This window comes from Trichosurus vulpecula, chromosome 4 (genome assembly GCF_011100635.1).
Source record: "Trichosurus vulpecula isolate mTriVul1 chromosome 4, mTriVul1.pri, whole genome shotgun sequence".
Taxonomy (NCBI): domain Eukaryota; kingdom Metazoa; phylum Chordata; class Mammalia; order Diprotodontia; family Phalangeridae; genus Trichosurus; species Trichosurus vulpecula.
In genome coordinates, this window is record NC_050576.1 from 441,726,594 (window position 1) to 441,866,913 (window position 140,320).

General features: G+C 52.5%; 3 protein-coding genes across 4 annotated transcripts; 2 read left to right on the forward strand and 1 right to left on the reverse strand.

Annotated features, from left to right (window-relative positions):
- Window positions 1–3,806: 3,806 nt before the first annotated feature.
- PITPNM3 (PITPNM family member 3) lies at window positions 3,807–111,320 on the forward strand. 2 transcript variants are annotated; one of them, XM_036757894.1, is made up of 20 exons: window positions 3,807–3,920; window positions 23,559–23,654; window positions 49,962–50,069; window positions 64,653–64,703; window positions 72,457–72,533; window positions 74,740–74,975; window positions 82,475–82,664; window positions 89,962–90,084; window positions 94,677–94,861; window positions 95,369–95,541; window positions 96,275–96,445; window positions 97,485–97,679; window positions 98,421–98,569; window positions 103,599–103,715; window positions 105,346–105,462; window positions 106,276–106,424; window positions 106,739–106,888; window positions 109,478–109,661; window positions 110,791–110,919; window positions 111,012–111,320. In XM_036757894.1, exons 1-20 carry the CDS (start codon window positions 3,818–3,820, stop codon window positions 111,318–111,320), a joined length of 3,012 nt encoding a protein of 1,003 aa, XP_036613789.1. In that variant the 5' UTR covers window positions 3,807–3,817. The 2 variants fall into 2 exon arrangements, with proteins under 2 accessions (XP_036613789.1, XP_036613790.1); XM_036757895.1 differs by lacking the exons at window positions 109,478–109,661; window positions 110,791–110,919; window positions 111,012–111,320 and adding an exon at window positions 107,108–107,432.
- A 4,661-nt stretch (window positions 111,321–115,981) lies between these two features.
- On the reverse strand, window positions 115,982–118,163 carry PIMREG (PICALM interacting mitotic regulator). Its single transcript, XM_036758264.1, is given in 5 exon segments — window positions 115,982–116,389; window positions 116,392–116,455; window positions 117,181–117,291; window positions 117,502–117,797; window positions 117,894–118,163. Coding segments are annotated over 5 exon segments (948 nt in total). The 3' UTR covers window positions 115,982–116,182.
- Window positions 118,164–126,697: 8,534 nt separating this feature from the next.
- On the forward strand, window positions 126,698–137,846 carry AIPL1 (aryl hydrocarbon receptor interacting protein like 1). Its single transcript, XM_036756731.1, has 7 exons — window positions 126,698–126,816; window positions 127,190–127,305; window positions 127,871–128,050; window positions 133,634–133,822; window positions 135,230–135,406; window positions 136,605–136,746; window positions 137,309–137,846. The coding sequence occupies exons 1-7, from the start codon at window positions 126,810–126,812 to the stop codon at window positions 137,509–137,511; spliced, it is 1,014 nt and encodes a 337-aa protein (XP_036612626.1). The 5' UTR covers window positions 126,698–126,809; the 3' UTR covers window positions 137,512–137,846.
- The last annotated feature ends 2,474 nt before the right edge of the window (window positions 137,847–140,320 follow it).

Below are 140,320 nucleotides of genomic sequence, written 5' to 3' on the forward strand. Positions count from 1 at the left end.
CCCATCACTCAGGTGCCTTCCACCCCTTCTCTTCCTCCTTCCCATCTCACATGATGAAGTGGCCTGACTCCTGATCAAGGCTGACCCTATTTTTAATCAGTTCCTGCCTCCTTGCTGCTTCCCCACTGCTACAAACAGCTATGTCTCCCCCATCCTGAAAAAAAATACCTCTCTTGACCCTTTCATCCCTGCTAACTATGTCTCTTTTGCCTTTTGTGGCTAAACTAGAAAAAGTTTCTACACCAGGGCATCCACTTTCTCTTGACTTTATTATTCCACCAAAACTGCTCTCTCCAAAGTGACTAGAGATCTCTTGAGGAAATCCAATGGCCTTTTCTCCATCCTCATTTGCCTCAATCTCTCTGAAGCCTTTGATTCTGTTGATCACCCTCTCCTCCTTGATACTCTCTTCTCTCCAGGTTTTTGGGACTCCCCACTCCTTCCTGGTTCTCCTCCTCCCTCTCTGACCACTTCTCTTCTGTTTCCTTTGTTAGATCCTCCTCCAGATCATAACTTCTAATTGTGGGTATCCCTTAGTGTCTGTCCTGGATCTTCTTCTCTTCTCCCCTCCCCTCCTTTCCCCTCCCCTCCTCTCCTCTCCTCTCCTCTCCTCCCTCTATACTACTTCATTGGTGATCTCATCAGCTCCCATGGAATTAATTACCTTCTCTGTGCTGGTGATTCTCAAATCTACCTTTCTTGCCCAATCTCTCTGCTGACCTCCATTCTCACATCTACTACTTATTAGACATCTCGAACTGGATGTCCCATAAATGTCTTAAATGTGTCCAAAACAGAACTTTTTTCCCTAATTATTCTCCACCTGCCCCCAACTTCTCTGTTACTGTCAAGAGCAGTCCCACCCTCCCAGACCCTCAGGCTAGCAACCTAGGAACAATGGGAGTGGAGGGAGTGACAATGAGGCAGATTTAACCTGGATGTCAGGAAAAACCTATTCCCAAGAGCTATCCCATTGTAGTGGGGGCTAGCTGGAGGGGGTGGGGATCTCCTTTCCTGGAGCTTTCCAAACAGAGAGACCACCTGTCAGGGGCAGTGTAGAAAGGACTCTTGGTCAGTGATAGGAGGGATGAGAACGGTGCTTCAAGAAACCCTTGGGGATTGGAGAAATGACGGGCCAAGGGTTCACATGAAAATGCCTTTAATAGCACATTAAATAGGAAAAATTGGTTAAGTTCCTCTGGGACAACAAGTATGTTGTGTTGGAAGCATCACAGATTTGTTTTTGCAGCAATTCAAACCCATTATGATCATGCACACAATGATTTTGGTGTTTCATATCAAACACTGATCACTTCTGACCAAGCACAATATGTTTCTGCTCAACCTGTCATCAAATTGTTTCCAAACTGCCACATGGGTTCGATATTCAAGTGCAAACTGATTCCTGAGGGATGGTCACGCACATGTGCACACCTCATTTGTGTTCTGGACAAGGCACCGGGCTACTCCCTTGTTCCCCTCTGCTATCTTGTGATCCTATCTCGTGGTCTGTTTAATCACATGATCCAGATGTTTAGAATGTTTTCATTTGTGTACCACAAAGTCAAGCCGTTTGAAAGCCATGATCACTGGGCATGGGCATCACGAGCCATCTTGGAACTGTCCTGGACCATCACAACAGAAACAAACGTTAGCTGGCCTCTTATTGTTGTATTCAGGTGGCTTTCCTATTTCAATTTCTCTGCATCAGTTACTAGTTTTTTCTCTGGTGCATTTTCAGATGAACGGTTGGCAACACTGGTCAGTTGTCAGGTAGTGTTTCATCTGATGTGCCAGTGAGTGGCAGAAGAGAAGAAAGTCACTTCTCACTCACCATCCCCCTTCTCAGCCTCCAGGAATCCCCAGTCTTTTTCAGAATTCAACTTAAGCCCCCTTTCTCGATGAGGCCTTTCCTGGTCCTCCTCCAGCTGCCCCTCAGAGCTTTCCTTGCCAAGGTGACCTGGGTTTGCTGTGTACATCTTTGTACAGAACTGCATAACTGTGTCTGTCCTCCAGGCCATTTTGGGCTTGGTAAACAACTCCCACAGCCCCAAGGAGTGCCTCTAGGCACTACAGTCTGGGCAGGACTTTAATACTAACAGTCATGGTAGGCAGTTGGGGCAGCATTTAAATTGGATCTGAGAACTAGAGCTGGAAGGCCCTCTTCGGCCACCGAGGGCCAAAGCCACCAAGAGCTGACTCCATTGAGGACAAATGAGGAAGCTGAGGTCCCCTTCCTGGAGGAATAGGCAGGAGATCAGGGTGACAGCATCATCGACAATGCCTCTGCCAGCCCCGTGCCCTTTTCTTCAGGCATGATAACCAAAGGAAAGCTGCTGTGGGGGTGGCTGATCCTGGCTCCATTCAGGGGGTTCTGGGATTGGGCAACACCGAGGCTCCCTTCCTGGGCCACCCACCCCTCCTAGATCCTTGTGTCTCTCTGCTCCTGGTGGGCCCCTGCTTCCTCCTGCCTCCTGTCAGGGGGCCTTTGGAGCCATTATTCTGTGGTTCACAGCCTCGGCCTTTCATTAGGCCACAGAAGAGGCCAAGGAATTTTCTACTTTCTCTGTACTTTTGGTTTTCCTTCAACAGAATTCTGGGGGGTCCCTTGAAAGCCCCCCTTTTGGTCTTTGTATCTCCAGCATCTCCGCTGTGGCTGGAACACAGAAGGTGCTTAATAAATGTGTGTTGGCTTGAAATAGCTCTTTGATTTTCTCAATGATCCTGCAAGGCTGGTGATATACTATTAATGTTATTTTATAGATTGAGAAACAGGCTCAGAGACAAAATGCCACCCCCCCCCCCCCCCAAATGTCTGAAGTAGGATTGGAACCAACATCTTCTGCTTGAGCCCAACACTCTGGACATACTACAGTCAGTCTGTCCCTAGAGGACATGGCCCCAGAGGGTGGAAGCCTTCGGGATTCATGCATGTGAGGAGGGAGGAAGGAACAGGCCACATTCAGCCTAGGGGAGAGAAGATTCAGAGGGTTGGGACAGCAGTTTTCAAGCATTTGTTCCGAGGTCCTGGGGGAAAGGGGAGAGCCTCAGAGCAAGGTGGCAGGGCGGTGGAATTTGCTGAGCTACCCATTCGGGCCTGAAGTCAGGATTCACTTTCCCTGGGGGCCCCTGCCCCGGAGAACTTGGAGCAGAGAGGCTGGGTGAGCTGGGATTCAGCTCCGGGTCTGTCTGACCAGGGGCCCCAGAGACGCGGGTGGGGGAAGGCTGCCACCTCCCCCTGACCCCCCTAGCCTTTGGAGGGTGGCCTGAACTCTACTGCCCAGGGGCCAGAGGCTGGCTTGGGGTGCAATCAAGTGAGACCTCCCTCCCCTCCCCCCAGAACTCCGCAGGGGCCAGAGCTGGGAGGGGGCCGTGGGACTGGCGGCCCGAGGCCTGCGCTCGGTCTCTGTGTGGGGTGTCTGGTCCTGGACTGTCTTGGAGACTCCTATCTGGCCTGGCCCCTTGCTGTGTGACTCCGGGGCTCTCGCTGCCAGTCTCTGGTGTGTCGTCCCAGCTCCGTGCCCCTGGGGCTCTCCAGGTTACGGACCCCCCAGACCCTCTCCTGCCTCCTCGCCCGGGGCTCCAGGGTCTGGGGCGGGGGCAGCAGGGAGGAGGGGAGCCTGTGGCTCCCTTCCTCCTCCCTCTCCCTCCTCCTCTTCCCGCCCCCGCGTCGGAGGCCGCTGCTCGGCGCCTTTAAGGGAGCGGGAGGACCGGGCGAGGAGGCGGCGGCGGCCGCGGCAGCGGAGCCGGGAGGGAGCCAGCGAGGGAGGGAGCCCGGAGAGCCGGGGAGCAGCCAGGAGCGGGCAGGAGCCGGGCCATGGCCACGGCCACGGGGGCCGGCCCCAACCGCAGCCGCGCAGGTGAGGGAGGCGCCCCGGGGCCGCATTCCTGCACAACGGCCGCCCCCCCACCCCCGCCAGGTGAGAAGCAGGGAGCCGGGCTGGGGGAGGATCCCTCCTTCCCCTGGGCGTTGGGGCCAGAAAGCAGGCTGGCAGGTAGGGGTGTGTCGGTGGGAGAGAGGGTGGTTGGGGGGGAGGAACACCCTGCTCCCGGGCTGCTGCCCCTCCCCCCAACGCCGTCCGGACCCGGGCTCCCCACTCTTCGCTTGCGCAGGGGCCCCAGCGGACAATCCAGAAAAGCCCAGTTCTGCCCTTCTGGGTTTGGGGCACCCAGGGCGTGCAGCCCTGGCTCGCCCCCAGCTCGTGGCCCCAGGGACCTACCAGCCCGCCCACCTGTCTCGGAGACCCGGCCCCGCACCCAGGCTGAGCCCCCTCCCGCTTCCCGCGCCCCACTTAGCTTGCACCCGGGCGGGGGTGGGTCCGGCTCAGGCAAGCACAGGGGCGGGACACCTTTCCTCCACCCAGGCTGCCCAGGAAAAGGGGAGGGGATGGGGGGGGAGGGGACGCTGAAGGTATGTGTGTGTATGTTCGCCAGTTTGTGCGCTTTTCTACTGAAGCCTGGCCAGATCATTTCCCACCCCACCCCGCGCCCCATCTTCTCCCATTGCCGGGTTACTGATAACAGAAGGCCGTTTCTTGATGGGGTGGGGTTGGGGTGGGGGTCTGAATGTGGCTAGTCACACTCAGCCTCTGTCTTCTCCCCTGCCCCCTGATCCTTGGAATGTACCATGGGTGGAGTGCTGCTGTGATGGGATGGGAGCCTCTTGGTGATTTCCCAGGGTGACCCTGACCCTGACATTGGTGATTGGCAAAGGACATGAAGGCCTGGGCAGGCACACCTCTCCACTTTATGGGAGACTTCATGCCAGAGCTAGAGGTGTGTGTGTGTGTAGGGGGGAAGGTCTGCCAGACCGAGAACAGGCTGTAGCATTGGGGAGCTATGCTAAGGCTGGGGCCAGCCTGGAGCCCAGGACCCCGCTTGGAGCCAGTGGGCAGAAGTTGGCCTGGAATGGAAGGTTCCTGAGGGCCTTCATCCCCTGGACATGGCTGTGTGAGTCAATGTTATATAGGCAGGCAGGCAGGCAGGCAGCCTTCCTCTCCCCCTGCTCTCCTCCAGGGAGATCTTCGGTAAATCTTCAGTCTCCTTCATCTATCCCTTCCTTCCGGCTATACTCCCCTATTCTCCACCCCCGTACCCCCCACTGAGCATATACCACCTCCTGCCCTAGCTGACTGGGAGCCCCCAATCCTGGGAATTCTAGCCAGGAAACCTCCCTTCTCCACCCCCACCCCCACCCCATGCCCTTGGCCACTTGGTGGGGCTGCCATGCTGGACCCTGTGGGGGGATTCGTGCACTCAGTGCCTCTCCCTCAGCCTTAGGCTAAGGAGACCCTTCTCTCATAAGGAGGTATCCCGCCCTTCTGCTTCATCTACTCTAGGCAAAACACTTGTCCACATCCCAGCTATAGTCCCAACTCTGGCCCTCAGCTCCTGCACAGTAGAGAAGAGGCAGACTTCAAAGCCAGGAAGGAACAAAGGAAAGAAGCCTGGAAGACCTTGGGTCAAGTCCTTTGTCAGCCAGTCAGAGCTCTGACCCATCCTGGCTGTGTGACCCTGGTCAAGTCCCTTCCCTTTCTAGGGCCCTAGACCCAACATGGCAGAGGAGGCACCAACCTGCCTTGTAGGGGGAGTTTCCTACGTCACAGATGGAATTCCAGGCCCAGCCCCTAATGCTCACTTCCTCCCCACCCCCCCATCCCAGTGCCTCCTGGCCCTTCTCTGGGCCCCTGCAGCTTTTGGATTCTGGAGGTGGCTGAGCCTTTCTTTTCCCAGAGTTCAGCTCCCCCTGATCTGGGACCTCCCAGCCCAACTCCCTGACTCTCTCTTCTCTGCCTCCCTCCCCCTTGGCCCCTCTTCTGGCTCATTCAGCTCTGTGCTGTCCCCCCACTCCCCCTCGTGGTCTTTGCCCTCCAGCACTCAGACCTGGGCCCTCCCTCTTCTCTCTCCACTCCTCCAGGCTCTGTCCTTAACCTTCTCTGGGGTTCATCTCTCTCCTGAATTCTAATGCCCTAGTCCACTTGACATCCCGTCCTGAACCCCCTTTTCTGAGCCTCCCTCTTTTTGTCTAGGACACTGCTGTCCCCTCTTGTCACCCAGGTTCCTGCCTTCAGAGTCATCCTCAGCTGTTTACCCTCTCTAACCCCAGGACCCAGAAATAGCTGCCAAACCTTATCAATTCTGCCTGTATACTCTCTCCCATTCAGCTTCTCCTTTCCATCCATGCCACAGACACCTATATCACCTCTCACCTTGGCTCTTCTCCAAACCTAACTGGTCTTGATGAATCTGGTCTCTTCCCTCTCTACCCTGCCCTCTTCATGAAGCTGTAAAAAGAGTGGGGCCAGGAAAGTGATATGCCCTCTTGAAGGGCTGGCTTGGCTTGGGCTGGGCTGTGGTGCCCTTGTCTGTTTTCTCTGGGAGTTGCTTCTCTATCCTCGCCTCTTAGGTTACCCTACCTGAGACGCCCTCCTCCTGCCCTGGGCCTTATCTCCTACAGGGCAGTAATTTGACTGGTAAGTGACTATCGTCCTGAAGACCATTGACCTAGAAGCCCCAGGATTCCAGGCCTAGGACTGGAAATACCCCCAGGGGATGGGAAGAAGCCTGGAGCTAGGCTCCTCTACAAAAGTCTAGCCACTTTCCCTTGCCTGCTATGAACCCTCTGGGTGGGGGATCACTCCCAGGATGGTTGTGGAGAGAAGGCTGATCTGGCCCTTCTGTCTTGGACCTCTTCTCCCTCTGAGCAGAGGGGCTAGGAGGAGGGCTTTCTGTCAGAGCAACAGGATCGGGGTCAGGGGCTGAGTACTTGACCCTTGCCTGGCCTCAGGCCCTGCTCAGGACTCTGAGGGCCTCCTCCTCAATTGCACTATGGGTTGGGGAACCAGGTGGAGCCTTCCTGGGGTTTGAGAGCTCACAGTTCTGTTTTTTCTTAGTTCTGGGTCTTTCCCTTCTTCTCCCCTCTCCCCCAAGTCTGTTCTCTTTAGACCAAGTCTTTCTCTATGGATAGATCACCAAACAGCTTCCCCCTACCCCCATCTATGATCTATGCGCCCTCTCCCCTAAGCACCAGCCCTGCATGACCAACTGTTGTTGGACATTTGTCAGAGAATGTCCTATAAGTGTCTCAAACTCAACAATCCAAAGTAGGCCTCACAATCTTTCCCCTCAAACCTCTCCCTTCCTCCAAAGGATTTATCTTGAGACCCCACTAATCTTCCAGTGACCATCCTCAGCTCTCCCCATCCCCAAAATTCAATATGGTGCCAAAGCCTGTCAATCTCACCTCTTAGCATCACTTGTCAATTTCACCTGTGCAGCATCTCTCGTTGATTTCACCTTTGCAATATCTCTCAAATATGCCCCCTTCTCTCCTCTGACACTGCCATGCCCCCTCCCCCAGTGCAGATGCCAGTCTCCTGACACCTGGATAATTGCAATAACCTACTGAGGACTCTACCTGCCTCAGGTCTCTCCCCACTCCAGTCCATCCCTCATTCAGCCACCAAAGCGATTTTCCTGAAGCACAGGTTTGACCATGTCACATCTCCTCAATAAACTCCAGTGGCTCCCTATTGCCTCAAGGATCAAATACAAACTTCCCCAACTGTCTTCTGGGCCTGTTAACAGCCTGAAGTCTGTTTCTAATCCAACATTTGCAGGATCTCTGCTCTTTGGTTCCTTCCTGACTTCTATGTACTAGCCACACTTGCTGCTTCCTGTATACAACAGAGCTTCTCCTTACCCTTACACGGTCCCATCCCCCACACCCCCAAACTGGAATGTGCTCCTTCCTCTCTTCTGTCCTTCACTTCTCCACTGAAGTGTCTTCTCCTACATGAGGTCTTTCCTGACTCTTCCTGTTTCTAATGTCCTCCTTTCTAGAGATTTCTTTGAATTTACTGAGAGTTAATATGTGTTTGTGTGCACGTGTGTACACACCCCTGCACATTCCATGACTGAAAACATGTATTCCGGAGGAGAATATAGGCTTCTTGAGGGCAGGGACTGTTCTTTGTTTTTCTCCTTGTGGCCCTTGTGATTGGCAGGTAGTAGGTGCTTGAGGAATGAATGGATGAATGACCACATCTCCAGGCTGGTGTCCTACAGCTCCTGTTCTAAGCCTGGGTCCCCATTCACCTCCTTCCAGACCAAATCTCAGGGCTGAGGGTCCAGCAGGAGATATAAGTGGAGGGCATGGAATTGGGAGATTTGAGAAAATGCAGACCCTGAAGATGAGTGGGCATTTTGAATGTGCACAGTGGGGGAGGATGCTTTGTACTGTGGGGAGGTGGGTCTCTAGGGAAATCTCCTTATCCTGTCAAGAAGGGGCTTCATTGGGGTAAGTCATAGAATCAGAGAATCTTAGAGAGGTCATCTAACCCTTTGGTTTGACAGACTTTGAAACTGAGACCCAATGGGGTCTTCAAGTCAGAGGTAAGCGGTGACCATGGATTGAGAGCTGAGCTGCCCTAGGAAGAGTGTATACTTTGGGGAGGAAATAAGGAAGATGACAGAATGAGAAGCCCCTGCCCCTGCCTGGAGGGAGCTCCTGGAGGCGGTCTGCCCAGAAAGATTGTTAAGGCAACTTGAACCTTGGCCTGGCATCCCAAGAACAATAGGGATGCTCCTAGGAGGGTGGGACTGTCCATAATCAGGAAGTCCTTCCCGGAGAGGCTGGGTTTTGGAAGAGGGCCTTGAAGGGTAAGCAAAGGACTTTTGATTCAGAGAGCCACAACAGGCCTAAGAGCAGTCACTGGGGTGTTGGGGCACATTTTATATTTGGTGATGAATACCTTTCTCTGACCTTGTTGATGGTGAATTGGAGGCTGGCCAGGAACTGGGGAAGAACCCAGAAAGCTGCTAGGCCTGGATTAGGTGGGCTGGCATCACTGATCTGGGGCATGAGGCAGTCATGTACAAGAGATGTGCCATCTTCTCAAGGCACATATCAGGCAGAGGATGGGGAACTCCAAAGACTTGTCCAATCTGATGGCCACTCCCTCCTGCTGGTGATTAGTGTAGCATAACTGATACTCTCAGAAGGACCTTTGGTGCTCATTTGGGCATCAAAATGGAAGACTATGTGGTGTTGTATTTTAATAGTGATGATGGACTCTGGGCTGGGGCCAGGGTCCACCTAACAAAGGGTAGGATGGTCTGTTAGTTACCCTCTCTGAAAAAGGTCAATTCATTCTGGGGGCACCCGGAATGGCGGAGGAAGAGGACAGGACTGGGATATGTCACTGCCCTCTGCCCCCAGAATGAGGCTGGTGTAGGAACCCTGTGGGCCAAGGGAGATGCCAGACTGAGGATTAGTTCCCTGATGAATTAGGAATTTTAAAAAATCCAGCCCAAGATCCAGGTGACGGATTGGTCTTGACTCTGCCAGGAGCAGTCCCAAAGCTGTGACTGTGTGTGAAGAGCCTGGGCATTGGACCTGAATGAGCTTATGATTGGTTTCTCCTGGGGTGACTGCCCCAGGTCATGGGCTCAGAGTATAGGCCCAAGTTGGGGAAGTTCTCTGGCCCCAGCCCCAGGGAAGGAGGGGCAGAGAAGAGAGAGAAATGGAAAGAATGTGTCCCTTTGGGTGTGCTGGCCTCTCCAGGCTTCGCAGAGAGCTGGCAGCCAGTGGAGAAAGTGGGAGCATAGACTCCTCTGTGGATCCCACCATCCTGAGGCAGAGAAAGCTGGGTTTGGACCTTGCCTCATCCTCTTCTGAGCTGGGATATATCAGGCAAATGACTCTGCCTTCCTGAGCCTCAGTTTCCCCACTGCCCCCCCCCAAGGGGGCCCTCTGCCTTTTGTGTGTCTGAGACCCCTCTGGGAGTCTGTGCAGGTTCATGGGCCCCCTTCAGCACTGTGTTCTTGAATGTATAGCATATAATAGAGAAGTACAAGCCAAGGATATTCAGATTCAGGGACAGCAGATATAAACCCCCATGTTTCAGGACCCCTGGGCATCAAGGCAAACACTTTGTAAATGGGCAGGAGAAGTAAACCCGCTGCCTACCCAGCACCTAGAATGGGACTCAGGCTGCTGTCCTTACCGCTGGAACGTTGTGGGGGGCCTGAGTTTCTCTATCTGTAATGTATGTGGCTTAGCCTAGATTCCTTCTGGTTTGACCTTCTCTGGGAAGGCAGGGGCCAAGGTGGGGGGGTGGGAGGGGTTGGTGCAATCTGGCCCGTCCCCCACTCACTTTCTCCTGCCCAGAGGCACCAAGAGTGTGGGGGGAGGAGAATGGCTGGGGGAAGGAGCTACACTTTTCTCAATGTTTGTCCCCCAGTTTGTCTTCCACAGTTGTTAGGTAACCAGGGGTGCTCCAAATCAGCAGGTTGGCAGCCTCCCCTGGTACCTTCCTAGGCACTTCTCAGTGCCAGTCCCTGAGTGTTTCTGGCCCACACCCCTCAGGTGGCCAAGTAAGTGAGTCACCTGCTTCTAGATGAGGCTCCTCCCTGGGCAGGGCAGGGCAGGGCTGGGCTGGGCATAGGCTTGTCTGGCCTTCCCCCTAGGTCTCTCCTAGACCTACCTCTGCCCCACTATAGCCAGCAGCTGGGTTTCCTCAATTCCACAAGCATTTATTAATGTGTGCTAGGCCCTTAGCTACATTCTCCTAGGCTGGGGGCCAACATATGTACAAAGAAGTGACTATAAGATCCAGAGTAATTTGGGGAGGAGCGGGGAGAGGCATGGGGAGAGGTGGCAAGTGGATGTGGGCTTTGAAGAAGGCCAGAGGTGTCATGAGGCAGCAGGGCAGGAAGGGATGGTCCAGGCCTGGGCAAGATCTGTCCAAATGCTACGTGTGGACCGAGTTGACTGGTGCATGAGGCGGGCCACGAACATGAGGCATGAATGGACAAGCAGTGGTTAGTGTTGGTCCTGGCACAGCAGGGAGCCTCTCACCAGGGAGCTCGGCCTCTCCAGGATTCCATTGGCTGCCATTGGAGGATGGTTTAAAGTGGGAGACTCTGGAGGCAGGAGGCTGTCGAGAGGCTGAGGAGTCAGGGCCCAGGGAGGAGGCTGTCCAAGGGAGAAGCTCTGGAGGTAGGGTCCAGGGGAGAGGGTCTGGGGGCAGGGCCCAGGTAGGAGGCTTTCCAGGGGAGGGGTTCTGGGGGCCTGCCCCATGGCCACTGAGGGGGAAGTGAATGTGGGTGGGAGGGAATTCAAAGGCAGGGCTTCCTGTCTCCAGGTCCAGAAGCTGGTCTGCCTCTCAGGAAGAGAATCATCAGATGTGTTCAGTGTGAGATGCCCAGGTCCAGCATTTTCATGCCTACAGGCCTGGCCCTCAGGAGAGAGCTTGGGCCTAGATAGAGAGGCCTGGGAATCATTGCTACAAAGAGAGGAAGGTGGGAGATGCCAAGTCATGGAGAGAGTGTGGGGGGAGAGAAAGGAAAAGGGCCTAGGAGACAGCCCTGGGGACACCCATGATCAGGGCTAGAATGTGAATGGAGACTAGGCCAAGGACACTGAGAAGGCCCAGAGAGGGCAGCTGAAGGTGAGAGGCTGAGTGATGAGGCTGGAGAAGGGGTGTCTTGGCTGGTCACTAGGGAAAGGCTTCCCATTCAGGGCAGGGTGGGCAGGGGCAGCCACTTTGCAAGGGGTTGGAGCCAGTAGGAGGCAAATGAGGGGAGGAAGCCAGTGGAGACAGCTTATTCTGTTTGGAGTTGGACTCTGGAAGGGTTGGTCGGGCTGGGGCTGAGGACCCTGTACCTCCTTAGCGGGCCAAGAGTTCAAGGCTGCCCCTGGGCCTAATAGCGGTCACCATGGCTATTAATGTCCAATTATCTACTAAGGACATCAATGAGACTGTTAAATAGTCAGGTTGGTGGGACCTCAGCAGGTCTGGGATCTTTGTAGATGTTGTTGCCAGCACCTTGTGGACTGACCAAGAGCTGAGTCAAAGTGCCGGCTTCTCTACCAGCCAGCAATGGGGCCTGGAGCAAAGCACTGAACCTCCCTGGAACTCAGTTTTCTTACCTATAAAATGGGGCAGATGACCTAGCCCTTTCAGAGCAGGGCAGCTTGGAAAGGTAGGAAGGCTTTCCTTGCGGGAGGGATAGCTGGCCTCACCAGGCCTGTCACCCACTGCCCCAGCCCCTTGGGCCAAGTTCATCCACTGTGTTGATAAGGGCTGTTCTACGTAGGGGGCCGGGGGTCAGGGTAGTGGGGCCAGACTGAAGCTTCTGTTAGTGGCTGCTTGGGAGTCTCTAAGTGGGCAGCTTTGTGGCTCAGTTTAGGGGTGGTGGTGATGGTCTGTGGGAGGCCCAGGCTGGGGACGAAGTCTCTCTCCAAGGGTCTTGCCTGTGAGGACCACCTCTGTGGAGAAAACACCAACCAGGTCTTAGTCTCAGGCTGAGTAGCCAAAGCTGCTGTTGCCCCCAGCTATGGAAGCTCCTGAACTGTCTGGTGGGTTAGGTGAGGACTGATGCATGGCACCTGTCTACAGAGATGGGTGGAACCCGTGAGATGGGCAGGGTCAGGGGCAGAGAACTTAACCCCTGGGCCCACCTGCCCCCCTTCTCTGCTGGGGGTCTGGGACTCCAGGGGAGGTGGGCTCAGAGATGCTGAGCTTTCCCCATGACAGCCCCACATCTAGGAAGTTAATGAATGCCCCTCCCTCATCCTGGGTGAGAGGTGGGCTGGGGCAGTGGCAAGAACCTGGTTCTGGACACAGAAGCCCGGGTTCAAATCCCTCCTTAGGTGTGTCCTGCTTATCCTAGAATGGGAGGTGGGATGCACTGGCCGCCTCAGAGGCCCCTCCATTGAGGACCCTCGGGATCAGCCCCATCACTTGTACCTACAATCTCCATCATCCTGGGGTGGTGCCTGTAGCTCCATCTCCTACCCCCACCTCTAGGTGCTTAATCAGAGCTCACTCATGACAGCTGAGTTTGGATCCTCCCCTGGCGGTCTGGGGCCTGTGTTTGCCACGTCAGACGGGTCTCCTCTGAAACCTTGCCAGGAACCTGTCAGTGCCTCAACAGCCAGCCTAGTTTCCCTCTGACTTCTGGGGCTCCAGGGCATGCAGATGCCCCCACAGAGCACAGACAGCAGAGCTGGAGTCCAAGATTCAAGTCCAGCGGCCAGTCTCTTGCCCTCAGGCCCTTTGGCAGGTGATTGTTGGGACTGACAGGTTTCTGACTGGTTCCTGGGGATGGATCCTTTGTCTCTCTGGCCACTGTTTAAGCCTCTTGAGAATTGGGGCATTCTTTCTTGGGGCCCTTCTGGGTTCCTCCATTCAGTGTCTACTGGGAACAGGCCCTAGTGACACAAAGATGGGGGTAGAATGGTCCTCACCCTCCAGAAGCAGGTATGGGGGCGGGGAGGAAGAGGGAGAGAACCTAGTGAGGAGGGGGTGCGTGCAAAGGCCTGCAGATGGGGGATGGAATGGTGTCAGCAGGTACAGGGAACAGGTCAGTTGTCTTGGAATGGAGGTTTGGGCAAGGGTTATAATGTGAAGCTGGACTGGGAAAATGAGTGGGGCCAGAGTGTGGCCAGGCAGAGGCAGGCAGGAGCTCACATGCTCCTCCACACAGGAGGGAGCCAAGCAGGGAGTGAGGAGGAGGCCAGGTCTGCTCTCAGGGATGCTGCCTGGGCCGGTGGGGGAGGGGAGATGGGAGAGAGGCTGATGGCTGCTTCCTGCAGTCTGGGGCACCCTTGGGAAATTTTGAATCTTCCTATTCATGCCTACCTATGATGGGGTTGCCATGGGTTTTGGCAGTGTGCTCCCGAGTCGGCGCTGCTTAGGGTTCCTTTCGGGCCTGAGACTGCTGAGGATTTGGGAGCCCAGGGTTCTGGGCCTGGCTTAGGGCTTTGGTCTCTGTGCCCAGTGCCTGGGATAGGTCCATCCCCCAGCTCCTCTTCTTCCCAGAAGCCCTGGCCCCTCCCAGGATCTGTTCACAGACCTCCCCCTTCTCTGCTCTCCTGTCACCATCCAAAGCTTCTCAGCCAGCCATGGAGGGAGACATTCTGCAAATGGCCCCAGTCCCTTCCCCAACCCCAGTGTCCCAGCTGGACCTTTAGCCTGCCCAATGTGGGTGTCTCCTTCACCTTGTTCCTCTTCCCTCTTCTCTTTCCCCCTTCTACCTCTCCAAGGGTTGGCCCATTCCTCCCCCCACCCCAACTACCTGTGATTCTGATGCCAACATAGTAACTTGGACCAGATGGAAGGAGCCAGATGGGGGGGCATTTGTCTTGTGTCTGTCACTGTAGCTCCTTGTCCCCTCTTTGGGCTTCTTGGCCCACTGGCCAATCTGACCCTGGACTCAAGGCTGTGCCCTCCCTCCCCTTGTCAGACCCCAAGCTCCTACCCTGGCCATTCCTGCCTGTAGCCCTAGCCTAGAGAGAGCTTCGGGCTGCCCAAGGTGCTGGTGGCTAGGAAGGGATGAGCTAAGTGACTGGGGCCTAATCAGGAGAAGCTTCATGAAGGCCCTGCCTAGGTGGTCCCCTCGGTTCACAGGCTTATTCTCCCCTGACTCTAGCAATGATGAGTGCGTGGCCCCCATCACCACCTCTCTTAGGAATCACCTAGTACAGGGATGTCATCTATCCTGGGGTGGGGGGGGGGGTAGCACAGGGCAGTGGTCAGACTGCAGTTGAGCCACTAGCCCAGCCTGGCCAGGTTCATTCTGGTGACTAGGCAGGACAGGAAGTTAGCAAGATGGCCTTCCTAAGAGCCTGCAGGTGGCTAGGCTGCCCGCCCCCCATCTGATGCTGTGGCTGGTGTGTGTGTGTGTGTGTGTGTGTGTGTGTGTGTGTGTGAAAGAGAGAGAGGAGAAGGAGGTGGAGAGAGAGAGAGAGAGAGAGAGAGAGAGAGAGAGAGAGAGAGGGAGGGAGGAGAAGGAGGTGGGGAGAGGGGTGGGGGAGAAAGAGAGAGAGAGAAAGGGAGGGGAGGAGAAAGAGAAGGAGGTGAAGAGAGACAGGGGAAGGGAGAGAGGAGAAGGTGAGAGAGAGAAGAAAGGGAAAAGGAGGTGAGACATTAAAAGAAGCCATCGTATGCCATCCCCAGCTCTGTCGCCCCTGCTCTGGTACTGTTTTTCTCCCCTCCCAGCCTTAGCCCTCTCTCACCAGTCCAACTATGTCGGTCTTTAGTGGGTGAATCCCCAGCTCCCTGGTCCTGTCCACACTCACCCCTGGCCAGACCTCTGAGCCTGGCCAGCTCCCACCAGCTGTCTCCAGCAGGCCTCCTCAGAAGCCGCTGAGTGGTTCTGTACCATTGGGTCCCTCCCTCCCTCTCCCTCCCCCTCCTGTTCCCTTCCCCTCCCTCCCCTCCCCCCCATGTTACAGATGGGGATCTGAAGCCCTGGAGGAAGTGTCCCATAATCCTGCTCTTACTGGGTCCACTTCTAATCTCTCCTGGGCCCTCACTGCAGCAGGGTAGCCCTTTGGGTCTTAATTCTCTGTCCTGTTCTAGACCTCCCCTCTCTTCAGAGCTCCCACACACTTCCTCCCTTGCTCTCCCAGCCAAAGGGAGGCCCAGCCTCCTGTGGTGCTAGGAAAATGGAAGCTCTTGGTTGGGCTCCTTTATTCCATCCCTCAGTCTTCCTTCTCTTGATGCATCCTCTCTGGCATCTCCTGGCATATTTCCCCCTCCATCATTACCATCCCCCCCAAAGTCTTCAGTGTCCTCCCATCTCCTGGTTCCTCTCCTGCTGCCCACAGACATGCTTGTGTCTCCCCCTTCCTCAAAAACCTTCACTGCCTCCGCCTTCCCTTTAGATCATCATCGTGCACCTCTCCTCTCTTTCATAGCCAAACTGGATGCCCCCACTTCTCTTCGACTCCATCAGAGTCTGGCTTCTAACTTTGTCATCATTTAATCAATTTTATTGATATTTTCCATTTCTACATCCCCAGAGTGTCCCATGTACCTCACCCCCAACCCGAGCCATCCCATGTGACAGAAAACAAAAAGTCAGCCCAACTGATGAGTACATTGGGACAGTCTGAGTACGCCTGTGTAGGATGTGTCTTCTAGCTTGTCATTCAAGGCCCCTGCCCTTTGTCATCTTCTTACGGTGTTGTGGTTTCCATTTCCCTGGTTGTAGGTTCTGTGTTGATTGTTTTCTCGGCTCATAGTCTGTGGACCTTTTCCAGACTTTCCTGACTTCACCACACGTGTCATTTCTTAAAGCACAGTCACATTCCATTACTTTCATGAATAGGCATTCACTTCCCAGTTCTTAGCTATCACAAAAAGTGCTGCTGTAAAACATTTTGGAGTGTATGGAAACTTTTTTCTTGTTGATAGTTTCCTTGGAGTGGAAGCCTAGTAACGGGGGTTTCTGGTTCAGAGGGTACGGCCATTCTAGTCCCTTTATTTGCATAATACCAAATTATTTTTCAAAATGGCTGTACCACTCCACAGCTCCACTAACAATGTATTAGTGTGCCCATCTTCCAGTGTTAACCCTTGCCATTTTTTGTCATTTTTGCCCATTTGCAGAGTGTGAGATAAAATCTCAGAGTTGTTTTGACACATTTCTCTCTTCTTAGTCATTTGGAGCATTTTTTTGTGTGGTCGTGTATACTTTGCAATTCTTTTGAGAACTGTTTGTTCATATTTTTTGGCCATTTATTTATTGGTGAATGGCTGTTTACATCTATTGGATACCAAACCCTTGTCTGAGAAATTCGATACGTTCAGCCAACTTTCCTTCGTATTCTAGGCGCGTTAATATTGCCTTTGGAGGAGGTTTTCAATTATATGGAATCAAAGTTATCAGTTTTCTCTTTTTTGGATGAAAATCCATCTCTTACCCATGGCTGTGAAAGGCACATGATCTGTTTCTCTTCTAGTTTGTCAGTAGTATCATCTCGAATGTCAAGGTCATGTATCCACCTAGAATGTATTGTGGAGTGTGGTGTAAGGGTGTTGTCTCAGCCTAGTTTCTGCCAGATTGCTTTCTGATTTTCCCAGCAGTTTTTTTTTTAATCAAAGAGTTTTCCTCAGGTGACTGATATTTTCTACTTTATCAAACACCAGACTATTGGGTTCTAGTATTTCTGAGCCTCCTTCGTCTAATCTTCTCCGTTGATGGCTTCTGCTTTGTGATACAGCTTGAGATCTAGAAGTGCTATTCCCTCTTCATCCTTACTCCTTTTCATCATTTCCCTTGATATTCCAGATCTTTTGTCTTTCCAAATGAATTGTTGGTATTTTATCAAGCTTTGTAAAGTATCCCCTTGGTAATTTGATTGGCATGGCATTAAAAGTGTAAATTAATTTTAGTTTATTGGCATGGCCCCTCCATGAGCACTGAATATTCCTCCAGTGACTTAAGCTGGCCTTTATTTCTTTATGGAGTGCTTTGTAATTGAATCTATACCAGTCTTCTGTGTGCTTGGGGAGGTTCCAGCTTCATCATTGATGTGAATCTGCTGTTTTCAAATTTGCCAGTGACTCTTAATTGCCCAGCCTGATGATCATTCCTCAGTCCTGATCATCCCTGACCTCTGTACAGCATCTGACCTTGATGGCTGCCCTCATTCCCTCTTCTCTCTTTGGCTTCTCCTCCTACTGCTCTGGCCACTCCTCATTAACTACCACCTAGATGAGGTTATAGCCCAGGGCCATCTGTCCTGGGCCATCTTCTTCTCCTTTTTTTAATTCATTAATTTCAACATTTACTTTTATAAGATTTTGAGTTCTAAATTTCCCCTCTCCCTCCCCTCCGCCCTCCCCAAGATGGCATGCAATCTGACATAGGCTATATGTACAAACATATTAAATATATTTCCACATTAGTCATGTTGTGAAAGGAGAATCAGAACAAAAGGGAGAAACCACAGGAAAGAAAAAGAGACAACAATATGCTTCGATCTGCATTCAGACTCCATAGTCCTTCCTCTTGGTGTCAGTAGCATTTTCCATCATGAGTCTTCTGGAGTTGTCTTAGATCCCTGCATCGCTGAGAAGAGCCAAGTCTATCAAGGTCAGTCACCGCTCACTGTGGCTGTTACTGTGTACAGTGTTCTCCTGGTTCTGCTCCCCTCACTTAGCATCAGTTCATGTAAGTCTTTTCAGGTTTTTTCTGAAGTCTGCCTGCTCGTCATTTCTTATGGAATAATAGCATCCCATTACGTTCACATATCACAACTTGTTCAGCCATTCCCCAGTCGATGGGCATCCCCTCAATATCCGGTTCTTGGCTACCACAAAGAGAGCTGCTATAAATATTTTTATACATGGGCGTCCTTTTCCCACTTGTATGATCTCTTTGGGATATAGCCATAGAAGGGGTATTTCTGGGTCAAAGGGCGTGTGCATTTTTATAGCCCTCTGGACATAGTTCCAAATTGTTCTCCAGAACAGTTGGGTCAGTCTGGCCCATCTTCTCGATCAACACCCTGTCCCTTGGCGATCTCGTTGGCCCCTGTGCTGTTAGTCATAACTCTCAGATCTCCTTGTCCAGCCCTAACCTCTCTCTTGACCCCAGCTCCAATCTCGTCTCTCCAGCTGCCCATTGGACATCTCAGAGTGGATAGACCATGGACATTTGAAATGGAACATACCCAGGACTGAGCTCATCAGCCTCTTCCCCACTTCCCTGTTGCTACAGAAGGTGCCGCCATCCTGCCGGTCTCCCAATCCCATTGTTGTTCTCCCAGGGCTCCCAGTTTGTTGCCAGATTCTTGACATTTCCAGGTTCATAACACCTTGCCTAGAAGCTGCCTTTTTTTCTAGTCACACAGCTACCACCTGGAGTCAGGAAGACCTGAGTTCAAATCCAACCTCAGACAAGCACTAGCTGTGTGACCCTGGGCAAGCATGCCTGTCTGCCTCAGTTTCTTCGTCTGTAAAATGGGCACAATAAAGCCCCCGCCTCCTAAGATTGTGGTGAGGATCCAGCAAGATACCATTTGTAAAACATGCTTAGCATTGTCCCCAGCACACAGTAGGTACACAAGAAATGCTCTGCAGTCAGACTAGCCTCCTTCCTCACATGGGTTCCTTGATATCTCCTCTCCGTGCCTACAACACCTTCCCTCCTCACTCAAGATCTTCTCCCACTGCCCCCCCCCCACCATGACGTCTAGCCTGGTTGTCCACCTCTGGGCCCTCTCTGGCTCACTGATGTTCTTCCATCCCTGGGCTGGTCAGGGCACAGGACAAAGAGCCCATCTCTCCCTTCTTCTTGGCAGGTGCTGGACCTCTCTCTGTGCAGCCTCAGATACTCTCAGCTTCCGTGGCCTCCTCTGGCATTGCAGCGAGCCCCCAGGCCCTACCCCGATCCATCAAAGCTGCTCCTAGCAGCCCTTTATACTGGGCTCTGTTGGAGCCTGTCCTTTTGGAGTGAGCCTGGTGCTCCAGCCCCTCCCTGCCTGTTACATTCCCTGGGTCAGCACTACATCCGGCTTGGTGGCCTCTACCAGCTTGCTGAGCAGGCCCCTCCGTGCCCGCCCCTGCTGCCTCCCACTTCTGTGTCGGCTCCCTAATCTCCTCCTCTAGCTTTTCCTTCTGTCCAGGTGGTCTGGAGTCCACTCTGATCACCAGATCATTTCTGCCTCTCCCTTGCCTGACTGTTACCCAGATGTTGTTGATTTCAAAAGTCATTTCAATTGTGTCCGACTCTCTGTGACCCTATTTGGGGTTTTCTTGGTGAGGATACTGGAGTGGTTTGCCATTCCTTCTCCAGCTCATTTTACAGATGAGGAAACTGAGGCAAACAGGGTGAAGTGACTTGCCCAGGGTGACACAGCTGGTGTCTGAGGTCGAATTTGAACTCAGGCCTTCCTGACTCCAGGCTTGGCACTCTGTCCGCGGTGCTACCTGGCTGAACCAATAAGATCTTTGATGTTTCCTTCCTTCCTCCCTCTCGGGTTCCTGGACATGACGGTGAGTAAGCACACTGCCCTGCCCACCCCCTGCCCCTTTTAACGAATCCTGCTTTGTCCATCCAGAGCTGCCCACGTGTGTGATCCCTGCAAGGTCCCATGGGCCTCCTTGTGCACAAACAGCTTGGCTCGCTTTGGGCGTTTGTGTTTAGGTGTTTGAGGCCCCGGATTTTACCCCCCTCTATCTCTGTCCTGGGATCTGTGTGTCCTTGGTGCTTGGCCCCTGTTTTCTCTTCACTCGAGTTCTTATTCTCTGCCCTTTTGTTGAGATGATGCTGTAGAAATCCCGAGTGAATTAGCCCACAAGGCTCCTCCCACAAGCAGATTGAGCTGTGGGCTGCTCCTGCCCTGGGGGTCAGGCCTTGCACAGTCCAGTTATTTTTAATAGGGAGGGCAGCTGGTTGAGTGACCTGCTAGAATTTTGGATTTCTTCTCTTCTGGCCTGGGCAAGTGGCTCAGACTGCTGGTAGGGGGGAGCTGTGCTTCTTTTGGGGAATGGAGCATGATGGTCCCTGGTCTAAGTGTGCCAGTTGTGAGCTAGCTTGATGCTCGGGAGGCAGATAAACAGGTCTGCTTTCTTTGGACTCCTCTGCCCCATAGAACAGGTGGGCCTCTCTAGACTGTGGCAGGCCCTGTGGAATCATCTCATTGGTTCATGCCCAGAACCCTGACTCAACTCACTGGTTGAGGCTGCTGGGCGTTAGGGAGGTGGGGAACGGGGAACCTCAGAGTTTCTCATCTGCTAAACATATTTGTGCCCAGATAAGTGCCAGAATGTGGCTCCTCATGAAGGAGACAGAGTGCCTCCAGGGTCACTTCTGGCGGGGACAACTATGGAGGCTTCCCAGGTGAGGCAGCCCCGGACCAAGGCAGAGGCAGGAAGGGTTTCAATAAGAACATACAGAGGGGGTCCCCGCCCTGATGTTCTGGGATATAGGAGAGGTCATCATAGCTGGCCATCAAGCACTCCCAGGGGAGCCAAGAGGGGTCTCTTCTTGGAAGCCAGGGCAGGCAGCCAGAGGTTGGCATGTGGCTGTCCCCAGCTTCCTCCACTCAGGATCGTTGTTCTTCCTGACCATGACTCCACATCAAGGCCCAGCCTTCTCCTCTGGCTTCCAAGTGGCTCTGGAGAGTGACACCTTCACTCACATTGTGGCCAGGGATCTCAGGACCTAGAAGTTACCATCCCAGCAGATACTGAACTTCAGTGGGCTCTCATCAAAGGAAGGGCTTTCAATCAGGCTCTTAGCTTAAAATCTTGCATGGAGCCCAGACCACACCTGGCATCTCTCTGAAGCCCAGGCCTCTGCTGGGGGACTCTACCCTCCCCACCCCCAGGCCACCCATTCTATGCCAGGAGGTTCTGGGTGGGAGCCAGTTAGTGGGGCTTTCCTGCCCCCAGCCTCCCAGCCTCTCTGCTGCGCTCCCTGCCACTGCCCCTTGCTCTGTTCTCTGGGACCAAGCAGAGCAAGGCAGGCTAAGTGCCATGCCCCCCCAAAAGCCCTTCACTTAATTAGAAAACAGCACTCACATCTTGTGTGCCCTGGTGTTTCCCCATGTGCCGTGGACTGGAGGGCCTGCTCTAGCCTACCTGTCCTCCTCTGAGCCTCCAGCCTGTCACAGGTTTCTACTTCCATGCCACACAAACTCCCAAGCTCCTACTATGCTCTAGGCCCAGTGCTGGGCAGTGGAAACACAGACAAACAGGAAGTGGTCCCCGCCCTGATGTTCTGGGATATAGGAGAGGTCTCCCCCAAGAGCGTGTCCAGGAGAGGAGAGTGAGGATGGAGAGATCATTGGCAAGGAGTCATAATCAGCAGTGGGAGAGAAAGTGGGCATCCCTAGGAGGCGCTACCAGACTGAGATAATGCTGTGGACATGGGGTACCATGGAGCCTCCCCAGATAGACACACAGGAAAGATCTGGGCTAGAAGACAGTCTCTCAGGCCAGATGGGCTGGGGGCACAAGCCTGTGACAGTGACCATGGGCTGGGGGGCTAAGGAGTCCCAGGACTGTTCCTAATGACCCTGAGGCCTCTAGATCAATTTATTAGGTTCACATGGACCAATGTGCACCAATCAGTCATCTGCCAACAGCGGATGGTAATGCAATAGAATGTTACAGGGGAAACTGAGGAGAAGATGGAGCTGTCCTTGCTCAAGGGGCTGGCTTCTATAAAAATGTTATCTAATGGAGATTGTTGGGATTTTGTGGCCCCTGCAGCCAGCTCGGCCGTTGGCGCGCCCACCAGAGGGGCTTGGTGGGTGCTTTGGCAGGGTGGAGACAAGGGGCAAGCCAGCACCCCTTGTGGGCTAGGAGCTCTGCATGGGCTCTGAGGAGCTTGCGGGGGGCGGGGAGAGACAGATGGACATCCAGACGATGGATGGGCAGCATCCCGTCGTGCCTGGGTGCACCAGCTGCCTGGAAATCTCTTCACCCTCCTTCGTCACAACTTTAAAAATATCTCTGTAATTACGGGGCATTACTCACCCAGGGCCCAGTTAGGGGCTGCATACACGCCCTGGGTGGTGGGCCTGCCTGCTGCCTGGTGCTCAGTCCTGGTGAGATTCTGTGCCCTGGGGCTAGGGCTGGCGGCTGAGGCCGGGTAGTTCCCTCTCCTGACACTTTCGGTGCCACCTTCCCCAAATGAAGGCTAACGGGGCAGCGATACTGAGGGCGTCAGTGTGGATGCCCCAGGGGTGTCCGGCTGCGTCCCGTGTGGGTCACTTTGAGCAGGCAGAAGCTGCCTGGGACGCTCTCCGGGAGGAGGCCTCATGGGAGGGGTGTTTCCCATGGCCAGGACGGAGGCCAGTTCTAGGGCTGGAGTGCTGAGCCTCCGTGTAGGACCAGTCCACAGACTCAGACTGATGAGATCCCATCCGTCCCTTCCTCTTCTTCCCACACGAGGTGCGCCTTCCTCTAAGGCAGGCCCAGGGAGTGACCCGGGGCCCAGTGGGGTGTGAGCCTGGGTCAGCCAGCTCACTACTGCTTCTCAGGTGTGGCCTTTGAGGTTGACTGCGCATGTGACATCTGTCATCTCCACAGAGGAGGAGACTGAGGTATTGGAGGTAGGATTTGAAGCCGGTTCTTGATGCCAAGTCATGCCGGCTCTGCCGCCATCTCCCTCCTGCTGAGTCGTCTGGCTTCTGGGAGGCAGAGTGGGGCAGTGGAAGGACCCCCGTGTTCTGCCCCTTACTAGCCGTAGTAGCTACTCTGAGCTTCCAAGTGCCCCCTCTAGCTTTAGCACTGTGGTCCTGAAGTAGAGACGGAGGAGGTTCTGGGTTCTAATCCCACCTCTGTCCTTGTGACTTTGAACAAGTCTCTTCATTTCTCTGGGTCTCAATTTCTGTCTGTCACGTGGGGCTGACCTTGGCACATGGCTTTTTGAGACTCAGCAGTCCTCAGTTTGTGTGAGTGAATATGAAGGAGGGAAGGGAGGAGAAGTAGTGGGGGAGGAAGGAGGAGGAGGGAAAGGGAGAGGAAGGAGGAGGAGGGGGAGGAGGAAGGAGGAGGCAGGGAGGAGGAGGGAAGGAGAATGGAGGGGGGAAAGAGGATGGAGTGGGGCAGGAGAAGGAGAGGAGGGGGAGGGAGTTGGGGAGGAGGGGCAGGGGAACCAGTGTTATCATTTCTGGTCATGCCCTCCTGTCTCAGCCAAGGGATGAGTGAATGGGCTTGGGGGGCGATGCCACAGCTTTCTCCCAGGCCCTCCAGGTAGATGCCTGGCAGAGGTCCTGCCTGACCGTGCCTCTCTCTCTCTTTTAGCTGGTTCCCTTCCCTGCGGTGGGGCCCAGTGGCATGTACATAACATCATGAGTGCCACTGTGGAGAGTTCAGATGATGAATTCTTTGATGCCAGAGGTGAGTGATGGGCCGTGGGGATCTGAGCCGAAGGCTCGTCTGGGAGGCATTGGGGAGGCTCGCCTCCATGCTGGGGTCTAGCCCTCAGGTGCACACTCACCCTCACACACATGCCCAGAGATCCTGTTAGTCTTGGGCATCCAGTGATGGCTGGGAGCTGGTCCCAGGCTTGGCAGCTCCTGTGGGTGGCCCAGCGCTGGGTGAGGCACCTGCTCATTGTGGTGTCAGGAGGGCCCGAGTTCGATTTCTGCCTAGCTGTGTGACCCTGCAGACTCTCTCTCAGCCTCAGTTTCCTCATTTGTAAAGAGGGGACAATGATATCACCTCTGCCAAGACTGTCAGGAAGATCCCACGAGATAAAGGTAGAATGCGTCACCAATCTTAAAGGATGCCGTCCCTGCTGATTCCTATTGTTGTTAATGATACCTGAAGAGAGGGGCAGGGATACCAGGTGCTGTGTCCTGGGGGTCCACAGGGGTGATGTTCTGTTCCAGGCTGAGTGCAGTCACCTTCCCTGCCCCGTCTGTTCTGTGAGCACTCAGGCCAGATGGCAAGAGCAAGGGATTGAGGGATGGAAGGACAGAAAGGGGGACAGACAGAGGGGTGGGAGGAGAGACAGATGGAGGGGTGGATGGAAGGACAGGAGGAGGGATGGGAGGGAGGGATGGACGGACAGATGGGAGGAGGGATGGACAGACGGACAGACAGCTCTGGGCCATGCCCTGTGAGCAGTCAGTGCCTTAGTGCCTTGCTGGGGAATCGGGTTTGAGCTTGGGAGCAGGATTTCTCCATAGCAATGAGTACACATTATGACAGTATGAGCTTCAATATTTTGATGCTTAAGAGACTTTTTATTTAAAGTATGTTTGCCTCTCGTCAGGGCTTAGCGCTGTTGGTGTTACACCAATGGCCAGCACTTCATTAACTGGCGGAGGCGCTGAGGTGAAAGATGTGGACTGTGCAGTTGCTCCCCCACCCTGAGCCGGCTCTGGCTGCAGGGCTCTCTGCCGGGATCACTGAGGCCAGGAGGGAGCTTTAAAATATTTGTTAAAAAAAAAAAAAGAAAAGAAAAAAACACTGGATTGATGCCTTTTTGATGCAGATGAATTCTAAGTAAAGAAGGAGTTACAGCTGTGGTTGGGGGTGCCACCAAAAGCAGGGGGAGGGGAGCAGGCAGCAGGCTAGGGGCTTCCCATGCTTTAGGCATGCCCCTCCCCACGTACCTAGGAGCACTTTGGGGCATCCAGCGTGGGCAGAGTGGAGGAATGCCACGCCAGAAGTGGCTCACAGGGCAGGATGCTTGGAGAGCAGGCCAAGGCCTCCGTGGCTCCCAGTGAGGCTTGGAAATGGTGCCTGTCCCATGGCCTCAAAGCTAGATGGTCCCTACCACACGCCAATGGCCTGATTTATCCTGAAACAAAGACCTTGGTGTTATGGGGGAAAGGCTTTCTTTTTAAAAAATCATTTATTCTCAACTTAGTGAGCAAAAGCAGAACCCCAAATAAAAACAATCATTTGCAGTCTGTTCAGAGAAGGGTGGTGCCCCAGCTTTAGCCAGAGGGCCCCCCGCCCCCGCTCTGTGCTGTCTGGCTTACCGGGTTGGGTTTCGTCTGGGCGCTGTCCCAGGTGCTTGCCTCCATCACTGCCGTAGTGGTCTGATTGTGCAGAGACTTTTCCTCACTCCACACTCTTCCTTTGTCTTCCCAGCTTACTTGGGAGTCTTCAAACTCGTCGGTTCTCATGGAGAAATGAACGAGAAGGTCTTGGTTAACCGGGAATTGTGTGCCAGGCATTCGCTAAGCTCTTTGGATGCAGAGATGTCCCCGGGGAGTTTGTATTCTGTTGGGGGGAGACTTGATTTGGGGGCTCCCAAGTGCTGGTGCACGGACGCTCGGGGGAGTCACGTCAGCCACAGCTCCTTTTCCTTTTTTTTCCCTATTATGGGCAAAGATGCTGCCACTGCTGCCGCCCCGTTGTGTCTGACTGTTCTTGAGCCTGTTTGGGGTTTTCTTGGCAAAGATACGGGAGCAATTTGCCATTTCATTCTCCAGCTCATTGTACAGGTGAGGACACTGAGGCAAACAGGGTGAAGTGACTTGCCCACCCAGCTAGTAAGTGTGCGAGGTCATATTTGAACTCAGGTCTTCCTGACTCCAGGCCTAGTGCTCTATGCACTATGGCGCCACCTAGTGGCCTCAAAAATACTGTACATATTTCTGGTTTGATAAGTCTATTTTTTTCTCTCCTTGATACTCTCAGATAGGGTCCTGGGTGAGATCTTGGGGGAAGGGTATGACCAAGCCTGCATTTCCTATTGTAGGATAACTGGTCACTGTCTGATGAAGATTGGCTGGGTCCGTGGCTCCACCAAGGGCATCATGGCACCCATTTCTGCCTCAGAGCTGACTTGGATTGTTTCTGCCTTTCTTTACCCATTTGGCAGATGTCAGCCTGTATGTCGGGCTTTTAACTGCGCTTCTCTGATTCTTAGAAAGTTTGGGCAGCGTTTCCAAGTGGTCATTGATGGTGGTCCTTCTTGGGACTGCCTGTCCATGGTCTTCAATTGATTTATGATCATTATGACCAGGAAACAGACAGTTGGGTTTGTTTCTGCTAAAGACTGAGCTGCCTTTTGCAGGGATTGACCCCATGGGCTGTGGCCCCATTGGGCCTGAGCTCCCAGACATTAGAGCCACAAGGATAAAGAAGGCATGGTCCCTCATCTCCTGGAGGATGTTATGCCTTCTAGGGGCAGGGGAGAGTTGGGCCCATAGGCCAGGAGAGCCTAGGAGAAGGGTGAGGGCATGCCCATCCCTCCTTTTACCTGGTGGAATGACCACATTGAGAAGGGAAACAGACATATGTTATTCCCATTTGACAGGTGGAGAAGGTGAGGCCCAGAGGAGTCCACAGAATTATTGCCCAATCAGAAATGTAGAGCAGCAAGGGGCTTTGGAGGATGTCTGAACATCTTTTTTAAAATTTTGTTTACTTTTAGTTTTCAACATTCGCTTCTGCAAGATTGAGTTCCAAATTTTCTCCCCGTCTCTCCCCTCCCACCACCCCAAGACAGCATGTAATATGTAAAAAAGAATTAGAGCCAATGAGAGAAACCACAAGAAAGAAGAAACAAACAAAAAAAGAGATAGAAAATAATGTGCTTTGATCAGCATTCAGACTCCAGAGTTCTTTCTTTGGTTGTGGATGGCGTTTTCCATTATGAGTCTTTTGGAGTTGTCTTAGATCCTTGCACAACGAGGCTGTTACTGTGTACAGTGTTCTGGTTCTACTCCCCTCACTCAGCATCAGTTCATGTAAGTCTTTCCAGGTTTTTCTGAAGTCTGCCTGCTCATCATTTCTTATGGAACAATTACATTCATTACATTCATACACTACAACTTTTTCAGCCATTCCCCAGCTGATGGGCATCCCCTCCATTTCCAGTTCTTTGCCTCCACAAAAGGAGCTGCTCTAAATATTTTTGCACATGTGGGTCCTTTTCCCATTTGTATGATCTATTTGGGATGCAACGCTAGAAGTGGTATTGCTGAGTCAAAGGGTAGGCACAGTTTTATAGCCCTTTGGGCATTCGAACATCTTTTTTTTTAGATGGTTAAGTGTCCAAGGTCACACAATATGTCTAGAATCTGAGTCTCCTGACTTCTAGTCTCTTCACATTCTCCAGCCCATGGAATCAATCCAAGAACAAAGTTAGTCCACGGGATTGTCTGATGCTTTGTAGAGGACCCCACAAAATGTTGGGATCTGCATTTATTAGGCACCTGTGGTATGCAGAGGTCATTGTAGCATCCCTGCCAGAGCTCATGCAGAGTTACAGATGATAGTACATGATAACTGCCTGAGAGTTATAGCAGTGGCCTCCAACACATGATTCTGAGACTGCACTCCCTCTACCGCCACAGTGTGTTGGACAGTTTCATTTACATTTTGATATAGCCAGAGAGAAATGGCAGGCTCCAAGGCCCTAAGACCCATCTGCTGGAGTGGGCTGAATGTGGGCTGAGCTTTCCCTCGGGTCTTCAGAGTGTGACTGGCAGGGGGCACCAATATCAGGGTGGGGGTTTTCCTCCTGAGGAGCTGTCCTGGGCTTGGCTTTGCATCATCTGAAGGCTGATTCTTTCAGTTCCCCTCCCCAGGTTCCCGTCGCTGAGGGCCCCTCTTCCCATTCCACACACCATGAGGCTGAGGGTCTGACTGTCCCCATTTCACCGTGTGGCTGAGCCTCGGTCCTTCTATCCCCACTGCCGCTCCCTCACTGCCCTGATGGAGATTCTCACTGCCAGGTGCCTTCTGTCCTTTTGTGAAAGGTCCCCGTCTTCTTCCTGCATTCAGGCCCTCCCTTGATAGGTTCCTCATCAGAGTGAAAAGGTGGTCACAAAGTGTGAACGAATAAGTGGATGGATGAAAAAAAGCCTCTTGGTTGAGAGCTTCCTATGTGCCAAACACTTCGGTGAGCTCTGAAGCAGGCAGCACAAAGCAAAGACAGCCCCGGCCTTTGCTAAGGAGCTGACGCTCTAACAGGAGGCAGCATGTTGAGGGAGGGCCTTTGTTTGAGAGGGATTGTGAGTGGGCCACGGGGCAGGGATTGGATGCTCACACTCTAGGACCACTGGGCAGGAGGAAAGGGTACCTTTCACCCTGACGGTGTCTAGTTCTGCCAAGTGGAACAAGTTGGACCCTTCCTCAGTGTGACAGCCCTACCATCCAGGGATCAAATGAGACCATGCTTATAAAGCTCTTGGTGCAGGCAGCTCAGTGCCTGGCACATAGTAGGTGCTTAACAAATGCTTGTTACCTTTCTTTCCTGCTCTGGAACTGCCACTTTTTAGCTGCATAACTCTGGGACAGTCACTTTACTTTTCTGTCTCAGTTTTCCCATGTGTAAAATTAAGCTATAAGACTTGAGAGAAGAGCACAGCATTTGGAGTCGAGAGGGCTTGGGTTTGAGCCTCAGCCCTGCCTACAGACTCACTTGGGCAAATGTCTTTTGATCTTTCAAGTTGGCCTCAGACCAAATGGACACACAGTGACATCTCCCTGCCCTCTGTGTGGCTGAATCAAGACGAGTGGGTAGGAATGAGAAAGTCTGTCCAAAAACCAGAATGAGCAGCTTTGTCAAACTGTCAGGTTTCCCGTTGGTGGAAAGGTGGGGGGAAGCTCCTGGGGCTTGGTTGGGGAGAAGAGAAGAGGCTGAGGACATGCCAAGCAATTGGGAGCGACATTCCTACTTGGGACCCTTTGGTAGATAACTACTGGGAGAGCTCTGGTTCACATCAGGACTGTGGCAGAAACTTGCAAATCACCAACAAGAGGCAAGGGGCTTGATACAAAGAAATGCCCCTCAGGAGCCTCATCCCTGGGCACAGCCATGACCGTGGTCTCCAAGGATGACTGAGGCCTGGGGATTATGCTTCCAGGAAGTCCAGGGGTGGGGTGGGTTAGATGGGGCTGGAAAGAAATGGCTAGAAAGAACAGGTCGGTCTCTCCCGTGGAGGAGAGGGCTACAGGAAGGCCTGTGTATTCTTTGGGTCATCAGCAAGAAGACAGATGCTTCTTGAAGGACAGAAAAGATGTTTCAAAGAGAAAAAGGGAAAACAAGAAAATCTGGAGAGGCAGTGGGGACTCCTCCCCTAGGTGGGAGAATGTGGCCCATGCAGGGAAAGGAGAGACCCCCCCGCCCCACCGCATCTCTGTAGTAGCAATCATGTGCTCCCTACCTCCCAAGGGCTGCTTTGTGTACTTCCAACTGCTAGAAAACTCTTGGAGATTTTGAGCCAGAATGTGGCTTCCTGTAGTTCCTACCACTAAGCCAAGTGGATCAAGATGCAGCGAAGTATTTGAAGACAGCCAGCCTGTCCTGTGCCAGGCTCAACACTCCAAGTTTCTTCCATGGAATCTGGCAGAGTATCTCTCCAGTCCTCCCCATCCTCGTTACTCTCTGCATGTTCCCCAAATGGGGCCCCCAGAGCTGAGCCCAATGCTCTGGAGAGGGCAGGCCAGGTTGGCCACCTCCCTCATTCCAGATACCAGGCTCACACCAAAGCAGTCAACAACCTCCTTGCTTTTTCGTTTCCAGATCACACAGTTGATGCTTGTTAGACTTTAATCCACCAATAGCCTTTTTCCCCCCGACTATTATTGGGTGATACCCCTTCCATCTTGTATTCATGACTTTAAATTTTGGAGACAGAATCCCAGATTTTAGGGTTGGAAGGAACCTCAGTAGCCCACCTGGTCCAATCCATGCCTAATAGAGTCCCCTCAATAGCACACCTCACAATCCTGGTCATCTGGTCTTTAGGTCTTTCCTGTCATTATGAGCTCCTCCAAGGCTCCCAGTCATCCCACTGTGGGGCAGCTGTAATCAACAGGCAGGTAAGTCAGCCTCTTTGCAGCACCCCCCCCCCCAATTGCTCAAGGTTCTACCCAGTTGGGCCAAGCTGGCCCTTTCTCCACAGGACAGCTTATGAAGGCATAAGCCTATTCAGAAGCTAGATTGGCCCCTGAGTCTTCTCTTGCCTGGGCTCAGATGTAAGACTTTGGCATTTATTCTCAATAAAGTTCATGTCATTTGATTCAGGCCTGCATTCTAGTCTGTCAGGATATTTCTGGATCCTGACTCAGCCAGCCTCTTTCACTATGCCTGGCTCCCAGATCTCTGTTGTCTACACAGATGATAGTCACGCCATCTGTAGCATTATCCAAGTCATTGATAAAAATGTTGGACAGCACAGGGCCAGAGGGTATCTTCCTGCTCTTTCCAAGGATGAGGTAGGATTCAGGTGATCTCTGAGGCCCCTGAAGCTCTGGCCTGGTGTTCCCAGGGCTCAATGCTCTGTGGCTCATGAGCATTCAGAGCTGCCTAGCAGAGAGAGGTCTGGGGAGGGGATCCATGCCAAACAAGCAGAAATACTCCCTTGAGAAGCAACGTGGGTGCTCTGGACTGCTGGGGCCCTGGAGCAAGGCTTCCATTTGGGTGTCTAAGGTGTTCTGTGGTTTGTAGGGCTCCTGGGGGATGGAGCTTTTCAATTTCCGATAGACTTCATAGACATGTTCTCATTGGCTATATCAGTAGCATGAGGCAGACAGTGCAGGCAGGGTTGTGCATCTCTGAAAGCTGATGGGTGCTGGGAGACATTGGGTCATTTGCCTCAGCTCCTATCTAGGAGAGGACTAAGCCAGAACCCAACATGGAATTGGTTTTCTGCTTTCCAGCCCATGGTAGTTACTACCTTCCCACACTGCTGGTTAGGAGGAAGCTTCCTTAGGAAGCTGCCGGGGATGACTCAGGCTTGGGTGTGATGGGGCTGGCTGATTTATTCTGCTTTGTGAGAGCATACAGAACTTATGTTGTTACTACTGTATGTGCCGAGCGGTCGCTGCACCCAGTTGTTCCTGCCACATAGGAGATGGAAGGTGACATTTCCAGTGGCACCCAAATACTGCTGAAAGCTACCTTGGGGAAAGGAGAGGATGCTTCCCAGGGGGAATGGGACCATGATGGTGATCTGGTATCCCATCTGCCAAGGGACATTGTCCTTGGGCTGGCGAGAACTGGGTGAGAATGACCACTGGGTGGTTACAACTGAAGCTAAGTAAGGGGATGGGAAGAGAGCACTCAGCTGCCTTGAAAAAAACTGACAACCTTGGTGGCTGAGCCCCCATCGGTGGTCACCTTTGAAAGCCTGTGGTGCCCAGGAGAGAGGCCACAGCAAAGGCGGGTGGTGGACAAATGTTTCAGTTTTCAAAAAAGAGAGGAGAATGGAATCTGTGAGCCCTCAGCCAGTTAGCTTGACTGATTCCTGAGAAAGTCCTAGGATGCATTTTTAAAGAAATGGCTCATGAACATCTGGAAAAGAAAAGGGAAGTTGCCAAGGTTGCCAGAATGGCTCACCAAGGACAGATGGTGCCACACCAATGTTACATTTTTGTTTGACTGGATCATCAAACTGGTACCTCAGGAAGTCACTACAGCCAGATGGCATTTCCATAAATTTTTATCAAAGTCCTTGGAAACTTCTGACAGGCTGATGTTATGGAAGTGATGGAGAAATGTGCCAAGGTGGGGAAAAATTGGATGTGCCAGGAACTGACTGAGTGGCCAAATTCATATAGTCATCATTAATGGCTCAACATCAGTTTGGTATAAAGTCTCCAGAGGAGTGCCCCAGAGATCTGTGCCTAGGTCTGGGCTGCTTAACATTTTTATCCACAACTTGGTACAAGGCTTTAGTGCTCTGTTCCTCATGTTTGCTGATGACAAGAAGCCAGAAGGAGGGAAGAGCTCATGCACTGGGATGTGGAGCCAGGACTTTAAAAGATCTTGACAGGTCAGAACATTGGGCTTAGTCTAATGAAATGGTATTTAATAGGAACAAATGCCAGCTTCCCAAGTACAAGATGGCAGCCACATGACTTAAGGCAGCTCCTATGAAAGCTCTCTGGGTGCTTGAGTGGATCACTGCCAAAGGATGAGCCCACAGTGGGCTAGGGTGACTTTTTTGACTTACTGGGAGAGCCACATGGCATTTGGAACCAGGCCTGTGACAGTCCCTCTGTCCTGGGACCACAGTTTAGAAAGGGCACTGACAAACTAGTGCCTGGAGGAGATAATCAGGATGGGAAAGAGCCTGGAGGACAGGAGGGAGGAGGATCAGTTGAAGAAAGTAGGAGAAGAGAAGTGTGGGGTGGGGGTGGGGGACAGTGGGAAGAGAAATATTGTCTTGATATTTGAAGGGTTTTCATGTGGAAGAAGCATTAGGCTCATTTTTCCCACCCATGGGGGCAGAATCAGGTGCAACAGGTGCAAAATAGAGAGGAGGCAGCTTGAGGCTGGATGTCAGGAAAATTTCCCCACCATGGGAGCTCTCCCAAAGCTGAAGGGGCTGCCCAGGAGGTGGCAGGTTACCAATCAATCAACTGACCACCATTTATTAGTCATCTGCTACGTGCCAGGCACTATGCTGTATACTGGAGACACAAAGACAGATACTCCAGATGCCCGCTGTTCCCAAACGAGTCAGATTGGATGCCCCTGAGGGTCCTGCAACTCTGGAGAGCTGGAGAGCTTAGGAGCCCCGAATGGAGCCTTTCAGGAACAACTGAATTCTGCCCAACACCTTTTTGGTGATGTTCTCTGCCACCATCTCCCTCCAAAATCAGTCAATCCCTTCCCAGAAGTTTCAGTGTCTTTAGTTTCATCCATCTATCTGTCCATTCATTCATGAAACTCTATGAGGTGCCTGACAACAGCCAGGCTCTTCTCCCCAAGTGTGGCTCAGTGGGAAGGCCAGAGAGGGAGCAGTCCCTGCCTCTCTTCTTAGCACCTGGGGCAGGGGGTGGGGAAGGGACATGCATATGTATTATTTGGATAATTTTAGTCACATGTGGCTTTCTAGAGTCAACCCAGTGGCACCAGGATATGGGGCTGAGGATCATTTGGATTCAGGTGTTTTTCCTTTGTAGCCCACCACTGGAATATCATGCTTGTTGGTTGACTGGCCGAAGGTGGTGGTGGTGGTGGCAGTGGGTGGTGGTGATGGTGGTGATGATGATGATGATGGTGATGATGGTGGTGGTGCTGCTGCCGCTGAGCTTTCTTCTGATGACTCCAGCTCAGGTGCATCCATGGACAGCCCTGAACTCACTAACTAACCCTTATGTCAGACAGAAGTCTTAGATCCCCGTGCATGGGGAAAATGCCCCATCGCCATCTGTTAATGGGCACTGAGCTGTGTGCCTCCAGCAGTGGGGATGAGTGGGGTCCTAATCACCAGTAAGATCCATCTTGTGAGGTGGCCTTGGGGTGGGAGCTAAGCCCATGACTAGGATGTAGGGTCAGTCTGTGGGCAGCCTCGGAGGTGGGTGGAAGGAAAAGAGCCCTGGTGTGCTCTGAACTGAACTTGGTATCTTTCTCCTTGTAAGCTCATCCTTGCTCCAAAAATCCTCATTCCTGAGGCAACCTTGGGACCATCCCCCTTCTAGTCACCTCCAAGCAATCCTGGACTCCTCCCTCCAGGACCCCTACTTTGCACATATGCAGGTGGCTGTGGAGTCTGGTCAGTCTGACCTCCACGAGACTCTCATCTCCATTTTCTTTCCATTCTCATGACCACCTTTTAGTTCAGATGGCTTCTCACCTTGTCTCAACTGTCCTACGGCAACTGTCTCCTAACCTCCCTTTTGGCTTCCACTCTCCCTCCCCAATTGGCTGTGGAGTTAATAACCCCAAACTTGGGCAGACCACATCCCCGCCCTACTCAAAATCCCTGGGTCTCCCTGGTGCTTCCAGAATACAATACACAAGACTCACCTGGCCATTGAGAATAGCCTCCCCAGTCCAACTCCCACATCACTTTCCAGAATTCTATCACAGGGCTGACATTTGCATCTCTTCCATTCCATCCATGCTGGTCTGCCTGCTAGTCCCTCCACTGAACACACCTCCTGTCTTGGGCCTCTGCGTGGGCTTTCCCTCCTTTCTCTTCTCAGCTTCCCCATTTTAGAGCACCTCACTGCTGCCCAGGCTTAGTTCAGGCTCCACCTCCCTCATGAAGCCTTCCCTGATTGCTGCCCCCATTTCTGTGTTCCTCTCCACTGAAGCCAGCTTGGGTTTGTGTCTCTTTTTGCATGGTGTTCCTCCCAGAGAGTGTAAACTCTGAGTCGCTCCCAGATTGCTTCCTTTTTGTCTTCGCCTCTCGGGCAGTGCCTGGGGCACAGCAGGCACCTGACAAATGCACTTTGAGAAGAGCCAAGGGTGAGTCTTGGCCGCCCTTACTAATGCTTCAATCTTGGACACATCCCTTCATTTCTCCATGCCTATTTCCTCTTCTATAAAGTAGGGCTAATGAGGCTGTTGCTCCCCACATCCCAGGACTGGGAATGTTGAAGATGCCCTGGTGGTGGCAGGGATGGTGATGAAGCTTCCTGGCCACTCAAAGGATCCAGCCTGGGTCCTGGGGGCTCTTAGTCAGGCACCAGGAGCCAGAGTTGGGTTGGGCTAGAGACTTCTTGGGCCAGGGGCCTAGAAAGAGATCTGCTATAAATACAGGAGTTTGAGGTGCCTCTGGGACATCCTAATGATGATGTCAAGCAGTAATTGAGACCTTTTGACTGGAGCTCCAGAGTGAGATTAGCGTTGAATCTGTGGCTTTGAGAATCAGATGCACAGAGAGGCTGATGGGATCCAAAGCAGCTGATGAGATCACCCAGAGAGAAACAGTCTAGAGAAGGGAATGCGGCTCAGGAAAGAGCCTCAGGGAACATGGACTTTCTCCAAGGACCCTGACAGGGACTGACACATCTAGTTTCTCCTTTTCTCCATTTAACTTGGGACATTTCTTTTCCTTCATTTCTCTGGAATGTCCAGAACCCTGCTATCCATCATGCTATGCATGAGGGAGACCAGTGGCCGACAGCTACAGAAACCATGCTTTCCTGCAGGAACTGTGCTTTTCTTCAGGCTGTGGGTTTATGTTCTTCACGCACCTGGCCTTGGGCAATAAACTGAGGCAGAGCACATATCTCCTCTCCCAGCAGAGACTGGAGTCTGGTCCAGGTTCAGCTGGCAAGTGTTTCTCCATGGAAGCCTTGGTCATGCTGCCCCGCCTCTCCATCTGCTGCGTCTTCCTTCCCACCCCAGAGGGAGGTGAAGTGATCACACAGCACTTCTGGGGAGAGACAAGACAGCCTGAACTAAGGGGTGACCCTGCAGGTGGAGAGAGGCCATGCCATGGGTTCACTAGGATGTGGCCCTTGATTGTCTGGAGAAGAGGGCACACCTGGGGAAGCAGCTTTGCCAGCCCAGGAAAAGGCTGGGGTAGAGTTGTCCAAAGTGCCTTTCTCCCGCAGTCTGTCTCCCTGTCACCTCTGTGTCCCCACAATGAACAGAGAGGTAAAGTAACTTGTTCAAAGTCACACAATTCAATGGGGGTAAAACCCGGAACCCACACCTGCTCTCTCCTGGTCCTGGGAATTATCCGCAAGACCACATTTCCCCAGACAATAACTCTCTGCCTCCAGGTGTTAGCTTCTCATCAAGATACCCACTTTTTAATGGTAGATGGAAACCATGGGGAGAAAGGATGAAAAGCAGGATTTCCCAGAATCTCAGGCTCTCAGAGCTGGAAGGGGCTTCAGCAGCATCCATGGCCCCCATGACAGAACAAGAAGAGCACCCTCAGAAAGTGGCTGTTCATCGTCTGCCTCGAGGGGGTCTGGGGTAGCCATAGGCTCCCAAGGCAGCCCATCTCCCCACATCCCTCAGTCCTCTGCCATTTTGGTAATAACTTTAAGATATATGACCTCAGTAGTCATCAACAAATAGGAACATTTCCATATCCAAAGAAGATTCTGAAAAAAGAGGATTGTATATGAAGCTGAATCTCCACCATGGACATCTGATGTTTTTCCTTAAGTATAGATGAGCTTGACAAAACATATATAAGCATGCTACAAGCCTTAAGATGATTCCATGTAAAAGTGAGCAAGATGCTGAGGTCCCCTCAAGTGACTGCCCCATGCCTCTCCTCTCTCAGCCAAACTCCTTGGAAAAGTGACCTTCACTCACTGGCGCCTCTTCTCCTTCCCTAATTCCTTCTTTGGTACTTGTGTCTGGCACATAGTAGGTGCTTAATACATGTGTATCAACTGACGGCCTGACTGACTCTTCTCTAACTCTCTACATTTAACTCCGACCTCACCACTGAGCCCAAGCCACTCTCCAAAGTTACCATGATCTCTCAAACCCCTTTTCCTGGTTGTCCTTCTCATCGTCAGCTTCCTTGAACACTCGGCCTCATCTCCTTGAGGGTTCTCATGACGCTACTCTCTTCTGGTTCTCCTCGTCCCTGTCCAGTCACAATTCAGCCTCCTTTACTGCTTCATCCATCACCTGTGGCAGTGACCCAGGGTGGATCTTGAGCCTTACATTCATGCCATAGGGAGATCAATCAGTCAGACTATGAGTCTATCAGTCAGCATTCATTAAGCCCCAACTACATTCTAGGCACTGTGCTAGGTGATGGAGAGACAAAGGCAAATATGAAACAAAGCTTGCATTCAAGTCAGTGTGTGTGAGAATGTAAAGTGAGCATGAGTGAGTGTGTGTATGTGTGTGTGAGTGAGCCTGTGAGAGTGTGTGTGTGTGTGTGTGTGTGTGTGTGAATGTGTCCATATGTGTATGTGTGAGGGACCCTACAGAAAAGGTAGATGCAAGACAGTTTCGATGGGGTGGGGGGGGGCGGAGGGGAGGACCCAGGGAGTCAGGAAAGGTCTCTTAGAGAGGGAGCTTGAGCTGAGGAGGGGACAGCCCATCCGTGAGCTGTATGTGTGGGGGTGGGGGTGGAGGTGGACATGGGTACCTGCTGCCTTCCTCTCCTAGAATGGTGACTCCCTGAGGGCAGGCAGAGGCTGCCTTGCTTTTGTGCTGTGCACACACGGGGTGCTTGGCAAGAGCTTGCCCACTGATTGCTGGGAGTGCAGAACTTGAGCTCCCTCTGCTATGAAGATCTTGCCGGGCTCTCTCTTCTCCTTAGGCAGTGACAGGTTGCTCAGTGATAACAATCTGATGGGACTGCCTGAAAACCCAAGCCTAGAAATTCTGCTTCTCCCAGATTTTATGCGCTGTCTGTCAGCGGCTCCAGCTTGAGGCTCAGCTGCCCACATTAGGGCCACTAGGATCAATGGCTGCCTTGAAGCCTCTGTGGCTTAACTGTCCAGGCTCCCTTACTATGGTAACCAGGACAACTCTGCTAATGGACCCTGACTTTAAATCGCCTTAGGGGGCAGCCCATAGAGAGAAGCCCTGGAAATCTGCCCTCAGGCAGGAAGCAGATCACCTTCCCAGCTGAAACTCAGAGTACCCAGTGTGTGGGGGAATCCTTTTGTGGACTTTGAAGCACCCAGATGCTGGGGTATTGACAGATGCTCCTTGGTTTCCCTTCCATTGGCATCATCTGTATCATCTGGGGAGTATGTGTGTGTGCGTCTCCTCCAGGCAGAAGAGCAAGAGCCCACCTCTTGTAATTCCAGGTCCCCTGGGCTAGGGGATGCCCACCCCCCACCAGTGCAGTGAACTCAGAGGGCATTGTCCTGATTGGGAATGACCTGGCTTTGCAGAGCTTGCCGGGTTTTCCCGGTCCCCCCTTCCCTGCTTCCTTGCCCTTCCAGGAAGCTCATGGCTCAGGGGAGCCTTTTCAACCTGCATACAGAAGGGAGCTAGAGGGGCTTCTGTTTTAGGTTGGTGCTTTGCTTTGGTCTGAGTGATGCTGTATCTGACACTGAAATGGGAAGCTTCATTTGTGGGTTTGAGGTGAGAGCTCAGAACCTAGAGCTGCCCACTCATGATCAGTTAGTCTCCAATCATCCCTGCTGCACTGGGGACAAGGGGAAGGAGAAGGGGAAGGTGTTGTCCCAGCCCTCCAAGGGCTGACCCTCTTTCCAGGCTGTGAGGTTGGAGGAGGAAAGGAAAGCCTTGTATACATATATCAGGGAGGCTCATGTATGTGGTGTACCCCTAAAGAGCCAGTAGAAATATGGGGGAGACTTCATGGAGGAGACTGTCCCCGAACAGGGCACAAGGAGAAGCCACCCTGGGGGGCAGTCAAGACCTGGATTTTAGTACAAGTCCCATCCCTAACTTACTATGTGACTATGGGAAAGTCTCTTTGCTTGTCTGGATCTCAGGGTTCACCTCTGTAAAACCTAGGGACGGGACTACCTATCAGCATAGAAGTGAACCTGACCCATTGAAGATGGTGGAGGTGAAGGGTGGGTGTTCCTGGAAGTCTGGGACACCTGGAGCTGCCTGGGGAATCCCTGATGCCTTCTTAGCCCCCAGAGGGGGAGAGTGGTGTTTGTACTTCATTCTCCAAGAGGACCATGACATTGGGAAGGTGATGTCATGACTAGCAAGTGAATCGGATTTGTGAGGCAGGGCTGTGCAAGGTCACCAGCCTCACTTTCTCCTATGGAGCCATCTGGGTCTAGCGGCCAGATATCCATCAGGGTGATGATGGCCCAGGATGCGGTGGGGCACCTCGGCCTTTTTAAGTTAAGGTGACTGGGTACTGAAGGAAGGAGGGCTGGCCTGAACCCTGTTTCCCTTGGGCCAGTTGGACTGGTTGTGAGAGGGAACCAGAGCCAGATCCCCTTCATTGGTCAGGCCAGACCCATCAATAGCTGGGTAGCTGACTCGAGACCTGCCATCCTGGGGAATTTGGGATATGTTCTATTGGTCTCCAGATCCACTAGGCAGACATCTGGGCCTAAAGCAGGTGGTGTGTGTGTACATGTGTGTGCATGTACTGTGGCAATGTGTGTATGCATGTGTACATGCATGAGCTGCAGTGTGCTGTGTGTAATGTGTGCTGTGTCCATGTGTTATGTGTGCACTGTGTATACATGTACTGCGGTGTGTGTCATGTGTGCTGGGTACATGCGTGTGCTGTGTGTGGACATGTGTGCCGTGTGTGTGCACAGGTGTATGCTGTGTGTAATGTGTGCTGTGTACATGTGTGCACTGTGTATACATGTACTGCGGTGTGTGCCATGTGTGCTGTGTACATGTATGTGCCGTGTGTGTGCTGAGTCTGGCGTGTCTATCTCTTCTCACCACGTGTCTTCTTGCTTCCTTGTTCTGTCTTATGGACAGAACTCTTGACGTTGTGCCCATGCTGCAGATGGGAAAACTGAAATACAGATTTTTTCCCCCAGTGATTGCTTGAATGAGGCCTCTGGAGAGTCCTACCTACTCTCAAGAGGAGACTTTCCTGCTAGCTTCTTGAGATGAATTTAGGAAACTTAGGGCAAGTGGGGGCTGTGAATCTCCCTGCTAGGATGTCTAGCTTACCATCCTTGGTAAAACTGGGAAATGTGTCTCTGGAAGCATCTATCTTTTTCCTCTCCAGCCAGGTCCTTCTCCCTCCCTCTGTGCCCAGAGGTCGACAGGCCTGATGGGAAACCTGGCTGGCAGGTAGAACTGGGAGAATCATGGATCCGGGAGTAGGAAGAGTACTCGGCAGGCCTCCAGTCTGATGCAGACCCCAAAGGCATCCTCTCCTCCTCAGGCTGACAGTCTGTGCTTGGAGTCCTCCAGGGAAGGGGAGCCCATTGCACTGTGCGATGGGTGTCAGGAGGGGAAGCAGCCTCCATTGGCCCCTCTGGAGCTTCCTTCCACTGCTCCTGGGTCTGCCTGCCTGGGATTGAACTGAGCACGGCTGATTCTTTCTCCCCAGGGAGGATGCTTCCACATCCCAGAAGAATATAGCTATCATGCCCGGGCTGAGTTTTCTTTTCTCCAGACTAACCATGTTCCCTTCCTTCACATTGAGTTTGGGGAACAGCCCGGAGGCCTGTTTAGCTGAACCAGTGGATGCGAAGGGGGATGCCTTTCAATAACTCAGCAGAGTTGGGAGGTGGGAGCCAGGCTGGCAAGGTGTTAGAGGAGGAAGTGAGAAGCTTGTCATGTCAGAGGGCTGCTGAGGGCATTGCCATTGTGCCCACTAGGGTAAAAGCAGCTCCCTGAGATCTGCTTTTCTCCAAACCCCACCAAGAGACCAAGGGATGGGGTGCACAGTTACTGGGGCAGCCCCGAAGCCTGGACTGGTGGCAGAGGTCTGGTGACCTTGTCCACTGCTGCCTCCCACACTCCTCCCTCCGCCCAGATCATCAGGTCAGCTTGAGGGGGTGAGCCCAAGGCGCCAGGAACAGGATGCCGGACAAGGCTGGAGGCAAGGAAAACCTTCTGAAAGTTAGGGCTGCCCCCCTCCAGAGGTCTTCCAGCCTAGTCCAGGTATGTTGTGGAGGGCATTCCTGTCCAAGTACAGATCAGGCCTCTGAGGGTCCTCACTGCTCAGAGTCCCTGAGATTCTCTTTGTATTCCCTCATATGTAGATCTGTCCATCCCTCTAGGAGTGTGTAAGCATCCCGAGGGCAGGGGCTTTCTGTCATCTTGTCCCCATTGCCTAATACACAGGAGGTCTGATAAATGCTTACCGAATGCATGCATGAGGATGCTTGGGTTTGCAGAGTGCCAGTCGGCAGTAAGCTGGCAGAGATAGACTCTGGAATCAGAACATTTTATGTAACCAAAAGGGATTCTGATATTGAATATCCAGAACTTTAAGACTGCAGAAGTACAGCTGGAATGGACATGGGTCATGGAGTCCAGTCCTCTCATTTTACAGATTAAGAAACTTGAGGAGTTCAGTGGGTCACCAAGGTCACACAGGAAGGTATAGAGGCAGAATTTGAACCCGGGTCTTCTCTCTTCAAATATTGCTCAGCCTGTTACAAAGTTTTCAACTGTCCTCTCTCACCTTCTTCCCTCACCATCTCATACCCCACAGCTCTGCCCCAGATAAGAGGTTTTTTCCCTCTTATGAACTTAGAGCTCCAGGACCTGCCCCCAGTCTCAGAAGAAATCAAAATGAAAAAGGGGAAGGTTCCAAGAGAAAAAAAGAGACACTGTTTGAGTTCATGGAGGAGGATGAAATGTTTGCAGCAGTGTAACAATAATGTTGCTAGCAGCAGCTGTGGGGGCGTAAGACCAACAACACCAGCACACAGGAGGGCTGCTAGCACAGGTTCTTTGATCTGCTAAGGAAAATAACTCTTAAGAGATTTACAATCTCACTTTAATTAAGAATATATATATATATATATATATATTTATATACATTCACTTAGTTTAGCACCCTGAACTTCAGTGAAAACACAAACAGAAATTACAAGCAGAAATTATATAAACAGAGCAAATAACACACATCAGTAGACAGGGCTTCTGTCTGTCCATAGCAATACATACATTGTTACCAGAGAGAGAAGGTGTTCAAAGGTGGAGGGGGGTGGTCCCTAAAGGCTACTCAGTCTCCTCTGCTCAAATCACATGAATACTCTTCCACTGAGTGAGCCCCCAAAGCAAAATGTTAACCTCAGGGTATATATACACTTCTTCAGGGTCAGAGGACATCACAACCATGTCATTCAAACTCATGTGACTTAGGCTTTCTTGTGATTTAAGCAGGTCATCAAAGGCTCTTGATTGAAACAAAGGCAAGACTCAATCAAAGGCACTTGATTGCCTTAGTGCTGAGAAGCATTCCAAAAGAAAAAACAGTGAAGAGTCCCACTTTGCTTGCCATTACAGGCAGTAGGAGGTGAGTGAGGGCAGAGGGCTGACCCTAACTCTGGGCAAGCCCTGGACAGTAGGTGGTGTAGGTAAGGCAGAACAGGGAAGCTGGAGAAGGTGGAGGCTGTGGGGGAGCCAGAAGGTTAACACTGGATAGCCAGGCAAGCAGCAGATAGCCCCTCAGGAGCCAGAGGTCAGAGGCAGTGAGATTAGTCAGGCAAGCAGCCAGTAGAGCTGGAGCCAGCCAGGGCCCAGGTGAGGACCCTGGCATGAGGCAGAACCTGTTTCATACAGGTTACTTTTCTTGCTGTGGCAGGAGTGGAGGTGGGGAGGGTCAATGCTGGATCCAGCTGCTGATGGAGCCACAAAGAATGAGTACACCTACTGATATTGGGAGTCTTCTTTAGGGCCCCCCTCCCTGACCATCCCCAGCCACTTGACTAGTAGGCCAGGTTCAGGGGTCACATGAACGGATGGAAGAGCAAGAATCCTCTAGAACAACTCCCTCATTTTGTAAACTGAGACAGAAAGATGAAGGGCCATACAAGCATGATCCACAGGCACACAGGGAGTAAATACTAGCATGGAATCATAAGGACAGATCCTTAGAATTTAAGGGCTCCTTCCATTGTGCTTTCTTCAGCCTCCCCAGGTTTTGTAGCAACAATCTGCTAGCAGCTACTGTGGTTGCGTAAGACCAACAACAACCAGCACCACAGAAGGGCCGCTAACACAGGTTCTTTGATCTGCTTTTCTAAGCAAAGTAACTTTAAGGGGTTAACAATCTCAGTTTAATCAAACATATGCATATCATTCACTTAGTTCAGGAGGAAAAGATCAGCCCACTGAATTTCAAGGCAAATACAAACAGAAATTACAAACATCAACAGACAGACCTTGTCTGATTAAAATCACAATAGTTACCAGAGAAGCACCAATATCTGGGTCATCAAAGCCGGGGGGCAGTTACAACAGCTTGCCCAGAGTCTCAACACTTCCTTCCATGAGTGAGCCCCAAAAGTCAGACACCAAGTTCCCCTCAATTATATCCTGTTTGGAGCCCTGAGGACTTTGACCTCACCCAGGCTGGGTGTGTGAAAGGTCCCCATCCCCAGCATCACATCATATACAAGTCAATGACTCCTGATTGCCTCAGTGCTGAAAAATACTCCAAAACAAAGATAGCAAAAGGTTTCCCACCCATTCAAACAAAAGGGAGACTTGATAGTCTTAGCATCCCAAAAAGCAAGAATAGGGAAAAGTCTGATCGCAATAACATGTTTACAAGGAAATAGAAAGCCAGAGACAGGGAAATGTCCAAGGTTGCACAGGAAATCCATGACAGAGGAGACAAAAGTCGAGGTTTGTACCCAGAGAATGGACCCATAGTAAGGCGCTAAGAGTGGCTGACAGTGCCCAAGAACTCCCTGTCTCAGGGGTATTTTAAGTTTTTAACTTGGCTTGGGGCCTTAACCACTACTGCCATCTCTAATGGCAGCAATTTGGGTCCTGTGTAGTAGCCACTGGGGAGATGGTTTGGGGTGGGTGGGTGCTTTCCCAGACCCTTTCACATTATTCCCATCTCCAGGCTTTCAGAGCCATCCCAGGGAGGTGGGAGAGATGGTTGTGTGGGTAGTCTGGGCATGTATGTCAGTCTTAGTGCCAGCCCCAGCATCCTTAGTGTGGGAGGGTTGTGTGTAGACATCTTGCCTTCAGGAAGGCTTTAAACAGCTCAGAGTCAAAGCGGATGGTCTTCTTGTGTTTTTTTTTTTTTTTGAGCCTCCGAGCTATAAATATTTCATGGCTCCCTTCAAAGGTTAGCTCTGCCTGCCTGGTGCTGACGATTATTTTGGGACTGGATGCTGTCCAAAGGGCCTTGTGTTCACGCCATCTGGGGCAGGCAGCCAGGCAGCCAGGCTGCCCTAACTGTGTTGGTGGAGGGAGTTTTCTCACTGGGAGTTCTTTATGCCAATGAAATCCCAGGCCTGATTCAAACAAGAATCTGGGACCATGGACCACATCTGCCAAGGCACCATCAGTGACTCGGTGACCTGTGTCTTGACCTCCATGCTGCCTTTGGCTCTCCCTTCTTCCCCATTTCTCATATCCAACATGTATGGAAGCTCAGTGTTTCTCAGACACATCCAGTACAACTCACACCTAGGCAAAGATGCCCTCTCCATGGTGCCTCAGCTTGAAGCCTTCCAGGTGCCAGGTCCTCTCTGTTCTATGCCCATCTGGGTCTCCTTTTTCTGAGAGTAGCCCTTGATTCTCTCCACACAGCTGGTCCTCTGCAACCAGAGATGCTGCAAAGAAGGGCCCTCCTGCCTCTGGCCTTCAGCCCATTGTCTTTATCCACTTTCTCTGAGGAAAGGGGAGGGGGCAGGGCTACCAATAACTGGTGCCTAACTGGGAAATTTGATGGTTGCAAATTCTGTTTCTGGAACCTGTTGACTTTTTGGTCCTGAGTTGGAACTGTATCACTAGGTTATAGGAGAGAGGTTGAGAAAGAAAGGTGGAGAGGACAGAGGAAGAGAGAAGAAAGGGAGAGGGTAAGAGTACGAGAGGGAGAAGAGGGAAGAGAGATTCAGAAAGGCTCAAAAGCACTTTGCAAACCCTACAGGGCCATGGCAGTGTCAGCTCTCAGTTGTTTCTAGGCTGGGGCTGTGGAACTCCTCTCCCAAGCCTCTGAGAAATTGTACGTTAAGGACTGAGGTCTTTGCCCCAGCTGCTCCCCAGGCCCCCTCTTTCTCCTCCCTCCCTCCTCCCTGGCTTCCTTTGAGGCTCTGCCCAAACACCCTTCCTCCAGCCCCATCTCTCCATCCCCCTCCTCAGTTTACCTGCTTTTTCTGGGGAGGGTTGTTCTTCAATCTTTGCTTACTTGTTGACTCCCCCTGTAGAGTGCAAGACATTTCATTTTTGGTACATATATTTCTCCAGAGCAGGGCCAGGCATGTTGTAGTTAATAACTAAGGGAATCACTTGGGGATCAGTGGATATTAATCACCCCCTGAGCCCTGGACCTGATCATGATGATGATAGGCCTGTGATGACCCATGTTTCCCATCTCAGGGCTGTGTCCACTGAGATTCTGCCCCTGGTTGGCCTTATTCATTTTTCCCCACTTAATAGTATTTTATTTTTTCCAATTACATGTAAAGATAGTTTTTAGCATTCACTTTTATAATATCTGGCATTCCAATTTTTTTCTCCCTCCTTTCCCACTCTGATTTAGGCGCTACATGTACAATCATATTAAACATATTTCCACATTAGTCATGTTGTGAAAGAGGAATCAGAACAGAAGGGAGAAACCATGAGAAAGAAAAAACAAAACAAAAAAGAGAAAATCGTCTGCTTTGATCTGCATTCAGACTCCGTAGTTCTTTCTCCTGTTGTGGATGGCATTTTCCATCATGAGTCTTTTGGAATTGTTTTGCATCATTGTATTGCTGAGAAGAGCTAAGTCTATCAAAGTTGGTCATCACTCAATGCGGCTGCTACTGTATACAACGTTCTCCTGGTTCTGTTCACTTTACTCAGCATCAGTTCATGAAAGTCTTTCCAGGTTTTTCTGAAATCCATCTGCTCATTATTTCTTATAGAACAATAATATCCCATTACACTCATATACCACAACTTGTTCAGCCATTCCCAATTGACAGGCATCCCCTCAATTTCCAATCCTTGTTCACCACAAAAAGAACCACTATAAATACTTTTGCACATGTGAGTCCTTTCCTCTTTTTTATGATCTCTTTGGGATACAGACCTAGTAGTGGTATTACTGGGTCAAAGGGTTTGCAAGATTTTATAGCCCTTTGGGCATAGTTCCAAATTGTGATGGTCGGATCGGTTCACAACTCCACCAACAATGCATTAGTGTTCCAATTTTCCCACATCTCCTACATTTATCATTTTCCTTTTTTTTTGTCATATTAGCCAATCAAATAGGTGTGAGGTGATACCTCAGAGTCGTTTTAATTTGCATTTCTCTAATCAATTGTGATTTACAGCATTTTTTCATGACTTTGGATAGCTTTAATTTCTTTATCTGAAAACTGCCTGTTAATATCCTTTGAGCTGACCTTATTCATTGGCTGTGCTTGTTGCCCTTCTGCCCAGGCTGGTGTCTGACTCATGCCTTGGCTGAGAGGGGGAGGCTGAGACAGGCCTTGTTCTCAAGCTGCTGCCCTTCAGGGGTCTCTCCCTGCCTTCCTAGTCAGGGCCAATGAGCTGTACCCATAGACTGGCCCCTTCCCAGGTCACCATCACTTAGCTGGGCTTGGGCCCAAGGAGGGAGGCTGGTGCCTGTCTGTACCTGGGCTGCCACTCAATGGCCAGCGGAAGCCCAGAGGGTCGGATGGCTTATTGGGAATGCTTTGTCCCTTTGGGTTGGGATAAACATCTGGCGGAATTTTCCTTGCTTTCAGAGCCACCTCTATTGCCATCACTGCCCTAGTTCACAAACTTATCCCCTCTCCCTTGGACCACTATTGTAGCCTCCTAGAGGGGTCTCTCTAATCCTCTAATCCAAAATATGGCACTGTGTCTGCATCACTCCTCTGCTCCTGAAGCTTCCATGGCTCCCCATTGGCTCCAGAGCAAAACTTCCCTTTCCACATTCACTCTAATTTCCAACCAAACTGGCTTGTTCCTTGTTCTTCACATATAGCTTTCCATCTCCCATCTCCTTTGCACAGGCTGCTCCCTGCCCCACCCCCATACTGGCAATGTCTTCCCTCCTCAATCCTATCACTATAGAATCCCAAGCTCTTTTCCATGCCTCCTCCCGGAGGCTTGCCCTGATTTCCCCTCCTCCAATCACACCCTAGCAGTTTTTGTTGCCCTCCTCCTGAAGCGACTTTGGTTCATTTTCTCCTGTATATGTTGTCTCCCCATAATAAAACATAAGCTCTTTAGAGATGGGGTTGTTTGGTTTTTGTCCCTATTTCCAGTGTCTGGTACACAGGAAGAATCTAATGTTTGGTGAAGGAAGAAATGAATCACTTTCTGTGTGATTTTCACAAGTTGTGTCTCAGTGAATGAATGAATGACTATGTGCTCTGCACTGTGCTATGCCACTGAGGTTCTCCAAATGAAAAAGCAAGCCAGCTCTTGGTCTCTAGGAGCTCACCTTCTCATTGGAGGATATGGCATAGACAGAGAAGATGATTTGACTGCTGGGTGCATGGGGAGGCCAGATGGTCCTTGGGGTGATGTTGAGAATTCCTGCCTCCAAGTCCTTCAACCAGAGTTCCCCCTCCCCCACCCCCAGATCTTCACAATTGTGTGATCTTGTGCCAGAATGTAGACTCCGATGCATGGAGAGACTTTGTCAGGCCACTGATCCCACCCTGGGGTTAGGCAGTGGTCTTCTCTGAGAGCTATTATTCCAAGGTCAGTCGGGGAGTCAGTCGGGCAGAGAGTGAGTGCTCAGCCTGTGGAGTTGAAGAAGCAGATGTCTGAGGCTGAGTCCATCCATAAACAAGTTGAAGAAACCAAAGGGGCATCAAAGAGACAAGCCCCATCCCCAAATGAGAGATTCAGACAAGTACTGGGCATGCTCCAGAGGAAAGATGAGCACAGAGTAGAAAAGGCTTTGTGCTCAGCTGGTGGGGAAGGCAGCCAGGCAGTGCAGGGGAGGTAGGGAGCGCAGAGAGGGGCAAAGGGCATTCCAAAGAGTGGCTGCCAAGAATGCTACATTGGGCTCTTGAGAAGAAGAGGAAGCAGTAGCAGGAGGAGGAGAAGCTGCAGCAGCAGAAGGAATGGTCCTGGGAGGGGCTGTGATGCTGGAGATCTGCCTCTGGCCAGTTGTATGACACTGTGCCAGGATGTGGAGAACTCTCCTATGGGTTGGGATGCCGTCCTTATTGCCGAGCTGTATGAGCAGCTGGGCAATCCCCCATCCATTTGGGTCTGGATATGGGGAGCCCTGGCTTGTTTGTTATCTAAGGAGAGTGGTGGACCCTTGGAGAAAGTCACGGGGAATATATGCCTGGCTTTTCACAGGCTTGGGTACGTACCCTTCTAACCCACTGACTGCATTCGAGGTCCAACCTGATTTAGCCCATCTGCTGAGATGGCTTTTTGGGGTGTGGCCACTGTGAGAGTTGAGTGAGAGGTGGACAGCAAAGGTGGATGAGCAGCCCTTACACCAGAGGTGCCAGCCATGTGCCCCATATTACCTTCCAGCAGATGAGAACAATTTATTCCAATGGCCATAAAGTCAGATGAAGCATGTGCTGTGGAGGGCTTAGACCTTGATCAGACACTGAAGATGCCAATATCATCCATTGCATCTGGGTCATCATCAGTCATCCTGACTTTTGTCCTGCCACTGGACTCTGATGACTCTGGAAGAGAGAGTGAGGCTGATGACTTTGCACAGCTCTGCCTCACTTAAATACAATTCATGAACAAGTCAGGCCATCACCCCATGATGTCATTGGTCTTCTTTGAAATGAAGGACAAGGACAGCAATGCCTGGGTTATCCTCTTGTGAACCTAGGTCTCTTTCTGGGAAGTAGGAAGGCAGTGGGGACCTGGCCTGAGCTAATCACTACCAATAAGGATTGGTCCTAGACAAGGTTAAGTAACCTGTTGTCAGGAGAAGGTTGCCCTGAGATATATCGTATCTTTGTTCTCCATTTGTGTTCTCCATTGCGAAGTGCTCTCAGGAATGAGCCTGGTCTATTCAGCAGGTAGTCTGTCTCCTGACTAACTGTAGATTTCCCAAAACCATACCTGGAGTATCCTATGGGCCTAGGAAATACTTTCCTCCACTCCACCTTTCAGATGTTGTCTTCCTTCTATGATCAACTCATCTCTGCTCTCCTCCTCTCTGTCTGTCCTTTCTTTATCCCCTGGTGGTTAGGGCTCTCTTCCCCCTCCAATTACCCTGTAGCTGTGTGTGTGTGTGTGTGTGTGTGTGTGTGTGTGTGTGTGTGTGTGTGTGAATGTGTTGGATTCCTCATTCTTGGCCCAGCAAAATGTGAGGGGCTTCTTGGGGATGAGAATCATTTTCTTTTCATCTTTGTCTCCCCAGTATAGACCCTGGGGCCTGACAAAAGTGGACACTTAATGAATGAGTTAAACCAAATAGTGGACTGTTATCTAGCACATTCAGGGAGTAGTTGCCACCAAATGGGGATAGGAGCGAGGGGGACCTAGAGGACATGTGATGGTGTGTATTTTGGGGGTTGGATCCTGGGCACTGCTTTGCTTCTCTCAGGCTCAGTCTGGGCAGGCAGCAGAGAGAGCTAGTGAGGCTGGGCTATACTCAGGTCAGGGCAAGAAGCTGACACCTTAGAAGGGAAGCAGTCAGGACCATGGAGAGCTCCAGCTCAACTGCCTTGCTGGATGGGTACTCTTGGCTGACTTTGCTCCTACTCAGACTCCCTTTGGCTCCTAAGTGGGCCACTTCCCTTTTAGACCATAATCCATCAGTTATGAGTGATCCTGGGTATAGTTTGCTTACATCTTGGCTACTGTGCTGACTTCTGGCCCCACATCTTCGAAGGGAGCTGACAAGGGAGCAGAGGAAGGCAGCTGGGACTCTGAGGAGAGACTTGAAACCTTGCCATCCAAGGATGAAAGATGAAGGCTTGGGGGCCCTGGGAGCTGTTTTCAAGTATCAGATGGGCTGTCCTTCAGAAGGAAGAGGAAGCAGATCTCTTCTGCTTAGCCCCAGTGAGCAGAACTAAGATCAATGCAGAGAACAGGCAGACTACCCCTCCATATGAAAAAGGACTTCAAAGTTGAAGGAGCTGCCTGGGGAGAGACCAGGGAGGCCCCAGGACCTGGAGGTAGCTTTCCTAACCAGAGTAGAAGATCATCCTTCTCATCTGACAGGGATCTCTAAAGTCCCAGGCCAGGTCAGGCCCCTCCCTACAGAAGGAGTCTTAGAGGCACTGCCCTGAAGGGACCTTAAAGGCTGTGCTTTGGGGAAAGGTTGGACCCAACAGCTGATGGTACCTTGGACCAGGTACCATGTGGGGTCAGTGTGGCTTCTCCCTGACCTTGGATGCTGGCCATGTTTTCCCAGCCTTCTTCATCAGTACGTGTGTGTGTGTGTGTGTGTGTGTGTGTGTGTGTGTGTGTTCTCTCACTCAAGCCTTTGTCTGTTCTCATGCCCTTATCTTCTCTCTCTGCAGAGGATGTGGCAGAAGGCAAGAGTGCTCTCCTCATTGGCATGAGTCAATGGAACTCCAATGACCTTGTGGAGCAGATTGAGACAATGGGGAAGCTGGATGAGACTCCAGGTGAGCTTGTGCCTGCCCCTTCCCCCACCTTGGCCTGGCATCAGGGCTTGGCTCCAAGCATGGAGACCTGGACCCCAAATGCTGAAAGAGGCTGCAGGTGTTTTCAAGGGCATCTTTTTCCTTCTCTCACTGACATCCTGCCCCTGCCCCAGACCCTGGACAAAGCTACCTTGAAGCTTTGGAGAAAAAGGAGTCATTGATATCTGAAATGCCAGGTCAGGTGAGCATTGAGGCAACCTAGAATTGACCAAAGGGAAGGCCCTACAGTACTGGAAGGTAGTGTAGGGGTCATAGAATCAATCAGTCATTAAGCATTTATTAATCATGCGCTGTGCTAGTCACTGAAAGATACAGAGACAAAAAAGGAGCCATCCCTGCCTTTAAGGACCTGACATTCTACCAAGGGGAACATGTGTCCGCAGAGGATTAAATACAAGTGATGTGGATGAGCCTAATGGGGGTGGGGGGAGGCCCCAGTGGATTGGGGCAGAGCTGGTTAGGTCCCCCCACTATGGGTGCCCTCAGAGGGCCTTCCTTTTTCCAAGCAGCTGATTCCTGTCCTGAGTTAGCTTAGCTGCTGGTGCTCTCCTGTCCACTCCTGTGGTCACTTCTCTTGTCTGAGGCCTCCTTCCCATGGCCTTCCGGCCTTTCTTGCCCTCCCTTGGCTGACTGCTGTCTTCTCTCCAGTCCATCCTCTGTACTAGAACCAGGCTCCCCAAGCTTATCTGGCTGCATTTCCTGTCTAATCGCAAACCTACCATTGCTACATCACTGTCAAGGCAAGAACTTAAAATGTGAATCTGCATTCAAGGCCCTTGGCTTCTGTGCCCTGGCCCCATCCTGCTCTTCCTGAGGCCTAGGTGTCTGCCTTCCTGGCCTTCACTAATGCTTCACTCCTTTGGATCATGTCCCTCCCTCTTCTGGAAGGCCCCTGGTTGTCCCATGAGCCTCCACTTATCGACATCCTTCATGTCCAGCCATGTGCCTTGGGCTCAGCTAGCCTTGCACTCCTTCCCCGTCAGTGCTCACTGGCACTGCCCAGACTCTTCTCACCCTGTTCCTGGGCCAGTGGGCTGTTCCCTGTTTTGGCTATCTGTCTGTGTGCCTGTAAATGCTCTGAGAACACAAATAGATGGTGCCTCATTCTCTCTCTCCCCACCCGCTGTTCCTGGGAAAGGTATACATACTTGTGGAGGGGATGCTTCTCTAATGCCAGAGGGCAGGCCCTGGGGCACTTGTGGACAAAGAGCCAAGCCCACACAGTCCTCACAGGCTGACCACTCTCATGTGTCAGCTGACTGCAGCCTTCTGTCCATTCCTGGCCCCATATTATGACCTTGCAAAAGTGGCAACACTGAGTCCTGCTGAATTTGGGGACGGTTGAATCTAGGGCTAAATGGCTACTGGGTGATCCATGTCCAATTACCTGATCTGGCCTAAATTGTTATTTACAAGATCCAATCAGCCTTCATTCTGATTTGCCCCAGGTGACACAGGCCTAATAGACTTCCTTTCTCCTCATTAAATGTCCAATGTGCAGTTAGTTCATTAGTGAGGGAAAGCAGCTCAGGGCAGTGTCCTGATAAGGCTCCCCTGTGCTGGCTCATGCCCAGTTTCTCAGAGGGAGGCTCAGAGACTCCCTCCTTCACTGCTCAGCTTTACTGCTGGGCAAGAGTGAGTGAGAAATAGGAAGCAGGTCATTGGAAGGCACCGTTGGTCAGCTTCACTCACTAGTGCATACACACTCATGTACACAAGGCATGCAAACATGAGTGCTTGCAAGGTACATATGCATACAAACACAGGAGCTCATACATGCACACGTCTACAAACATGCTTGCACACAATGCAACACTGTACAAACACACATGCTTGTTCACACATACAAACACGTGCTCATTTCTACGCACACACATGCACACACATGTCCATTGACCTGGAACCTGGAGGAGGATGCAGCCAGAATGGAGTCTCCTTGTAACCCCCTCCCCAGGATATACCTTTCTCCTTTCTTCTTTGTGCCCATCCCCTTCCTTTTCTTGTCTTCCCCCTTATTTCTCCTTCCTTTCCTCTTCTTTCCTCAGAATCCCAAACTCTCAGAGCTGGCAGAGATTTAGTGATGTTTAATCCAACCCACACCTGAGCAAAAGTCCCCTCTTACAACACCCCTAACTAGTGACCATCCAGCCTTTGCTTGAAGCCCTCCAGGGTCAGGGCCCTCACTACCTTCCAGCAGCCAGCTCATCTCACTCTGGGATCCCTCCACCCTAATTTCTTCACCTTTCTTTCTTCCTCCCTTTTCTCCTCTCTCCTCCTCCTCACTCTCTCATCCTTTCATTTCTCACCTCTTCTCTGCTTCTTCCTTAGGTAAGTCACTCTCCTTCCTCATCTGTCCAAGGAGTCTGGCAATCCTTGGGCTCACTGAGTGCCTAGGGCCATGATGAGGAAGGTGCCTTGGAAGTCCATTATGCAAATATGAGTTATTATCACAAGGGTGAATAACCTTGGGAGGAGGAGACTGAAGCTCAAGGCTTCCCCCAGAGTCATCCAGTGATTTGCTCACAGAGCTGAGGCTGGATCCTAGGTCTCCTGACTCCCATTTCTGGAAGCTGTCCATCATTCCTAGCATCCATGGCCATGACACTTGGGTGATTTCTAAGAGGTGTGAAAGGAGGGAAAAGCTGGCCATAGTGAGCTTATCTGTTGATTGCCGCATTCTGGGCACCTTTAGGCTCTTACCTGCTTGGCAAAGTGGGTCATTTCAGCTGTCTCCTTGCCATCTGCCCTGCTGCTGTGCCCTTCAGACCACCAGATCTCCAGAGACCATGCCCTGGTAGACCTAACCCACTTATCCTTGAACTTCCTGCTCTGGGGGCTCAAGCTGTCCTGAATTCATGAGCTGAAACTCTGTCTCATGAGCCCCCCTCCCTCCTAGGCAGGACAGGCAGGCAGCCGGCCAGTCAACATTTGTTAAGTACTGCCTGTGTTTGAGGTACCAGGAATGTAAAGAAAGGCAAAAGCAGGGTCCCTGCCCTCAGGGTGCTCCCAGTCTAATGGGGGAGGCAACAAATAAGCAGCTCTGTGCAAACAGGCTCTAGCCAGCAAGTGCCTTCTATTCCACCCTGACTGCCTGTATGTTACTGCCACGGAGGCCAGAGCACTGTGTGCAGATGGGTCCGTGTACAGCCAGGAGCTCCCTGTGCCAGGTTACGCATTTGGCCTGAGGGACACTAGAGAGCCACAGTGGTTTCTTGAACAAGGGAAAGATGCATTTTAGCCGTGGGGGATGGGGAGAGGAGCCATTTGGTCCTTAACTTTCCAGCCTTCCCTCTTAGCTGGCGCTAGATGAGTGCAGGGAACTGTCCACTGCTAGGTTCTGGCTGTGCCTGCAGCTCTACCTTAGGGGCTCCTTCATTCCACAGCTCTTGGCCTTAGATAGATTTCCACTAGGATAAGGGGAGAACTGCAGCTGTGGGACCCCACAGATTTCCTTCTATCGCCTCTAGCTCTTCAGCCTTGGAGATGTAGAAGTCTCCATTTTCACTTGTAAAAGTCACTTTTGCCCTCCTCTGCTGGAGCTTCTCCTTCTGGACCCTTCTCCATCCCTCCCCCACTCAGTGGGGGCTCTGGTCTCTGGTCTCTGGCCTAGGGCCTGAGGGGCTCAGGGACCTAGGGGCCCAGGGGCCCAGTCTCAAGGGACCAGACCAAGTGGGCATCTGTTGCATCCAGAATGTTGTTTATTAATTCCCTCTGCCCTGATTGATTTTTCATTAAGAACCATTAGTCAGCACAGCCTGACATCTATCAGCTAGCCCCTAGATATGACAGGCAGTCTAAGAGTGTGAGCACCTCAGACAGACAGGAAGGAGGTGGTGGCCATGCTTCGATAATGGGAGAAATGTGCGAGCATTTGTCATCCATCTCCATGTTACTGACAGGAGCTGTGGGCTGTTTATCTCAAACACCCTGGCTCTTGCCCCTCCCTCAGCATCATCTCAGCCCCTCAGGAGCCAGTGGGGGTGTCATGGGGGTGGGCATCTTCCCCAGGGACTGGTTCAGCCCCTGGGCTTTCATGGATGCTCCTAAAGCAGTGAAGCCTGTCCTGGGGCTACAGCCTTGGGAGGGTCCTGGGACACTGCTCCCCATCCAGCCACACCTGCCCAGGCCAGATAAGGCCCTTCTGGCACCTCTTGGTATGCGGAGGGCATGGCTGTGGAATCTCCAGGACAGCATCCCAGGGCTGGAAAGAGGCAAGTCCAGGCTCCCAGGAAGGGAAAGAGGATTCTCCTTTAACCAGCCCCATAAGGTCTGAGTCTCCCCTAACCCCCCCTCCACCTCCCAGCCCAGGCCCAGGGGCCTTCCCCAAACTCACAGTTCCTAAGGAATCTACCTGCTCTCCCTGACCAGTCCCCTGACCCTCTGGGGGTGCCAAAAGAGCATAGTTTTCCTTTGTTCTCAGAGGGACTTGTCCTCTTGTTGCTGCCTTCCTTTGCAGACTCCTAGGACCTGGTCATCTTGTGGTCATTGCTCCTGGCCTCTGCTTTTGTTACTGCCCATCCTCACTTGTCTGACTTTCTGTGTTCCCATGGGGCCTCATACTTCCTTCTTGAGTTGCTCAGAGAGCTCAGGTCTTCTTTCTGGTCTGGTCCAGTTGGTCCTTGGAGCCAGCCTGGCCTCTCTTTGGCCCTTGACTGTCAATGAGTCAGCATCTGTTACCTGATCCCAGCCTTGTGTTTGACTAAGCTTTGGGGAGAGGAGGGGCATTATGTTCCCTGCCCTTGGGGTGAGGAAGCAAGGCTCCCTGGTAGCACAGTGATAACCATGAGCTGAGCTGTGTGGGCTAAGGAGTTCAGAGGAGACGGAACCAGTGTGGAGGGGCTGGGCGCAGAGTCTGGCTGGGAGCCTGAGTGATCTGGGTGCAGGGTTGCACAATCTCCCTCTCCTGGGGGGCCTCAGGGCCTTGGGGGAAGTTTCCCCACCTTCCTCAACTGCCTCCAGGCAGGATGCCCAGGGCCCTGACTCTGGGCTGAAAGGACCATCTGGTAGCCCTTCTTTGTATCAGGGGGGCCTATGGGGGCTCACTTAGTCTCCCTTCCAAGTTGGGGATCTTACTTCTCAAGTAGGGGGTAGCCATCATCATTCTGGCCCTGTCTCTGTCTCCCCAGCCCCCACATCTCTCTGACTGCTACCAGCGTGCATGTGGACTCTGTCAGATCTGTCTGCCAGGGACTCCCCTCCAGCCTCGAGCCCCTCACCTTGCCCCACAAGTGCCTCTCCTGCCTTCCTCCCACTAACAGCTCCAGCCCCCCACTCAGACCCTTCAGTCTCCTTCAGCATCAGGCTTAGCTTCATCCAGGTCCTTTCCAGGCCCACTTGCTTCCATTGATTCCTATTTCCACAGCCACCCTCAGAGGTCAGGTCCTTCCCACCTCCAGCCTTGGGTAATGGCTCCAGACAACTGCCTGGACCATGCCTCCAGTTCAATACCCCCACCCAACACACACACAGGTTAGCCTGTGCGGAAAGTCCTAGTGATCAAGGGCCTTGTGCACATCTTTAGTGACTCCTGCCATCAGCCTGGCATGTAAAGCCCTTTATGACTTCACCTCAAATCTCCCTTTCCAGCATTGTCCACTCCCCCACCCCCAGTACTTGGTGGTCAGGTAGAACCCTCCTCCTGAATGTCTGTGGATGGCCCTTGTTCGGCCATTGTCTGTACCCGGGATGCCTTTGCTGCATACCTTGGCCTGCCCACATCCTCCTCATCCTCCAAGGCCCCAATGCTGTGGCCACAAGAGAGTCAGGAAAGGGTCAGACCATGCTGCTGATGGCAGGGGGTTTGCCAGGTCATTGGGCCCATGACCTTGGCAGCCGGACCCCATTTACTGCCTCATAACTGAGGTGCCTGATCAGGGCAGCTGCCTGATGGCCCCCAGGGCCCTGCCTAACAGGAGCAGCCTCCCTCCCCTGCCCCATCAATTCACAGAGGAGGTCAGTATTCTCAGCATTCCTGGGAGCTGACAGATGCCCTCCCTCTCCTCACTCAGTCCTGGATGGTCTGTGAGTCCCCGATGTCCCACCAGACCAAGCACCACCCCATGGCCTCAGGGGTCCCGGAGAGTGATGTTCATGAGCATTATCTTCTTGTATGCCAGCTACTGACCCCTGGAAGAGAGCCAGCTAAGTGTGAGGCACCAACCTTGGGGTCCAGGCATGTGCCTGGGGCCATTCTTTTGTCATCACTCAACACAGAGTCACAGAATGTCACAGCGGGAGGGAACCTGAGTTGTCAGCAGGGCCAGCCTAAGCCTGAACAGGAATCCCCTCTACCCTGATGAGTGCTTGTCCAGCCTCTCCTTGAACACCACCAAGAAGGGGGAGCTCACCACTTCCTGGGGTAGCCTGCTCCCTACTGGGACATCTCTCATCATCCTGACAGAAGGCTTGAATTCACTTCCAAATTCACAGCCCCCTTCACTGTTCCTCATTCTACCCTCCCCAGCCAAGCAGAGGAGACTGATTTCACCTCCACAGACAGAACATTCATGTTCCCTTGAGCCTTCTCCTCTCCAGGTTAACCATGCCCCATTCCTCTGGAAGGCAGGCCCTTTGTCCTCCTGCATCCCCTCCTCCTTTGGACTTTCTCCAACATTCTTTTTAGATGGCAGCCTCCAGAAGTGAGCAAGAAGATTCAAGTGCTGGATGCAGCCCTTCCAGGGCTGAGGATAGGGGTACTAGCACCTGTCCTGGATGACCTGCTTCTTTGATCTGAGCCTGTGGTATGGTAGCACTGAGCGCCCCAACACTGACTCTCATGCAGACCACTGCCTCCCCCCCACCCCACCCCTTGCTGACCGCCCCCTGCCCCTGCCAAGATTCAGTCTGATGAACTGACCCTCTGCCTGCCTTGTTCCCACCCTGAATTCTTGAAGTTAGTATTTGGAACCTTTTGCTTGTACCTGTGTCCTCAGTGCCTGGCACATAGTAGGTGCTTAATCAATGCTTCTTCCCTTGACCAAGTAGAAGATTTTACATTTGACTGGATTAGATTTCCTCTTGTTAATTTTTGCCTTTTGTGCTTGTCTGTCATACAATCTCTTAGGATCCTGACTCTGTCATTCAAAATGTTGACTGTCTAACCTGGCTCTGTGTTGTTTGCAATTTCAATAAGTTTGCCACTTATGTCTTTAACCTAGTCATTGATAAAAATATACAACAGGTGGTAAAGAGCTGATCCCTGGGTCACACCCCTGGAGACCTCCTTCCCAGTCCACATTTAACCCTCAGCGACTCCTCTTTGGCCCTGGTTTTTTGAGCCTACCTAATTGCGTAACCATCCAACCCACATCTTCGCGTGTTCACGAGAGGCTAGCATGAGGCTCTCTCTCACATCTTTGCCAAAATCTAGGTGAACTATTTTTAAAGCCTCGCCCTGGATCTCCTGGTCTAGTAACCCCACCCAGAAAGGAAATGGGGTTAGTCTGACGTTGGTGTGTTCTTTCCTTTCTGACTTTCCTCTTGTGATGCATTTGGAATCAACACCCAGTTCTTGGCCTTGGGAGTAAACCAGCTCCATCCTCAACTCCTGGGGCAAGTGGGGACATTGTCCTTCTCTGTCCCTGGGCACGCACCTCTCTGGTTCTAGCTCTTCCAAATGGCATCGACTGTTCCCCAGTTCTTTCTGTGACTGGACCCAGAGACCCCGACACAGCCAGGTGTCTTACCACCCCTGCCTCACTTTTCTTGGCTTCCATTTCCTTTTGTCATGTGTTTTCAGACCCAGAGCTCAGTCACTTTGGCAGAGAAGCAAACTTTGAGTTGAATATGTGTACACTTTCTTTTGGGAGTGATTGACACCCTCCATCACAAGCAGGGCTCTTATCCCTTCTCCCCAGAAGAGCTAAGAAATCCCTCCAGCCTCGGCTCTAGCTCCCAACGCCATTCCTACAGGGCTGTGCCACACTCTCATTTTCATCTACTTTTAACTGTTCCCTGTCACCCCCACCCCTTACTCAGTAACTTCCCATGGCTCCCTATTACCTCCAGGACTATATATAAAGGCCTCTTTTGGCCTTTAAAGTACTTCATAGCCTGGACCCTTCCGACCTTGCTCTGCTTTTTTGAAAGTGAGTTCTGGTGGGTATCCAGCACTGGAGCCTCAGGAGAGCTGGTGACCAGATGGACCCCCTTTGAAGGTTAACTTACCAGGAGTTACTGGACTATAGTTTCAAGCCCATCGGGGGCTACTTGGGGGCCACCTCTATCAGGTTTTTGGTTCATTTCTAGGGCTGACTAAAGGCAAATACTGCGATCAATACACTCCTGGCAATTGGTAGGAGACCTCAGGCTGGTAGAATGCAAGGTGGGAGGCTGTTGGCCCCATAGCAAAGGTCCTGGGATGGGCTGAATGCAGAATGGAGCTGAAGGTCACCACAGTCATGAATGAGAGGACATGGATAGGTGGGCAGCGATGGGCTGCAGTTAGCCTCACTGGCAGGATGGCCTGCAGCAACTCACCTTTCAGATCCCCAGCTCCCCCGTGGACTTCTCTCCCCACTTCAGGGCATTCTCTCCCTGAAAGAGTCTAGGAAGACAGTTGGGGATGCCCTCATCAGCATCTGTGGGTTCAAATACTTTATTTTTCTCTGTAGATGACTCTCAAACCTACCTCTCCAGCCCTCCCTTCCTCTTCTCCCTCTCCTTTCTCCCTCTATCCCTCCCCTTCTCCCTCTTCTTTTCTTTCCCCAGCTTCCTCCCCTTTCCTTTTCCTCCCTCCCTGCTGGACAGTTCCACCTGGACCAGACATTCACATTTCAATCCCAACCTGACCCTTTGAGGGGGAAAAGAATAGATTTGCTTGTTCCCTGTGAGCTGTGATTTAATTGGTAATACTGGTCGGGAGAAAAGACACCCTTCACCAAACTTAAGTATTACCAGTATTTTATCATACAATTCTCATCTCCCTCATGTCATATGGTTTCCAAAGCCTCATTAAATGTGATTTTATTGCACCTTGTAACCACTTCTCCCCCCTTATCTCCCCCCACAACGATCTCTAATAATTTAATGAAAGTCAGTGGAAATATTGGCTTCTGGATGCAGACATCGACTTCACAAGCAACTTGTCAGGATTGCCTCTGTTCTGTGAAGGAGCAAAACCAATGATGGGGGAAAAAAACCCCAGAGCTCACAAAACCTCCTGACTCTGCTGTGGTTTTCAATAATTACTGAATTCTCCAGGGCTTAAGCTAGATGCTTGTGGAGCAAAGATCTGCTGCAAAGCCAGTAAGAGAAGAAGCAGGCAGATGTGACTCTCAAGGGAGATGTCAGAAATCGAGCACGCTTGAGCCCAGAAGGAGCCTGCAGATTCCAGCCGTCGGTCTAGAAGTGTGACTGGGGATGTGGGGACTAGTGAGTCTGACTGTGGGCTTGGCAGGTCAGAGCTTCCCTGGCTGCCCCCCAAGGGGATGTGGACCCCATAATGCACTGAGCCTGCTCCCTGGGGAAGAGGCTCGTAATGACAGGAGCATGGTGGAGAGGCCCGAGTCAAGTGGGTGGCATCCCAGGCTGCTCCTGAAGCAGACCCAACCTGTACCCACTGGGGCCTCCAGGTAGTGCCCTGGCCCCTCCCCCTCTGGAACCTTAGCACTCACTGCCTTCATCCAGGGGGGCTTTAACCTGGTTTGGTTTTTGAACAACAAAAATTCAGGCCATGGAATTTCACTATAATTGGTTTCCTTTGTAATTCTAGGTGTTCTGTTGTAGGCATGTAACCTCACAGCCCAGTGAAACCCCAAAGACTGCCACCCCGCTCGCCAAGACGTTTCTTCTCCAGACTCATGATCACTAATTCCTTCTAATAACTCTCCTCTGGCAGGATCCCAAGGCTCGCCACCACTCTGCCATCCTCTGGACACTCTGTAGCTTAGCAGTGTTCTTTCAGGGACATAGATCTCAGAGCTGACCATGGGTACCCCAGAGGGCAGAGGGCAGAGTGCCCCTTCCTTGTCCCTGGACACAACACCTTCCAGAAGGCAGTCTGAATTCCTGATAGCACTCATACCTCCCTCTCAGGGTCTCTCTGTAAGAAAACTCTCAGGGATGGGATGATTCTCTTGAGTAATTGGCAGGGCAGCCCAGTGTTGAGGACCTGGACTGGGGGCCTTGTCCTGATGGGTTCCAGAGAGTAGAACCAGGATTCATCAGTGGCTCAGAGAGGCCACCTTCCCTGCGGGTCCTCAGCCCAGCCAGCTTAATGACCATGCAGCCCTTTCTAAACCCTGGAGTCCACTGATCTCTTGGGTGAGGGAGGTCCAAGTGGTCATGGCTGTCACTCACAGCAGTGAGGAATGACAGGTTCCTGTTCACACCACCAGCCTCCCTCATCCTCTCAGTTCCACAGAAGGGCCTGGTGACTGTCATTGGTCCCATCCTACCACCTGGGGCCATAATCTCCAGCCTTACTCACAGATTCTCTTACACAAACCTCTAGCAAAGAGGTGATGCTCATCTAGAGATACCAAATTTCATGTGTTCTTCACTCCTCTCAGCCTCCCTGTGCAGAAACCCAAGGCTCAGTTTCTCTCCCAGTTTCTCCTAGGACCACTAGCTTGGAAGGTACATCCTGATTCCTGTTAGATGGGCTTGAAACCATAGCCCCACAGAAGCTCTGCGGCTCAGCAGCAGCAGCAGCAGCAGCAGCAGCAGGATCTCAGCTTATCCTTTGGGGCTCAGTCTCTGGGGCTTAGCAGCAGGATCTCGGCTCAGTCCCTGAGGCTCAGCCTCTGGGGCTCAGTCTCTGGGGCTGTTTCTCAGGCTCAGTCTCTTGGACTCAGTCTCTGGGGCTCAGTCTCTGGCTCAGTCTCTTGAACTCAGTCTCTGGGGCTCAGTCTCTCGGACTCAGTCTTTGGGGCTCAGCCTCTGGGGCTCAGTCTTTAGGGCTCAGCTTCTGGGGCTCAGTCTCTAAGGCTCAGCTTCCAGGGCTCAGCATTGGGATCTCAGCTCAGTCTCTGGGGCTCAGTCTCTGGGGCTCAGCTTCGGGATCTCAGCTCAGTCTCTGGGACTCAGTCTCTAAGGCTCAGCCTCCAGGGCTCAGCATTGGGATCTCAGCTCAGTCTCTGGGACTCAGTCTCTAAGGCTCAGCCTCCAGGGCTCAGCATTGGGATCTCAGCTCAGTCTCTGGGACTCAGCCTCTGGGGCTCAGCATCGGGATCTCAGCTCAGTCTCTGGGGCTCAGCCTCTGGGGCTCAGCATCGGGATCTCAGCTCAGTCTCTGGGGCTCAGCCTCTGGGGCTCAGCATTGGGATCTCAGCTCAGTCTCTGGGGCTCAGCCTCTGGGGCTCAGCATTGGGATCTCAGCTCAGTCTCTGGGGCTCAGCCTCTGGGGCTCAGCATTGGGATCTCAGCTCAGTCTCTGGGGCTCAGTCTCTCAGACTCAGTCTCTGGGGCTCAGTCTCTGGGGCTCAGCATCAGGATCTCAGCTCAGTCTCTGGGGCTCAGTCTCTAGGGCTCAGTCATTCCACTCTTTCTCATCCCCAGACTCAAACACAAACATATCTGTGCCTGGCCCCATTCACACCTCAGGTGCTGCCATCTCCCTGGCCATTTTCTCTCTGAGCTAAGTGCTGACAGGTTCCCCACAGGGCATTAGACTCATTTGCTTTTCCTGCTTATCTCTGGGTAAATCTTATCATAGCATCTCAGCACATAATTCCCTTCACTAGACAAATTCAGGAAGTGTCAAAACCAGAGGCTGATGACAATGGAAATGCTTCCTCCTGGGAGTAGCAGATATTGGGAGGATGCTTCTTAGACTCGGCCTATTCACTTCCCGGAATCTCTGATGGCTCAAATGTTAGGAAAGTGACCTGGCTAAGGGTGATGACAGGCCCTGTGTAAGGGGACATGAAGCTTCCTCTCAGGCTATGGCCCTCCGTGGGAAGCATAGTCTCCAGGCTCCATGAGCATGCATCATCCCAGAATGGGTGCTGCTTCCCTGCTCTCAACCTCTCCTGGCTCCATGGTAACGGCTTACCTCATCTCTGCTTCTGTTCTGGCTACATTAAAGAATCAAAGTCACAGAATCCTAAGGGCACCTTGTCCAATCCCCACTGACCAAGGACCCAATGACACGTCATCCAGCCTTTGCTCAACATTAAAAATTCCTTGCCAATTGTGTAGCAAAAATAGAGTGATACCCTGGCGTCCTTCCATGAGACTTCATGGTCTCTCTCTCTCCTCCCTAAGTTAAATGGGAGCTCCAAGCTGCATCTCCACTGGTGGAACATTCTTGGGATTATTCTTATTGAAACATAGTTTTCCACAGGCAACAAATGGCTTGGGGTCCAGGGAGGGCTGGGCGCTCACCCTTTGCTTGTCCCACTAAGGAGCCCCTCTGCTCTGCACTCGGGCATAGGGCTGGGGCTGAGAGAGTCAAGTCAGCCTCTTTTTTCTTATTCTGTGGCTCCTTACACCCTAGCTCGCCTTTATGTGATCTCTTCCTCCATTAGAATGGAAGCTCCTGGAGGGCAGGGACTGCCTTGTCCCCAGAATTTGGCCCTCGGTGAATTGGCCTTTCACCATCACCTTGGCTCTCATTGTCTGATCAAATCCCTGGGGAACCACAGCTGACAAGCCATCGATGCCCTGGACCTCCGCCTCGTCTGTGGTCATCTCCAAGGAGGGTGCCACTGCCACCCCCTCCTGCCTCAGCTCAGATGGAAGGCACCAGGAGCTCCTGACCTCTCCAATGCATATGGCTGCCTCTCAGGCTGTACGTGTCCATCTCAGAATGGCCGTTCAGGGCAGGAAAACCAAAGCTGCAGCTAGTAGCCCAAGGTTGTGCCCAAGAGTCACCAAGATGCAGGAGGGTTCAGAGCTGGCTTCATGGCCAGGGCCAGTGGGGGATCAGTTATTCCAAAACACCAGGACCTTCCTCATCTCCCTAGCAGTGAGTGGCAAGAACTGACTGGTGGAGGAAGGAGAGGGGTGCTGTTGTTTGCCCCTAGGGCACTTAGAGGGTTAAGAGTCCTCATCAGGCAGACTCCACAAGGGGCTGCTCAGCCTCTTCCTGGAGGCCTCCAGGGAGGAGAAACTGCTGCCTTCCACTCCAGGCAGCTCTCTTGGTTGGGCAATTTTTCCTGACATCAGTCAGGCCCAAGTCTGCCCTTTCTCAGTGTTCTCTGTATTGCTCATGGTTCCTTCCTCCAGGGCCAGCCAAGACAAGGCTAGTCCCTCCACCTGATGGTCTTTAGATGCTTGTAGGGAGCTCTCATGACTCTGATCTTCTCTTCTTCAGGATCCACACCCCCAGAACCACAGACCCCCACCCTGTGAACTCCATGTCCTTCACCTTCCACGTGCTACAGAAATGATCACAGTGAATAGAGCATTCAAAGCCCCAGCAGCGTCTGGGAATGATGAGGGAGATGCAAGGGGATATTTCCTGGGGAAAAGACCACAGGACTTTGGTCCCATGAATCATCTGCAGGGTGTGTAGCTCTAAAGGGCTATAGGGAGACAGGCTGAGGACCCAGGAATGAGGAGGCCACAGCAGTGGTCCCTGGCCTGGGCAGACTTCATGGAGTCCTGGGCTCTGCCTTAAGGGGAGAGGGAGAGAGGCCAGGGAGGGCAGACATTCCTGCGAGTGACCCTCCCTCCTCATCTATCTCTGCCTCCTGGCTTTCCTGGCTTCCTTCCAGTCCCAACTTCAATTTGCCACATTCATGTCCCTAAAATGCAGCTCTGGCCACATCACCACCCTATTAAAAATCTCCCTTAGCCTGGCACTGAAGCTCCCACCAACTTTTCCTGCCTCAATTTACTGCCTTCTTTCATTCACTCTCTGCATTCCCCACCTCCACGCCCATGCTCATGCTGGGCAGCCCCTGTCTCTGCTCTAGCACAGCTCAAGCCAGGCCCTCCCTGACCTCCAGCAGCGCTTTCTCCCTCTTGAATGGACTTTGTGACTATTTCTGGGTGGCTAGTAAGGTCCCCAAGGGCAGGAACTCTCTTGTTTTTGCCTCTGTATCCCCATGGGCTAGCATGGAGCCTGGCACACATGGAGCTTTTAAGTGGTCAACGAATTGAGTTCAGCAATAAAGAAATGGACAGCCTGCTTCTCAGGCATCTGAGGATGCAAAGACAGGTGGGAGAGCTGACCCAGGGAGGAGAGTCTGGGCTCCCAGCAGCCTCAGCAGTTGCCCCATGGGGCCCATCCAGTCATGTTCTATAGACATGACAACTGGGTTTTAGGCTCCCATCTTGTCATTGAGTTTGTCTTTTGAAAATCAGGCCTGCCCTGATGTGGAAAGGAGCCTGAGAGTGGGGGTAGATCAGGGAAGAGAAGGGAGGGGATATTAGGGGAGGGGATATAAGGGGAGGAGAAGGGAGGATACACTAAGGGAAGGGGAAGGGAGGAGATATTAAGGCAGGGGAAGGTAGGGGACACCAGGGGAGGGAAGAGAAGGGAGGGAGGGAAAGCAGTCCCATATGGTCTCACATTCAGGGTCCACTCTCTTTGGGTACAGAAAACCTCAGGCTAGAGCCAAAGTCCTAATGGGCCCCCTCTGTGTCCTCCCACAGGAGATTCGGGGTCTGGTCTCTGCACGTCCAGTGTCCTTCAGGAAAAGCAGCGTGAGTGTGGCCTTGATTTCTCTTTGGCTTGGCTGATTGCCTGTGACTGCTGCTGTTTCCAGGTTCTTCTCATCGCCAGTGAAAAAGCAGCAGGATCCTGGGGGTGGCCTGCCCCTGCCCCTGCCCCTGCCCCAGCCTCGGCTCAGGTTTCTCAGGAGCTGGGGTGCAGGGGGGTCCCCAGTCAAGCCCTTCTGGGTGCTCTCAGACTTGGGAGCTCAGAGGCTGAGGACTGGATGGGGAGCCTGGTGTTGGAGTGGGGAGGGCCACTGGAGGAGGGACGTGTCGGGGCTGCAATGTCTTTTCCTCTGGATGGGATCATGGGGGAAGGGCAGATGACAAGAATCTCTGGACCTAGGGGCTCTGGACCCACCTCAGCTCTGGGGCCTTCAGTTCAGGAAGCTTTCCCAGCAGGAGGCTGTCCTGTGGCCAGAAGCCAAGGGAGAGGAAAGGCCCCCAGGTTGCTGGGGCTTAGAGCCCACCTGGGAGAGGTTCCTACCTGTCCTGATCCTTTGGCTCTCTGGGTCCTGCCTATGTGCTATGCTCCCAGCACCGGCAGGTGATCCCCTAAGATGTGTCAGAGATCAAAGGAAGGACCAGGAGGGAGACCATTGCCACAGAGGCAGGCGAGGTGCAGCTGGCTCACCCAGCAGACCTCAGTATGGTCTTGTAAATGTGCATCTCAAGTGGGGCCAAGCCTCTGGTCCAAGCGGCAGAGACAGAGGTGATGGCAGAACTAGAGAGAGAGACAGGCCCAGAGCCTGAATAGGAGAGACTGGTGGAGAGAGGAACAAAAACCCCAAACCAAACTATGGGCCAGGAGGGTAAGCAGAGGCCCTCTGGCTCTATCTGTGGGTTCTCAGGGCACCACCCCATAGGTCAGGGGTCTTCAAAGGCTGGCTACCACTTGCCAAGTACATTGTAGGGGGTAGAGCATCTCTTGTGCAGGCCCAGGCTGGACTTGCCACCTCCTGGCCTGTGCCCTGGGTGAACAGTTAGTGAGCTTGGGCCAGGCTCAGAAGCCAGGAGGAATCAGCCTTGGGTTCAGCCTAGTACCCTTCGTGGTGGGGCAGCTCCAGGCTATACCTGGGGTCCATCCTAGCAAGGGTCTACCTGTGCTGACCATGGGGAACCCTGGCTCCTGATGTCCCACTAAGGAAGGGAAGGCTCATCCATAGCCACCCTTCCACACACATATACATATACACACACTCACATACACACATATATGCATATGCATACACAGGAACCCACAAACACCCCCTCCCCTCAAGTGCATAGTGCCTGGAGTGCTGACAGACAGACTTGATCAGAGACATGTGGCCCAGTGATACCCGCAGCCCCTTCTGCTGTCCCTCAAGCCCCCACCTTAGCCTTGGGTTTCTGTCCCTCCCTGCCCTCTTCCTCTGTGGGAGTCTCCCTTTTTTCTGTCTGTTTGTGTCTGTCTCCCCACCTTCTCTCTCTCTCTCTCTCTCTCTCTCTCTCTCTCTCTCTCTCTCTCTCATATCTCTCTCTCTATGTCTCTCCCTGCCTCTCTCCCCCCTCTCCTTTCTTTCTTCTTTCTCTCTTCATTCTCTCTCTTCTCTCCCCCCTCTTTCCTTCTCTCCCTCTCTCTCCCCCTTCCCTTCTCTCTTCCCTCTCCCTCCTCTCTCTCTTCTGTCTGTCCTTTTCACTCTCTTTGTCTCTCTCTCTGTCTCTCTCTGTCTCCTCTCTCTGTCTCTGTCTCTTTTCTCCCTCCTCCCTCTCCTCCTCTCTCCCTCTCCTCTTCCTTCCCTCCCTCTCTCTCCCTCTCCCCCTCCTCCATCTTTCCCCCTCTCTCTTTTCTGTCTCTCTGTCTCTGTCTTTTCTCCCCCTCTTCCCCCTCCCTCCCCCTTCCTTCCCCCTCTCCCCCTCTTTCCTCACTCTGTCTCCTCACTCTGTCTCTCTCTTTTCTTCCCCTCCCTCCCCTTCTCTTTCCCCCTCCTGCCCTCGTTCTCCCTCCCGCCTTCCTTCTGTCACTTTTGCTCCCCTCAGGGGATCTGCCTCTGTCTCTTCATTTCTCTCTGGTTCTGTCTCCTTCTCTGTCCCACGGAGGGAAGGCCTTGGTGCCACCTGAGCCCCTGGGCTCCCAGGGAGTGCTCTCACCTCTGCTCGGAGCCCAGCACCCTGAGGCCCCCCGCACCCCCCCCGCCCGCCCGCTCCCCTACCCCCCACTGGAGCCTTCTCTGCGCATGCCCGTCTTTCCTCTGCAGACGAGGCTGGGAGAGACCCCAGAGTCTATTAGGATGTGATTTCGTTTTCTAATTGACAACATATGCCGTCAGTGCTGTGGGAACGGATTTGTCCTGACGGATTAAGCCATTGGCGCAGGGGCGGCGGTGGGGAGCAGATGCTGGAAGAGCCGTGATTTCCCTGGGGACCCGCTGCGGCAGCAGACGTCAATGCAGCCAGCCTTGCGCACGGCTTGTGGGCCGGGCGGAGCCTCCCGCTGCACTTTGTGGGGGTGGCATAGCCCGCCCCCTCTCCCTGTTCCTGCCCCCCCCTCCCACCTACTGCAACAGAGAAGGGCTCTGGACCCCTCTCCTCCCCGTTTCCCACACAGGCAGATTCTACTCCAATTGGGCCCCTGCACCAAGGTGAGGGCGGGAAACGATCGGATTTGCAGCTTTCCCGCATCGCCCCGATATATCGACTTCCTACGTATGACCTTGAATGGGGGAGTGCAGGGAGCTTGGGTCACTGGGGCAGAGTGGGGAGCAGCTCCCCCTCCCCCGTCCCGCATACCGCTTCTTCCCATAGGATTTAACTCCCGTATTAGAGTCAGGGCTGATGTGGGTGAGAGGGGGAGGAAGCCAGGCCTGAGGAGGGAATGCTCACCCCTCCCTGGTGTCGATCCCCAGGCCGAGCTCTGGGAACTAGACGATGGTGGGCTGGGGAGACAGGTATTGGGGCCCTCCGTGCCCTTGGGCTCCTGAGCACTCTAGGCCTGGAGAGGTCTTTGGAACCCAAGGTCTAGGCGCAACAGGCTTGGGGGGAGGGGCGTGGAATGGAGGAAGGCCTCCTAAGGTGGGCCTACTGGCCCGGCCAGGTCTCCCCTGTGCTCTGGGACTTAGAATGGTAGTACCTGGAGGGCAGCTTCTCTCTCCTCTCCCTCTCTCCCTCTCGTTCTCTCTCTCTCGTTCTCGATCTCTCCCTCGTTCTCTCTCCTCTCTTCTCTCTTCTCTCTTCTCTCTCTCTCTCTCTCTCTCTCTCTCTCTCTCTCTCTCTCTCTCTCTTTCTCTCTTTCTCTCTCCCTCCCCAGCCCCGTCTCCTCTCCCCCACTCCCTCTTTCCTCCCCACCTCTCATCTCTCATCTTTGGATCCCCAGCTTTACTTAGCCAGAGCCTAGCACATGCTAGGCCCTTACTAACTAGGGCTTTTCATTCATAATTTCTTCCTATCCAACATGCTTTATTAAACACCTACTGTATGACCTGCCAAGTTCTGGGAGGTGCTGGGGACCGTGAGAGAAGACAGTCCCTGCCCTTGAGGCACTTACATATGGGGGCAGGGGAGGAGAGGGGAAGGAGTGCAACTATAAATAGATAAGTATTAAGCAGGTGATTGGAAGAGCTCCCCAGGAGCCACAAGGACCAAGGAAGGATTCCCTTGGGAGGGGGCACATGAGATTTGGGGACAAGGACTAGGGACAGCACTGCCTGACTATATGCTGAGCATCAAAGGCCTGGAAGGGTGGGCTGGAGCCACACTGGGAAGGACTTTCATCTTACCCTATTGGCACCATTCAAGATTCTGAAGTGGGGAGGGGAGGCTCAGACTTGGGCTTCAGGAAGATGATTCTGGCACATGGAGAGAGTATGGATTCAGGAGGGAGAAGATGGATGTGGGAGGGAGAGGATACAGGAGCTAGAAGCCCAATGGGGACCAAGCTGTACCTGAACTAGATGGGAGGGCCATGTGAAGGTCAGAAGGGGATGGGGTGAGCTCTCTGTCAACTGACCGAGTCTGGCATGGAGGGAGAGGGAAGAGTCAAGGAGGGGTGAAGGAATAAGCATTGATTAAACATCTGCTATGTGCCAGGTACTGGGCAAAGGGCTTCACAACAAACCTGGGAGGAATATGTTATTATCCTCATTTTATAGGTAAGGAAACTAAGGCAGCCAGGGTGTTAAATGACTTGCTCAGGGTCACCATGCTAGTGAGAATCTATATCAGTAAGGCAGAATTCATGACTTCAAAGATAACCATGAATATGCCTGAATGGTCCAGAATCACAGGATATAAGGAATTCTCTAAGTGGAAGGCAGAGGAGTTAAAGCATTTATTGAAACTCAAAAGTAGCAGACCCATGGACCAGTGTCCCCAGTTTGACATGCTGGCAAGAACGTTCCAAAACCAGTATGCCCATCTCACAATAGTGACCAGGAGGCCACAGAAAAGCATTATGGCAGCAAGCCAAGCCATACTGGTGCTTCCCCCCCAATGCCAGGGCCCTCCAGCAAGAAGACCACCCACTGGCCTCAAGCCCCTGCTCAGCACTCTCCGGTCTCCATGAGGGTCAGTCCTGCCTTTTTGTAGCGCTAGCCGCCGCTTCCGCTGCAATCTCCAAGCTGTGTTCCAGCTAGCTGACTGCTTCCTCTCTCCTTCAGCTCTCAACTGCTCTCACCAACAACTGCCTCTTAGCTCTGCTCCAACGGCTCAGCAAGCTCCTCCCACCACAGGCTTCCATTGGCTCCAGTCCTAGCCACTCCCTCCAGGACCCTGAGGGCCCCACCCCTGGAAAGATCTTCCCATTCACTGATTGGTTTTACAGAATCTCAGGCTGGACTTGAACTCAGGTCTTCCTGACTTCAGGGGCAGTGATTTATCCACTGAACCACCTGACTGCTGCCTCAGCGGAGGTTGTAAGCCTGGGTGATCAGCAGGTGGCTATCCCTTTAACCAAAATAGGGACGTTTGGAGGTGGACAGAATCTAGGTGGGGAAGGACACTGAGTTCTGGTTTGGACATGTCAAATTCGAGAAGCACATGGGACACAGAGTCTGATGACAGAGAGGTGGCCAGGAGAGAGCCTGCGGGAGGTGTCTGCTGCCCAAGGAAAAGGATTAAGCCGAGGGCCATGGCGGGGTGGGGGGCGGGAGGGGGGTCGCCATGCAGAGAGAGTCTGGGGTTTCATTCGGAAATGTGGAGGCATGGGGCAGGGGAGGACAATTAAGCCGAGGGTGGTGGGGGGAGGAGTGGAGCGGTACGGAGAGAGCAGCCGAAGGGAGGGGCCTGAACCCAGGTACAGGATACGTGGCCCTGGGTGGGAGCCTGCTCTCTCCCCTCTCACTCTTTCTGCCTGGCCAAGGTTCCCGTGATACATTGATAATTAGGGGAATGGTCGACACTGTTCGTACTTTCCAAGGCTGTGATTAAAATGGACAAAACCCTAAATGCACTGGAGGGAGTGGGATGTCCTCCTGGGGAGGGCCAAGGCTGACCCTCTGCAGCTTGGGGACGCTGGGTGTGGGAGAGGAGGCAGAAAGCCCTCTAGTCAGGAGATCACCATTCAAATCCCACTTCAGGCATTTCTCGGCTGCGTGGCTGACCGTTGGTAATAATGCCTCATGATAGGGTTGTCAAGGCTGGGGCTGCCAGACAAAAGTGTTCTTTACCCATCTGGTTTTAACCTCTGGTTACCCCGCCCCCCCCCCCCCCCCCCCCCCCCCCCCCCCCCCCCCCCGCCAAGCCAGGGCTGACCGCCTTGAGCAGATGGCAAGCTCGTTATTGAGCCATGATGGGAATAGAGTCAAGGTCCACTTGGTGGTTAGAGGGAACCCTCATCTGGATGCCCCTGCAGCCTGCCTTCTTTAGCTAGAAGCTGGGTCTGACCTCTCCTCATGTGGGCAGAGATGGTTCTCTGCTCAGTAAGCAAGGAGGTGGGGGGGGTGGGGGAGAGCAGGCTTGTCCTGAGCCAGAGCCCTGAGCCAGACCTGGGCAGCAGGTGGGGGGCAGAGCTGGGCTGGCAGAGGAGACAAGCCCTAAGCCCAGTGGCAGACATGGGCATTAGCCTGGTACAGGTGAGTAGTGGATGACCAGTCTGTATGGGGCAGGTGGACCCAGACCATAGAAGGCCTAGGACATCAGTGGTGTGACTATGAATATACAAACTTCTGTAGAAAGGACTATAACAACCCATCTGACTCCCTCAGGCCTCTTCGTCAAGGACACCCTCAATGTGTACTTAGGCCATTCTTGTAAGGCTCTTTATAGCCATGGGAAAGCATGTGGAGGGGCCAGGAATAAAGATAATAGTGACATTTATACAGCACTTGGGGCAGCTAGGGGGCACCATAGTACACAGAGTGCTAGGCCTAGAGTCAGAAAGACTTAACTTCCTGAGTTCAAATTTGGCCTCAGACACTTACTAGCAAGTCACTTCACCTTGTTTGCCTCAGTTTTCTCACCTATAAATTGGGATGATAACTCTGCATTCTCTCCCTCTCAAGGTAGTTCCAGTGAAAGCATTTTGTAACACTCTTAAGTGTGGGAAATGTCAGCCCATAGTATCATGGCAGTGGCCTTGTCCACTACCCCAGGAAGAAGGATGACCCAGGTGGAGACATCAGCTCATGACAGCTGGATCTCTGCTATATAGCCAGATTTCTTGGTTCTTGCTTAAATGGGGCTGTCTGTCTAGTGATCCTTCCTCTGTGAGGGGCATCATCTCCTTCACCTGGCCCAGAATCCAATGGCCCCAGCCCTAGCTCACCTGTAGCCAGCCTGGTGTTTAAGGTCTCCAGGGAGAAGTCTTGGGCAACAGACTCATAGCCCCATCTTGTGGGCCTTGGGGCCCCCAGGGTCACTCCACACCATGATGAGGCATGGGGGAAGGGGACCTCAAGTAGAGGGAAATGAATATATGCTAGTCTGTGGCCAGGGGTTTCTGCCCTAGGCAGAGAGGACTGGGATGGCAGTAGTGGTGAGGAGGATGGGGGTTCCTTCCCTCTGGACAGCACAGCTCCCTCTCTAGCTCCCTTTTCTCCCTACTCCCACCTAGACCAGGGCTATGTGGCTGCTGCTGGTAATCCTGAGGGCTGCTGCTGCCTCTCTGTGGTTCCCAGGGTAACCCTGGTGTGGGATGGGGGAGAGGCAGTTGTGCCCTTAGTAGGTCCTCAATGAATGCACAGTGAAATTTGAGTAGGGATGAGGACAGAGAAGTCTACACAAGACAGTATGGCCAGCACATCAGGGAGGTGTCCACTGAGACAGATCTGGCACCTTAGGAAGTCCTCTCACCCAGTCCTCTCACCTCACAAAAGGCTGGTTCCGCCAATGCTGGCAGATGTCTGCCTCTACCAGGGCTCTGGGTTGGGGTTGGGGGACTGCCTCTGGACAGCCCAGAGGTCTGAATATGAGCCCCCAGCTAGAGTCAGGTGAGCAGGCTCACAGTTTGGGGTCTCAAGATCCCTTTATACTCAACAATTATTGAAGATTCTAAAAAGCTTTTGTTTAGGTCAGTTATAGAAATAACATCCTAGAATTATTGTGAAAATAGATTTGACTCTGTGGACTCCCAAGGGTCCAAGGACCGCACTTTGAGAACCACTGAGCTAGAGGTTGGAGATAGCCAGCTCTCGGAGAAGCACAGAGAGCCTGGACTTTCCTGGGGATGATCGCCCTCTGGTGTTGGTTGGAGGGCATAACCCTTCCCTAAACAGACTACAAAGTGCCATGTGTGAGCAGTGACCATCAGTCTTCTTTTCTGCCCTGTTTGTTTTTTCCCCACCAACAGGAGAATTATACCGAGTTTCTTTGAGAAGACAGAAGTTTCCAGCCCAAGGCAGCATTGAGATCCATGAAGAGGCCGAGGTGGGTGGCCCTGCGCAATGCAAACATGAACTTAGAGTGAAAGGAGGAGCATTGGAGGCAGGGCCCCATTCTTGGGGTCCAGGTTCCAACTCTTTGCCCCCAGAATGCTTTAGCAGAAGGGGGACAATGGAGCTGTCCTGCCCTTAGCTGGCTTTCCCTAACTCTAGCCCCACTGCAGAGACGGGTTATGGGGGGATGCTGAAATGATGAGGGGCTAATGCCTGCCCTGTGAGATCCCTGGTGAAGAAGAGTTCTTTAATCCTTTGCAAACACCCTTAAATGCCAAACAGTGGATCTAGTTGATTCTAGAGGCACTAGGGAGCCACAGCATGCTGGAGGTCAGGGGAGGGACATGATAGCTCACTTCTCACAAAACTCACAAAGAGTTTCTCATCACATGCCTGAGGAGGGACATGCCTATGACCCCATTTGACAAATGTACAAACCTCAGCCCAAATGGAGAAGGCACTTCTTTACTGCCCTGGATGGGAGGCTCTGGAGCCAGGCTTGGACACACCTGGGCTTGTACTCTGGGATGATTCTGCTAGTGACTGAATAGAGGAGGGACTAGAGGAAGAGACACCAGGAAGGAGGCCATTACTGGTGTAGTCCAGTGATGAGGGCTGGCTTCAGCCTGAGCAGATACAAGAGGATTATGAGCTCTGTTTTGTACATAATTGGTCTGAAGTGCCAGAGGACCAGGGCAGGGAATTTTAAGCAGGCAGCTGGTGATGGGTCCCTGAGGAGATGGAGCTGGTAGTCATTTTCGGAGAGATGGCAGCTGAATTTGAAGTGGGGGGTAGGGTGAGACAGAGACAGGCAGAGAGAAGAGGGGGCTGGACAGAGACAGACAGGCAGAGGGAAGAGAAGACTGGACAGAGACAGGCAGAGAGAAGAGGGGGCTGGACGGAGACAGAGACAGGCAGAGGGAAGAGAGGACTGGACAGAGACAGACAGGCAGAGGGAAGAGGGGGTTGGACAGAGAAAGGCAGGCAGAGGGAAGAGGGGGCTGGACAGAGAAAGGCAGGCAGAGGGAAGAGGGGGCTGGACAGAGATAGGCAGAGAGAAGAGTGGGCTGGACAGAGACAAAGACAGAGGGAAAAGGGGGCTGTATGGAGACAGAGACAGACAGGGAAGAGGGAGCTGGACAGAGACAGGCAGAGGGAAGAGGGAGCTGGACAGAGACAAAGACAGAGGGAAAAGGGGGCTGGACAGAGACAGAGGCAGAGACAGTCAGTGGGATCAGCTGAGGGTTTGGGGGCAAGGGACTCTAGTGGGGAGGAAAGCTCTCCTTTGGCCCCAGCCCCCTCCTGCCCCCTCCCCTTCTCCAGTTACTAGGAGTTTAAACTTCAGAAGCTTTTTTCCCTCTCAGCCCTGAGCCCCAATCTCCCTGCTGCTGCCCCAGAATCTTTCCAAGGTGGATTCTAATCCCACCCCTTCTCTGGCTGCCAGCCTAGTTCACCTCATTGCCTTTCACTTGGACCCCTGTATGAGGTATCCTACATGTCTCCCTTTCCACTCTGCCATCTCTAATCCATCTGTGACCCAGCCACCAAAAGAATCTTCCTATAGCTCACATCAGGTTGAGGAGCCATTGAGATGCTATGGAGTTGGAGGAGCTGGGTTCAAATCCATCCCTGGTATTTACTCCCTGTGTGACTCAGCCTCACTTTGCTCTCCTATGAAAAGAAGACCTTGGACCAGCTGACCTCCAGGGTCCCTCACTGCACTAGCTCTGATTTTAAGATCCACTCCCTTCTTCCCAGACTTTCCATGGCTCCCCATTTCTTCTAGAATAGAACAGAACCCCCCCCCATATATAAGCTCCTCATGATCTGGCTCCTCCCCTCCAGGCAGACTCCCCAAACTTGTGTGGTTGCCTCCTGATTGTGCCCCACACCTAGCTCACTTCCCTTCACATCTCCCCTTGTTGAGGTCCAGCCTCAGTGCCACCTCCCAGCTTACCCTGACCCCTGCTGCCCCAGTTAGGAGTAACATCTCCCTCCTGAAATGTCGTTTTCCCCATTCCATTCACGTTGTGAGCGTGGCAAGTCTCCTCTCTAAGGCCACTAGCTTCTCAAGGGCCAGAGGGGCAGGGCAGGGAGGGTGGGGCTGGCACAGGACCAGGGCAGCGAGGGCGGGGTCCAGAGCTGGGGGCCTTAGCCATGCTGGGCAGTCTTCCTTACCCACCCGGTCTCTCCTCTAGGGAGGTTCTCAGCAGCGGGCTTGTAGAACTCATGTCCTCCTCCTGGTGCTGCATGGAGGTAACATTCTGGACACAGGCAGTGGGGACCCAGGCTGCAAGGCAGCTGACATCCACACCTTCAGCTCGGTTTTGGAGAAGGTGACCCGTGCCCACTTCCCCGCGGCTCTGGGCCACGTCCTCACCCAGTTCGTCCCCTGCCCAGCCATCTGCTCCCAGGCCTTCTCTCTCATTTCCAAGTAAGTTGGGCTGGCATTGGGGTGCTTCAGGCTTGGTGCCACTGTGCCTGGGCATGGGATGGGCATAGACACAGACATGGGTGGGCTGTCTGTCTGATCTCACTTTTGTGCAAATCTGTAGCTGTCCCCTTGCCTCAGAACTCATCTGATCCCACTGCACTTCCAGGTGCTCTCACCGTGGTCTGGGAGCCCTGGGACCTCTCCTTACATAAGGACAGGCCCTTTGTGTGCTCTTTGTGGTCATCTGTCCATTAGTAAAATAGGCTTGAAGGGAATATTCATGTCTGTGTCACATGAGTTGAAGGAAGTGGTCCCTTAGGCTGGGCACCAATGGGCCAGCATTCCTACTGGAGAGGCAGTGAGGCACAGGTGCCTGGTGGGATGGGAAGGTGGCATTCTCAGCAACATCGGTGTCCAGGAGAGAGAAGAAAGGAAGGAATCTGAGGGGCAGATGGTCCTCCCTGGGGGGTACACTAGGCCTCTGCCATCTGCTGCCTCAGGCAGAGGTGGGTGTGTGAGTGTCCCAACTGAGATGGAGTATGCTCTGGGCCCCATCAGCCCTGGAGGCTGCCCAGCAGGACCCACTGCCACCCCCTCTGCACTACCCACCCCCCATGTTAGTCTGGAGGGCATCTTCCAGACTGTTTTCAGAGAGACTTTATCTGCCCCAACCCTGCTCTCTGAAGGTGCCAAGGAAGGTAGAGGCCAGGACCACAGGAGAACATGCTGCCCCTTTGGACCAGAAAGTCTCCTGCAAGGGGAGGGGGTCAGTTTGGGAAGGTTTGGAATTAGGTACCAGCCAGGCAGTTTTGATGCCCTTCTATAGCTGTGAATTTAGCTGGGGTGGCCTCATAGGCTACAGTGAGCACCCTCCTGGGGCAACTGGAAGGAGGTGATAGGCCTGGACCAGAGCAGCCCCCTTCTGGCTGTTCTAACCCCCTCCCAGTGTTTGGGCTGACTAATGCTGCAGACCTTCCCTGTGAAGTCCAACCCACTGCTTCTGACCCTTGCAATGGAAGCTGGGTCTGTGCTCAGCTTTGGTGTACTTGGGCCCTTCAGGAGCCTGGGGGCCCTTGGGGTACTGATGCTGGGGCTTCTCCTTAACGGTCTGGACCTGTGACCCAGGAGACCAGGGAACAAGGCTTTGTGGGCTGTGATTCAGTCTGAATGGAAACCATGCCCTCCCTCCCTCCTGCCCTCCCTCCTTGGCAGTTCTGGGTCCTCCTTCAAGACCGTGGAAGATTGCACTCTGCCTCCCCCTCTCCATTTCTGCTGTCACCACTGGCTGAGGCTGGGCCCCCAAACCTGGGCTCCTAGGGACCTGAGTCTGAGGGTTAAATTTAGCCCAGGTGAAGCAAAGATATGCCTGACTCTTGCCCTGAGGTGGCACCATTTCCCTGGTGGCTCTGCCTGCCCGGACATCGGGAACCTGGGAAATCTGGTACCCTCTTCCTTAGAACTCCCCCTGCCACCCACCCCCACCCCATTTCCTTACCTGGGTCAGGGAGAGCCTTCGCCCAAGAGTGGGTGTCCAGGGCCCCAGAAAGCCAGGCAAGCAGGCATGCAGCTGCTGGCCTCTCTCATAGAGCCCCAGGGATGGATCTGGGCACTTAGTCTTACTGAACTCCATGCATATTTAACTAATAGTTACTAATTAGCAATTGATTAATTGTACATTAAACCTTGAAAGAGGCTAGCAAGGGCAGGAGCCCCTCCATGGAGAAGCAAAAGCTTGGGCAGTAATTGAAGAGCTTTCTTATCAAGTGGGCTCTTGGGGACAAAACAGTTGGTCCAACAGCTAGCTCTAACAGACAGAGGGAAGGAAGGAAGGAGGGAGAGAAGGAGGGAGGAAGGGAGGCTTCTTACACATCAGGCTCACTTCTGGCTCTCCTGCCTGGGCTCCAAGCCTCCTCCCATCCTCACCAGGGAGGGCCTCAGCAGCAGCACAGGGATCCAACCACTGCACAGCCAGTCCAGGCTCAACCAGCTGAAATGCTACATCCCCACACCGGAGATCTGAGTGGTTTTCATGAACTTGTGCTCATGAGATGCAGCCTTCATGTGAGAACAGTCAGTGGGGATCTGAACTGGGTGACTGTGTGCTAAGAGAAGTCAGTCATTAATGGGTTGGGTCAGCTTGGAAGTGGGTCTCCAGTGGAGTGCCCCAGTGATCTGTTTGACCCTGTGCCATCTATCTTGGAGAAAGGCACAGGTGACCTGCACATCCAATAGGCAGATGGCCCAAATGCACTGGAAGGTGGAGGTGGAGTGCACAAAGACCTGGTCAGGCTGGAGCACATTTTTGTCAACATGGAGCTTTCCCAAGATACAGCCTCCTCTTAGCGCTGTCCTAATGTTGCCCATTGGACAGGACCAGGGCTGGGCAATCTCTCTGGCTTGGCTTTACTTAGATAGAGAAATGATACAAATCTGCATCCATTCACTGTGCCATTGCTCCTGCCTGTGGCCTCTGGGCCTCAGGCTAAGGGTCAGTCTCCTTCTCTGGACAGTGCTGGGGATACTGTGACAAAGATGACCCCATCCCTGGCAGCATGGCTACTTTGGGAAGCAGGCACTAGCTCCTGCTGGCCCATTCGTGGGTTCTGATGGTAACTAGGGATGGGGCTTTGCTGTGGCTTTGTCCCTGACTGTTCTGGGTACAAGGTTATGGAGCTTCTCTGGGCTTACAGCTTCTGGGTTCAGTTGGAGTTCTTAGCTGAGGGGCTGCTGTCTCTGACCCAGGAGAGGAACAGTGAGCTCTGCTGTCTCTTGGCCTAAAGTCCAGGCTTTGAGCCACAGCTCCTTTGAGGATAGACCAAGTGTGGGTGCTTCCTCCCCTCCCCTTTCCTCTCTCCTCCCTTCTCTCCTCCCCTTTCCTCTCCTCCCTTCTCCTCTCCTCCCTCTCCTCCCCTCCCCTCCCCTCTCCTCCCCTCCCCTCTCCCCCTTCTCTGTCTCTGTCTCTCTGTCTCTCTCTCTCTCTCTCTCACACACACACACACACACACACTCTTGGTGGTGTTCTTTTGAAGGAAACAGAAACCTTTAGCTTAGAGACTGGAAGGAGGGCAGGAATGATAGCTATTTTCTTTAAGAATTTAAAAGCTGTTTTGGCATGGAGAGACAAGACTGGCCCTAACTAGCCCCAGGGGAAGGACCAGGAGAGATGGGTGGAGGAAGAAGGAGACAGATTTAGGAAGGTCCTCCTAACAACTAGAGCCAAGTGGTCTGGGCTACTGACCCTGTGAAGGGCTCGCTTGTCAGGTGGATGTCCCCTTCCAACCTTCAAACTGTAATTCTGTGAGTTGCTGTTTCCTCTCCCAAAGGATGTTCATTAGCCCCGGGACCAAACTCTGGCACTGGAGGAATCCATGCTTACTTGTGCCTGTAGTCAGTGGGCTCTCCAGGTTCAAGGTCCTCCCAGTTTTCCAATTCTCCAATTTTTGAGTCTCCTAAGCAAATGACTAAGAGGCACAAGGGATGGAGGTCTTGCCCAGGAGGCACAAGGAACAGACGTCTTGCCCAGGAAGCAGCAGGATTGTCTTCTTCTCACTGGGCCACATTCCTGCTTTTCCATATTCCCATCGGGAGCATCAGTGCCCTTCAGTCTCCCTGCCCACAGAGCTGGCCGGGCTGCTCCTCTCTTCAGGCCGTCCACGGTCTGACCTAGCCTCCCTTTCCCTCCTCATCTTGTTCTCTCATACACTCACTAGGCTCTGGGGTGGGGGTGGGGGCTGCATAGCTCTCTGCCTGGAGCTGTCCCAACTGCTCCTTTGTTCAGTTCCTGATCCCTACCATATCCTCTCTCCCCCTCTGCCTAATTTTGCACCATCCTTTAGAGCCAGTCCCAAATTCCATCATTCCCCTGGGGCCCTCCCTGATGCCCCAGTGACTCCCTTAGGCACTTTTGCTGGCTTCCTGAACACTGCCATTCTCTGCGCTTGGGTCTATGAGTCTATGGGCTCCCTGAGGGTATAGGCCTTGTCTTACCCAAGCTTGGCTTCTCACTCAGCAGGCACTTCGCCCATTTTTAGGGTGGATTCTCCTGTGGAAGCCCAGTCCTGGGGAGCAGTGGTCAGGAGGAAGGGAAGGAGGCTGGGCATCCTGGCCCACTGAGCAGAGGGCTCTGACTGGGACATTTCTTCTGGCCTTCTAGGCTGACAGTGCTGCAGAGCCCAGGAACACCATGGAGAGGTAAGGTGAGGGAGTGTCAGGCCAGTCTTTGGCACTGCCTCCCCTGTTTTACCCTTTCATCTTTCCCACATGGTCTTCCTGGCTTTGGGGGCTCCTGCCTTGTCCTCAACGGATGTGGGGGCACCAAGGACTGGGGGGGAGACACCAGTGACCCTCACTTTCACCCCATATATTCCAGAACAATGAGTTGGTTTAATTTAGGTGTGTTCAGATGTTCCCATATTCCATACTTGACCTAGTCATTTTCAGTGGCGTCCAATACTCCGTGACCCCTTTTGGGGTTTTCTTGGCAAAGATACTGGAGTGGTTTACCATTTCCTTTTCCAGCCCATTTTACAGATGAGAGAAATGAGGCAAACAAGTTTAAGTGACTTGCCCAGGGTCACATAACCAGTAAGTATCTGAGGCTGCATTTGAACTTAGGTCTTCCTGACTTCAGGCCCAGGGGTCTATTCACTGTGCCACCTAGCTGCCCTTGCTTGTATAGGTCACTTGTAATTATATTTTATTCTGCCTATTTTATTGCTATCTTATTTTTTCTGCCTATGATGAGCAGGGTCCTTCAGAGTGGGAGATGGTAACCTCCATCTGGGAGGGCCATCAGAGTATTCCACAAGCCAGTGAGAGGTAGCTCATTAGTTTGAGTCAGCCAAAATGAAATAGGATAAAGGGAAAGGCCTACCCCTGGCTTCCCCAAACCAAGAACAAGATGACTAGAGGATTGCCAACCCAGTGTGTGTCTATGACAGAGAGGGCAGGCTCATCCAATTTGTGGTGACCCCCATCTGGGAGGGCAGTCAGAGCATTCCACAAGCTAGTGAGAGGCTAGCCCACTGGGATGGACGTGGTCACCTGCATTGAATGGAGGCGTGTAATGTCTGGGGCTGCCAGATTTCCCAGCAGCCCATGGTGGGTGATCAGCCTTGAGCAGGGGTGATGCAGAGCTTTAAACTGAAAAGAAGGGGAGACAGGGTGGAGAGACAACAGCACTCATGATTGTGAGTGAATCCAAGGAAGGAGCCAGGAGGAAACCTGGTGGTCTTAGAGCTCTGGGGACATCTCAGGTTAGGGGTCAGTCTATGCTCAACCTGCAGTTTCTGTTACACTGTGGGAGTCCCTGTCAGTGGGAATCCTCCCCAGGCTCTGAGCCCCCAGACTGTGTCGGGGCAGGAGCCAAGAGGCGATCATTCCCAGCGCCTGGCATATAGTAAGTGTTAGAAATACACTTGACCCTGAAATTCAGGCATCAAGGGCAGTTTATTATTATTCAGAATCCAAAGGAATTGGGCCTGTTCCTGGGCTAGGAATGGACTCCGCCCTTCTTTAGAAAGAGGCAGTGGGGAATACAGGAATGAGACCAACTTTATTCTGTTAGACTGATGCAGGTTGATGCAATGTCAGCTCAGTACCTCCCTCCAGAGAATGGATCAGATTGGTCCACTTGGAAAACTCCTCCCTGTGGGTGTGTAAGGTAATATTCAATTAGCCAATTAAGCATGTGTGCTAGCCATTTGACCCAGTTTTCTCTTCAACCCTGACTGTTATCTGGCTGGTTTAGGACAGTTTTGCCTATATCTGGAGTTTGTGATTTTCAGAAAGCCACTAGCTATTCTCTCATTGGCTGGGTCCATCTGCCTTAGTTAATTTTTATTCCCTTCTTTGTTTAAGCTGACACTTCATTAGTTATTCTGTGGAATTTAATTAACTCTTCTGTGGAAACCTAACTTTTACCAATCTCTCTCAGTAAGTGCTTAATTAATGCTCATAGATGGATGATGACTCAGGATTTCTGTTTCCTGGCCTGGCCCACGTTGGCCCACGTGCCCAGGACAGGATGAGTTGGGTGGGAGGGCTCAGGGAGTTGAGGGGATCTGGAACTTTGTGGGAACCTGGGAGTCTGGGGGATGGGCCAACTCCTGGCCAGCCCCAGTGACTAGAGGAGGGCTTGGGCAAGGGAGCAGGGAAGCAGCTCCAACAGGTGGAATGTGCTGGCCTCTGGGTATGCATCTGTGTGTTTCCATGTGCCCTGTATGTTCCTAGCATAGACACATATGTATCTGTGTTGGCATGAATGTTTGTGTGTCCATGCCTTAAATGCCCTCATGTTTGTAAGAACGTGTGTGTGTGTGTGTGTGTGTGTGTGTATGTGTGTGTATGTGTGTGTGGGCGGGGCCCCCAGGGACTAACATCTGTGCACCAGTAAAGCCCAGACCCACGGGGTGTGATGCTTCTGGGGCCACGTGGGTGCTGACATGTTAACTTCCAGAAGCATCTCAGTGGAGGCCCTTTGTGCTGAGAAGCTACCAAAGGCTGAAGGCCTTCCCCCACCCCCCACTCCTTTCCTCAGCCTGGCCTTCAGGCCCAACAGGGCCACCCAGACAGCATAGAGAAGAGCCAGGATCTGAACCCTGTTTTATGGGTCTGGGTTCTGCAGCACTCCCATCACACCAGGCTGCCCAGCTTTAGGTATCTCCTTGGCCTCTGGAGTGAATGGCATTCCCTCCACACCCTCCTCACAGCTGAACCAGCCAAGCAGGGTAGGAGGAGCCTGTGTGCCTCTGGGGGTGTCTCTGTGTACTTACATGTACTTACACATACACAACTCATGTGTCAGTCTATCTGTGTATGTGTTTGTGTGTGCAGGCATATGTTTGCCCAAGTTCCTAAACGTGTCTTTCTTTCAACACCCTCTGATTCCTCTCCCGGGACCCTGCCCCTCAGCTCTTGGGCCAGGCAAGACCTGTTTCCCCTCCCATAATGGCATGAGCTGAGGCCAGGCCAGGCTGGGGTCCAAGCTGGTTTCAACCTCGAAGTCAGACCCTGTGGCCAAAGCAATACCTCAGTGTCTGGGCCTTCTGACTGTCCAGAACTCCCTGTGGCCCTCCCATGATGCCCACCTTCCTCCCCTCCTTCTCTCCCATCTGGCAGGCCAGGCCAGGCCAGACTCTTTTCCATCTCCACATTTTTGCTCCCCTCATCAGCCCTGCTGCCAGGGGCTGCCTTCTCCTCCTCCTGCCTGGGTCTCTTCTGGGCTGCTGCTGCTTCAGGAAACCTCCCCTTCCCTTGCTCCCAGCTCCCAATGGGCTAACCATATGAGTCCTCTGCCCTGTGTTGGCATCTGAGAGTTCCTCCCCATAACCAGGGGCCATGCCCTCCTTTTGGGCCTGAATCTCCTCTCTCCCACCAGAGCTGAGCATGGGGCCCTCAAAAACCTCACAGTGCCTGAGACCTCAGCTCCTCCCAGCCCCGTTTGGCCCAGCCTGCTGAGCCTGGGCCCCTGACTGCCTGCCACGGTGTTTTCCCTCCAGCCTGAACCCCTACAGCTACGATGAGAATTGGCTGAGCAGCAGTGAGGACCACATCCCACTGGCTGCCCTGCCCCTCCTGGCCATCTCTTCCCCTCAGTATCAGGATGCAGTCGCCATGGTGATCACCCGCGCCAACCAAGTCTACAGCGAATTCCTCAAGTCTCCGGATGGGATCGGCTTCAGTGGGCAGGTAGGGCTGTGCTGTCCCACCCTGGGTGCCAGCCACAAGACAGGGTCTGTGTCAGTGAGCACAGAAGACTACTAGTCTGGGCACCAGTCACAGGACATGGTCTGTGTCAGTGGGCACATAAGACTACCAGCCTGGGCACCAACCACAGGATGGGGTCTGTATCAGTGGGCACATAAGACTCTACCAGCCTGGGTACCAGCCAGAGGACAAGGAAAGCTAGCCAGAGTCTTCCATGATTGGGGTGGAGTAGGAAGGGGAGTTTAGTTTGAGTGAAGAGAGGGCAGGCAGGGAGTGAAGACCTTGGAGACAGGCAGAGTAGGCTAGAAGGCCTTGTCAGCCTCCTAGACTTCAGTGTTGAGGACCCAAATCTAGGAGGCTGGGACAAAATCCTGCTCCCATGGAGTCAATGCCCTGATCCTCCAGGGACCTACTCTGGGCTGTGTCCTCAACAGCTGTGCTGGGCTAGTCGCCCTTTCTGGGCTAGTCAACCTCTTTGGGCTAGCCCCTGGAGGACTGGCTCCAGCCTCTGTGACATGTGGTGGGGTCATCCTCAGGCAGGGAACAGACAAAGAATTCTTGGCCAACGAGCCAGGTAATGGAAGCCACAGGTTAGGTGTCATTGACAAACCTGACCAGCTCCAGATTGTTCACGGGAGAGTCCTTCATTTGTCTAGTCAGTCCCCATGAAGTGGACACTGTGGCTCTGGAGAGTGGGAGTATGGCCTCTGCCCTCTCAGAGGGGCAGCCTCTCCTCTTTCTTCTCCTGGTGCCTGCCCCCTGCCCCAGCAGGGGGTCCATCTCTCCAGGCTCTCTCTCTTCAGGGGCTGAGGCCCTGGGGTCCTTCTCTTTGGGCCCAGTGATCCCCAGCTCCTGCCTTCTCTGTCTGTGGGCCTGGAGCCTGGATGGCCCCAGCTGAACAGCTGCTCCAACCCAAAGCTCTGCTCTCTTTCTTCCCCATTTGGTTTTTTTTCCCCCTGCCCATTCTGGCTGTGACCTCCACAGGTCTGGATTTGTTCACAGCCTCCTCAAGGTCTCCCATCCATGTCTCCAGTGTTCCTCCACCCCTGGATCTTCCTTTACTTCATAGCCCAGCTTTCCCATGTCCCTGCTCCCTGTCTCCTGTGTCTCTGGCCTCTAGCTACAGGATAAATGCCATGGAGAAAGACCCTACAGGAGTTCCCTCAACCATCCTATTATTTCATGGCACGTGGACATGCCTTCCAACTTTCCACCTCCCAGCTTTTGCCCAGGCCATACTACCCACCAGACAGACCATCCCCTCTCCTTCCTCCCTGTATAACACCAACCTAGCTCATTTCCCCTCTCCTGACCAGCTCCTCTCCTGAGCTCCTGGGGTCTTTGGCTATCCAGCTCTCCCCACTGGCTCCTGGCATAGGTTGCCATGATGCATTTACTCTACATAGACGAAGAGCACACTGGCCTTCATGGCTGTGACAAGGCATGTTAGCTAACCCACCATATGCCTGTGCCCCCTCACTGAGGAGAACCAGGTGATTAACCTGGTTTATTAGTTGTATCTGACTCTTTGTGACCCCATTTGGGGTTTTCCTGGCAGTTACTGGAGTGGTTTGCCATTTCCTTCTCCAACTCGTTTTACAGATGAGAAAACCAAAGCAAACAGGGTTAAGTGACTTGCCCAGGGTCACACAGCTAGCAAGTGTCTGAGGCCAGATTTGAACTCAGCCCCATTTAACAGTACAGTTAATGATGAATACTCCACTGATGCTATTGTCCTAAGGCCCTACCTATGCTCAGCCCTGTGGGGTATGGAGGGAGGGAAGAGGATGGAATCTGGGCCCTCCTGGATCTGACTGATAATGAAAAAGGACCACCACACATACAGACTGAGATTTGAGGCAGGGTTGAATCCCAGGCCCCACTAGGCTGCAATGAGGGGCCAGAAGGAAAGTGAGTATGGAATGGAGGGGTGGGGGAGGGTCAGAGGAGGCTTCCAGGAAGAGCTGGGCCCTGAAGGACAAGATGAGATCTGAATCAGCAGAGATTGAGAAGAGGGGTATTGGCTGAGAATCCCAGAGAAAAGCTGCTGCCACTGTCTCAAGTCCCCAAAAGAGCCAGAAATCCAACTTGGCCCAGTGGGGTGGGGGTGGGGGTCCAGCCTTGGCGTGTTTGTGACAGAGCAGCTCCAGTTACTGGGTAAGTGATGTAGAATGGGTGTGCAAGAGGCTGGGAGTATCTGAGAGCTGAGTTGATACTCCCAGAGAGGGAGGGGCTGAGGGCCCTGCAAGGCAGCCATTGTCTGAGGAGCTGACCCTCACACAGACCCTCACTAGTAGTGGGAGAAAGAGAGCTCTCAGGGATGAGGCAGGGGCTGGGTGGGAGCAGGGTTAAACACAAAAGAGCCAGCATTGGTGAGAGAGTGTGGGCAGGGCCACGGCCTGGAACCAAGCTAGGTCACTGGGACCCAAGCTGGGTCAGACACCTCAGAAACCAGTCAGTGCCCAACCCAGCAGCCATGGCCACCCACAAAATCCCCCTCGCATCCCAGCAGTCTGAGGAGGACTCAGAGATGCCTGTGACTCCTTTCCAGGGGTGCTCCCTTGGACAGTGATGGTATGGGCAGGTGATGGCTTCTTCAGGGGATCTTGGGGGCACCTCCATGGATTGACCTTCTCTACAAGGGTGCAGGCCTCATCACCCTGGATGACCTTATCCATGCCCTCCAGGCAAGACCCTCCCGACGTACTGAGGACTGTCCTCTGGATCTCTTCACATCCTGGCAGTACTGATGCACTCTGGGGCTAACTCACCTCCATGGCCAGCTGACCTCCTTTGCCACTAGTTTATCTCTTTAAAGATGCCTCTTCTTAGGCATAGAATATCCTAGCCTCCCTGTAAAATTCTGTGGCCTTCTCCAGCCTGCCATGTACCCCACCCTTTGGGCACTCAGAATTCTCACTCCTTGGAGACTGTACAGTTCTGTGGTGCACAGCCAGACAACTCCCTTGGGTCTGGGGATATCTGTATGTGAGCATGCACACTGGTGTGTGTGCATGTGGGTGTGAGTGTGTTGTGGGTGGTGACGTATGCTTACATGTATATGTGGCAATATGTGAGTGAGAACAGTGTGTGTGTGTGTGTGTGTGTTTCCATGAGTACATTTTTGCATATGTGTGAGCCTATGTCTGTATGTGAGTAGCTGAGATGTGCCATAGATCTTTGAGCCATAAATAGCCTTCAGGGCATCATAAAAGTACTTTGGTTTGTTACTATCAGCATAAAACTGAATTTTGTCTGACTTCTTGCTGAGCCAAGAATCCTGCACCTCTAGGCTTTGCTTGTACTTTGCTTTGGATGGAGTTAAACACTGCCTTCTTAGAGACGGATGAGCTATCCTGCTGGTAAACCCTGTGGAGTTCTCGTTTTTCATTTAGCAGCTTCTGAATTTCCCCATCATTTTCATCAAGCCAGTCTTGGTGTTTGCGAGTGTTCTGACCCAGAGGGGCAAATGCAGTGCTGCACACCGAGTCTCTGAAAGCTGCCCGCTCCTTTTCTGCTCAACTGATGCCAACTGTGTGTCGGCTCAACTTTCCTTCCAAGTTAGCAACGAACTGTTCCCACTCAGAGAAGAGCTCTCATTTGTTTCTAATTCTTCTGATAGTTGTTTTGCCTTGGGGATGCTGCTTTTGTTGAATGTGAATATCAAGGCCAGCTACTGCACTGATGGTAAATTCTTCAACTTGAAAAGGCTACAAGCCAAGACTAAAGCGGAGGGAGTGCTGGTGCATGATTTTCTGTTTGCAGATGATTGTGCACTCAATGCAGCCTCAAACTGAGATGCAATGAAGTATGGATCAATTCTCTGCTGCTTGTGCTAATTTTGGCCTAACAATTTACACCAAGAAAATACAGTTGTTCCACCAGTCACCACCACACCATCCACACATGGAACCATCAGTTACAGCAAATGGAGAAGTTCTGAATGCTGTGGATAAGTTCACTTACCTTGGTAGTGTACTTTCCAGGGATGTCCACATTGATAATGAGGTTGATGCATGTATTGCCAGTCAGCTCAGTGTTTAGGAGGCTCAGAAGGAAAGCATGGGAGATAAGAGGTATTAGGCTGACTACCAGACTGAAGGTCTACAGAGCTGTCATGCTGACGTCATTGTTGTATGCCTGTTAAACCTGGACAGTCTATCAGCGCCATGCCAGGAAACTGAATCACTTCCATTTGAATTGTCTTAGGAAGATTCTGAAGATCACCAGGCAGGATAAGGTACCAGGCACTGAGCTCCTTACTCAAACTAAACTGCCAAGCATTCAGACTTCAGGCTTCAGGAGCACAACTCTGATGGGCTGGCTACGATGTTTGAATGCAAAATGTATGCTTGCCAAAAAGACTGTTTTATGAAGAACTCACACAGGGAAAGCGTTCACATGGAGGTCAGAAGTGATACAAGGACACTCTCAGGGTGTCTCTTAAGAGCTTTGGAATTGATTGTGTGACGTGGGAGACACTGGCGCAGGACCGCTCAGCATGGCATTCCCACATCAGAGAAGGTGCTGTGCTCTATGAGCAAAGCAGAATTGAAACAGCTCAAAGGAAATGCAGAATACATAAGTTTAGAGTAATCCACCCCAAATGTTCACACGGACTATTTGTGCCCGATCTGTGGTAGAACATTCTGAGCTAGTATTGGCTTGATCAGCCACAGCTGGACACATTGAAACTTGACTCTAGCCTAGAGATGTCATTTTGGTCCTCTTTGAAAACAAAGGATAACAACCATGTCTGTATGTGAGTGTGTGTGTGTGCATGTGTGTGTATGTCTGTGAGTGTGTGTGTATGTCTGTGAGTGTATGTCTGTATGTGAATGTGTGTGTGAATGTCTGTGTGCATGTATATATCTGTATGTGAGTGTGTGTGAGTGTGCATGTGCATGTATGTATGTGTATGTATATGTGTGTGTGCATGTGTCTGTATGTGAGTGTGTGTGTGTGGAGGTGGCATGGGAGTTTTGAGCACTGGGCTTGTGGGGTATCTGGGGTCCACATGGGACAGGAGAAGAGAAGGGATCTGGGCCTCCCTGCCAGCCTCTAGCCTGGGTAGGGGGTGATAGGTGGGGTGAGGCTGGGTGGTCTTCAGGGATGACTTTAGGGAAAGTACTGTGTATATACCCCTTGGGTACAGCAAGTGTATCTCCCTTGAGTCGCCTCTATTTTCTGCATCACCCAGTGGGCTGGGAAGGAATGGGGTGGGGGGAAATAGAGGAGGGGAAAGGCCTGAAGCTGAGGGAGACCCTTGCTGCAGGGGCACAGATTGGCAGCTTTGGGAGTGCTTTGGGGGTACTTACAGACTGTGACATGATAGGAAAAGCTCAGGTGGGCTTGTCTGGGGGACCTGGGGTTTCTCTCCCACCTGTCAGCACATCATGGGACATTTATCAAGGACCTACTATGTGGTGGCACTGTGCTAAGTGCTGAGAATGTGGAGAAAGGCCAAAGGCAGCTCCTGCCCTCAAGGAGCTCCCAGGCTAATGGGGGTTCCCATGTAAAAAGAAGCTGTGGGGACATGATGAAGTCCAGAAGAGTCCGAGCAGGTGGGAAATGAAGAGAGGGTTCCTCAGGCCCTTCTTTAAAGGGTGGGTCTGGGAGGAACTCCCCTGTCAACACTTTGCCCTCTGTGATGCCTGGGAGGAAGGAGTCAGTGGGTCAGTGGGTCAGTCAATTGATGGATCACTCCCTTGGTTAGCTACTTGGTTGGTCAGTCACTCAGTCAGTCTCTAGGCTGGTCACTCACTCAGTTGGTCAGTCACTCGGCTGGTCAGTCACTCAGCTGGTCAGTCACTCGGTTGTTCAGTCAGTCAGTCAGGCACTCGGTTGGTCAGTCACTAGGTCAGGCACTTGGTTGGCCAGTCACTTGGTCAGTCGCTCAGTTGGTCAGTCACTTGGGCAGGCACTCTGTTGGACAGTCACTTGGTCAGTCACTCAGCTGGTCAGTCACTCAGCTGGTCAGTCACTTGGCTGGTCAGTCACTTGGTTGGTCAGTCACTCATTTAGTCTCCCGGTTGTTCAGTCACTTGGCTGGTCAGTCACTCTATTGGTCAGTCACTCGGCTGGTCAGTCACTCGTTTAGTCTCTTGGCTGGTCAGTCACTTGGCTGGTCAGTCACTCTATTGGTCAGTCACTCGGTCAGTCACTCGGCTGGTCAGTCACTCGGTCAGTCACTCTATTGGTCAGTCACTCAGTTGGTCAGTCACTCGGTCAGTCACTCTATTGGTCAGTCACTCTATTGGTCAGTCACTCAGTTGGTCAGTCACTCAGTTGGTCAGTCACTCAGCTGGTCAGTCACTCTATTGGTCAGTCACTCTGTCGGTCAGTCACTCTATTGGTCAGTTGCTCAGTTGGTCAGTCACTCACTTGGTCAGTCACTCGGTCAGTCACTCGGCTGGTCAGTCACTCAGCTGGTCAGTCACTTACTTGGTCAGTCACTCGGCTGGTCAGTCACTCTATTGGTCAGTCACTCTGTCGGTCAGTCACTCTATTGGTCAGTTGCTCAGTTGGTCAGTCACTCACTTGGTCAGTCACTCGGTCAGTCACTCGGCTGGTCAGCCACTTTGTCATTCGATCAAGTCAAACAAGCATTTATTAAGCCAGGCACTGTGTACAGAAGTAAAATTATGGTCCTGCCTTCTGGAGTTTGCCATATAATGACGGAGACAATGTAACAAGGAACTTGTGAGATATGGCTAGATTGTGTCCTCTCGGAGGGAAGACCCTGGGGATTGGGGTGGGGAGGATGGGGACTAGGGAAGGCTCCTTGTGAAGTGGGATTGAACTGAGGTTTGGAGGAAACTGGGGAAGCCCAGAGGTGGAGAGGAGGAGGAAGGGCATTCCAGGCAGGGGGGATGGCCTGGTACAAAGGCCCGGTGGGAGTTGGCAGAAGCAGTCTCAGGTCTGAGGAGCTTCAAGCTTGTACACCCTCCCATCTCAAGCACCCCTTGCTCTGGCTGCATTTTGTAGCTGGATGTGTGCCCCAGGGGGTGAGCCACGAAGAAAGACAGTGAGCCATGGGCTGCATATCTGAATAAGCTCTCAAAGATCCCTGCCCAAGAAAGCCTCTGACTGAATGGTTTCAGCCCATCTTCAGCCCTCTGCCTGGATGTCCAGGAAGCTGTATTTGAGTCTGTGAAAGCCTGGGGTGACTTGGGTGACTGGGTCTTGCTTCCTACCTCTCAGTGTGTGCCACTCCCCAGGAGGGACATCAGGATGTGGCTTGGCCCCTGATGCATCTGTGATTCTGCTTTTCTTCCAGGTGTGTCTCATCGGTGACTGTGTGGGGGGCATCCTGGGCTTTGATGCGATCTGTTACAGTGCCAGCCCTGCGGGGGACAGTCTGAGCAGCAGTAGCAGAAAAGGGAGTATCAGCAGCAGCCAGGTAGGTCAAGGCAGGGATGGGGGAGGGTCACCAGGAGGTGGGATAGGGCTGGGCTTAAGCAAGAGCAGCCATGTGCCTCAGGGGCCACTGGGACCAGGACCCAGATGCCTGCTTTGACTTGGTTTAAGCCAAAAGTCTGGAACAAGAAAGGGACAGCCCCCGGAGTCCACCTTCCTGCCCTGGGCCCCACCCTTCCACAGGAACATTGACAGACCTGAGTGGGTGGAGGGGAAGATGAAGCAGTGTGGGAAGAAGTTCAGAAACGAGGCCATCTGCAGACCTGTTGGAAAAACTGGGAGTTTTTAGTTAAGAAAAGACCCAACTGGGTGGGGACACAGCCCCAGGGGCTCAAACAAGGCCTGAACCCTAATTCCATCATGCCCTGACCTCCAGCCTCAGTGGGCCTCACTGCCACTTCCACTGCAGCTGCACCTGGGGCCAAGTGGAGCCAGGCTGCCCCCTCCTCTGCAGAACAGCCCTCCAAACACTTGGGGGCATCCTCCTGCTTTCCTTGAGTCTTCTCCAAGCTAAAGACCCCCCACCTTCTTTCCTCCCATTCTCATATGGCTCCATTGCAAGGCCTTTCCTTCATTCTGGCTGTATCCTTTGGCACTCTCCAGCTTCTCAGGGCCTTCTGTATAATGGGACACCGAGAAGTGAACATAGTCCTCCAGATGGGTCCTGAGCAGCCCAGGGCCCATGGGCAGGCCTCTCATCTCCCTGGTCCTGCAGTGCTTATAGCCAAGTTAGGTGTCAAGGGGGTGCGTCGCCAGAGAGCACAGAGTGCTGGGCCTGGAGTCAGGAAGACCCAAGTTCAAATCCAGCTTCAGATCCTCTGCAGCTGGGTGATCCTGCTTAATCTCTGTCTGCTTCCCCAACTATAACATGTGGGTAACAACGGCACATCCCTCCCAGCGTTGTGGTTCTCAGGATCAATGAGACATGGTGCCTGGCATACAATAGGAGCTTAATCAATGCTTGTTTCCTTTATTCCATCTTCACACAGCCTGCAATCTCACTTTCTCAGCTGCCAGGGCTCACTGTTGTCTTCTGGCGAGCTTACAGCAATTGGCCAATGCCTTTGATCCTCCCCCCCTCAAGAACAATGAAAATTCCCTCACTTTATATGTGGGAAGATGATTTCTTGACCCCAAATGTGAAACTTTCCATCATCCCCATTACATATTGTCAATGCCCTTCTGGCCTGGGCATCTTGTGGATTCTGACCCTGTCACCCAGTGTGTGAGCTCTCCATCCCCACTTTATGCCACCTGAATATTGGGTAGGTATGCCATCTCAGCCCCTAGCCCAGTCATAGATACAAGGGTTAAACAGCACAGGGCCAGGGCTAGATCCTGAGGCACTTGGCTAGTCAGTGTTGCCCCATTTCTGACCATGTAGGCATCTGTCCACCTAGACTCTCATGTAGCCCACACCATGCCATCATAGACAAGAATGGCCAGAGAGACTTGCTTACATGCCTTGGGAGAATTGAGGTGTGCCCCATCTCCAGAATTCTGGTAATCGACCGGACTAGAAATGGTAAAATAAAGATGTGAAGTCATCCTGGGAGCTTAAGTGGGGTCTGAATTCAGGCCAGCATCATCTCCTTTGTGAGAGGGAAATGCAAGATCCCTTTCATCAAACCTTCTAGAATGTCACAAGCAATCCAAGTTGAGGTGCCTGGTCTGGAGTGTGCAGGCTCCATCACCCTTCTCCTGACACAGCACGTGAGAAGCACAGGTGGATCCTCATCAGGGCCCAGAGACATTAAGATAGTGTTACCTTGTGGTCTCCCGACTTCCTTGGAATTGATTGTGTGTCATGGGAGACACTGGCCCAGGACCATGCAGCATGGTGTGCCCACACCAACGAAGACACTGGCACAGGACTGCCTAGTATGGTGTGCCCACACCAAAGAAGACACTGGCATAGGACTGCCCAGCCTGGTGTGCCCACACCAAAGAAGATGCTGGCACAGGACCTCCCCACATGGTGTGTCCACACCAAAGAAGCGCTGTGCTCTATGAGCAAAGCAGAATTGCAGTGTCTCAGTAGAACTGTGAGCTACCCAAACTTAGAGCCATCTTCAGTCCAAATGTCCAAATGGACTCTTTGTGCCCCACAGCCTCCCAGGCTCAATCAGTCTGATCATCCACAATGAAACACACCATACCTTGACCCTGACACAGTGATGGCATTTTGGTCATCTTTGAGCACCAAGGACAACAGCCAACCAACTAGTTAACTTTTTATTTCCCTGTCGGTGACATTTTCTCTGTCCTTTCTGGCCCAAAGTCCTGTTTCTTGGTAGAGAAGGCAGAAGAAAAAGAGCTGAGGAATCTGTCTTTCTGTAGTGTTATCATTGTCCTGCCCACCTGAGCAGGGGCTGTATCTCTACCTTAGCCTGCTTCTTATCCCTTATCTCCTTCTCTCTCCCTCTCTCTGTCTCTCTGTCTCTGTCTCTCTCACTCTGTCTCTATCTGTCTGTCTCTCTCTTTTTCTCTCTTTCTCTCTGTCTGTCTGCATCTCTCTCTGTCTGTCTCCCTCCCTCCCTCCCTCTCTTTCTCCTCTCTCTTCTCTCTCTCTATCTCTCCTCTCTGTCTCTTTCTGTCTCTGTCTCTGTCTGTCTGTCTCTATCTCTCTGTCTCCGTCCCCCCTCTCTCTGTCTGTCTCTCTTCTCTCTCTCTCTCTCTCTCTCTCTCTCTCTCTCTCTGTCTGTTTCTCTCTCTGTCTCTGTCTGTCTCTCTTGCTTTGTCTCTGTCTGTCTGTCTGTCTGTCTGTCTCTATCTCTGTCTCCCTCCCCCCTCTTTCTGTCTGTCTCTCTTCTCTCTCTCTCTCTCTCTCTCTCTCTCTCTCTCTCTCTCTCTGTTACTGGGTCTGTGATTTTGGTGGCCCAGAGAAACCCTTGCTACCAGCTCAGGTCAGCACCTGATAGCACTGAGGGGTTCATGGTCTTGCCCAAGGCCCCACTGCCAGTATGCTTCCAAGGCTAGACTTGACCCTGGGGTATCCATGGCTCTGAGGCTGGTTCTTTGCCCACTGCTCAATGCTGCCTTTCACAAAAACCCCTCATTTCTCAGTCTCCCCCAATGTAGCTTTCAAGAAAGCCCTTGGTCTCAGTTCCTTGGGAGTCTGGCATACCTGGCCATCTTATCTCATCTTCTGGATGTGTCCTGCCATTCCTTCTATTGTCTATAACATAAGTTGGCTGCTTAGGGCTTCTTTGGGAAGCTTTCCTCTGTAACTTTCACCTTCAGAGTTTTGTTCCTGGGATCTCCCCTTGGCCTCTGGAGTGACTTTGTCTTCAGCATTTTAGACTGTGAGATCCTCCCTGCACATTCTGGGAACTCCTGGAAACCCACTCTCCTCAGGTCCTGGGCACAGCTCAGACTGGGTCCAGGCTCCCTCACCTAAGATGGAGAGGCTGCTTCCTTCCATGTCATTCTCACCATTTATGTCCCATCAGCTTGTTTATTCCTCCTTGTCTGTCTAAATAAGATCTGAATCATGGAACCCCTCCTCCCTTCCTTTTCAAGAAGGAAATGAACGTTAAGGGAAGCCCAGGATATCTCAGCTGTTTTCTCAGCAATGAGAGATATCCAGATGGCTAAAGGCCCCTGCATCCCCACCTCCTTCCCACCACCACATCATGCCTCCGGCATGTTTCCAGAATGGATCTCCCTTCCTATCTTCTGGCTGGGTGGACTATAGTATACTCCCACAGCATGGTAGTGCCCTTTAAATATCTCCAGTGCTGTTAGGTAGAGGTGGTAATCAATTTTCTGGGTACCACCTGAGAATGGAACTAGTACTAATTAATGGGTGGGCATGACAAGGAAGAACATTTGGGCTCTTACAAGGAAGATATTGCTCATCATTTGAGCTGTTCTAGAGTGGAACAGGATGCCTCAGCATCACCAGAGGCAGTTGGCCAGAAACTTGATGCCCATTTGCTAGAGTTGTCATGGAAAGGACTTCTGCATTGGAGAGAAGTGGGCCTTGAACAGTGGTTCTCCAAGTGGGATCCAAGGACTCCTGGGGTCCCTAAGGCCCTTTCAGGGGGTATGCGAGGTCAAAACTACTTTCATAATAATATAAAGATGTTTTCATTTTTAATATGATAAACAGTGGCAGATGGAATCCACATGGTCCTGAGACTAAAAAGTCTGAGGAATGCTTGAGTAGAAAGGTGTCAGAGGCAACTTTGATGCAGAAATTCTGGGGTCACCAACCTCTCTAGGACACTACCCGTGATGACAATGGTGCCTCCCATCCACAGCCATTGTCTTTGAGTGGAAGCCTTGGTTCAGGGAGGGGCTGCCCCACCCTGTATGAAGGAAGGGATGCTGAAAGGAGCCTCCCTGCCCTGAGGGGCTCCAAATCCCACCATTAGTGATTCATCTCTTTGAGGTTCTTCTCTTTAAAAGCAAATCTCCTGGGAGGCTGAGCTCCCACAGAGTGGATTCTTCAGAGTGGCTGCCCTGACAGGTTCCCAGGGGGGAGAAGGGAAGGAAGGAAAGGTTTCAGGCACTAGAGGCAGATTCAGGACTGCAGGAAAGCAGCTTTATTCTCTACTGCTCTGTTTGAAGGACAACCCAATCTTGTCTGAGGAAGACTGCAGCCTCAGTGACACCACACGCCTCAGTAAAAGCAACATTGACATCTCCGGGGCCTTGGAGGATGAGGAGCCCAAGATGTCTTTGCCTCGGAAACAGAGTGACTCATCCACCTATGACTGTGATGCTATCAGCCAGCACCACACCTTCTTGTCCAGGTGAGGCCTCTGCTCCTGCCAGCTCCTGCCAGCTGAGCTCCAGTGCTCTGGACTGGGGTATGTGTGTGTGTGTGTGTGTGTGTGTATGACTCATAGGGTCTCAGGGCTAGGAGGACCCTTGGAGGCCTCTGGTCCAAGTCCTGCCTGACCAGGAATCCCCTCTCCAGCACACCTCGCCAATGGCCATCCAACTGAGGCCCAGAGTCCTCTGGTGAGGGAGAGCACTTCCCTGGCCACTTTGGGGCAGCCTTCACTGTGGGGAAGTTCCAAGTCCCATGTCCCCAGTTCTACCTCTGAGAAGGCAGAACCAGGCTGTGTAGCTGGCCTGCTTCACTCTGTGACCTCCTAGACAATGCAGAGATGGGCCAGCTCTCATCAGTGCTACTCAGCAGCAAAGCCTGGTGGGGCCCAGGCAGCTGCCTCGAATCCTAGGATGGGGGCATTCTTGTATAAGGTACTGGGCTACTGGGGTCCTCTCTGACCCTGAGCTTCTTTCCTTTGGCTCAGCATTCATTCCAGTGTTCTGAAGGACAGTGCTGAGCCCCCCACAACTGGGGCCCCCCAGCTCTCCGAAGCCAACCTGAGCCGGTTTGACTTCAACGTATCAGATTTTTTCCTCTTTGGCTCCCCATTGGGCTTGGTGCTAGCCATGAGGAGAACAGTCTTGCCTGGACTGGATGGTGAGTAGGGCCTGTGGCTGCTCAACAGAGTGTGACGGCTGGGTCTTCCATGGCACCACGGCAGGTGGGGTGTCCCTTGGGGGAGCCTGCACAAGAATCCCTACCTTGCTTCCTTTTTAGGGATGGGGAGCTCACTGCCTTATAGGGCCATTCATTCTACTTGGAGTCAGCTCTCATTGTCTGGAAGCTTTTCCTAAATAGTCTTCCCTACAGCTCTCCCCATTGCTCTTGGTTCCACCCTTTGGGGACAAGCAGAACAAAGCTAAGCCCTCCTTTATCTTACAGCCCTGTAGAAACTTGAATGTAGCCATCATGCTCCCCCAAGCCTTCTCTTCTCCCCATCATGTTCTTTTAACATGCTCTCATCTGATGTGGGCTCAAGACCCTTCAACCCAGGGTGGCCTCCATTCTCCTTCCTTCCCTCCCTCCTTTTCTTCCTCCTTTCCTTCCTCCCTTTCCTCTCTCCCTCCCTCCTTTCCTTCTTTCCTTCCTTCCTTCTTTCCTTCCTTCCTTCCTTCCTTCCTTCCTTCCTTCCTTCCTTCCTTCCTTCCTTCCTTCCTTCCTTCCTTCCCTCCTTCCTTTCCTCCTTCTTTCTTTCCTCCCTCCCTTCCTCCCCGTCTCCCTTGAAGGGCCCTGCTAGGTCTTCTTGAACAGAGGGAGGAAGGGCATGCATGACTGAGGGCCCCCTCTGGCCTTCTGGAGGGAATCACATGTCACCTGTTGCTCCCCACAGGCTTCCAAGTCCGGCCTGCCTGCAGCCAAGTCTATAGCTTCTTCCATGCAGCTGATCCCTCGGCCTCAAGGCTGGAGCCTCTGCTGGAGAAGAATTTCCACTTGCTGCCCCCAGTTAGCGTGCCACGCTACCAGAGGTTCCCACTGGGGGATGGGCAGTCTCTGCTCCTAGGTACCAGTCTCCTAGGCACTTTATTGCCCTTGGGGCCAAGAGCTGGCATAGGGAGGGGGCCCAGGCTAGGTGGTCAGGATGCCTACCTTCCTGGGGCTTTGGCACAGACACACCTTCAGCTGATGTGCTGTAAGGAAAACAGAATGAACTGACCCCAGCCACCCAGCACCTTCTCCATTCTACCAGCAGGAGCCATTGTCCCTACTCCTGGGCAGTGGCCAGTTTGGCTGGAGGGACACATAGAACTTCTGGAGTAGGAATACTGCAGGCACCAATGCCCCAAGAGAGAACTGGGAGATGTTTTGTCACACCAGAGCTCCTTCCCAAGGTCTGATGGCTAGACCTCCATGCCCCAGGACTATATCTAAACCTTCTTCACTCACATTCTTTCTTTGACACCACATAGGATTCACCAAATCTCTGAGAGCAGGTAGTTCAGTCTGTCCTTGGTAGGAGTTCATTCCACAACACACCCAGCCTCTGCTTGAATGCCTGCAGGGATGGGGACTCCATTACCTTCCTTTGAGGGTTGCTTATTCCCTTTTAGAATTTGGCTTGAAAAATGACATGCCAGGTCTTCCTACCCAACTTCCCTAAATGCTCTGGCAGCCCCTGGGCCTCCCTTTCTCCAGGGCAATGCGGCTGCTCCTGCTCCCTCAAGTCAGGAGTGTGCCTCCTTGTCTCTCATGTTTGGTGGAGTCTTTCCCACCATTAACTCCATTCTCCTTGCCAGGATTGGGTGGGCTGAACCAGCTCTGCTCCCTAGGTGGCTGAAGGCTGAGGGCTGGAATGCTCCCCCCTTCACCTCTGGCTTCCTGGAGGCCCTGGCTGCTTTCTTCTATTGATTTGGGCATGTTGTTACCCTATAGAATGTCAGCTCCCTGAGGGCAAGGATCGTCTCATTGAGCTTCAGACAGCATAAAGTAGCTGAGTCTATGCTTTTGTGGGGGGTAGCAGGGAAGATGAGGTCGCTGGCTGACGGGGTGCCTGAGCAGGAGAGAAGGGCCACACTCTCACAGGGTTTCCCTTTCCTGTCTAGAGGATACTCTGCAGGCCCATAGCTCCCTGTTCCTGGAGGGCGGCCCAGCAGACAGCCCATCTTCTCCAGATGCCCCAGCCCTGGCCCTCTTGCCTCCTCAGGACCAGAGGCCAGGAAGGAGGTTCAGTGTAGACAGCTCCAACAGTGACAGCTCCGGATCCAGTGAGAGCCTACCCTCAGCCAGCATGGCGCACAGTGAGTAAGGGAGGCTTGGGAGCTGTCCCCCCAGTACCCAGAGGAGCCTCCCCTCTCTGGCTCTCCTTCTGTCTGGCCACTGAAGGTGGAGAAGAGGGAGCTGTGGTTCAGACCTTTGAGCAGGTGTAGAAAGCCCAGTGCACTCAGGTCTGGAGATTAGCAGCTGCTGCATGGGCAGTCTTGGCTGGCTGGGCCAGTACTGGCAGACCCGCTGCAAAGGTACAACCTGATGCCCAACCTTGGGGAAGCTCCCTTCCAATCTGGGCTATGAGCACTCAGGTGATGGAGCAGAATGAGTGTGAGCAGGAAAGCTGACCTCCTGGACTATGCCTCCCAGGAGTGAGGTGGGAGTCCTTACTGGAGCAATGCCTCAGTTCTTCTAGGCCCTGGGACTTTGTGGTGCTCCCCCTCTGTGAACATGTAAAGCCCCTCCATCTTAGCAGACAGTCTTCAGGACTGAGCCCTCAGGACCTTCACCCATTTGCCCTGGGCCTATCTGCAGGCTTACTCATGAGGCCTTCCTAGCATGTGCCTGAGCTCCCAGGGCCTGGCCCCCGCACCCCCCCCCCCCAATCCCTGCAAACTTCCTTGTCCTGGCTCCTAGCTGTGTTCCTAGCTTGGCCATAGACCTCAGTTGGACAGGAGCTTAGTCTATCACCCAGGGAACAGGGAGGCTTTGGACAAAGCCCCCAGCATGGTCCCCTGCCAGTGTAGACAATGTGCCCACCTTTCTTTCTGCAGTTACCACCAAGTGGTGGGGAACCAAGAGGCTAGACTATGAACTCTACTGTCCCGATGTGCTCACAGCTTTCCCCACCGTGGCCCTCCCCCACCTCTTCCATGCCAGCTACTGGGAATCCACAGATGTGGTGGCCTTCATCTTGAGACAGGTACTAGCTGCCGGCTGCTTCCCTAGGATGATAAGAGAGGGGCTGCAGAGGGCCGGTCACTCAGCCTTGGCCACCCTTTGGAGCATCCCTGAGCTTGACAGCTGGGAGGGGCATTCCATATGTCTGTCTCTGTCCTGTCTGTCCATCACCAGCCAGTTCTTGGGGTTCTCCAAGTGCAGACCCGAATCCAGCGAGGCCGGGCAGAGGGCCTTCTGGCCTCATCCTCTCCCCGGGACCCAGGACCCTGGGTGCTCATCTCTGTTCCTTTGGAGCCTCCTTCCATCTCTTTGTCTAAGCTGCTTGCGTGCTGACAGGGCAAGGCAAAGACTCCTGAGCTTCAGTGTGTTGGGGGTTGCCAACCGAAAAGAATTGTTGTCCGAGTCTTTCCACCTTCAACGGCTGGCCCCTCCCCAAGGGCTCCCTCTGGGACCTCAGCTCTGTTCAGGGAGTCTCAGCTTCAGGGCTGGGGTCTTTGGCAGGAGGCAGCACTGCTGCTGGGTCCCTTGGGGGATTATTCTTTTAATTCTCCTGACTTGGAATTAGACAAGATGAAAAAGGGTTAGAACAAGAGGGCCCCTTCCTTAATGGGTGAGGGAATGGAGGAAGCTCAGGGAAGGGAGGGATGTCCTCAAGCTCTTCCCCCGCCCTTGCCTCTCAAGCCCAGGGAAGCCACGGCTTGCCAACATTTACATAGCACCACTTTGTGCCAGGCACTTGTGTCTCATTGGGTGCCCACAATGCCCCCTCCGGGGAGGGGGGCACTATTACTATCTACACCCATTTCGCAGATGATGAAAATGAGGCAAACAGGGCTGAAGTCACTTGGCCAGGATCACACAGCTTGGAAGTGTCCGCAGGTGCATTTGAACTTAGGCCTTCTTCACTCCAGGCCTTGAAAGCCACAGAGAGGAATTTTATTTTTATTTTTTTGTAAATTTTAAAGTTTATTTTAAACTTGAATACAAAATTTAAAAAGGAAAAAAAAAACATGTACACAGCAGACCATAAAAGAGGATTAAATTTAAAACAACAAATTTCCATTTCAAGAAAACTTACAGAATAAATGTTCCACATTGTTTTCAAGCTGCCTAGCTTTTCTTTGCTTCTTTCTAGCTTTTCTTTTGTCTGCTGCTGTGCACTGTTTACTTTATTTCCACCCCCCAAGGCTGTAATTAAGCACGGATATGTGTGTGTCTATGTCTATGTCTATGTCTATGTCTATGTCTATGTCTATGTCTATTTACATCCACATAGATATTCTATAAACATGTGCATATATACACTTAGACACTCATATACATATATGTAAGACTGTACCATGCTCATTTCTACTTATCTGTTTCTCTGAAGGTGGGGAGCATCACCCTCACAGAGAGGAGTTTTGATGGGATAGTGTAGGGATTGGGGAGTTATGAGGGTGATCTGAGCAGACGAATCTCATAACCTTAATAAGTAACATTCAATGAAGATAAGTCCTGGTTTATTTTGTGGGGGCAGGGTTGGGGTAACAAAGCCCAGACGGGGGCCCAGATAAGGAGGAAGGAGACAAAGGGGGCCTCAGAACATCAGGGTTGGAGTGACCTCAGAGAAGCTGCCGACAAGAACACCACCACATGGAGGGCCCAGTGATAGGAAGTCTGGAGAGCAGGAAGGTCTGGTCTGCAGTAACTGTGGAGAGAAAGCAGGTGATGTTTGGGCTTCTGCCATGGCCCTGGCCCCTCTGTCTGTGCTCAGAGGGACAGGATCTTAAGGACTGTGTCTGCCCTGACCAGACAACTGGGGAGAATCAGACCATTCTTCAAAAGGGCCTAAAGCAGATCTCCCAGCCTGGCCTCAGACTCTCCACTGCGTGACAAGCTCCCATAGAAATGACCAACATTAAAGAAAATGAGCTAAGGAGGAAAACCACCCCTCAAGCCCTAACGACTCCTTGTTCTGGGGAAGGATCATGTTGGATTTTCACCTTTTTATGTAAAAATGGCCAAAGTCTCACCTCACAGGTTTTGGGTCGACTGATTGCCAGGCAGTGCAGTGCATTGCATACTTCGTGAGAGATGCTGTCTCCCAAGTGGGGCTGTGTGAGATACCGTGCCCCCCCATGTGAGAGACCCCATGAGAGACCCTGCCTCCCAAGTGGGGCTGTGTGAGATACACCCCGTCATGTGAGAGACCCCAAGAGAGACCCTGCCTCCCAAATGGGGCTGTGTGAGATACCCCCATGCGAGAGTCCCCATGAGAGACGCTGCATGCCCACCTTCCAGTTCCGATACCTCAGACCCAGGACGATGTCTGGGGAACTCCTGCCTAGATCATCTCTTAGGCTGTCGTTTGTGGTCACTTTCCAGCTCCCTTTATAATGTGTACAACACAGGAAGACCAAAAGACACTCCCCAGTTGTCCAGACCCTTCTCCCCCCTTTCCCTGGGAGCGCCCCTTCCCCTTGAAGATGAAATCAGAGAGAAGTGATCACGGAAACTTGCCGCTACATCATCCTTGGAGATCACCAGATCCCGAGTGCTGATCTGGAAGAGATCTGGCCAGCCTCTTTGCTTTACAGATGTGGGAACTGAGACTCTCAGATATACTGGGATTTGTTCATGAGATCCTTCTGTTCACTAAGTGATCATGAGGGGCGCTGATAGATGTGCTCAGCCTTCAGGTACAGACAGAACGATGCCGCTTACTGGGGCCTTCTAGAGACATCTCTCTCTCCTGCCTTTGCAGGGTGGGGAAGAGAAGAAGAGATGGGACCTTCTTGATGCCCTTTACCTCATACTTCCCCTGATCCCACATCTGGCCAGCTTTGTCTATGTCCAGAGGGAACAGAAGAGATTCTGGGCACCTCCCAGCATGAGGTTCAGCTAGGTAGTGCTAGGTGGAGAGAGAGGATGGAACTTGGAGTCAGGAAGTCCTGCCTGAGACACTGACTTGCTGTGTGAGCCTGGGCAGGACACTTTCCTCTCTGGCCTCAGTTTGTTCATCTGTCCAGCGGAGCTGGTAATAGCCCTGCCTTCCCAGGGCTGTTATGAGGATTGAACGAATTAACATAGATAAGGTGCTTGGCAAGGCTTAAAGCATATAGAAATGCCCATCTGCATTATCATTGGGATCCTTATTCCAGGACCCACAGGAGCCTATCCCCCTCCCAGTCCCAGCATGAGCTTCTGGCACCTTGGAACACAGGGCTTGGGGCTTCCATCCTGGCCTGGTCACTGCCCCTGGCCAGGCCACGGAAAGGCCAGGCAGTCTGCAAGGCCAGATCCTGAGAGGAAGCCCCAGGTGGGTGGCTGATTGGCGGTCACTTGGTCAACAAATATTAACTCCCTAACATGTGCCAAGCTCTGAGGACAGAAAGAAAAGGGAGGTACTCTCTCACAGTCTAATGGGGGTGGGGTGGGCTCAGTAGGTAAATGTACAAACAAGATGGTAAATGACAGCTGATGACAGCTGATGGGGGTGGGGCGAGGCTGGGAAAAGCTTCTTGGAGAAGGTAGCATTTTAGCTGTGACTTCAAGGAAGCCAGGAGATAGATGAGAATTCTAGCTATGGGAGACAGTCTGAGGAGAGGCCTGGAGTCCAGAGGTAGAGGCCCTAGGTCACTGAGGGTGGAGGAGGGGAGGGGAAGGGGGCCAGTGTCACTGAGTCACTGAGGGTGGGGGAGGGGAGGGGAAGGGGACTAGTGTCACTGGGTCTCTGGGGGTAGGGAAAGGGAGGGGGGAGTCAGTGTCACTGGGTCACTGAGGGTGGGGGAAGGGAGGGGAAGAGGGCCAGTGTCACTGAGTCACTGAGGGTGGGGGAGGGAAGGGGAAGGGGACTAGTGTCACTGAGTCACTGAGGGTGGTGGAGGGGAGGGGAAGGGGACTAGTGTCACTGGATCTCTGGGGGTAGGGAAAGGGAGGGGGGAGTCAGTGTCACTGGGTCACTGAGGGTGGGGGAAGGGAGGGGAAGGGGGCCAGTGTCACTGAGTCACTGAGGGTGGGGGAGGGGAGGGGAAGGGAGCCAGTGTCACTGAGTCACTGAGGGTGGGGGAGGGGAGGGGAAGGGAGCCAGTGTCACTGAGTCACTGAGGGTGGGGGAGGGGAGGGGAAGGGGGCCAGTGTCACTGCATCATTGAAGGGGAGGAGGGGAGCCAGTGTTACTGGGTCTCTGACAGTGGGGTGGGGGAGGGGGTTGGGTTATGTGGACCATACAGAATTGAATTGTGGAGGCCACTGGGGGCCATTTTTGTGCCAGAGGAGGGAAGTGACATAGTCATACCTGTGTTTTAAGAAGATCTCAATCTCAGAGGGCTTGGGAGCAAAGCCTGGTACAATGGGAAGAGCACTGGGTTCGAATCCTGAATCTGTTTCTTACTACCTGTGTGACCTTAGGCAAGTCACCTACCTTCCTGGGCTTCCTCAGTTTCCTCTGTAAAATGAGGAGGCTGTCTTAGAGACCTCTCAGTTCTCAACTGTCCCTCCCACCCCTCAGCACACATTTCTGCCTACTTTGTATTTCTTTTCTTTACTTTGTAGGCATGTATCTGTCTTTGTGATCCGCCCCGCCCCCCCCCCCCCCTTAGAATGCCTAGAGGGATGCTCGCATCATCTCTCCTTTAGCCCCAGCACAATACCTGGTACACAGTAGGTGCTTACTAAGTGCTTGTAGCTGGATTGACTAGTTCAGTCTCTGACCCTGTGGTGTAAGTGTGTTTCTCTGTGGCCCCAAGGCAACTTCCCCCCCCCGCCAGCATTTCCTCTGTTTGCTCCTAAGGACAGCGTCTTGTCGTTCCCCCTGCCCCCATCTTTGCTTCTCTGTGTGGCCCCTGAGATGCCTCCCATGGGTCCACATTTCCTTTCTTGGCTCTAAGGTAACTCCCCCGATCCCCACTGGCAAAGCTTTGTCACTGTGGTGCCTCCTTTCTTTGTCTGGGTGGGGTGGAAGGGCGGGGGAGGGGAAGAAAGGACTGGAGGCACCGATGTGTGTGTGTGTGTGTGTGTGTGTGTGTGTGCACGCACGCGTGTGCTGTGTCTCTGCTGTGTCTCTGTAGGTGATGCGCTATGACAGCCGAACCGTAAAGGAGAATGATGGACTCGACCCCTCCACACTGAGCCCATCCAACCCCAGAGAGAAATGGCTCCGCAAGCGAACCCAGGTCAAGCTAAGGGTAGGTGAGGCTTGGAGCCCCTGGGAGGGGGATGGGTCCGTGGCTGCACCCTGCCCTCTTTGTCCTGAGGACCTGGCCAGGCCTCACTATGGGACATTAGGGAATGGTCCAGGCTCCATGGCCATGGGAAAGCAGGCAGGTCAGAAATGGGCTGGTGTTTCTCTCTAGTTAGGCTGGAGAATGGGACTGAGCCCTCACCCCTGGGACCCTGGCCCCTCCCAGACACACATGGGTCCTCCTGAATGTCTCTTGTGTCCTTCCACCCCCACCCTGGGGACGGGGGAAGGAGCAGCAGATTTGGGCACTGTTCTGAGGGACCTCACAGGGTGGGCTGGGAAGAGATGAGACATGGGCATTATTAGAGAATGGTGTGATGGCGGAATCCCTGGTCGGGTACTAAATTAACATTGATGAAGAGCCTACTATGTGCTAGGCCCTGTGCTAGGTGCTGAAGGAGTTCAGAGGAGGGAGAGATCAGTGGGAGCTTTGGTCTTGTGGGATGGGGAGGACTTCTGTGGTCAGAGAGGAAGGGAGAGAGGCTGGGGCTGACACTGAGTGAAGGCCTAGGCTGCCTTAGCAGGCAGGGGCTGTCTCAGCCCTGGGGAGTGGGCTCTTTGCCTTGTTGGCGAGCTCCCCTAGGCAGTGATGCAGCCTCAAGTGTACCTGGTTAGCGGGTACCAAGGTGCCCCTCTTCACAGAAACTCCAACACTTCCCGAGGACTGACCAGCCACTAATGCCCCATGAAGGACATACAGGAACCTCGTATCTCATACTCTTCCTCAGACCTTACATGGGGGCTGTAGAGTCAGGAGGGTGGGTCCTCCTACTATATGGCCTGTAAACCCCCCTGCTCCCATCTCCCCCCATAAATGGGCCAACAGGATGGTTAGGTTCTGCCCCCTTAACCCTAATACTAAATTTGCTCACTGCCCCTTCCCTAAGCTGGGGTCACCAATATCTCTTCCCTCCAAGGTGTGTGGCAGAAAAGAGCTTGAGGGTAGAAAGTTGGCTAAAGAAAAGGGGACTCACGCACATTGGCACCTTACCTGGTTGCGTGGGCTTTTGGACCAAGGCTGCATGATCCCTGTGAAGGCTGCAAGGGTTTCTTGTGTTAGCCTGTGGAAACACACCTTAGAGCACCTGATGGGATAGGTGAACAAATAAAACAACATTTGTTAAGCACCTAGTGTATGCCAAGCACTGGGCTAAGGGCTGCCATTAAACAGGCAAAAGTATTCTCTGCCCTCAAGGAGCTTATAATTTAATGGTGGGTGAGAATAATGTGTATGAGGAGAGATGGGGGGGTTGGTTTGGGAATCTAGAGGGATGGAGAGTGGAGTCATGGGGTAGTTGACTGACACCCCCTTTTCCATAGAAATTATGTGAATACTATTATTCCAGAACCAGAAAGTATGGGGTGGGGGAGGCAGGGGTTAGATGCCTGGAGGGAAGAAGACATCCAGGGGGCAACTTGGGCCAGACTAGAAGCACTGGACCCCAAGAGGTGTTTTCTAATGGAAACTTCAGGATAGACATGTTGGCTTTGTACCCTCCTTAGTAACACTTCTTGGTTGTAAAGCTGGCCACGCTGTTCTTGGATAGGCTGAGCCAATATCCCTATTCTTCTAGAATGTGACAGCCAATCACCGTGCCAATGATGTGATTGCTGCAGAAGATGGCCCACAGGTCCTGGTGGGGCGGTTCATGTATGGGCCTCTTGACATGGTGGCCCTCACAGGAGAAAAGGTATAGCGTTCTGGGCCCTAGCCCTCTCTGCCCCACTGGACCCAGTTTGTGCTGCCCAGATAGCTTGGATGAGGGTAAAAGGAGACCCTGGATGCTTCTATGTAGGTGCTCTTTCTCTTTCTGCCCACTGTCTGACTTGGACCCCTCTTGGCACAGGGTGGAGATGGAATCCTAACTGGGAGTTCCCATCTGCACCCATTTGTACAGGGCTGCGAATAATTCCCAGACCCAGATTTGTGTCCCCATCTGGGCTCCCTTCTCTGAGTCAGAACCTTTCCTACTTAGGATTTGGCCAGAGGTGGTGACCATGCCCCACAGGCAGTGGGCTGCCAGACCCTGTCAGTAGAGATGCAGACCAGGGCCCGGCCCATAGGCATTTGCTATGCCTTTGGTGCCAAAGGCTGCAGGGTGCCTGGTCTCTGGCTATGTCAAGAGCTCCTGCCTCTCCAGGGTTCCCAGGCCCAGGCCTAGGGAGGCCTGGTCAGGCCAGCTGACTCCCCCAGGCTCCTCTCCTTTCTAGTGGTGTTATACAGGTTAGTTCTTAGATAAACCACAGGTAGCCTGCCCCAGACCTGGGGCCCATGGGGACAAAGCTTGGATCCTGGCCCCCTTGGGGGACTCAGCAGCCCCTAGAAGCTTCCTCTGATAGGGCAGCGCTGAAGCCCTTGGGGACAGAGCTTGGGTCCCCAGGCTGCCTTGGGGAGGCTTCCTCTGATAGGGCAGTCCTGGGGCCCTTGGAGACAGGGTTGGGTCCCCAGGTCCCCTTAGGGAGACTTAGGCGGCAGGACCCTTGCAGCTCATCTGCCTCTGCAGGTGGACATTTTCATCATGGCAGAGCCATCCTCAGGACGCTGGTTGTTCTTGGACACAGAGATTACCAACAGTAGTGGCCGCATCATGTACAGTGTGCCCAGGCCTAAGCGGCTTGGGGTTGGGGTCTATCCCATTAAGATGGTGGTCAGGTAAGGTGGTTCTCTTCCTGCAGAGCTTCCTTCCCCTGCTTCCCCAGGCCTGGCTGTCCTGTTCCATCCCATTCCCCAGCCAGTGAACTCATCCCAACCCCCCAAGCTGCCGAGAGTTTAGGAAGCTGACCTCACCCCCACTTCCCCAGGAGGTCATGGGTGAGGTGACCCTGACAGGGACCAACCATCCCGGTGCTTGGAGGTGACAGTAGCCAGAATGGAAAGGGCCTCTAAGCTCTTCCCCAAAGCAGCCCTCTGAGCAAGGGGAGAGGGGCCTGGAGTCACTTCAGGCCAGGCCCCCTCCTGCCTTTCAGGGGTGACCAGACTACCGCCATGAGCTACTTAACAGTGCTCCCCCGAGGCATGGAATGTGTTGTGTTCAGCATTGACGGCTCCTTTGCAGCCAGCGTCTCCATCATGGGCAGTGACCCCAAGGTCAGGGCAGGAGCTGTGGATGTTGTCAGGTGAGCAATGGTCACCCCTTCCCCAGCCCCCATATTGCTGGCCCTGGGGGAGAATGTTTGGGCAAAGAGCCACCTGTGGAACAAGCTAGCACTAAAATTGGGCTCTACCTCCTCTTTCCTTCCTCTACTCCTCTTGTTTAGCCCACCTGGGAGTCTGGGGACCTGGGTTCCAGTTCTGCTTCACATTTCTGGGCCTTGGTTTCCTTATTTGTCAAATAGGGAGAACAACCCCTGCCTCCCTGGGATGCTGTGTGGATAATAAAGGAGAAAGAGCTCAGTCAGTCAATCAACGAGCACCTACTATGCACTAAGCATTGTGCTAAGTGCTGGGGATACAAAGAAAGGCAAAAGACAGTCTTTCCCTCCAGGAGCTTACAATCTAATGTGGGAGACAATAAACAAAGAATTGTGTACAGATGAACTATAGCCAAGGCAGAAGGGAAATGATTAATGGGAGAAGGCATTAGGGGGATCAGGAGAGGCTTCCTGTAGAACGTGAGATTTTGGTTGGGACTTAGAGGAAGTCGGGGAGGTCAATGGCAGAGCTGAGGAGGGAGAGCCTTCCAGGCCAGGGAGAATGCCCAGCCTGGAGCTGAGAGATGGACCGTCTTGTTTGTGGAACAGCCAAGAGGCCAGGGTCACTGGATCGATGAGTGCCTGTCTGTATGGGAAAGACATGTAAGGTGTACAGAGACTGGAAACATGAGGGGGCAGGTTATTTTTTTGTTTTTGATTTTGTTCTTTCCCTCCCTCTCACCCCTCGCCATCCATTGAGAAGGCAAGAAATAGAATACTCATTATAGCTATTTCCATGCTAGCCATGTCATAAAAACAAGAACAAACAAGAAAAATAAAGTGGGGGGAGAATGCCTCCATCTGCACTCTGAGTCCCTCAGATATTTCTCTGGGGAAGGGTAGCATTTTTCATCATGGGTTCTTGGGAATTATCTTGGATCATTGTGTTGCTGAGAATAGCTAAGCCTTTCACAGTCCATCATCATACGGTGTTGCTGTTATCATGTCAAATGTTCTCCTGGTTCTGCTGCCTTCACTTTGCATCAGTTCGTATAAGTCTAGATTTTTCTGAAAGCATCCTGCTCATCATTTCTTATAGCACAGTGGTATTCCACCCTAATCATATACCACAACTTATTCAGCCATTCCTCAATATACGGGCATCTCCTTAGTTTCCAATTCTTTTCCACCACAAAAACTGCTATAAATATTTTTATACCTCTAGATCCTTTTCCCTTTTCTTTGATCTCTTTGGGTAAAAACCTAGTAGTGGTATTGCTGGATCACAGATTTTGCAGTTTTATAGCCCTTTGGTCATAGTTCCAAATTGCTCTGCACAGTGGTTGGACCAGCTCACAATTCCACGAACAGTGCATCAGTGTTCCAATTTTTCCGTACCCTCTCCAGCATTTGTCATTTTTCTTTTCTGTCATCTCAGCCAATCTGATGGGTCTGCTATGGTACCTGAAAATTATTAAAATTTGCATTTGTCTAATTATTAGTGATTTAGGCCTTTTCATATGATTATAAATAGCCTTGATTTCTTCTTTTGAAAACTGTTCATACCTTTTGACTGTCTATCAGAAGAAAATGGCTCTTACTTTTGTAAATTTGACTCAGTTCTCCATGTATTTGAGAAATGAGACTTTTATCAGAGAAATCCTGCTGTGAATCCCCGCCTCGGTTTCCTACTTTTCTTCTAGTTTTGGCTGCACTGGTTTTGTTTGTGTAAAAACATTTTCATTTCACGTCATTAAAATTATCCATTTGACCTCCTATGAGCCTCTCTGTCTCTTGTTTGTTCCTAAATTCTTTCCTCATCCATAGATCTTACAGGTAAGCTGTCCCACGCTCACCTAATTTGTTTATAGTATCACCCTTTATGTCACAATCATGTGCCCATTTTAACCTTATCTTGGTATACAGTGTGAGGTATTGGTCTATGTCTAGCTTCTGTCAAGCTGCTTTCCACTTTTCCCAGCACTTTTTGTCACATGCTAAGTTCTTATCCCCAAAGCTTTGGGTTTCTCAGGCACTAAGTTACAATGGTCGTTTACTCCTGTGCATCGAGTACCTAATCTGTTCCACCGATTCACCACTCCATTTCTTGGCCAGTACCATATTGTTTTGATGATTGCCACTTCGTAATATAGTTTGAGATCTGGCACAGCTGGGCCACCTTCCTTCACATTTTTCCCCCTTGTTCTTCCAGATAAGTTTTGTTACTGTTTTTTCTAGCTCTATAAAGTAATTCTTTGGTTGTTTGATGGGTATGGCACTGAATAAGTAAACGGGTGTCGTTAGTCTTGTCATTTTTATTAAATCGGTTCATCCTTATCCATGAGGAATTACTATTTCTCCAGTTATTTGGCTCTATCTTTATCTGTGTGAAAAGTGTCTTGTAATTGTGTTCGTTTGGTTCCTGGGCATGTCTTGACAGCCAGACTCCTATATATTTTCTATTGTCTGCAGTTATTTTCAGTGGAGTTTCTCATTCCAGCTCTCGCTGCTCGGCTTTGTTGGTTACACACAGAGATGCTGAGGGTTTGTGTGGGTGCATTTTACATCCTGCAGGCACTGGCAGGACTTGGGCTATTTGATCCTCTACATCACTGGGCGGCCAGACCTGCAGAAGCAGCGGGTGGTGTCCTGGCTGGCCCAGCACAACTTTCCCCAAGGCATGATTTTCTTCTCTGACGGGCTGGTGCATGACCCCCTGAGGCAGAAGGCCATCTTCCTCCGGAACCTCGTACAGGAGGTGGGTGCAGGGTTGGGCAGGGCAGGGCTGGACAGGGCAGGGCAGAGCAAGGCTGGGCAGTATAACATGCCCAGCTCTGTCATGGGCTTCTTGAAGGAGGTGGCAGTAGCAGAGCCTTGGGGAGCTGGGGACTCGGGGGGAGGGGCTGAGGAGGGAGAGCATACTAGCGGGGCAGATGGCCTTTGCGAAGGTCCTGAGGTAGATGTGTTTTGTAGGGAACAGCAAATAGCCCAACTTGGCTGACATCTCCTATGCCCAGACCTGCCTTCTGAGGGGTGTCACCTTGGTGAGCCCAGAGCCAATCCGACCACAGCCTGCACCACCCTTCAGTGGCTGGGTCTATGGCAGCTCAGTCAGAGTTGAATTGGTAAAGGTTGGCTGAGATCAGACTGAGATGTGACTGGCTGAGCAGTATGCCAGCAGGGGTGGGGGGGGGGGGCTGAGTCCAGGGCTTATCTTCTGAGGACAAGACAGTGGCTGAGCCTTCAGCTGCCTTAGACTCAAGAAGGCCACAGGGTCTCATGGAGAGTCCTGAGACTCATGCCTCAGGGTCATGGAGATCACCCCCTGGCCCTCCATTCAGAGTGGGACTCTTCTTACCTTCCCTGCCCTGAGTCTTATTCAGTTATGGCCAATGGGGGAGGCCAAGGGAGAGCCCTTATGGAGCTGAGGGAGCAGGTGGACCAGGCTGGTGTGGGCCTAGTCCAAGCCAGATCTCTTCAGCCAGTGAGGAAGCAGTACCTAAGCTCCAAGGTGCAGAGCCTATATTAGGCATCATAGGGGAAGAAGGCATTATCTTGAACCTTTGGGCACAGCATGGCCAGGGACATTTCTAGTGTGGTATCAATAAGCACAGCCATGTTGTGGTGATGAAGGAGGGAGATTGCTAAGAGTTGGGGGTGGGGGCTCCTTGGCCTGTGCCGGCAGCTCGGTGAGTCCTTGGCCTGTGCCGGCAGCTCGGGGACTCCCTGGCCTGTGCTGGCAGCTTGGGGACTCCCTGGCCTGTGCTGGCAGCTCGGGGACTCCCTGGCCTGTGTTGGCAGCTCAGGGACTCCCTGGCCTGTGCCGGCAGCCTGCTAGGCCCCACTGGTTTCAGCCTCCCCTCCTGGGGGCTCTTTGTGGTTTTCAGTGTTTCATCAAGGTCAGCGCTGCCTATGGCTCTATGAAAGACATCTCTGTCTACAGCACCCTGGGTCTGCCCTCCTCCCAGATCTTCATTGTGGGCCGCCCCACCAAGAAGTACCAGCATCAGTGCCAGGTACTGGAGTGTGTGAGTTGGGGACAGCCAGTCCTGGGCAGGGGCTCTGGGGAGTTGCATGGTCCCTTCTGAGCCTCCGCTTGTTGTCCCAGTTCCTCAGTGAGGGATATGCAGCTCACCTGGCCTTGCTGGAGTCCAGCCACCGGGCACGACCCAAGAAGAACAACTCCCGAGTGATCTTACGCAAAGGCAGCTTCGGCCTCCATTCTCAGCCTGAGTTCCTGAGGAAGAGAAACCATCTGCGCAGGACGATGTCTGTCCAGCAACCTGACCCGCCAGTGACCACCCCAAAGCCGGAGCGAGCCCAGAGCCAGCCAGAGTCGGACAAAGACCATGAGCGGCATCTCCCGCCAGTGGGCTGGGCCCGGGGTGGCCCACACAAGTTTGAATCAGTGCCCTAAAGTTGGGGAGCCATAGTCTGGGGCTGCCTTCCTGAGTGGGAGGCCGGCCTGGAAGAGGCGGAGGCGGAGGAGGAGGGGGGTTGGGTCAGGGGTCAGTCTACCTTCTCCCAAACACAAGGAGTTTTTCTTCTTTGTTCCCCTCCCTGTGTCTGTCCGGAAATGCCCCCCCTAGAGAAGCTGTGACCCAAACCTTATAAGTGTGGGCACTCTGGGGTGTGTTTGTGAGGGTATGAAGCTGCTGTGAGCACTGCTTGTGGCCTGGGGCAGTGGTAGCCCTGGGAACAGAACAAGGGATGTAGCGGGTGGCCAGTGCTCCCCCAGTCCCCAGGAACTAACCAGCTCCTGGGGGAGGGGGAGATGGGCAGGCCTGGTAACAGCAGCACCAGCTTTGGTTCAAGAGCTGGCCTCCTTTCCCCAGACTTGGGGTGTTCATTATCGTCTGTATAGGTTTTGGGATTCCCTGACAGGTTGTACAGGGGTGGGAAAGGCCTGTGGCCGGAGGCCAAGGCTGTTGATATGTGTCACAGGAGGACCTGTGTCCCCTGATGGGGTGCTGAGGTGACTGGGGGGGAAAAACCACATGTCTGGGTCCATCATGTTTTCTGACGGCCAGCAGGGCTCCCTACCCCCCAACCCAGGGAGGTCTTGAGAGATGCTATCACTTCTGGTGACAGCCCTTGCTCTTCCCATGGCAAGGTCTCAGGCTACAGAGCCCCCAAACACTTTGCAACATGACTCCTGCTTGGTGCCATGGGGCCTTGGCCGTCTTTGTCAATATCTCCTGCTAGGGGCTGGTGCTGACGGTGCTGTCCCCATCCACGCTCATCTGCTGCCCTCTCTAGCGGGGCTTAGAGTCACTTTAGATTCCTTGAATGAACAGCTCAGAAGGGCTTTTCTGCCCAGAGTCCCATCCAATGTCCTTCTGTGGGCTCCCTCCACCCTCACTGCACTGGGCTTGGATTGGAGTGAGGAGCCTTGGGGGCTAGCCCTGGTTCTGTCATGATGTGACCACAGACAAATCCCTTTCCCTGAGGGGCCTCAGTTCCCTGAGGGCATTTGACTTGATAATCTCTGGGATCTCAGACCATTCTCTACCACTGATTAGGACAGATGGTCTCTGACCTTCCCTCCAGTTCACCCATTTTGTGGATGGTCCTTTGGTTCTCTAGTCCTGATCCTCCATCCCCATCATTCCCCTGACCTGCCAAGGCTCAGCACTACCATCTTGATGAAAGCTCACCCATGGCTGGTGGTCAGTGAGGGAGCTGGCTTAGGACAGAGGGAAGGTTTGAAAGAGGCCAGTGAGGGTAGGAGGGGGCCCTGGGCTTTCCAGCCATCTTCAAGGAACCTGTCCCATCTCTGTTTGGAAGGTAAGCTAGGGCCTGCCTGCCTGGGGCCATTTCCTGTCCAGCGCACACCTTCACACACCATGACTGTTGGTGTCTAACCCCTCTGGGGAAGCTGCCCTCGAGCCCCACTGCCCCTTACAGACTGCCAGAGCTGCTCCCAAATGGACCAAGGCTCACCCGTGTCTTCTTTCGCTGATTTACGGGTCCACCTGGATTGTGGCTGGAGGGTTTCAGGGGCCAAAGCCCCCAAGCTGATCCCTCTCCAGCTCCATTCTTCCTGGCCTTGGCCTCTGCCTCTCCCACAGGCCCGGCTGGTGCCTGGCTGATGCCTGGCTGGTTCCCTGCCCAGCCTACATCCCAGCTGTTTCCTTGGGCATTTCTTTGATCCAGAGCTGGGACAGTGCCTCCCTGCTGGGGAAGCAGCCATGGATGGTTGGGATGGCCTGGCTTGCTTTGGCCTTGGTCTGGTGAGAGCAGCGCTGCTTCTGTCTCATGTCTACCTCCGTCAGTGGGGGAGCTGACCAAGCTCCAGCCAAACTCTTCTCAGCCCTGAGCACAGTTGTCTGTGAGCAGCAGGTCAACAAACCTTTATTAATTAAGTGCTTACTGCTGTCTGCCTGCAGGGTGCCTGCCCTCCTCAGCTGCAGTCCCTTTCAACTGCCGGCCTGACCACCAGACATGCTTCTTTTCTGTAGGTCACCCCGGCTGGGCTGCTCTCCCCTAGGGCTCAGCATCTCAGCAGAGCTCTGGTTGGACGGTGGAGGGGGAAAGGGGACCTCATCTCTTTCCAGCCTTCTTGACTTGGCTCAGCAGGGGCTCCACACTGGAGCTGAGTATTGGTACCCATGAGGCCCAGGTCCATTAGGAGGGCCCTGGCCTAGGCAGCAGCCTTGCCCCGAATTCCATTCCCCAGCCCAGGCCCCTGCCTTATGGGGCCGCACAGAGGGACCAGAGAGGCTGGCATGAATCTGGGGGTGTCCAGGATCCAGCCTGCCATGGTTCCTTCACAGATCAGGGCTCCTTCTCAAGGCCATGGGGGCAGGTTTTACCAAATGCAGAGGGCTTCAGCTCCCAGGTGGAAGGTATGTGAGCTCTTTTGTTTGCCCTTGGAGGGTCAGCTGAGCTCAGTGCCAAGGGGTATGGGGGAGAGGCCTGTTGGCCAGGAGTCACTCAGCAGAGCTGGTCCATCAGCAGAGTGTTTGAGATTCTGTCATTTCATCTTTCGGAGCAAGGATGGGCTTGGGGCAGGGCTTTGCCCATTTGGAGTTCTGGGTGATGAGGGCCTACTGGCAATGGCTCCAGTGAGTGCTGGGATGCTCAGCATGCTGGCTTGGGACCCTCCTCACACTGAGGCTGGGGGAGGCTTCATTTGTTTTCCAGAGCCGGCTGCAGCTGCCCTACCAGCATCACCCTCTTCAGGCCCCATGGCAGCAGGGGGGCCCTTCCCAGATACCACCTCACCCCTTGGGCTGATTGTGTGTGTGTGTGCACACGCACAAGGGCAGCTCCCCGTGCATCATTGGAGGTTAGTCTGATGTCTTCCCACGAAGCTGGAGAAAATGTACTTAGAAGATGAGGGCTGAGCACAGGTGACACCAGCCTGGCCCATCCACCCCACAAGTGGCAGGCTCTGCTGCTCCTCCCAACCACTTCTTCATCCCACTGCCAACAAGGCTACAGGTCTAGGCATGCCATCCCCTGGCTGCCCACCTAGGGTTTGCCTGTGCTTGGGTCCCAAGAGCCTGAGGGCACTCTCTGGCACTCCTGGGGCCATCCCCTGGCTGCCCACCTAGGGTTTGCCTGTGCTTGGGTCCCGAGAACCTGAGGGCACTCTCTGATGCTCCTGGGGCCATCTCCTGGCTGCTCACCTAGGGTTTGCCTGTGCTTTGGTCCCGAGAGCCAGGAGCACTCCAGCTGCTCCTGGAGCCTGCCTTCCTTAGGTCTATTCACTGTACCTGCTCCAGAGGAAGGGTCTTGCTCATACATTTTATTGGATAGCTCATCTTTCTCTTCAGCCAACACCTGATGATTCTGGGCTGGAGGAACAAAGGCCCAGAGCTGTTCCCAGAGGGTACTAGAGACTTGTGGGGGGCTGGGAGGTAGTCCTTGGCTGGGCAGGAGGAGACAGTTAAAAGCAATGTCATCTCTTCACTTTGAGACCCATGTCCTAACTCACGATCTGACTTGGTAAGGTGGTGGCTCTGTCCTACAGAAATGCGCAATGGTTGCCTTCCTGCATCTGGGGCCTTCTTCAGACTTCCTGAACTGAATAACTGCTTTGCCTGCATATCCTTTTCTTCCTTCATAGACAAGAGGGGAGGCCCTGGAGCCCCAGCCCAATGGCCACGCAGCTCTGTCCCCCAGTTGGTCCCCCTCCCCTCCAAGCCTTACCCTTTGTTCCCCCACTTTCCAGCCAATCCTCCCTGCCCCCTTTTTTTGAGACCTAGACTTCTGTGGGTTCTGTTGGGTCAGGAGGGAGATTGAAACCTTCATGTGGCTTTTGGGGAGGCAGCTGGGGGGGGGGATTCCAGACCAAGTGAGCCATCTGTGGCTGACTTCTGCGGGCACATGGCCATGCCCCTCACAAGGACCCCCACTTCCCCAGCGTGTCTGGAACAATGTCCTTTTTTCTCGGCTCTTGGATGGTCTCCATTAATCCCATGTAATTTCCAATATCATTTGTCAGTGAGGTTGTGTGGTGACAAAGGCTCTTTCTTATGCCACTCTTGTACAAAGTGGGTCTGAACATGTAATTAACAGATTTCTTAGAACCAAGGCGCTGCAATTTTTACAAAGGGTCTCACTTTTGATGGGAGCTGGTCTTTGCCTGTCCAGCGCTGTCACAAATAAAAACCTGCCTTGCCTTTGAGGGTGCTGATTAGTGCTGCCAGAACTATCACAGGCCTCTAGCCATACTGGCTAGGACTGGGGCAGCTCCCCTGCCTGACCATGGACACTACTTTCACACGTCTATCCAGCCATGGCTTGGGAGCTCAGCCCTGCTCCAGATTCTCCCTTCCCTGGGTACAAGGAATAGGGTCAGGTATCTGAGGTATCCATGATTGGAAGAGACAGAGGCCTGAGGCTGGCACTGGCTCACCAGGGCCCCCACTTTCTGGGCCCAGGTTCATGCGCAGTAAGGTCCCCACCAAGGCCCCATCTCCCATCCCCATGTGTAGGGGGCATTCCCTGCTTGGCCCTAGACCAGAAGCATCCTGCCATGGACCAAACGCCCCACAGTAGAGAGAAGAAACAATATTTATTATCAGTAGGGGACAGAAGGCTTTGCTTCAAAGGAGGGTCGCTGTAGTGGTTTTTAACACCCAAAGTCTAAGCAAGGGGCAGGGTCTGTCAGCCCTAAGTCAGCAGGGTCAAGCCTGGGTGGGACAGACAAGAGGGTGGAATCATCTGGGGGCTGGGAGTGTGTATGGGGAGGGGCACTTCCATGCCCAGTCTGGCAGTAATGCCATCCATGGCTGGGCCCAGCTACTGCACGTGCCCATGAATGCCACTTTATGGCAGCAGCCCCTTTCTGCCCACTGTGGAGGTGGGCTTGCAGAGGAAGCCCTCTGGAAACGAAGAAGTTTCAATCCAAACATGAGGTTTGTGGGTGTCCGGCCAGAGAGCCACCCTCCTCTCCAGGGGGTCACACCTTAACGTTGGTGGCCAAAAGCCATCGGTCCCCAGGCATGCCTCCGTCCAGAAGCCCAGGGGTGCCTCTCAGACTGGCGCACAGCCCTCAGGTTGTGGGTCATGAGCAGGTGGTAATGTGCTACTGCTTGCTTCCTGCAGAGGACCCAAGGAACCTTTAGGCCACAGGGCCCAGCCACCCCTGCCCTCTAATTCTGATAGTCTGGATACCTCCTCAGGCTGGACACCAGAAGACAGCTCCCAGAGGAGGAGGGGGACAGAAGTGAAGGGCTGGGCCACCAGACCCTGGAAGGGGATTCTCATGCTGAGTTAGTTAGGGCAGTGTGCCCCAGGAAGGGGCTGCTCCAGCTTCCCCAAGAAACCCTCAGGCAAGGCTGGATGCAGCCTTGGGTCCCTGGAGATGCCCTCAGGGCCCTTCAAGACCACCCCCCTCTGGCACTGGCCAGGTACTGCCCCACCACCCCCAGCCTTTACCTGCCATGCCCATGCCCCCTCTTCAGTTTTGAATGAGAGAAACAGTCAAGTCACTAGGACAAGAGACAGGAGAGGGAGGAGGCCTGGTTACCACTCACACCCCAGGGAGATTGAGGGCAGGGTGTAGGACCTCAGCCCAGCCCCACACTTGGACGTGTGTGTGTGATGTATGTGTGAGGGCACTGGCAAGGTATCTGGGAACCAGGCTGTGCTGGGACCCCTAATTCCAGGACAGGGAGGGGTCATTGTACCCTCAAAGAGGGCACTCCTGCAGTAGCTGATAGCGTAGATGAGGGAAGGGCTTCAAGGGAGGGGCCACACCCCCCACCCCAGGCTTAGGGCCTCTTCTCTGCCTCCCCCCAGCCCCTGCCCTGGCCCATACTCACTTCTCATCTGTGGCGATGGCCTCATCGAAGGCTTGAGACAGGTGTTTCAGCTGCTGGATGCCCATGGTCACAGACTCCACCTCCTCCTCCTCTTCCTCCAAGCACCCACCTCTGGAAAGAACAAGGATGAATCGACTGGTCAGGAAGGGCAAAGCCCTGGTGGCCAGGCCTCCCCATCCTAGGCTCCCACAGACCAGTCTGAGACCAGGTGGAATCCAAACCCAAGTCTTCAGTTCTGGAGACCCATGCCGGCCATACTGCCTGTCTAATCCCCCTGAAGCAGGGGCCCCGTTGGTCCAGGCAGGGGAGGGTCAGGCTTGCCTTATGGAGCAGAGAGGAGCCGGGGAAGAATATGGGCTTCGAAGGGCTGCTTCCCGCTGGGAACGCCTCCGTAGAGGAAGGAGGGGGTCCTTGGTGATCCACCTAGAGAGCCTTCTCAGCCCTGAGCCCTGTGATGAAGGGGTGGCGCTCTGCCACCTGGCCCCAGAGCTTGGCGAGGGAGCCACTGATAGCCGGGCACTCCTCCTCCTCCTCCTCCTCATTGGGTGTGGGCTCCCTCTGTGGGCATGGCCTGTGTCTCTTCTCTGGCTGCTTCCCTGGCATGACTTATGGATTTTCTGTAATGGACAGACACACCGGGTCAGCTAGGACGGCTGTCTGCATGGGCATGGCTGGGCCAGACCAACCACCGGGGGGGAGGCTGTCCTGGATACCTGAGCCATGGATCCCAAGGCCTTCCTGGCAGAGCGGCCAGCCCCCTGTGCTCTCTCTGAGCCTTCCAGGGGCTCCCAGGAGGGCCCGTCCCGAAAGTTGGCATCAAGGATTCCCAGGGGCAGGCGTCTGCTCAGGCGGGTACACAGGGTGTCCAGAGAGCTGGCCGGCAGCTTCCTCAGGCTGGGTGCTGGACTCTCGTTCTCCTCCGTTAGCATCTGGTGGCTCCTGCGGCCTCTGGCTACCCCCAGACCCTGCCACACCGAAGTCATTCCTTCCTTGGCCTGGGACCTCCCTGTGGGGCACCGGACAGATACATGGGTCTTCTGCGGGCAAAGGTGGGGCAGGCTAAGCTGTGCCAGGGGCTGGGTCTGCTGCCTTCTCCACGGCAGGGTGGGTAGGGGTCGACAAAGAGACCTCTGTGTCCAAGGAGAGGGGCCCCCCAATACTGCAGCGGAGGACAAGGAAGCCTTTGTGTGAGTTGGGGGGTGGGTGTCAGAGGCCTAGTGGGACCCCTGCCCCTCCCTGCTTCCTGGGGGCTCGAGGACTTGAGAGGGGAAAGGGAGGGTCCTAGGTGGGGGGAGGAGAGAGGGGAGCTGGGGGCCGGGGCGGGGCAGGAACCCTGCGGCCCTTGGAGGGATGGGCTGGGGGGAGGGTCAGAGGCCCGGCCCTGCTGCTCTCCGCGGGGCATCGCGTAGCCTGGGCCTCAGTTTCCCCACCTAGCTCCAGGTCCCTCTCGGGGACCCCCTACCTGCTGTGCATCCGCACCCCGCCCCACGTCCGGCTCCTCTACCCACCGGGTTCAAACTGGCCGCCTGGCCCAGGCCCACCGCCCATTGGTCCAGTGCTCCGCCCCCGGGACCGCAGCGTGCTCTCCCATTGGTCCATTGGAACCTTGCGGAAGGAATCCTCTTCTGCCATTGGTCCGATGCTCCGCCCCCAGCGCGCAGCCTATTGTTCCAATGCCCCAAGATTCCCCGCCCCAAACCTGCATAGCGCCTCGCCATTGGTCTGTCCGCAGCGCCTTCCCACGGGTCGGTTGAAGCCCCGCCCCTGATGTTTGTCAGGCTGGCCAGGGGCCAAGCTCTCCGCGGGAGGCGTGGAGACTTTGGGCCAGGGCCTGGGGAGTGGGGGGAGGGGAACGGACGGTCAGAGCGGGAAGTGACCAGCCGGCCCACTCAGCCACAAAGCATTTCCACAGTGGCCGTTTATGAAAACCCTCGTCTCAGGCTGCCCTGGGGGCTTCTCCAATGGACTGGTTGGTCAGTGACCGCGGCCCCCCATCCCGCGGGCCCCCCATCCCGCGGGGCCCCCCATCCCGCGGGCCCCCCATCCCGCGGGGCCCCCCATCCCGCGGGGCCCCCCATCCCGCGGGCCCCCGATCCCCCATCCCGCGGGGCCCCCCATCCCGCGGGCCCCCCATCCCGCGGGGCCCCCCATCCCGCGGGGATTCCCATCCCGCGGGGCCCCCCATCCCGCGGGGCCCCCCATCCCGCGGGCCCCCCATCCCGCGGGGCCCCCCATCCCGCGGGCCCCCCATCCCGCGGGGATTCCCATCCCGCGGGGCCCCCCATCCCGCGGGGCCCCCCATCCCGCGGGCCCCCGATCCCCCATCCCGCGGGCCCCCCATCCCGCGGGGCCCCCCATCCCGCGGGCCTCCCATCTCACGGGCCCCCGAAGCGCAGAGTGACCAGGGATCTCTCAATAGCCTTTTCTCCGACCTCATTCTCTCTGACTTTTCTGCAGCCTTGGACACTGTTGGTCACTGTTTCCTGGATTTTCTTCTCTCTGGGTTTTCAGGACACCTCTGTCTCTGTCTCTCTGTCTCTGTCTCTGTCTCTCCCCGCCCCCCCCCCCCCGTTCCCCTCCCCTTCTACCTCCCTTTCCCCCCTCACCTCCCCCCCCCCCCGCCCCGGCTTCTCCTTTTCTGTCTCCTCTGCGGGATCCTCCTCTAGATCATGGGTGTCCCTCAGGTTCTGTCCCGGACCCCTTTCTCTCTACCCTCTGACCTGCTTCACTGAATGATCTCCTCAGCTCCCATGCATTCAATACTATCTCTATGCTGGTGATTCTCAGATATCCCTGCCCGTCCCAGTCTCTCTGTTGACCTTCAATCTTGAATTTCCAACTGCTTTTCAGATATCATAAATAGGTTGTCCAGGAGACATCTTAAACTCAACACGTCCAAAACTGAGTTTGTTATCTTTCCCCTACACCACCCCACCCGTCTCCCTTCCCTATTACTGTAGAGAGCACTCCCGTCCTCCCAGACCCTCAGGCTCCCAACCTAGGAGTCATCCTGGACCCCTCACTCTCTCTCACCCACCTATCCAATATGGTATAAAGGCCTGTCGATTTCACCTTTGCAACATCTCTCCCTTTCTCCCTTCTGACACTTCCATACCCCTGCAGACCAGCATTTGCTGAGGGGAGGGGTTGCCATCTGCTTGCCCCAAGTCTCTCCCCACTCCGATCTATCCTCCATTCAGACACTAGTGATTTTTCTAAAGCTCAGGTCTGACCATGTCACCCCCTACTCAATAAACTCCAGTGGCTCCCTCTGTACTCCAAGAGCAAATACAGAATGCTCTGTTTGGCATTAAATGCTTTGCATCTCCTGCCCCAGACTCTCTTTCCAGACTTCTTAGATCTTTCCACCACATGCTCTTCAGTCCAGTGACCCTGGCTTCATGACTGTCCACAAACAAGACCCTCCATCTCTCAGCTCTGGGCATTTTCTCTGGCCATTCCCCCAGGTCTGGAACACTCTCCCCTCCTCCATCTCAGTGACTGACTTCTTGGCATCCTTTAAGTCCTGACTAAATTCTTCCTTCTCCAGGAAGCCTTCCCCAAGCCCTCTGAATTCCAGAGCCTTCTCTCCATTATCTTCTCCTTATCCTGTATAGAGCTTGCTTTGTATATATTTGTTTATATGTTGTCTCCCCTATTGGATTATAAGCTCCTTGAGGGCTGGGACTGTCTTTTGTCTCTTTCTATATTCCTATCAGTGCAGTGCCTGGCACACGGTAAGTGCCTAATAATTGTCTATTGAACTGAATAGAATTGTAGTAGATCTAAATCTTTGTGATTTTCATCCTGTGAATAGGAGTGAAAGCCAGTGAGGTCAGTAGTTGGAGCAGAGGAGGGAGACAATTCCAGGCATGGGGGACAGTCTGGGCAAATGCCCAGAGCCCAGAGATGGAGTGTCTTGCTCCACACAAAAACACAGTCAGAAGCCCACGGCCAACAGAACAAGGGCTAACACAGGAATGTTCTGGCCCAGATCCAGAGATCCCACCTCATAAGCATCCAGAAAGAAGCAATTCAAGTGAATCTGTGGCTGTTCTTCCTGATGCACACCATGGAGCATCTGGACAGAAACAGGAAATAGATGAGTTTACAGAATAAACCATAAGTCTGGAACAGGTCAGTCAGGCAGTCAGTAGGTCATTAAACATATTTTAAGGACCTACTGTGTGCCAGGCACTGTTCTCAGCACTGGGCATACATAGAAAGGCAAAAGATAGCCCTTGCCCCCAAGGAGCTCACGATCTTACGGGGGAAACAAAAACCAAACAGATTTGAACAAACTATAGACAGGATAAGAAGGGGAGCACTCAAGTTAAGAGGGGGTGGTGGGAGTAATCCAAGGCAGAGGCTGATCTGTGGTAGGATATGGGAGGAGGAGGAAAGGAGAGCAAAGGACTGGAGACAAGGACAGGGTACAGCTGACCTACTTCACCAAGTAGTCAAGACGGGGAAGGCAGTGCAGGGGTTATGACAGCCTGGACTTCTTTGGACCTATCCATCATACCTTTCTTCTCTAGGAAACATCCTTGGGAAATCTCTCTGTCCTGCAAGGTTGAGTCAGCCTTGATTCTCACGTCTCATAAGCCCCCTCTAGCTCTCTGATGGCTCTCCTTGACTGGAGGGAAAAACCATGGACTCTGTTTAAGGAGGGAGCTCAGCACAGTTTTCTCCCCATTTCCCGGCAGCTGCACTGCTTTGGGATGACTTTGGATTTCTCTGCTCCCCCCTTTTGGTACCTATTAGACCAGGAGCTCCTTGAGGGCAGGGATTGTCCTTTTTAAAGAAATTGCACCTGTATCCCCATCCCTTGGCACAGTGCCTGGCACACAGTAATGCTTAATACATGCTTATTGACTATCCACTACTGAGGAACTGAGGGTTTGGGGTTTTAAGGCAGAGGGAGAGGTGGAATAACAACAGATTGTGATCAGATAAGGGAATTTCAGAGTTTATAAACATGGAATTGGTGCCTTTGTGGGTGATGGTGAGATCAAGGGTGTGGCCATTTCTGTATGGACAAGGTCATGGGAAATGAGGAAGTGGAAGAACCAGGAGGCTGGGAGTTAGAGGGCATCTTGGTATGGATGTTGAAATCTCCTCATAGGAGGGTAGGAGTTGGGGAGAAAAGAAAGACTGAGCCAGGCAGTAGATACTGATTGAGTAGATGCTTTATTGCAGGCACTAGCGCTGAGGATACTAGCAAAGGCAAAAGTCCGCTCAGGGAAGGTGCTCCCAGTGTAATGGGGGAGACGGCATGCACACAAACTAAATTCAGGATAAATGAGAATCAGTAGTGGGAAGGCACCACCATCATGGGGCTTGGGGAAGGTTTCCTGGGAAAGATGAGAATTGGCTGGGACATGGAGGAGACAGGGAAGCCAGCAAGTAGAAACAGGGCAGCCAGGGCAAAAGCTTGGAGCCTGGAGATGGAGGGACTTGTTGGAGGAATGTCTAGCCAGACTCTCTGGATTTCCAGGTACATGGTGGGGATGGTAGGGTAACATAGGCTAGAAAGGTGGGAGGCAGGTTATGTAGGGCTTTGAATGCCAGAGGATTTTATATTTGATTCTGGAGGTGATAGGGAGCCAGTGAATTTTATTGAGGAGAAGGTGACATGGTTAGGCCTATGCTTTAGAAAGATCTCCTTGGCAGCTGAGGGGAAGATGGACTGGAATGGGAAGAGACTTGGGGCAGGCAGACCAAAGAGCTGCTATTACAATAGTCCGGGAGTGAGGTAAGGGGAGTCCACACTGGGAGAAGCCAGGGTCAGAGGAGAGGAGACATGTGGGAAATTGGCTGGCCTCAGTGACAGGGGCAGGCACTGAACTCTCTCAGGAAGGAAGGAGGGTGTTGTGGGGGTCAGTAGGTAACAACCACCAGAACCCAACTGGCTGATAAATGTGGGTTTAATAAGCCCTAACGTGGGAGAGCTTACTGAGTGATGGTAGCAGCAGATCCTGAAGTGGTGATGGAGATGGAGAAATGTAAAATTTCCCTCACATGACCAGGAAGTCCAGAGGAATGAGTGAAAGGGCAGCCAGTACTGGAAAGGGAGGCCAGGGAGGCTCCAGCAGCAGGGAGCCTGGTATCAGTGAGAGCCAAAATATGGAAGGACTGACAAGGAAGAGGTTTAAGATGAAAGTGAATCTGCTATCTGTGGAGCAGGCACCCATCCCAGTGAGCACTGGAAAGGGGTGGGTGGCTTTAGCAGGCAGGCTGATGAGGTTGGGTTTAGAGGGAGGAGAATAAGGGAATTGTCAGTGGGGGACCAAGAATGGGCTCTGAGCAATGGCCGATGGGGGTTCAGAATCACTGGCATGGGGAGGGAGGGAAGGGGGGGGGGTGGGCTCAGGGTCTGATGGCCAAGGAACAAAATGTAGGCAAGTTTGCCCAGATTGTAGCATTCACCCAAAAGGAGCATGGAAAGCTTGGTTGGGGATGGCTTAGGGAGGGCCTTCCAAGCAAGGCTTAGGAGTTTGTCCCCAGCCCTACAGGCAGCAGGGAACCAGGGGAGTGACACAATCAGATCTGGGACTGAGATGATTTCAGCAGCTCTGCAAGGATGAATTGGAGAAAGAGTGAATGAAGACTGGCAGTGAGGGGGCCTTTGAAATCGGGGCTGCTTCGTTTTGTGGAGGCCGTGGTGATCCGGAGAGCACAGTGATGATCTGAACTCTCTGTTTGGGAACCATCAGGAAAGAAGAAAGGAGGGCATGTTTTCTTCCCTCCTAACACCCCCCCACTTTGTTTGGGAACCATCAGGAAAGAAGAAAGGGGGGCACGTTTTCTTCCCTCCTAACCCCCCCCCCCACTTGATTCACAAAAGAACAATAGTTAGCATTTATCTTTCAGGATCCCTGGCACTGTGCTAAGCGCTTCATGGTCGTCTCATTGGGTCTTCGCAGACACCCAGGGAGGGAGGTGCTTATGATCCCATTTTTCAGATGAGGGAGCTGAGGCAGACAGGGGTTCAGTGACTTGTCCGGGGTCACATGGACAGTAAGTGTCTGAGGCCAGATTTGAACTCAGGTCTTCCTGACTGCAGGCTTGGCACCCTTTTCACTATGGCGCCACTTAGCCTGCTGGCTTGAGAGCTGGATGGGACATTAGACATCACCAGTTAGTCCAACTCTGTCATTCCAAGAAGGAGCTGACTGAGGTTAAGTTGCTTTCCCATGATCACAGAGGTGGAAAAGGAGAGAGGCAGGATGCTCTCGGTTCCCAGGTTTTCTATCTATCAGCCCAAGGCTCTTTCCACTTTGCTGCTTCAACGAAACCTTACCTCTTCTGCCAGTCCGTTATGGACCCCTCCCTCTGCTGCCCTCCCCCAGCACTTCCTGTCTGAGCTCTGCCCTCAGCAGTGGCCCATCTAGCTTGTGTTTATAAGGCCTTTTGTGTCTTGTCTCCCAGCTGAGCCTGACAGGAGTACATTTCCTATCTCCCCAGCTGCCCCACCCTCATAATAGGGTCAACATTCACTTGCTTCCTCCTGTGCTGAAAGTCTTTTGGAAGGCTTATTTCCCTCATTTTGAAATAGAATAAGAGCCCCACCCCATTTGCTGCAGCAGACAACCTACAAATACTCCTGGAGTGCCTCCTGGGGGTGTGGCAGGAGCTGGGAGGCAAAGGCCCAGCCAATTCCTCATTTTCCCCCAGGACAGCTCCAGGGATCTTGTGTGCTACTTTTTATTGAGGAGAGTTCCTCACAAGGTACTCTTCCTCACCAGAAAAAAAGAGAAAGGGAGGAGACAGAGGAGGGCGGGGAGGAAAACAGAGAAGAGAGGAGAGAGGGAAGGAGGGAGAGAGGAAGAGAGAGAGAGAGGAGAGAGAGAGAGAGAGAGAGAGAGAGAGGAGAGAGAGAGAGGAGGGAGTTCTTAGGTAAAAGCAAACATTTCTTCTTTCTCTGGTTTCCATGGAGACATTTATTCCTTGGTCAAGTCAGTACCTCACATAGAATGCAGTGGATAGGACTTGGAAGGGACTGAGTGGGGCAGCCTCACTGAACTGTGGAAGGGGCATGCCCTGGGACCTGGGGGCCCCATCCTCCTATGAGGACTCAGAGGCAGCCCACAGAGGGCTGGCTCAGGCCTACACACCTCCTATCTGTGCTATCTCTCTGGCAGCCCTGACCAAAGGCCTGGGGTATTGTGGGTTTGTTCTCTATTTTGTCTTCCGCACCAGACCATGATCTCTGCACATGGAAGTTAGTCTTCCTTCCATACTGCAGATTGGGCCATTATGAACTGAGGCTTGACTCTCTTGCTTCAGGGGGAGGGTTCTCCAAGACTGTGCTTTTCACAGGGGGTGGGGGGTAGGGGGTGGGGCTTCCTGAGGGTAGTGCTTGTACTTCTTCCAGTACTCTGGCCTCCTAGGGAGCAGGACTGTATCTCCTCTCCAAGGGCGGAGGTTTTCCTTCCAACCTTCCTTACCCGCAAGAGCTCAGAAAAACCTGTTACTTTTTTGGCATGTACCCACTCGTCCAAAGAGTTGTGAGGATCAGGGCAGGCCACCAGATGGCGCCAGAAACTCACTTATTCTATGGGACATCTGCATTCAGGTTGTTGAGGCAGAGAGCTCTCCAAGGTGCTCAGAATTAGCGTCAATCCTGGAAGACCTGTAGCAGCTGCTCCTTCCAGCACCTGAGCTGAATGTTGGGGCTGTGGGGAAGTTCAGGCAGGCGGCTCCACAACCAGTTAGAGAGAGCAGGACAGTCAGACTGCTGGAAAGGAGGACAGCTTCGGACAGCCTCCTCAGACGACACCTACGCCCCCAGGACTCCCCAAGCCAGAGAACGCCCTCGCTGGGGGAAGTGAGGGAGTGGATGGGGAGGAGGGAATGGAAGAGGGTACAGGGGCTTATCATCATCCTGCATCCTCTGCACTCATTAGACCCCGTGGAGGAGCGTTTAGTTCAGCTGCGGCACCACAGTTATGGAAGGACATCTAATAATAGTGAACATTCACAAGGGCTATAAGGTTTGCAAAGCACTTTACATATGTCCTCTCACTTGGTCCTTACAGCAACCCTGGGAGGCAGATGCTGCTATTCTGAAGGTGAGAGCTTAAATGACTGCCCAGAATCACACAAGATAGCATCTGAGGCAGGTCTCCAGCTGGACTCCTCCTAATTCCAGGGTCCAGCACTTTATCCACTGTGGTGCCTTAGCTGCTTCTCGATAAGTTGGAGAGTGCTGGGTGTTTGGGGAGGAAAACAAGGAGATTGAAGGGCCTTGAGTCCCCCAGGGATGATTAGCTCAGGATGGATAGCTGTATTCAGGAGGGTTTGGCTACCTTAGATGGTTCTGAGGCTTTGGAGGTGTTTGAGCTGAGGCTGTTGGGCCACTTATTGGCTATGTTGGAATGGGGGCTCCTTTGGAGCCCTTAGCCTCCTGTCAATGAACTTGTTGGTGTTCCCAAATTTGCCAGCTTTATTTCAATATAATCAGTTTCCTTTATATCCTGTGTATTTTATGTATTACAAACATGATTCTGGGCAGGGGTCCCTAGGCCTGAGATGGCTGCCTACCGAGAAGTCCAGGACATACAAGGTGATGCTTCCTAACCAGAAATGCATGTAGAGGAATTTCCAAAACCCGGGGCCAGACTCTCATGACTGGTGAGTGAATGAGTGAGTGTCAACTGGGCTAGCCCACTCTGTCTAGCTCAATCGGATCATGCTTCCCATACCATCAGGAGGCTATGCTCCACTTTCCCTCCCTTCCCATTTCTGGGCTCAGTAATGCAGGGAGCCTGCTCAGTGGGTGCCTGGCTCGGAGTGCATGGCCTTTGTTAGAATTTAGTCTCTTCCTCTAGAAAACTGCGCTTCTTGGATTGCTGAGACCCATGGGGGCTGTACAGGACAAATCCCAATCCTCCCTCTTCAGTCATTCATGCTAAGCTTCCTGTAATCAGAGCTGGATTAGCACAGCCATCCAGCTGGCTGACAGAAAGCAGACAGGGCCCTTTTCACTGTTCTCCAACCTTACCAGCTGACAGGGCTCCACCAAGCATGGAGAAAACCTTGCTATTGAATGTAGAAGGCATTAAGAAGACCATTCTTCATGGAGGGACTGGGGAGCTCCCTCACTTCATCAATGGATCCAGAGTAAGTCAGAGGCTTGGGCTTGGGGCAAGGGACAGTGAGGGTGGGAAGGGGGATAGAAAAGTCCTGCCTAGGATATTGATTGGGGCAAAAAACTATGAACTAGTCATTAAAGTGACAAAGTCTGAGCATTCCTGGAACCAGCATGGCTGTAGATAAATGGCACCAACATGACTGATGAATTCATGTGGGAGTGGGAGGTATCAATCCAACCAGGGCTATGGAATGATAGAGAGGGTTGGATGTATTTTTGACCCTCTATCTATTCTGCTCTTCTGGGGCTGGTCTACCCAGCTGGGAAGGATCCAGCTTTTGCCTCAGCCACAGATCTACCTCAGTGACATTTTTGGAGCCCTAAATGCGCTAACTCCCAAGGAAAGGGACTCCTGTCTTCCTTCTTCCCCCACCCTGACAAGGCTCACAGATATGGTTTCTTTCAGTTGGCTACCAAGACTGCAGACTTCAGCTTGACTGGAGGCTGAATGAATCCACAAAGCCTAATAAGTGAGAGAAAGGGCTCAGAGAGGAAAATGTGATTTGTACAGGTTCTGTTGTTTTTGTGAAAAAGGTGACATTTCATTTCCGAACTATGAAATGTGATGAGGAGCGGACAGTCATAGATGACAGCAAGCAGGCCGGCCAGCCCATGCAGATCATCATTGGAAATATGTTCAAACTGGAAGTCTGGGAAATCCTGCTGACCTCAATGAGGATAGGAGAGGTGGCTGAATTCTGGTGTGACACAATCGTAAGTGCCCTGCACCACTCCATTCACATAGCAGTGCTTCCTACTAGGATGTCTCCACAAGCTTCTGCCTTGTGGACCAGAGACATCACAGAAAAGCAACTTTAAGCCTACTTTCTCATTTCCATCTGTTATAAAAACAACAGCACTTTCTGCAAGGAATCTCCCCATGTTCTCCCTCTCCATTTTCCCAAGCTCATAGTTGAAAACCTTCTTTAAGCAGTTATTCATTTGCAGGGTGTGCTCAGCCTGGGGCTGACATCCTTCCTGTGAGCCTCTCTATCTCAGAAGCCTCAGCTCTTAGTCATTAATCATCTCCCAAGCCTTGAGTCCCTATCACATGTGTGTAGGGATCTCCTAGATCCCTCACCTCCCAGTGTCTATTAGAGCCAGGCTGCAATACGTCACTTCACCACTAGTTGCTGGCAACTAAAGCAGAAATTCCTGGAGTTCATAGAAAGAAGGATTAGATTGTTTCTTCATCTTCTTCAAGTGCCTCATTCCCCAGGAGAAAACTGAAGTCCAAGGAGATAAATTGCTCGGTGTGGACAAGATTCCTGACAAGGATTTTATCTCACCTGTAGATTCCTTAAGTTTAAGACTTGGAGAAATTGTCAATCAATAACCAGGCATTGTGCTGAGCACAGGGGATACAAAGAAAGTCCCTGCCCTCAAGTAGTTTATGATCTAGTGGGGGAACAAACATGTACAAACAAGCTATAGACAGGATAAATGGGAGATAACTAACAGAGGCAAGGCACTAGAATTAAGAGAGGCTTCCTGTGGAAGGTGAGATTGTTGTTGGGACTTGGAGGAAGCTAGGGAAGCCAGAAGGTAGAGATGGAGCAATCCAGGGATGAGGGACAGCCAGAGAAAATGCCCAGAGCTGGGAGGTGGAGGCTCTTCCTTGAGGACTAGGCAGAAGACTGAAAAGTACATGGAGGGAGGGGTGTTGGAGAGGTGGGGTGGCCAGGTTAGGAAGGGCTTTGAATGCTGGAGGTCAGTCCTCTAAGTCTGGAAGCATGGCTATAGTGTTTGCTTAAAATGAAGGGCACTTGTACAGGGTACTTCTGGGAGGGCTTGCAGCAGCTGGAACCCTTTGTAAAGGGTGCTGCCATAGAAAGCTTGGCTCCTCTCTCTGAGGCCAACTGAGGCTCTGGATACAGATGGATGGCTTGCTTTGTTTTCAGCTCCCCCATTTTGTCCACCTCTTGATTCTTGGAGTTATTTATGTATCCACTTCCTTAGCAGCCTAACCTAATCCTAATCGGATCACTTGGTGGGGGGAGGGTCAGCCTGTCCTAAGGCTTGGCCCATAGGCTGACCTATTTTCTTCCCAGGCCTGGTGAGAGAGGGAGGGACAGTGGCTGCAATACTATCTCTATAGCCTTCATTGGAGTAATTCACCTCTTGGTGCCTCAGTTTCTCCATCCACAGAATGGGATCATAACTATGTATTTACTTTGTTTGGTGTTTCTATCTATTTGTCTGTGCGATTCTTTCCCCCCCCCCGCCCCCCCCCCCCCCCCGCAAATATCAGAGATGCTGGTTGAGTTGGGCATTGACTTCACAGGGTTGGTGTGAGGAAATTGCTTGGCAAACCTCAAAGCGATCTAGAAATTGGAGCTATAAAAAGGGCCAACCTTCACTGAGAGAAGCCGCTTGGAGAGGGAGGGGCAGGGTTGGGAAAGGACAAGGCCATGAAGCTCAGCTCTTTCAGAGGCAGCAGCTCAGCAGTCACATAGAATCAGTCTTTTGCTTCGTGGTGACATAAAGTCAAGTTCGCACAAAGAACAAAGGGGTCAGACCCAGGGCAGGCCTGGGGGTGGGAGCGGCAGGGCTCAGGGTGGGCAGAGGGGCTGGAGGGAGATGGTCAGACCCCTGGCAGGCCTGGGGGTTGGAGCGGAGCAGAGCTCTGCTGAGAGTGCTCAGAGGGATTGGGGGGGGGGGCAGGGCTCAGGGTAGGCAGAGGGGCTAGGGGGAGGAGGGTCAGACCCATGGCAGAAGGACTCGGAGAACCTTAGCGAGTCTCTCCTCACATGTTCCTCATCTGGTCTACTTCCTTCTCCCCTGTGGGTCACACACAGGCTCTTTTGGCTGGATACAAGCAGCAAGGGGCAGCAAAGGGTGGCACTCCATAGCCAGCTGCACCTCCAGATGTTGCTTCATCCATTCCAGCTGTGTAATGGGCCAGAACTGGTTCTGATTATTGTCAGTGGGCCTCCACGTATCAGCTTCAGGCACTCAACCCATCCCAGCCTTAATCCTCACTGAGCAGCCTCTGGCCTCCATATGTTCTTTTTATCTCCCAGAGAAGTGCTAGGGCTGTGTTCCTATCTCATCTGAAAGCCACTAACGTTCCAGCTAATGACTGCTGGAGGGTCCTGGCGGGTCCCAGAACCTTCCCCCTGCTTCCTCCAGCCCAGCCATCTGACTTGATGACTCTGACAGTGAAGTAGCTGACAAAATCTGAATTGCATCCTGGGCATCCTCAGCCAGCCAGTGCCTGCTGTCTTTGAGACTGCCCCAGCTGACTTTCATTCCCAGACCTTTCCAGACTTTAGACTACTTGGACCTCACAGCCCCTTCCTGACTCCAGGGATTTCTTTACTGTACCTCACCACCTCTGATAGATTTTCTTTTTTCTCCTTTTTGAACATATATTTAACTTTTTTTTTTACTGATTATTTGTTTTTGCATCCCTTCATTTTCAAATATGTATTTCCCCCTCCCCTTCTCAGTGAGCAAAGGATTTAAAAAAAAACAAGTCCACAAAATCAGATCAACCAACTATGACAATATATCATGTTTCACATCCATAGGCCCCCACCTTTACAAAGGAGGGACACTTTTAAAAATTTTAGACAATTGGGGTTAAGTGACTCTCCTGGGGTCACACAACTAGTAAGTGTCTAAGGCCAGATGTGTACTCAGGTCCTCCTGTCTCGGGGCCAGTGCTCCATCCACTGCACGACCTAGCTGCCCCTGCCCCACTTTCTCTTCTCTTCTTGGAGACCAAGCTGGATAGACTGCAATGGTCTTTTAAACATTTTGTTCTTAAAATGAATTTTCTTTTTTGAGGGAAGTCGGTAACTTAACACATGACCGAAACACAAACATTTTGACATGCGAAGAGCTGAAAAAGAGCTTTGTCTACAAAACTGTGAAGCTCCAACTGATTGCAGCCTGATTTTCCCCTTTAACCTGATAGTACTGATCATGCCCGCTTGTGTCCCCTGAACTTGCTTCTGCTCTCTTGGGGGTATTTGTCAAATCTTTCATCACTCTTCTTCCCTTTCTTTTCTTCTTTTTTGGTCATCACTATCTTTACCCCTTCACTTATCCAGAAAAAGCCCTTCCTTGTAACATATAGTTATAATTAGGCAAAATAAATCCCACATTGATCATTTCTGACAATATCAGTCTCCTTCAGCACCTCTAGACCATCTATCTCTCTGCCCAGAGGTGGGAGACAAGCTTTGTCATCCATCATGACATTAACAGAACTCTGAAGTCTTTCATAGTTGACTTTCTTTACAATACCACGGTACATGTCTAGGGCAGCTAGGTGGTGCAGTGGATAGAGTGTTGGAACTCAGGAAGACCTGAGTTCAAATCTGGCCTCAGACACTTACCAGCCGTGTGATCCTGGGCAAGTCACTTAGCTGCATTTGCCTCAGTTTCCTCATATGTTAAATGAACTGGAGAAGGAAATGGCAAACCACTCCAGTATCTTTGTCAAGAAAACCCCAATTAGGGTCAGGAAGAGCCAGATATGACTGAACCATAACAACAACAACAAAAGTCAGTGTTTAAATTGTCCTGATTCTGCTCACTTCACTCTGAATCAGTTTATACATGACTTCAAGGTTTCTCTTGATTCATAATTTCAACCTATTTTCATAATTCTCCTAGGTTTCTCTTTATAATTTTTTCTCTTTTCATTCACTCTCTTTTAAAAAATTTGCTTATGCCTCAATAGCATTCCGTTATGATAGTATACCATGACTTTTCCAGCCAGTTCTCGATCGATAGATACCCCTGTGTTTCTAGTTCTTCTCTACAAAATAGTGCTATTCTGGATATTTGGGCGCATATATGTCCTTTCCATCCTTCTGGGATCTCTTTGATGTTACAGATACTGGCGGCATTGCTGATACACAGCTTAGTGACTTGGGGGCACACTTCCAAAGTGCTTTCTGGAGTGGCTGGACAATACAGTGCACTCGTATGCCCTTTTATCCATAGTCCCTCCAGCATGTTCATTTGCCTTTTTTATCATTTTTGCCAAGCTGATGGGCATAGGGTGGTATCTCAGAGTTAGTTTAATGTGCATTTCTCTAATTATTAGTGATATGGAGCATTTTAAAATATGATTGTTGGTAGCTTACATTTCTTCTTTTGAGAACTGCTAGCCTATAGCCTTTGACAATCTATTGGGGAAAGACTTTTGTCCTTACGTATTTGAATGAGTTCCCTATGTATCTCAGATAGCAGACCTTTATCACATAAAGTTGTTGCAAAGATTTTTTCCCCAGTTAATTAATTCCCTTTTAATTTTAGTGATTGATTTTGTTTGTATAAAAACTTTAAAAATTCTTTTGTAATTAAAAACTGTCCATTTTCTCTCCTATGATACTTTATACTTTGTTTGGCTAAGAAGGCTTCCTTCCATAGTCATGAAAGGTCTCCTTCCTTATCCCTCCAATTTGTTCATTATACAATCTTTTTGTATCTAGTTCATGTAACCATTTGGAGCTCATGGTGGTATGTGGTGGGAAATATTGCTCTTAACCTAATTTCTGCCCAATTACTTTTCCAATTTCCCAAGAGTTTTGGCTGCAGTTGAATAACATGTCCTTGTTCTAGGAGGTAGAATGGGGTTAGGGTTAGACTATACTAATGAGCTTTTTGGCTTCTGGAGGTTGGACATGGAATCTGTCCCACAAACTGCATTTTCTAATCTTTAATGCTAATTCCAAATAATTTGAGTGATTCCTGCCAAAACAGCCAAGGTGAAGCTCTGGTGCAGTTAGCAATGCCTCCTCCCAGCTACCACCTTTTGTCCACTGTTCCCCTGGAGGTCTCCAACAGGTTTGCAAAGCCAGTTCTTCTGTTTGTGTTGATGCCTTCTTCACTGTGGGAAGAATGTAAGAGCTCTGGACTTACAGTCAGAAGGCCTGGGTCAAAGTACTTCCTGTGTGGTCTTGGGCAAGTAGCTTCATGTCTCTGAGACTCAGTTTCCTTATTTGTTAAATGAAAGAGTTGGACTAGCTGACCTCTGAGTGTCTTCTTGGTACAAATCTGTGCTGCTACAATCTCTTATGGATGCTATTTCCATCCCTAGAAAGAAGGGAGGTCTATGGGCTGGGCCAAGAAGAATATGGAGGAGGGGTCAGGGGCTTGGGCTGGCCCTGGAGATGGTCTCCTCTTGCTAGGGAAGATGCCTTAGGCACCCATCCCATTCACAGTCTCTGTCTTTGTCTCTCGCTCACTCTTGTTCTCATCCTGTTTCTCTCTATCTCTCTCTCTCTCTCTCTCTCTCTCTCTCTCTCTCTCTCTCTCTCTCTCTCTCTCCCCTCCCAGCACACTGGTGTCTACCCCATCCTCTCAAGGAGCCTGAGGCAGATAGCAGAGGGCAAGGACCCCACAGAGTGGCATGTTCACACATGCGGGTTGGCCAATATGTTTGCCTACCACACTCTTGGTTATGAGGACCTGGATGAGCTGCAGAAGGAGCCCCAGCCCCTGATCTTCATCACAGAACTCCTCAAGGTGAGGACAGAGGCGGGGGTGGGGTGGGGTGAGGATCTAAGACTTGGTCCCGAGGGAGCAGGTGGTGCAGGAGAGCCCCACCCACCTCATCCCCATGGAAGAGCAGTCAGGCAAGCTGAGAGGGATAGGGTGTGCTGGAAAGACCAGTCTAGTGACAGCAAGCATGGGGAGGCAAGTACCCAGAGAACCTTCTTCCCAGGATGGGAGGAGGAGAGTCTGAGGAAAGGCCGGAATTCTTCCCACATTTCCTTATCATTTGCATTTTTCCTTGGGGTTTATGGCTTATTGCCCACTGAAACACCTAATGACTCTCACATTTTTAATTCATTGGGTTTGGCTTCGTCTGTTGGTTCCACAACCTTTTCAATAAGCATCTCATTCCTGTGCCCTTTGCCCAACATTTGGCATCTTGCCCTGTGTCTGCTACAGAATTGAGAGGGTCTACACAGATGCATCTATCCTCTCTGTCTTTTTTTGGTCTGTTTTTGAGTTTTTGATTAAAGGGACCATCCCTTGATTAACTTCTTAAAGAGGCCTATTCACTGAATGGATGTTACCTCACTTGAAGTGAGAACTTGGAAAGACCTTAGCCAAAAAAGGGCCAGGGTCTCCCAATGCATCCTGGGCCATCTCCAGTCATCCTGGTGAATATCAGGTCACTGGACCCAGATGGTTCTGGAGGAGAAAATGAGGCTGTTGACCTTGCACAGTCCTCCCTCACTCAAATCAAAGTCTGCTGCAAGTCATGTCATCATTTTCCTGGTGTCATGGTCCTCTTCGAGAATGAAGGACAAACACAACCTGCCCTCTCTCATCTAGCCCCTTGTTTGAGCTTCCTGGGTGGGGTTAAGGGGTCAGGCTGAGGCAGAGGCTGAGGAGCTTCCCAAGGCTAGAAAACTGGGTCAGTGTAGATCCCTCTAAGCAGGTCTGAAGCCATGGGGCTCATTGACCCCATGAGGACTCCGAGGTAACCACTGAGTTCCCCACTTAAATCAACCAGGCTCAGAGCTCTGCCTTGAACTTGGCCTCAGGGAAAGAGGAGAAGGAGGCCATGCAATGCTGGCCTCTGCAAATCCATTGTCTTTCTGGTTCCTTGATTCTCTGGGCAAAGGGAGAAGAGCCAGGGTTGGGCCTAGGAGGCCTCCCTTTGGGCTGTAGGCAATATGGGGAGGGACAAGAGAAGGGGTGGCCTTAAGGGGCTGGCCTGTGCACTGTGCCTTTTTCCTCATCTGTGCTAACAGGGCTGTGAAGGGAAGGTTTGCCAGGGTCCATGGGCTGCAGGAAACCACAAGAGGGCTGCCACCCACTGCCAGTATTAGGGAGAGAGCTTGAGAGCCTTTAGAGAGAGCCAGGGGTGGGGGAGGCTCTCCAGGAGCTGATCCCTGACATCTGGCTCATCCTGGACAGGTGGAAGCTCCAAGTGATTACAAGAGAGAAACCTGGAGCCTCAACAACGATGAGAAGATGCGCGTGGTTCCCGTCCTCCACGGCGACGGCAATCGTCTTTTCAAGCTGGGACGCTACGAGGAAGCCGCAGCCAAGTACCAGGAAGCCATCATCTGCCTGAAGAACCTGCAGACCAAGGTGAGGGCAGGTCGTTCCCTGTCCTTGCCTTCTAGGCCACTTAGGTCACTGGGGGCTTGGCCTGGGGGAACCAAGCCATCTGAAGCCGTCCGTGTCTAGCCAGACATGAAATCCCCCAGGAGAAGTGGCCAGGCCACTTTGTGGTACCCCCAACAGGCCTCAGAGAAGAAGCTGCTCAGAATCTCTGATGTAAGGGAAGTGGATCTAGAGGGACTTTGGGTGGGGAAGTCTGCCAAGTGGCCTTGTAGGGGAGGCCAGCGTGGGTGGCAGGTGCTCACATGTGCATGCATGCGCGCGCGCGCGCGCACACACACACACACACTCTCACAGACACACACACACACACACTCACACATACACACACACTCTTGCACACAGTCGTGAACCTCAATGATGAGGAGCATACACACAGTGGACACAGCCAAGAAAGATGATAGAAGCAGTAAGCATTGTGGGCTCAGTCAGTCAGTCAGTTAACTGGCATTCATTCATTGGGAATGAATTCTGAATGGATCCAGGCCCCAGTTCTCCTTGGTGCATGTTTTCTGATTCTGTGTGGTCTTTGGAGCACCATGTGTGTGTATATGTGTGTGTGCGTATGTGTATGTGTGTATACGTGTGTGTGTGTGTACATGTGTGTGTATGTGTATTGGGGGGGGGCATCCAGCATGTGTCTTGATGGCTCTGGGAGAAACCCTCTCCCATTTGTTGGGAGAATCCCTGAAGCAGAGAATCCACCTGGTGGCAGTCCCCCCTTGGCTGCCAGGATGATCTGGGGAGAGCGAACTTCCAGGCCCACTCTCCGCAACTCCTGCATGTTTCCTGGTGGTCTGGTCCCCCATATCCTCCCTAGACCTCTGCTCTAGCCCAGTCCTGGGCTGGGGATGCCCATTGCAGAGAAAGGGCTGCACTAAGCCCGTGTAGCCTACCTCTGTCTCTCCCCCTCTATCTCCTCCCCCACCCCACCTTTCTGGCTTTGTCTCCCTCCCTCTTTCTCTTCCTTCTCCCTCTGTCTTTCTCCCCCTCTCCTCTTCATCCCATCTCTGTCTCTGCCTGTGTCTCTCCTTGTCTCTGTCTCCTTATCTCTGTCTCCCTCTCTGCCTCTTTGCCTCTGTCTCTACTTCACCCTTTCCCCCTTTTCCTCCCTCCCTCCTCCCCCTCCCCCATCTCTCTGTCTCTGCCCCTCTCCCCATTCCAGGAGAAGGCTTGGGAGGTTCAGTGGCTGAAGTTGGAGAAGATGATCAACACCCTGGTTCTCAACTACTGCCAATGCCTGCTGAAGCAGGAGGAGTACTATGAGGTGTTGCAGCACACCAGTGACATCATCCAGCACCACCCAGGTCCCAGCTGGCCTCAGGGAGGGGGAGCAGGGGGAGACAGGGCAGCAGGTGGGGGTTAGGGGGAGGGAGGCAGGGGAAGGGGGCAGAGGGAGGGGGCAAGGGGAGGGGAAGTAGCTGACAGCTGGGATAGTGAGATGGGACCTAGCTTTGTTCTGCTTGGCCCCAAAGGGCAGAAGAGCCAAAAGGCAGACTGAAACTGGAGGGCAGGAGAAACTTTCCAAGCATGAGAGCCATCCTAGCATGGAAGGAGCTGCTTCCGGGGGCGGTGGCCTCCCTCTCCATGGAGGTCTCCAAGCAGAGTCTGCAGGACTCCTTGTTGGGGACGCTTAGGCCTAGGTCAGATCCAGGAGGACTCTGAGGTCCCTTTACTCTCCGACGTGTATTCTGAGCAAGATCTGAAGTGTGATTCCAAGAGTGAACTGAGGGGGCGCTCTCATAGCCGAGTGTGAGGGAGCAGCTCATTCAGCCATAACTCTGGCTGCCCTCTTCCTGAGGTAAAGGCCAGTGTTTGGGATCAGAGGTGTTACTGTAATGACAAGTGTCCAATCCTTGTCTCCTGCAGGTATTGCAAAGGCCTACTACGTGAGGGCCAGGGCTCATGCAGAGGTGTGGAATGAAGCAGAGGCCAGAGCAGACCTGCAGAAGGTGCTGGAGCTGGATCCTGCCATGCACAAGGCAGTGAAGAAGGAGCTGAGGGTCCTAGAGATCCGGATGGAGGAGCAGCGGGAGGAAGAGAGGCAGCGCTGTAGGAACATGCTGGGCTAAGCCTGGGGAAGGGCTCAGGGCCGGGAGCTGCCTGGTGGGCTCCATAGCCTGCTGAGGCTTCACTCACAACACCAAAGCAGGAGGGCCTGGAGGCTGGGTCTGCTGATCTATAATTGGGCTGTTGTGTGTAGTGTTTGAAAGCACTTAATTCCTGCCCGGAGGGTCTCATGGAGCACCCTTGCTCTGGCCTTCCTCTACTGCAGAAGGCACTCCAGCAGTAGGGCAGCACTCTTCTGCTGGGCAGGGTTCAGTCACTTTGCCAGCGGGGCCAGCTCTCAATGCTCTGTTGTGCATTTAGAAATAAAAATGAAACCAAACCTCAGGCCTCTCTGTTCTACGACCAGGGTCCAGAACTCAGATCTCTCTGCCACTCTAACACAGCCTGCTTTAGAAAGGCCTCTTCTTGCCTCTCCCCCCATCCCCGTGGGTTCTCTAGGCTTGGGGCACATGGCACCATTCCACAGATCATCGAAAGACAGTGAGTGCTCTATCCTACTCTGGGTGACCTTGGACGGTGGGTTGTACATACAGAAAGTTCAGAGAAGGCCCAGGGCAGGGCAGGAGCAAAGGCTACTTTGGGAATGAAAGGCTAGAACAGCATTAATGAAATATTTTCTTGGTGCTGAGCCCTGGGATCACAGATGGAAAAGTCAGATGGCTCTTCCTCTCAGGGAGTCCCCATTCCAGTGGGAGAGGGCCAGCTAGCTAGAAGTGGCCACTAGGGGGCACTGGGGATAAAATTAGAATCAGGTAGACCTGGGTTTGAATACTGCCTCAGACACCTAGGGGTTAGTGATCTTGGCAAGTCACTTGACTACTCTCAGCTTCAATTTCCTCGTTTGAAAAGGGAAGATAATGGGCAGCTGGGTGTTTAAGTGGCTAGAGTGCTGGGCCTGGAGTCAGGAAGACCTGAGTTCAAATTTGGCCTCAGACACTTAGTAGTTCTGTGACCCTGTGACACTATCATTTTGGTCTCTGCTCATGGCCCCACTTTTTCAACCCACTTGGTCTCTCCAGAGGCTGAACTCTCCCCTCCCTGTGTTTGCCTCAGTTTCCTCATCTGTAAAATGAACTGGAGAAGAATGTGGCAAACCATCCCAGTATCTCTGCCAAGAAAACCCCAAATGGGTCATGGAGAGTCAGACATGACTGAACCAAAACAACAAAATGGAGCTTGCAAGAATACCTGCCTCCCGGGTAGCTATGCACTTTGCAGACCTTAAAGGCTCCCAGGCTCTGTTTTCTTTAGGGCTCGGTGAGATATAGATGTGCATCTGTGGATGGGGGTCCAGGTCCTTTGGCATCCGTCACTTCCATGGTCATGACCACACCCCCTTGCTTCAACAATCTGGCTAGTAGCTGCTGTGGGGGTGTAAAACCAACAACAACCAGCTCACAGAATGCTGCAAGCCCAGGTCTTTTGATCTGCTTTACTAAGGAAAGCAATATTAAGGGGTTAACAATCCCACTTTAATCCAGCGTACAACTATCATTCACTTAGTTCAGGGGAAAAAGCCAGCACCCTGAACTTCAGAGCAAATACAAATTTCAAACATCAACAAACAGACCTTGTCTGATTCAAATCCCAATTCATAATTACCACAGTTGTTAAACCTGAAAATTTGGTTGAAGGAAACAACAGAGCTAGGTGGTAGAAAAATCCATGTTGTTTATTATTCTCCCTTAAAGCATAGCGGAGCTAGCTTACTTGTACGTACAAGGAGTCAGAGCAGAAGCTCTGGCTGCCTGAACAAAGCAATGAGAAAACTTATATACGTTATTTTAGCAGAGCTAGCAAGCCTGTATGACCTCATTTTTATGACCCCCATGTATGTTTAACCATGATACAAGAAGAGGATTTTCCTTAATGGAATAGATTGTAAATACAACAAATTAGATAGCTGACAGAGTGTCAATTGGAATTACAACCCCAGGATCTCTGTGTTTAATTGGCCATTAACATTCCACAACATAGTACATGCCCATAAAATATTAAGATAAGGAAAAGTCACATAATTCAAGATAGTGTCTGGGGTCAAGGTTTTCACCCTTAATGGCCATGGACAGAGCAAGGAATGCTCCATCTGGATTTTGTTGATATAAGATAGAGATATCTCTGAGCTTACTCAGAGAACAAAGAGACTGTTAGGATCAGGCTTTTCTTCTGGTTAAGTAGTTCAGGCCCTGAGTCTTACTGAAATTACAAAAATGATATAAAATAGTATAATATTTTCCACAGAGTTTAACCAAGTCCAAACATCCGGGTTTACAAGCTGGAGGGCTCTTAACTACAGCTGCCCAGAGTCTCCACATCAGGGTCCCACCAAGAGTGAGAGCCCTAAGCAAATACCTCTGTCTTCCCTTTTTATGCATTCTTTAGCCGTCATCAAATGTCGTCTGAGAGACCAGAACTTAAGCTCTTACTATTGGCTCTGGAGTTAGCACCTCCCCCTAGGACCTTGAGGGCTTCACACTCACATCTACTTAGCACCTAATAGCTAGGGGTTTTGGGCCTACTTGGGGACAAGATATAATCAGACCTCCCTTCATTGGCCCCACCTGGAGCCCCACCTTAGTTACCAATTCACACCCACATAGTCTTAGCACCTAATAGATAGGGATTTGGGTCTGGGCCTAGTAAGACTCAACCAAAGACAATTAATCATTTTAAAACAGTAAGAAAGTCCCAACTTAATTGATATTACACCCCTGCACCACTGGACAGTCCAGAGATTCTGAAGGAGGATTTTCTTTTCCTCACTAGATGTGGCCACTGGGAGTGGGGTTGGTCTGCAGCACTGGTGGAGGC

Excerpts from the sequence above, each read along its gene's own strand:
- PITPNM3 (XM_036757894.1), top strand. The coding sequence starts at position 3,818 with ATGGCCACGGCCACGGGGGCCGGCCCCAACCGCAGCCGCGCAGGTGAG. Across the intron at positions 106,889-109,477 it reads GGAGCTGTGGATGTTGTCAG|GCACTGGCAGGACTTGGGCT; the intron begins GTGAGCAATGGT and ends TACATCCTGCAG. Across the intron at positions 110,920-111,011 it reads AGTACCAGCATCAGTGCCAG|TTCCTCAGTGAGGGATATGC; the intron begins GTACTGGAGTGT and ends TTGTTGTCCCAG.
- AIPL1 (XM_036756731.1), top strand. Across the intron at positions 127,306-127,870 it reads ACTTCATCAATGGATCCAGA|GTGACATTTCATTTCCGAAC; the intron begins GTAAGTCAGAGG and ends TTTGTGAAAAAG. Across the intron at positions 133,823-135,229 it reads TCATCACAGAACTCCTCAAG|GTGGAAGCTCCAAGTGATTA; the intron begins GTGAGGACAGAG and ends CATCCTGGACAG.